The sequence below is a fragment of the Cyprinus carpio genome, chromosome A5, assembly GCF_018340385.1.
Source record: "Cyprinus carpio isolate SPL01 chromosome A5, ASM1834038v1, whole genome shotgun sequence".
NCBI lineage: Eukaryota > Metazoa > Chordata > Actinopteri > Cypriniformes > Cyprinidae > Cyprinus > Cyprinus carpio.
Genome location: NC_056576.1, coordinates 666,988 through 811,166, shown reverse-complemented (window position 1 = coordinate 811,166; position 144,179 = coordinate 666,988). Strand labels below are relative to the sequence as shown.

At 38.0% G+C, this 144,179-nt stretch overlaps 3 protein-coding genes and 1 pseudogene across 6 annotated transcripts; 2 read left to right on the top strand and 2 right to left on the bottom strand.

Annotated features, from left to right (window-relative positions):
• Nucleotides 1-26,007: 26,007 nt before the first annotated feature.
• Nucleotides 26,008-80,524, top strand: LOC109090275 (protein FAM222A-like). 3 transcript variants are annotated; one of them, XM_042751043.1, is made up of 3 exons: nucleotides 26,008-26,243; nucleotides 57,345-57,508; nucleotides 77,326-80,524. In XM_042751043.1, the coding sequence occupies exons 2-3, from the start codon at nucleotides 57,397-57,399 to the stop codon at nucleotides 78,771-78,773; spliced, it is 1,560 nt and encodes a 519-aa protein (XP_042606977.1). In that variant the 5' UTR covers nucleotides 26,008-26,243; nucleotides 57,345-57,396; the 3' UTR covers nucleotides 78,774-80,524. The 3 variants fall into 3 exon arrangements, with proteins under 3 accessions (XP_042606977.1, XP_042606970.1, XP_042606983.1); XM_042751036.1 differs by having other exon boundaries at nucleotides 26,008-27,017; XM_042751049.1 differs by lacking the exon at nucleotides 26,008-26,243 and adding an exon at nucleotides 36,083-36,492.
• Nucleotides 80,525-97,092: 16,568 nt separating this feature from the next.
• Nucleotides 97,093-117,200, bottom strand: LOC109082954 (transient receptor potential cation channel subfamily V member 4-like). Of its 2 annotated transcripts, XM_042751019.1 has the most exons (17): nucleotides 116,855-117,200; nucleotides 112,680-112,779; nucleotides 110,913-111,352; nucleotides 110,573-110,748; nucleotides 109,561-109,713; nucleotides 107,397-107,537; nucleotides 102,660-102,958; nucleotides 102,391-102,570; nucleotides 101,939-102,097; nucleotides 100,920-101,012; nucleotides 100,662-100,735; nucleotides 100,012-100,177; nucleotides 99,096-99,162; nucleotides 98,703-99,007; nucleotides 98,113-98,240; nucleotides 97,903-98,015; nucleotides 97,093-97,382 (listed from the first exon to the last, which is right to left on the bottom strand). In XM_042751019.1, exons 2-17 carry the CDS (start codon nucleotides 112,686-112,688, stop codon nucleotides 97,270-97,272), a joined length of 2,616 nt encoding a protein of 871 aa, XP_042606953.1. In that variant the 5' UTR covers nucleotides 112,689-112,779; nucleotides 116,855-117,200; the 3' UTR covers nucleotides 97,093-97,269. The 2 variants fall into 2 exon arrangements, with proteins under 2 accessions (XP_042606953.1, XP_042606962.1); XM_042751028.1 differs by lacking the exon at nucleotides 116,855-117,200 and having other exon boundaries at nucleotides 112,680-113,884.
• Nucleotides 117,201-118,129: 929 nt separating this feature from the next.
• LOC109090356 (glycolipid transfer protein-like) lies at nucleotides 118,130-127,106 on the bottom strand. The gene is made up of 5 exons (XM_042751015.1): nucleotides 127,006-127,106; nucleotides 121,767-121,833; nucleotides 121,541-121,674; nucleotides 119,292-119,442; nucleotides 118,130-119,125 (listed from the first exon to the last, which is right to left on the bottom strand). The coding sequence occupies exons 1-5, from the start codon at nucleotides 127,104-127,106 to the stop codon at nucleotides 118,943-118,945; spliced, it is 636 nt and encodes a 211-aa protein (XP_042606949.1). The 3' UTR covers nucleotides 118,130-118,942.
• Nucleotides 127,107-129,868: 2,762 nt separating this feature from the next.
• Nucleotides 129,869-143,775, top strand: LOC122145115 (annotated as a pseudogene).
• The last annotated feature ends 404 nt before the right edge of the window (nucleotides 143,776-144,179 follow it).

Sequence of the window (144,179 nt, the reverse complement as noted above, 5' to 3'; positions counted from 1 at the left end):
CTACTGAGAACGCGCATAGGAGGACGTGCTCAGGAGAGTTCTAACAGTTCGTACATTGTGTGAATTAAAGGTAAAAAACTATATAAATACTGTTCAGTTTCTTGCACAGACCGATTGTTTTGTGTCTTTACACATCAATGTATCGACACGAGCCGCAGGGTTTAATTTGGTTTTGTCTGAGTATGTTTTTTTTTTTTTTTTGTATGTTTAAGCCGTGATTCCCATCCACTTAGATTATAAGAGTGATAGACTGCAAGGGTTACCTACATCTTGGATGCCCTGGAGGTAAGCAGATAAACATCAAATGTTCATTTTTAATGTGAATTATCCTTTTAAAGTCAACAGGAAATCAAAAATTGCCGCTGTTTACTTTGTAAATACACTTTCCTGGTCTTTCAGCAAAATTACTTTTCAGACTGTTCAAAATGCAAGTTATCTGTGCTAAGATCTGATTTTTTTTCTGTTCAGATAGTAGTCACTTTTGCGAGCATGCTCACATTAGTTGTCATGGTAACATCCCAAATTTACTTGAGACTTCAGCAAAATATGTTTTTCACCATTATTATTATTGATTTATTTATTTTTTGTAAGAGTAGTATTCTAATGCGGATCAAATTTACCACAACACTGTAAAACTGCTGTTTTAATGAAGCCTTGTTGTTGCAATACCTGAGCTAACACCCATCACACAAGAGATGATGAATAACACATTAAATTCATTTAAACATTAAAAATAAGATGAATTCATAGAAATAAGACTTCAAGTATATTTCAAACTACTGATGAATGATTGGATCAGACAAATAAATGTGAATATATAGGGTCTGTAAGATTTTTTTTAATGATTTGGAGTCTCACCAAGGTTGCATTTATTTGATCAAAAATTCAATAAACAGTAATTTTACAAAATATTTTATTTACAATATAAAACGTTTTCTATTTTAATATATTTTAAAATGCAATTTATTCCTGTCGAGACAAAGCAGCCAGTCTTCATGATCCTTCAGAAATCATTCTAATATGATTATTTGGTAAATGGTTGTGCTGCTATTTATTTGTTTGTATTTGTTTCTTTGTTTGGAAACTGTGATACTTTTTTCAGAATTCTTTTAATAGAATAGAGAGTTAACAACAACAACAAAAAAAGTATTTATTTGAAATATGATTTTTTTGCAATGTTAATTTCTGTTACTTTTGATCAATTAAATGCATTTTTCTGAATTAAAGTACTAATATGTTTCCAATTTTTTTAAAATTAATTATTAACAAACTATTCAACCATATTGTATTCGCTGTTGATTATATACAATGTTTGAAGTTATTGTCACAACACACAAGGTAACAACCCATCACACAACAAACTACAAAAAAATCCATTATCAATAAACTGTTGAGTGAGACTATTGCTTTTCATTAAAAACAGATTCAATTCAGTGAATTTCTGTGTCCAAAATCCAGTCATTTCAATTGAAATCCATGAATTTCACATGATAGGGAAAGATTTCCTCACACAGATTTCGCAACGGGTTCAAGTTAGTCCATCAAATTTAATGCACTGACCAACAAAGAAAAAAAAAAACTTTTTGGTTGAAGTGACTTCTGTGTGAACTCTACTTCATATATCACTACACTATTGGCAATTGACTATTTTGGTCATGTGACACTAATGTGATCACATCTTAACATGTAGTTTCTGTCCTTTCGCTCTCTCTTCATCACTCCTGAGACAAACACTCGAGCTGGGCCGGGCATCGTGAAGGTGCTTTGAAGAGCATAGAGTGGTGATTAATGCTCTCGTAAAGGAGGTGAGCTGATTTTGATGGAGGGGTTTATAGATCCTGCTGTCTCGGAGGGTGGGTGGCAGTTTGGAGGGGGTTTCTTATCCGTTTATGCAGCTTTCTGCAAGAAAACAGAAGTGATCAAACTCTATTTGACAAACCAATGTCCAGCTGCGTGTACCACAGAGATCCACAGAGAGCTCGACGTGTCACAGTGAGCCATCTCCTCCCGGGTCAAGTAAGCCACACGGTTACTGTCTATCAAAACAGACAAAGTTAGCCTTCAGGGTGGGCACCTCTGGGGTGTATGCACACATGCACATACACAAACACTGCAACAACAACCTCTCTGGCTCAAAGAGCAGCTGTTTGTCATATGGCGCTATCAAGAGCTAATCATCCAGGAACGACTGGCCTCTAACAAACAATAAATCAATAGTTACTATGGCGATGGAATCTCGGGGAAAACAGCAGGGCCTTTTGATGCAGGCAGGTAATGAAATGATAATACCTTGCAGATGGAGCGGTTGTCAAGGAGTCACTGACCTTGAGTGGCTTTGTCACTTTTCCTCCAGGTGAAAGAGGATAGAGTTCTGTCAGCGGGGATACAGAGGGACCTCAGGGGAGCATTTAGTGCACCTGCACTGATGAAATTATTGTACATGTGTGAAAGAGAGAGAGAGAGAGAGAGAGAGAGAGAGAGAGAGAGAGAGAGAGAGAGAAAGAGAGCATTTAGGTAAATAAATTTTGTTGTTTGTTTCATTGCTCCATTGTAAAACAGTTAAGTGTCTTTTAGGTAAGCGCCATTGTGTCACTCTTTAATAACATTTCTTCAAGCATTTCCTGTTTCTCTAGAGACCTTCTGTCTTTTTTTTATTCATCATGGTGTCAAAGTTTCAATCCCCATAAATAAATAAAAAACTTACTAAAAAACAATAACAACTTCTAATAATGTCAACCATGTTGTGTCTCATTTCATGTGTAAGTTTGGTGCAAACACTGTCTTTCTGTGATATTAAACTTCATCAAACAGCATTTTCTTATTTTCTGAGGTGAAAAACGCCTCTGGTCTCATGTCTGACTTCTCTCAGTGTGGGCCGGCAGTCATGCAGGGGTGCAGGGTGAAAGGTCGCGCTCTAGGAAGCGCTTCAGAGAGGAAGTCAAACTGAGCAATTGCATTGTGGAAACACAGTGGGTGACCGTGAGTGTAAGTGTCTGCGAGAGCGACAGAAGGGGAGGGAGAACTGAAGAACGAGTGATGGAGAGAATTACACTAGAGCTTATGGTGTTGAACCGAGTGCATTTAATATTAGAGATCAGTTTGTTTGGATGGTGTACAAGTGGTATCCTGATGTTGGGTGAATTTTTATTTATTTATTTATTTATATATTGTAGACTCCAGCACATTTGAAATTGTTTTGCAACTTTGGATGCTCCTACTCAAATTTATGAAGTATGCAATATACAAGATTTCAGACACCCTGGTTAGACATACTATTACATTTTACTGGCCTAACACTTAATGCAATCAAACCAAGTGAGAAAATAACCTAAAAACTAGCATTTTGCTTGCTGATGAAATTAAAAACAGTGTAGAGTTGGGTGAAAATAAATGGGCAAGATGGAGCAGATCTGAAAATTGCTTTAGCGGAGACTCCATAAGTAACAGAGAATGAGAGAGACAAAAAGAGAGACAGAGAGAGAGAGGGCTCCCTGCACGCCTCGGCAGCTCAATCCTATTTATTGATTTTCTGTCCACTCCTTCAATATGTGGAATGTGCGCGGGCCAATAGATGATGACAAACGGGGCCACCAGGGACAGCAGCAGCTCTAATTGAACTTGATGGAGTACAGCTGAGGATCAAAGGTTGCGCACACTCTATGACATTACAGGTTTTCCTCTGGCGGAGATAGAGAGACGGACTGCGTGGAAAGGAAAGGCTGGCAGGGAATAAAAAGGTGCAATACTCTATTTCAGACCGTCCCTCCCTAATGTTCCAGGTCATTCTCAAAATATGATTACTTTTCAGTCATGAAAAGGTTTTTCAGTATTACAAATCACATATAAAACCTTCAACTCTGTAACATTTTTATCAAACAATAGGATTTAGTTGATTTTGTTGTTTTGCACATTTAAAAAAAACTGATTTGCCATACACCTAGAAAATGTCTTTTCCCCATTTTATGTGTGTGTACACACACACACACACACACAGACAGATGTGTTAATATCTCTGGTTACAACCTACTGTATGTTGCATTCACGAAATGCAGACAACAAGCCAAATCTATTTATTTTGATCACTCATAGACTATCTAGGCATGTGAACTTGTGAAATAAAGTAAAGAACAAAGTGAAGTTGTCCTTTATGATTAGTAATAATGTCAAGAAATTAGTATGTGCTTAGTATAGGCTTCTTGTTAAAGGAAGAAGTTCACATTATTTTGTGTATTTGGTGTAATGAAATGTGTTTATGCGGTTTAAGGTTAAAAAACAAATTATTTTCCACACACTGTACATTATTGTTTCTCATCTATGCTCCGCCTTCTGAAACATGTCTATTTTTAAAAGGCTCATCTCTCTGAAAAGCGAGGTGTGCTGTGATTGGCCAGCTATCCAGCGCATTGTGATTGGCCAAATGCCTCAAGCGTGTGACGGTAATGTTATGCCTCTTAACATATTGTTAAACAAAAACATAAAACCCATTATAAAGTCGTGTTTTCTTTTGGAAGGCAAAAACAAAGTAGTTTTGCTTTCTCAACGAAACAGCCTTGAGTGAGCAGAGGCCGGAGGCCTAGAGTGGGGCTTGAGTGAACAGAGGCAGGCGGCTTCTACGAAGGAGCGTACCTTGGTCTTGCAGCAACCACATGTGACGACCCCGGGCTGGACGACGCTTCATCCACGGTGAAAGCCGATTCGGTGATCCACAGTGCAAAGTTGATGTATTTCCTCAGCGACCAGCACAGATCAGCTCCAGGCATGACGAGGCAGATATCGTCCTCTTTTGGAAGGCCAAACAAAGTAGTTTCGCTTTCACAATGAAACACACAACGTCTATGCGGCATGGCGGCGGCGGCGGCAACAACAATACTACAACGAGAATAAAAGGTACGCCTTCTTTCTTTGCATGAATATCTGGGCAGCGTTATGCAAATCTTCCTACATACTGAAGTAGATATGTGGGGACGTGTTTAACGAGTCGTTTCAGGGGGCGTGGACGAGTGTTAACTTTTATAAAAATATCTCTTTGGATTTGAGACTTTAGTCTTTGCAACTTCACAGATCTTTATTCACCAAGAGCTTGTAACACAAAATTTGAAATCACATCATATGACACCTTATTCAAAATTTCTGCATTTAGTAGGTCATAAAGTCAGCATTTTTTTGAAAATGACCATCCTCCTTCCTTTACTTTCACTGCTCGGTCAAGCACAATGGAACCTGGTGCTTTACAATAACAACCTCTTGCCAAAAGCACAAGAAAACAAGGGGAGAAGAAAAGCTCTGTGCTCTATTTTGATGAAAGTAACAAGCACAGCTTGTCGTAAATAGGCTTTCTGAGGCCCGAGGCAACTCCTCCCCCCAGGGGAGCTGCTTTCTCTCTCGCTCTCTCCCCAGGCTGCTGTCGCCAAGAGGGCCTTGCAGCTGACACGGGAAAAAAGCACAAACAAGACGTGTCTTCAGCTGTTCTGACAGAGGGAGGAAATGATATTTTCTGGGAGAATGCTCACTTGTTCACTCAGGTTTTTCTCCCCGCCTCATGAGGGAATAAGACATGAGGACGACACGGTGGAAAAGCCCAATGTGTTTTTTTTCATGAAAGTGCTGCAGCATCCTGGTGTAGTCTTTAATTTGAGGTTTACTGGGAAGCCTGGAAGTGGAACCCCGCAGACCTCTGGAGTCTGGAGACTTGTGTTTTGTGTGCTTGTGTGTGGTGTTTATTTATTTATTTATTATTTTATTTTGTTGTTCTGTGTTATTTCTGTTGTTTTTATTTCCTGTCCTCTTATGTTGAACTGTAGATCACTGTGTTTTTTTTGTATGTGTCTGTCTGTCTGTTTATCTATCTGTCTGTCTGTCTGTCTGTCTGCTTATTTGTCTGTCTGTCGTTTGTTCTATCATTCTATCTATAATTCTATCCATAGTTCTGACCATAGTTCAATCATCCGTTCTGTCATTCTTTCTGTATGGCCTGTTAACGTTTTAAACTCCCAAATTTTCAAGGCTTTGTTGAGTCTTGATAAACTTTATTTTCTGGTTAGAAATTTATTTGAATTTCAGTTCACTTTAATTCTACCTCCTTATATTCAAATTCAAATTGCAATTCACCTCATAACTCAATTCATTTTCAGGAATGGTATTGGAATAAAAGGAATTCTTAATTCAATTCTGAATGCCACACAACCCTGGTGTTTTGCTTTGTTGTGTTGTGTTGTGTTGCACTGTGCAGTGTGGTTCCATGCCCCAGTGGTGAGGGCCAAGCCCGGCTCGTCACGCTCTGCTTGTCGTCTATGTGCACAGGCTTCTGATCCCTGATAACCCAGATGCGTGCTTATTCAAATGGGAGCAGCTCCAGGCTTCCCCTTGCAAATAAGGGGCCATCCGCACGTATTGTCACACAAATTAAAAACGGCCGTTTGTCTGGCGGATAAGAGTCTGTGAGAGGTGTGTGCACGCCTGTGTGAGAGTAAATGAGAGAGAGAGAAAGAAAAAGAAAGGTGTGGACACATTCCAGCTGAGAGTCTTTGATGTGCACGCCCGTTCTCCTCCTCCACTGAACCTTGGTACTTCCACTTCTTCCTGCTGCTGTCATCTCCGTCCCTCTGGAATAAAGGAGGGGAAAAAAGAGAGAAAGTGATTTTCTCCACACCACCACTTGCATTTGAGAGCCTTGAGATTTCTGTTTTTTTTTTTCTTTCTGAATAAATCTTCACCCTTTTCTTCTCCATTGGCTCGAATCCCCAACCATATAAGCCAGTCTGATCCATCCCAATAATAAAAGTACTGCCAGCCAGTCTCTGTGAAAATAGGTTCAGCACATATCTAATTCACTTTAATTACTGCCGCATTCAGAGCTCCGGACGCACTGCTGACTATGTCAACCTGTGAGCATGCAAACTTGAACATACACACGCAGGGCAGCAGGTCATTGTATGAAACTCAGGAGTGAACTGGATCCAATGTGTGTAAATTACTGAGGTTTTAATCTACTGTCTTTCTCTTTATATAGCTCTCTTTTGCTTTACCCTACCCTCAGGTAATTCTGAAATCTCCCACAATCCCACACTCTCTCCCCCCTCTCTGTCTCTGTGGCTAACAGCTGGTATCTGTGTGCTTCCAGCTGTGTACTTGAATAAAATCTCTTTTAGAGTGGCATATTTAATTTTGAAATGCCCATTTCTCTTATTAAATGATTATGAATACAATGTGAAACAACCAGTGCTGGGGAGTAGCTAACCAAAAGTAGTGGCAACTTTAGCATGACAGTAGTTCACTTGCCTTCAAATCAGTGTAGCTTTTTCAGTAACAGGCTACTTTATTGCAGTACCAAGTGATGTAGCGACTAAATGCAGTGCAACACATTGCTGTTAAGTCACAATGCAGGCATGTTTGCAGTCATGTGAACTGGAGGAACAATCAAACACACTCGCCTTAATTCTTGTCACACACTAACGTTCAAAAGTTTGGGGTTGGTCAGATTTTTTAATGTTTTGAATCTCTTATGCTTACCAAGGGCTCATTCATTTGATCAGTAAATATATATATTTATAATAGTTTTTTAGATCACCTTATAGCAGAACAATGTATTTTTAAACGTCTTTCATTTGTATAAATAATGAGATGTATTTTAGGTTTTTGTTGTATTTTGTGCATTTGTTACCTTTATTATTAAGATTCATTCATTCAAAAACTCGAAAAATGTTTCTGAAAAATATGTCTCTGGCTAAATTATAATTTATGTTATTAGATAGTTATATATTTAAAAAGATATCACTCTCTTCCTTCAATGTAGTTTAAATTTTAATTACTTGTAGTTTGCCAAAGTAACTTCCCCATCACTGGGAGCAACACACACTTGAACTTCTTGTTATTATCATTTCAGAATCTTTCATTCTCTCACTTTAGGCCTTGACTTCTTGTAAGTTCTGAATGTTTCACCCCTGCTCAGAGGGCAGTTTCTCTCAAACAGCTTTTGTGAAGTGTTATATTGAGATTTATATTGACATCACTCAAATATGCCTGGACCTTGCACTGAGTCAGTGAATGTTTTTGTGATAAACACAGCACTATCTAGAGGGTCGTCTGTTTATTTCCTGTTGGCCGACATTCTTGTACTGTTTGATACTCTCTGACTTTTCTAATACTATTCTGCATTCTGTTTTAAACATAAAAGACTGGATTTGTTGACAGAAAAAAAGTGATCTTTCATATAGAGTCAATATTAACACAAGAATACAGCCTTATGTTTTTAGTGTTTTTTGGGTGGTATGGCACATATTTTCAGCCACAGATGGTACACCCATGGACCACCCAGTAAAAACAAACCATCTAATGCATATTGCACAAGTAGGCAGTGGTGATTCTAGCTTGTTCTAGCTTGTATGGTGCCCCTAATTATTAAAATAATATATATATATATATATATATATATATATATATATATATATATATATATATATATATATATATATATATATATATTGTTGTTGTTCAGTGCGCTCGCTCGCTGACTGAATTCTGCACTCTTGCGACTTCTCTCATCATAAACAACGAAGTGCAGATGTATGTTAGATGCAAGTAAGAGATTCATTTCACGATGTAGACAGCTTCACTGATTATAACGGGAGTTTTTTGAGAATGCTTAAACTCACACTAGACTTAAATCAGCGATAATGTTCTATATGATAAGGTAAATGTTCTTTGATTTCTGTATAATTTATTCCTTGTTTGAATAACTGGAAATTAAAACATAACTTACAATGTTTTCTTTAAATTGTGATTAGCTTAAATACAAATTTAGCAGTAATAAAAATATTTTATGACACGACACCTGTATCTGCTACTTGCAGACTTGTTTGTGATGTGCGTAGTTATTAGGCTAAACATAAGGCTACATTTAGCCTTGACCTAGAGGTGGCTCACCCTCCGCTTATGTGTCTGAGATAAAGTATTTCTCTGGGCGCACACACTGAGTCCCGACCAAGTTAATTGACCCACACCGAGACATGATATTAACATGCCGTGCAAATGAGCAGTAAAAACTCGATCGTGTATTCGATTTTTTTTTTCTTGTGCGGTGCCGCCTGGTGCCGTCCCGGCAAAATCTTTCATCTTATGGATAATGGAAAAAATCTAATGGATAGCTTTCTCAAATAAATTTATTTTGCTGGTTTGAGACTTTTAAATGCATAAAACTGTCTTTTTTCTTTCTCTGCTGCTTTTCATTTTGTATGGATAATATCTAATGGATAGCAATTTGATTGATTGATTGATTGATTGATTGATTGATATTTTTTGCGGGAAGTTTTGCCATGTCTGCTGCCTTTCATGTTATGGATGATGGATAATAGCTAGCCTCCAGGTATTATAGTCTGGTTTTGTTTGAAACACTTTAAAGTCAGGAAACGCTCATAGATATTCAAGACCATTAAGGTATTCTTATTGTTTTGGGGATTTGTTTTTATTACAAAGGCATTTTTTTCTCCATAACAATCTGTTTTTGTTTTGTCTTCAGACTCTCACCTTCCTAAATAGGCAGTTTTATAACCTGAATAATCTGCATAGTGGGCCAAATATGAAGAGCGCAATAAGAATCGTAGCTCCAATGCTTCAGAACTGCTGAATTATTGTGACTCCAATATAACATGTGCATAACTGGAATTTTGAACTGTGTTCATTTAAATTCTCTTTGTCAGAGATAGTGAGCTGTCCTTTGCAAATTTAGTTGCAGCTCTGAGAAATTGAATCATTAAAGCTGCTATCGGGTACCGACTCATGTGTGGGCTCTTTTTTTAATGTAATGATTTGGTCTCACCACCCAGAGCTCACTGAACTGTTCCTAATGAGAACTCTATTTTATCTGATTTGTTAAAAAAAAAAAAAAAATTAGGCAGGTCTTTGGTCTTTGGTTTTGTGATGGTGGTTTTATAAACCACTGAACAAGCATCTCAGTTACTGTTTCAAACACTAGTTTGTTTCATTCTGGCATCTTTCTTAAGGCAACAAAATGAAAAAGTAATAAAAAGACAGGCACTGACGAACATCCTGACACAAAGCATAAAAAAGAGAGTATGACAGTATATCTGCCATTTCCTGGAACAGTGCTAACCATCCCCACCTCTCAGCCCCTGACCCCTCTCTGCTTTGAGAGTACATGACCATGAGGTCAGATTTATGAAAGCACTTAATGGAGTTCCAAATGGGAGGAGCCATATATATGTCCATATAAACCCGCCAGTCGCAGCAGTAGGGATGTATGCCATTTGTGGATAGAAGGCCAAATTGGTCTGGATATAGGTAATTGAAATTATATATACATCTGCAACACTGCTGCTACAGAGTGAAACAGACAACAGGACTAATATAGTCTGGAATAAATAACTCTTATAAACCAGCTCATCATTTGTCACTCCACAACACACAGAACAACCAATAACTGTTATGAGTCGGTTCTTTTCAGTGAATCAGAAACACACAGTGCAACAAGGTTAGTTAATTTCCCAAACAAATTAATCTTTTTAGACAGCTCTTTTTAGTGAATCAAAAACACAATGCAGACAGTGCAGTCCGATTCCCAAATGAATGACTCTTATGAACTGGTTCTTTTTAGTGAATCAAAATCACACAACGCAGACAGTGCAGTCAAATTCCTGAACAAATTATTTGTTTCTTTTTTATAAATCAAACACATAAAGCTTAAATCTAACTGTGAGACTTAAATTCCTTACTATGTTGTTCATATGACAGCATGTTAAGACACACATGTTGCTTTTTGTCCATAGTAAAATGAAATTAATGAAATGTTAAAATATTGTTCGTTTAGCATTGTTGTTTAATATGGAGATAAGACAATTGTTGTACTGCATCATACATTGTATCGAAAAGCTTTTTGCAAGTATTGCTGAAATGTATTTATTTATTTATTTATTTATCATTTTAATTGAAATTATGTCCTCATTTGGAAATGGAACTGCATTTTGGTTTTGTTTGTTAGTTTTTTCCCAGAATAATTTTCCATTAAAAGTTTTAAATGATAAATTATTAACAGAAATTTAAATTTTTCTATTATTCCCAACCTGAATGGTAATGATTAGGGATTAGTGATATATCTAATATATCTAATAGATATACATCTAATATATCAGATGGTAAAATCATGGAACTTTGACATAATAATTCCTAATCATTACCATTAGGGATATAATCAGTGTACCGTGGTACAGTTATATTTTAAAGTCACACTGTACTTCTCTCTCTATTGATGGCAGTTTTGATTATTTTTCACATGAAATTTCACAGCTGTGCTAATAAACCAGGTTCTGTAAATGTGCTGTGTGTTTTTACTATAGTTGTGGTTTCTACAGGGCACAGCGGTGATGTTTCAACACTAATGGCAACACAAATAACCGCATGACATATAGCCATCTGAAAACCCTTCGGCAATATGTGTATGTGCGCACATATGAGAGTACGTAACAAGCTCTGCCCATGGTGTACGAAAAGCTTCTCAGCAGAAATGTAGCAACAGTGGTGATTTATCTTACCCTAACCCCACAGAGTGGCACACAATACCACCAACCATCTACATGCTGGGTTTAATAATATGGGTGAAATACAGCAATTCCCTATAGGCAGCCTGAGTATACAGCAAAAAAAAAAAAAAAAAAAGGTGTAAGCATGCAAATTTTTATATCTCTGAAGCAGCGTATTAACAGAGAGACAGACATAATAAGAAGTTTGAACATATGCAATCATTCTGCAAAGATTCCTCCTAAGCCTTGGCAATAGTTGTGACCAACTTGGTTGTTTAGTAACTTTCTACAACTCACTCTAAGTGTTTGCTGCTGTAGGAGCTTTTCCATCATGGTTGTCTGTGTGACAGTCCCGTTTGCATCAGGAGACTGTCGGCTTTCCATATTTCAGACAGTTTTCTCATTAAAAAGGCTGAATGTGCACGAAAGGGCTGAAGGAAGACAAAGCACTAAACTCTGAGTGTTGTTTAAAGGCAGTTTAAGGTGCTCTTCCTCCACACAGTCTGTCAGAAACCTGGAGGATATCAGTTTGACACAGACTGAGAAAGCATGACGGCTGTGCTATTGCACACACTCGCGCGCATCGTCTCCATCCATCGTCATTTATAATTTTCCTCTTTTTCTACACTCTATCCATACATATATCCATATTTTTCACAAATTTTGTTTCAGTCTCCCTTTAGCAGAGAGAGAGAGAGAGAAAGAGAGAGCTATTTATCCATTTTACACCTCTCCGAATTTTCACTCTGCGTCTCTCCTCTATGAAATAATAGTTCCAACCCACACAAAACATCACTGAACCCTGTTTGCTTGCATTTATTACGCTCCCCTCACCTGCCTGGTGAATGGAACACCAGAAATGCACAGAAACACAAATGCACTTCCACCGCAGCTGAAAGTTTCATAACGGTGCACTCTTCACAGGTTAATTACATTGTTTTGTTGGTATGTTTTACATTTATTCAGACAAACAAATAATGCTCATCATCTCTCAGATAATTAAATGGACTTTGACTAAACGAACACCCCCTCCCTTTCTAATAAAAAGGGCTCATCTCCACAACGTTCAAGTGTTCTTCACTTTGACAAGTGTCATTTAAAAACCGTTGTTGTTATGGCAACCACAGACTCATTACAGTTAATTCACTAATTGCTAACTGGAGCTCTGATTGTTCAAAATTACCTCAGGGACGTGGTTAACCCTTCACTTGGTATGCAGATCAGGCGGCCTGTTAGTCGCTACTGCTCATAAAGGCCTCTAATTTAGCACAATGCTCTTTAAATTCGCTTCCTCCCCCTCTTTTTCCCCCTCCCGTTCTCCGCTGGTCCCCTTGCATCCCAAAGCCCCATCAAGCATTTTGTAATCAAGAGGCTGGTTGCCATGGTGATTAATCGTCGCCTTTTCTGTCAGCAGTTTTTAGAGAGATGGGGCTTGATGTTTGTTTGTTAATGGGCCAGTAAACAATGGGACTGGAGTCTTTTTTTTAATCGCCTTCATGGATTTTCCCTCAAAAAAGCCCAATGCTGAGTCTAAATCCTTGTTGTATCTGAACAAAAAGGGTGATGGACAAATTTGTATTACAGGAAAAAATAAATGACCTAGCCAGTGTGGAGACTATTGTATTTCCAGTAATTTTGGATAAACATCTACATTGGGAAAAAACATTATTGTAGTGCATTTACAAGAAAATGCTTTCAGTCTTTCTTGAAAATTGTTTCAATCATACACCATTTTGTTTTCAGTGTACATGTCATCTACATTTTCTTAACTCAAAGTATTTCATTTTAATTATTATTTGTATACAGGAACTCAAGACGAGAGGAGAGGAGAATGGTAATAATTACATTTTAATTATTTAATTTATTATTTCAGCACGGAAATTAATGCTTTGTGCTGAATGATATGATTATTTGCAGTTTGGATTAATGAAATGTTAAAATAATAATAATAAAAAAATGCTAAAGTTGAATGACTTTAAACTATTTTTATCCCCTGAAAACTAAAAAATTTTCTGTGTTTATAATTTTTAACCTTAGTGTTGGATCGAAAAGGATAGAAGTGGTATCACCCATCACTATCACAAACATCTGCCTTCATGTACTTATAGAGGGGTCTAAGTGCATCTACAAAAACAAACACATAGAAACTGATGTTTCAATCAGGCCACACCCCTTCCACATTTAGAGACACACTGACGGTGACCTGCCAACCCGAGCTTTCTTTCAGGTGGTATGTTCAGTGAACACACAAACACTTATGTCCGGATGACATGCTGTCTGTGTTCGCGTGTGTGTGTGTGTGTGTGTGTGTGTGTGTGTGTGTGTGTGTGTGTGTGTGTGTGACTTATGTCCGGATGACATGCTGTCTGAGCTCAAAGGCCAGGAAGGCAATCTGAGAGCTTCACAGGCACACAGGATAAAATTGCCTTGAACCCAGAGGTGCATCGAAAGAGCAATTTGTGTTCCATCTGTTCGGGTACTACCTATTAAGGACATGGGCACTCCATGCCTGAGAGAGAGAGAGAGAGAGAGACTCCAAATCCAATTATTTTAGTATAGTACCACACTTTTCCTTTTGAGAGAGGTAACATCTATATTTTGTTTTGATGTTGTTGTTTTCTTTCTTAAAGACCAAGCCTCTGTCATGCTCTAGACAGGAAATCCTCTGACACTCAGGATTGTGGTGCACAGGCTATAAGGTATAGGTCAGCTTTGTCTGCGTTTGCAAAACATAGAACTGGAAGAGAGAGAAGGATAAGGATAAAGAGAGAGACAGACTAGTGAGCTGTCTACCTAGACAGCATTTTAAGGCATCATATGCACGTTCCTGCTGTTCCTGCATAATTATGCAACCTTCTAATAGACCAAATTCTAAGGCAGCATCATGTGCAATGACAAATGCTTGTGATAGAAAATTAATTCAAGAAGATGGACAAGGTTAGAGAAATGTTTCATTGCAAAAATTATTTTTATTATAATTAAGTTTTTTTTTCTTTAATTAAAATATCTAAATTCCTATAACATGACAAATTAATAAATATCAAGACCAAGGCTGCATGTTGAAGAAACATTGCATAAAATAATAAATCATTATCATTTACACACCCTCATGCCATCCCAGATGTAAATGACTTTCTTTCTTCAGTGTTCTTTATGACCACAAATTATGATTTTTAGAAAATTATTTGGAACATCCAAAGTTGATGCTTCAAAAACCACACAATATGAACATTAACAGTAATCCATGCATATGACCCCAGAATATTTTTTAAATTCTTTTTTATTCTACTATGCCTTTAAAACTTGTTTTTAATCTTTAATATAAGTGTAGCCTAGTTTGTCTTACTGCATAGGCAGATTTTGCCACTTATTTATAATTGAAACAAAGTTTGTAGATCGGAAAGAAGGTGGCGGGAACAGGCAAACTTTTAAACATAATACTTGAATAATCAAATAAACAAACCCCTCAAGGACGACTGCCACATAAAACATAATAAACCAACATAAATAGTCCAGCCCTAGTCCTCTCTTGTCCATCACCATCATTATTCCTCCTTTTATCCTTCCAGAGCTCCTCCTTGGGACTCGAGACCAGTGAGTGGGGCAGGTGTCGCTCATTATCATTTACTCCATCGGCCCCGCCTCACTCGTTACAATACTAAACTTTATAAAATACTGCTAGTGAAGTAAGATGAAATACACTCATATTAAAGAACAAAACCTCTCTATATCTGCAGTGTTGTTTCTCAAGTAAATTCAGCACATTTCAAGGAGTTTTAGAAAAAAAAATATTCAGTGTGATGAATATAAAAATTAATATAAAATGTATGATGAATAATTACAATAAAAAATAAATGGTTTACACCCCTATTTGAGTATTTTTAATATAGTGTTCCAGTGTTACTTCTTTAGCTAAGCCACATGGAAAACACTACTGAAAAGTCAACATTTTCCATGGAAGTACGACATACAGAGTAGGAAGTTCCAGATCGGTCACTTCTATGGTTAGATTTCAGTCAGAATGCTGCCTTGGAAGCAATAAGATCCCTGCTTTTTTGTGGAACAGAGCTTTTGTGTTATTAAAGATTTTTCTCCAGAGCATGAGTGTTGTGAATGGATTGGTTCTCTTAACTTTTCACCCTCTGCTGAATTAACATAACACTAGCCAGGAGGAAAGTGTGTTGCCTGGGCAACGAATTGCCACCATTTGCAGTGGGATCAGAGTTGCAAACTGCGAAGGGTAAAACCTTTAGCATCGGGTAAAAGACAGGCCCAGACGGTCTTATGCCTGTCAGAGCCTCCAGAAAGAAGGGAAATAGAGTGGTGGAATTGCTTTGGCAGTTGATTACATGGCCTTAAAAAAAGGAGAGATTAAAACGCTGCATAAAGTCACCCAAAGGTAATCTCATTTTATCTGATGTGACTGCAGAGTTCTGGCTCTTTTCTCAGTAGGAAGTCTCAAAGGATTCATGATGGAAACAGAAAAGTCCTGTGAGTCTTATATTCGCCTTGTCATCAGAGCAAGTCTAGTCTATATTCGCCGCTAATCAGCCGGGCCTGTTCTCGGCAGGGAACAGTCACTGATGAGAGCCACTGCAGATTAAAATGACGCATGATTCTAGATTGCGAGAATTTTAAAGTGTCTGACATTAGAGCTCGGCTGCACGACGATTCCCCACACCCAGCAGTTTAGAGGCAGCCAGACAGGAAGTACTGTTTTTGGCTGCAGCTCCCGTCCAATTGCAGTCACATGATGACAATGACATTCCTCACCTTCGTTTAGAGGTGTGTGTGTGTGTGTGTGTGTGTGTGTTCTCAGCAAGAACCCAATTAGAGCATGTTGGAGGAAGGATATCTTGACCCAGCCCAGCATTAGTGAGTGACAATAGCCGCATTGTGAGAGACACGTCTCCTGACAAACTGATTTTAAGGTGCAAAGCAGCCTGCAACACCTAAATGCCTCCTCGAGAAAAGAAGGAGGGGAGGTTAAGAGAGAGATAGGAGTCTAACCCATGGTCTGAGATATTAAGAGGCAGAGGAAGCGCAGGGATGTGGGTGGACGGACGATTAGCAGCAGTGGTGCTTTTAGAGGAGGGGAGCTGGCCGCTCGTCATGCCAGCTGTGAAACAAATGGTGTTTAAATGCAGCAATACAGTAAGACTGGAGAAAAAGATGAGGATTTGCACACAAAGACTGACTGACAGATGGAGAGGGAGGAGAGGCAGCCAACCTTTAAGAAAGCAGAGGGTGAAAAAAAGATGAGTTAGATTAATAGATAGACAGAGCTAGGTTCAGGCACAGAGGATCTTTCAGGAGGCATTATACGAGGAGATTTTCAGGGGTCAGAAATGAGCAGGTGCTGCATCGGGGAGATTTGGAAATTGTGGACATGAGTCAGGGACATGGGTGAGAGTGGGCCAATTTTTAAAATAATTTTAATTTATTTTTCAATTTAGAATATTTTTCTCTAACTATGAAGTTTTGTGTGTAGAAGACGTGATGGGAAACTTTTTTAATTCAAACGATCACAATTCCATGCAGTTGTTTTAATTTGCATCTTTGTTAAACCAAATCTAAATTTTAATCCTAATGTAACCCTTAGTATTTTTTGTTATTTTATATTATTTTTTATATTTATTTTATCCTTTTAATTCAGTTGAATTATTATGTGCTAATACTGGATAGTTTTTTTTTATTATTATTTCAGTTTTTTTTTTTATTTGGCAAGGTCAAATTGTAACAAACGGACTGGCGACAGAGGGTTAGTGGAATACTGGATTTTATTGAAACCGGTAAGTGGAGACAGAGGGTGAGTTGCAGGTGGTTGGAGGATGAGAGAGTTTGAGATATGGATGTATTCTTGCCGGACGGGGTGACCAGAGTGGAGGATGGTGAGCACACATCGGCGATGGTGAGTAGTAGAGGTACTTGATCGAAGCAACACAGGAGAGTAACTGGAGCCACGGGGAAGAGAAGGCAGATCGCTTGGAGAGAAGGTAAATACAAGAGGTAAGTATTAGTATGAGTCAATTCAAGTAACTTAGCAGGGAAATGTTCCGCTGATCAGTCATGAGATCGGACCACTAATGATCCGAGGTGCGTGCTTATTTAGTGCTGGGGAAGATTGGTGATTGAATGGTGTACAGGTGCAGGAGAAGAGTGCTTGAGTGAGGGAGTACGCTGAGGGTGATGAACCTGACCGACTTGTGACACAAATCATCTTTATTTTGATTGCACTACAATAAATATTTTATAAAATAAAAAATAATTTCTTTTGATTGATATACAATAAATATTGTTTCAATGCAGCTTCACAGTATTAAACAGAAAAGTAACAGAATCAATGACGCAAACTTCAAAAATGAAGCAAATCTAAATGCTGCTATAAAGCAACTATAGAAAGACAATAGAGTTAATATTGAGCTCCAGTCAGTTAAGTGTTGGTTCTGTTCAGTTCAATAACTGTTTAAAGTACATTCATTACAAAACAACTTCAATTCAGCAATAAGCAGCTCAACTAAAGACAGTAGTGTCATTATTTAGCGAGTCAGTTCAGTATTGATTTAATTCAGTTGAATAACAGGGTCAATGTTGCAGAATTATTCAATTATGAACAAATTTGATTCAGCTATAAAGCATTAAACAAAAGTGTCCTTATTCAGCTTAAATCAGTTCAAGTTTTGTTCTTATCCGATGTCATTGCCGTCAAATCGATGATATTACTGAATATTAAGTGTCTTTTAGACCCCAACTAAGCGAACCAAAGGTGACACTGGCAAGGGTCCCAAACTCCATTGGTGACAGAAATTAAAAAAAAAAGAGAAAGAAACCTTGGGAGAAACCAGCCTCAGTATGGGAACAATTTTTTCCTCTGGCCTAAAAAAAATGGTGCAGTATTATTAAAACAATTCTATTCAAAAGAAATCTTGCTTCTAGATTAACAAGTCATGATTTAATTTAATCCTCACTGTTTTTCAAAACAAATTGAGGTTATATAAGTGAACTATTTTGCATTATGTCAATAATGGCCAAATCCCATTCCTGGCAATTTTTGATTATTTTCAACGTACTTATGCAAATGGCCCAGGTTGGGATTCTAGGGTAATACTTTAGAATAGGGAACACATATTCAATATTAATTAAGAGTTTTCCTTGAACAAACTCATAATTTACTGCTTATTAATAGTTAGTAAGGTAGTTGTTTAGTTTATGTATGGAGTAGAATTAAGGGATCTTAAAATATGGTCATGCAGAAAAAGATATTAATATGTGATTTAGAAGTACTAATAAACAGCCAATATACTCGTAATATGGATGCTAATAAGCAACTAGTTAATAGTTAGAATTTGTCCTTAAAATAAAGTGTTACCCATTCTAGTTATTCCAATGAGTGTGAATATTGAATGCATAACTGCTTAGCAACTGAGACAGAAAGAAAGAAGAGTGGTAAAATGGGTAAAACGTGTTCACTTGGAGAAAAAAGAAAGTGGGAAGTATGAGGGCAACTGGAGTGGCAGACATCAAAATTGCATTGAGAAGAATGGAAAGCATGAGACTGGGAGCAAAAGAGAGAAGCAGACATATTAACGGCATAAGCGGTATGCAGAGACACCCCTCCAACAGCCAAGTGACACAGTGAACTGCAGGAAAGGGGGGGCAGCGGAAGAGCAAGCATGGAAATGAGCACCTGGAGCTTATTTATCTAAAAGCTTCTTTCAGCTTGCACTTTTTTATGGCATAGCAGGAGCTGACTAGCAATAAAAAGCACTTTGTGAATCAGTTATGTCCCTGGAATGGTATATGGACTATTTAATTGTGCAGCTCTCCATCCTGTAACTTTACTAATTGCACAGCACTTCCTTCAGCTGGGCTCCCCCTCGAGTGCTGATTGCATGTTACTTCTTTCTCTCTTTCTGTTGCATTTCTAGTCATCTAATCCTGTTTTTCTCCATAAACCACATTCTCAGAGGCAATATGGTGCAGGTAGTTAATAATGCACATATTTCAGACCAAGTGTTTCATGCTGAAAGCGGAGAGACTGTGACATTTCTTGTTTTATTCAGGTAAAAACCTATTCTGAGAAAAACCTTCTAATAAAGCATCATTTTTGAGGCCATGAGATCCCAGGTTCCTTTGAAACATGTTCTGCCTTTTTTGAAGCTCTGCTAAAAGATGTTTCATGACTGGAGTTAATAAAAGAGCTCATTTGATCCTAATCAGGCACACAATTGGTAATTTTAAAAAGCATGCAATGGCCATATGAATATCTCATTTTAGTCTCAAAGGCAAGCTGTGAATTAACTGAACTTTAAACAGCACAAATGTCCAGAAATCCTGCTGCGAGGATGCAAGGGTCTGATTATGGGATCCAGAAAATAATTTCTTCTTGAATGTGATCAGATGCCCGTTGCAAATGGAGCAAAAGTGGATACTAAAGGCAAAGCAAGAACAGTCCTCATTTGGACTTGGCACCTTTGCTATTGTTTCAGTCTCAGTCTGCGCCTCATCATCTTTTAAAGAATGGGAGATGGAAAGAGATGATGATGCTCTGAGATAGAGGGAGAGGAAGAGAGCGGGGGCACTTAAAATCCCAGATGGCAAAGAGGACCTGTCAGAATTAATGGTGCTGTATCAGGTGAGAAAGGAGGTGTGAAATTGGTCAGAGCAGAATGTTCTCCAAAATCACACATGATCAGTCTGCCTTTATCTGACCTTAGCGAAGGACTGTAATGATGAACCGCACTTCTAAAAACACCCGATCATGGATCATAATGGCGAGTGCGATTAAATGCTTGATATTGCTCAAAATAGCCGTAAGTGTACCCATATACAGTTTCCCCAAAAACTATTGGCACACTTAAGCCATGAAAATGTAGGTATTTTGTTGCATTATATAATAAAATATCAAATGAAGTGGTATCTACCAACTAACAAGTTCAGAAAGATGCCCTAACAAAGTAACCACTGGTTTAGTTCATCAGTTTAACTATAAAGAATGTTACCAACAGTTTTGGGTCCCATTTACTTCCATTGTATGAAAGTCCATGGCAAACGAAACAAACCTGTAGGAATTTAATTTTTTTCTGTGGAACACAAAAGAAGATATTCTGAAGAAAGTTGGTAACCAAACAGTTTCAGATCCCACTGACTTCCATTGTATTTTTTATCCATACAATGCAAGTTAGCAGGAACCAAAACATTCTTCAAAATATCTTACAGAATACAGAAAAAAATAAAGTCCTACAGAATGACATGAGTCTTTACATTCTGTAAATGATGACAGAGTTTTCATTTATGGCTGGACTGTCCCTTTAAGTGTGGCTTAAGTATGTGACTGTGACCAGTGACTGTGTACAGCATCTGTCATAAATTGCATGTACAAAAACTGCATGTAGACATCATCATTCTCATTAATATGAACCATTCCACCCTAACTACCCAACGACTGCTGTCAGTCACAGAGATCTCTCATGTTGTCAGGCACACTAATGCTCCGTCCTCTCTTAAGAGTGCCTTTTAAAAAAGCGTGATGCTGACACAGGATGCAGTAAAAAAAGCCTAAAAGGCCTGTTCCTGGCAGCTCTGTCCAAATCAGCTGTTGATTACAGAGAAAACTGACAATTCACTGGTGGCTTCTGTCAAAATGCAGACACTTGGTGTCTGCAAGAGTCTTTTCTGTGGGAGGACACAGCACTCAGTGTCATGATCTTTTGTTCAGTTCTCTGGTCATGCAGTGCCTGTGACTTGGAGTTGTTTTGCATTTTAAAAGGAGAAACATTTTAACTGCTTTATCTTCAGCCCAGGTGGCAGAATATCCCTTTACATTCACAGGTCATCCAGGCTGAATTCACCTTTCCTCACAGGATGGTCTTATATCTCATCAATAACCCTGTTATCTTACTTGGATCACACCTGTCCCTTTGTTCTGCAATGGAAAGCCAGGGGAGTAAATGCCTTCTAACAAATTCTTCAAGTAAGCAGACCTGCCAGAGCCAATGTGGGCCTTCACACCCAAAGGTTTAACACTCACACAAAGCCAAAATCCTCCACGGTTCAGCTCTTCGGTTAGACTATCAGGGAACACATTGTCATTGTCCCAATAAAATGTCCTATCTCCATTTTCCATCTCAAATGCAAACTTTACCTATTGTAAAATTTAACTCATACTTAACCAGAGCTCTGTATAACACAATCTCCCTTTCTGGTGAAAGGGTGTTATTAAGATAAAATAATACGTTAGATTATAACACTGGCATCATTTAAATAGTGAGAGATTAGGAGTACAATGGTGCTTCACACTGTGTCCTGTCCAGGTGCAAAGTTTGCAGTGACACGTAATTTGTCTGTCCACACTGAAAGCAAAAAATGCTACGTGGCACAGTAACAGCCCATTAGAACACATTTGATATTTAATCTACAGTTCGTATCTGGTTAAGGTCTGAATCAGACTGATTAGGGCACTATCTATCTATCTTGTCTTTCTGTCTGTCTGTCTTTCTGTCTGTCTGTCTGTCTGTCAGCAATGCCTATAAACCTTCAAGCTTCAAGACTTTTTAAACTTTCATTGTTGTTAAATTTCAGTTATGTAAATTTAATTGAATGTAACTTAATTTTATTTATATGTCCATGCATTTAAATTCTATTCTGCATCATGTTTGGTATTTTAATTCAACGCATGAACTAAAATGAAAAGTGAGTAGTTTCTACTGACAACAACCTGTATATACCATCAATTCTAGTCACATTTCTGTCAAAATAAATACTGCTCACAAAAGCCACAATTAAGTGCACTTGTGCTGCTGACTTCTATGGAAAACATACATCTCTCTTTGACCTTTACTGCTGTGCCTGAGGCCACACAGCAGCATCAGCCATCTGCAGTGTATGTGTGTGTGTGTGATACCTATGACCCTAAACCAGACTCCCTATTTCTCAATCTCATCAGATCGCATCAGGAGCTCTTTTTTCAGCTTTATATCTATTTGCCCTTGCCCTCCTCCATGCTCTCCATCATCACATTGCCCTCGTGCTCTCAATCTCTCTCTCTCTCTCTCTCTCTCCCTTTCTCATTTTGTTTCTGTGCCCTCTGACCACCTGACACCTTTTCAGATCCTGTTGGCAGACAGCACACGTTTTACCTGGCAGCGGAATTCAGTGATTCAGCCCTATCGATGGCAGATAAATCAATGTTATCTCTTTTTCCCATGCCTCTGTTTCCATCGATTTCTCTCTGTTACCTTGCAGTTTGTGAAGACTCAAACCTCGCTCAATTAAACTGCTTTACTTCGCCAAAACAACAAACTGAAACATAAGGCTGAGGAGAAGATGATGAGAAAAAGATCAAGGAAGAGGGCAAAAGAGAGTTAAATCAGTTTAGATTCAATTCCTCAATGTAGCAGAAATGTCAAGTGACAGTTTTGTCAGAATGAACAGTTTATCCAAAGCACAGATGGGACATATTGCCATTGTGCATCTCGGGAGCTTGTGAGTCATATAAATGCTATTTACTGAAACAGCCTTCCTTTATAGTAAAATCTCATCAATCAGAGAACAGAGAGTTGTAAGTTTATTTCACCCTTATGCATGCACTGATTTTGCCCTTAACCCTTAACCGCAAATAATATAGAAGAGACCAGGGTTAATTGTCACACTTTTTAATCTGCACTGAATATGAGTTTATTTCTGTACTGTTAAATCTGGAAAGTTAAAAGACTGAACACATATTGAAAATTAGTGAGGCCTATTGTCTCAGTGGAAACTGACAGGAAAATTCACCAAAAATTGAAATTTGCTAATATTCACTCAACCTCAGGCCATTCTTTCTTTATTAGAACAGGATTTGGATAAATTTTGCATTACATCACTTGCTCATCAATTGATCCTCTTGAGTGAATGGGTGCCGTTAGAATGACAGTTCAAAAAGCTTATACACCCAAATGTCCAAATGTAATCCAAACAACACCAGTCCATCAACTGAAATCTTTTTACATGAAAAACTGTCTGTTTGTAAAAACAAAAAACAAAAAGCAATTCCATCATTAAGGCATTTTAACATTAAAACTTTCCCTGTATTCGGCTCACATCAAAATCCATCAACATTTATTTAGTACTGTTTTTGATCTGTTTTCTCTTTGTTCCCACTTGTCAATCTGTGAATTCTCTCCTGACTCAGACCAGATGACTTTTTCAATGGAGAAAGCAATATTATGGATAGAGAAATCATATTTTAAAGAAAGTTATTTGAAGTTAAAAACATCTTAATGATAGATTTGTTGAGTACAAACACACAGCCTTACACCTCATAAGACATTAACTGATGGGTCATGCTGTAGATTATTGTGCTGTTTTTAATAAACTTCCAAACACAGGTTGGGGAGAAGCCTAATTATTCAGTCCTGTCAATCATCATTACGAGCCTATATAAGCAGCACTCATTGCACCGTCCCAGCATCAGTTCTTCCGGCGTCCCTCCACCTCTCATCTCATCCTCTGTTTCTGTTATTACCCCTCTATGTAGTATCGCAATTTGGGGGGGGGGGGCAATTTGTTGTTTACCATTAATCATCAGCATTGGATGGGCAGGTGAACTCATGAATCAGCTGTTTAAACTCTCATTCTGACGACACCCATTCACTGCAGAGGATCTATCACTGAGCAGGTGATGTAATGCTACATTTCTCCATATCTGTTCTGATTAAGAAACAAACTCACCTACATTTTGGATGGCCTGAGTGTGAGTACATTTTCAGAAAATTTTCATTTTGGGGGTGAATTATTCCTTTAAACAGGCTTTTTAAGCAAAACTGAAACAGCAAAACAATAATTAAAATGCAAAACAACTCTTGAAACAACAAAGACAGAGAATTGTACAGTACAAAAATAGCAAAATCGTTTTTGCCAAACAAAAAGTGTAATCAGTAAACTGTATTAAATTACAACATATGAAACAACTTTCCCCATTTAGGAACTTCTGACAACTAGCCTAAATCTCCTCCAATACTGCAAATCATGTGATTTGTCTAAAACAATGAGCATTGAGAGTGTATTCAGTGTATTCAAGCATTTAAACTGACAGAACAATCAGTTTTTATTAAAGACTAGTAAATATGAACAGTTTTGAAGTATTTTGGTTGTTTTCGAGAGTGAAGTTTCACTAAAAAAACTAACCCTTTTTCTTTTAAGTTCTCGATAAGTTTAATTAAAATTAAATAAATAAATGTATTAATTGGTTAAATTAATTAAAAACTAAAAGATTTTTACACTGACCTGACATGGATGTCTGCTGGGCTGATTTGAGATGTGAAAGGCATGGAAAGGCATTAGTCAGAGCTGCAGTCTGCTGTCAGATTTCTTCCTTAGGCTGTCAGCTTTACCCTATAAAATCATCCTATAGGATCTAGCCGTCTCTGATGTTTTCAATGTCAAACAGTCAGATTTAATAAAGCTTAAGGAAGAGGTTAAATTGCTTTAAAAGAGATAGAGGGCCTACTATTTTATAGAATAGAATAGAATAGAATAGAATAGATTAGATTAGATTAAAATAGAATGGAATAGAATAGTTTATCTGAGTTTTATAGTGTCTTATTAAAACAAAACCAGTGTGTCTAGAGTGGTCTTTCAGGCCCACTCTCTCCTACCTGGTAAGCATGCAATCTCATCTTTCTGAGAACAATCCATCGGTAATCAATTGAGCTCCAGCTATGACATGCGTGTGAGAGAGCATTTTATCTGTTGATTTCATAAGCAGATGACTCGACTAACATTCCGCACGTGTTTGCTCGAGTTTGATTAGAGTGGACGCAATTTGCAATAAAGATTGAACGCGAGCAGTCTGGCGACGTGAGCGCTCATAAAAACTAATGAATTATTTATGCGCGAGACAAAACAAATGTGTCAAATGTCATATTACACTGGATAATTTCCCACTGGCTGAAAAGCAGCATTTTAAACCGAGAAAAGGCCGTAAGCGTGTAAAGTCACAGTTGCAGAAAAATGCATAAATCATATTCAAGTCTGCTAATGACCAAACTTGCAACCAATCACCACATTATTATGTGATTAGATTACTTTTTAAATAATTAATAGTCGCTTCACAATATCAAAGGGTAAAGATAAAATAATACAACCATTATAGAGTGAAAGTATAGGCTACGAGTATGAGAGTATTTACAAGGATATTGACCTGCTGTGTATGCCAATAAATAGTTCAGTTTTATTTGTTAGTTACGTGTTGCTGCGGGTGCCTGTGGTACCCTCAGTCTCACAAGATCAACGTCCAGTCCCTGAGCGTTTATGATTTCGCAAATAATAAACGTGCTTTCTAACGTGACGTTTAGACGCTAACAGCGTCACCGTGGTAACAACCCTCAATTACCCATGATTGGCCGACCCGTGGGAATATTTAAATTCCCCCTGTGCGCTGATTGGCTGGTGGGCGGTCGGTGGAGCCGTGAGAGTCCGCACCGTTCCGGGTTATTGTCAGTCTCGGCAGCCCGGCGCAGGGGTGAGGCGCAGTGCATGTGAGCGTGTCACAGAGACGCGGAATACAGACAAATTATTGATTTAAGTTGATTCATTCTTCCTCGATATTAACATGAACAAAAGCTGCAACCTTTGGAGTCCTTCAGAGGAATAATTAAACGGACGTCGGAGTTGAAATCGCGACGGAAGGTTTCCGTGCAAGAGGATGAAGAGAACCGCTGGAATTGAACGGTGATTTCTCTTCTCCAGGATTAAACGGCGTATATTCAATTCCTGCACCTGCTCTCCTGTTAAAGGAATATCGCCTTAAACACAACCAGGGCTTTCTAGTATATGCCGAGGATAAAACCTTCCTCTTGATTGTATACGCCAAAGTCTGTTCGCTGTTTGGATTTAAGGACATTTGCGAATCGCAGTTTATTTAATTGGCAAATCACTTATTTATTTATCGGGTTCGCGTCAGCAGAATAAGCTGTCATTTTTACTGGAGTTTGCAATTTCCTACTAAGCCTTACTCGGAGATTATTCCAGTAAGTAAACTGGTAAAAATCCTGACCGACGGAATCATTGACGGTAGTTTAAAACGCAGTTAACGGAGCGCAATTGACACACGGCATTTCTTGGGAACAGCTCCTCACTTTGATCCGCTGTCTCCTATGCTATTTAACGAAAAGCACAGATCGGATTCATAAAAAAAAAGAAGAAGAAGAAATCTTAAAAGAAAGGCAAGGAAAAATTGCCCAACGATCTGCAGAACAAGCTGTTTTTGGATGACTTTTTTTTTCTTTTTTTACGCGCGCGCGATCAACGCAGAAAAAAGGAAATAAACTTATAATAAGTCAACTGAATATACCAGGGATTATACATTTTTCCATTTCATCTAAAGACAGAGTGAGATATTATTGATTCCCCCCCTCATCTATTTCCCTTCGTCTGTTCTTTCGGCCGCTTCACGTTCCCACAATCCTGCATGGAAATCTAGTCAGCACCACAGAGCGATTTATGGTAAATATACTCTCCCCTATCCATTGTTTCAGCTTTAATTGATCTTTTAATGAAAATATGCATGCTTGTTTTTTCGCATAATTAAGCAGGGTGTTAAGTATGCATCGTAATTTAACGCTCCTCGAGACGCACACTTCAATCAGTAGTCGCAGTAGGCTACAATACAGTAGAATAATGTAGTGCCCTTACAATATGTAGGCTATATATATATATATATATATATATATATATATATATATATATATATATATATATATATATATATATATATATATATATATATATATATTATGACCGCTATGATTCATAGCAGGTTACCACAGTTTTATCATGGTAACAATAACTTCAGTTACTGTGGTTATCATAGTGAATATTTGTCAAAATAATGTACGTTGTTGCGCTCACTTTGAGCTTAAAATAATCAAAGAAGTGTGCTAGTAAAATCCCAATTATGCAAAATGTGTGATAGCAACTTTGACTGAAAGGTAACAGAATCGCCTTTGACTGCATGGTGATTTTCAGCAATGATTAGCTTCATTTGAATAACGCTTCGCTTCTGTCGCCATAAAATCGTGTGATGTGGTATCGGTTGGCGTCTTTTGGGTCCCTGACAGAACATACAACCTTTGTTTCACGGTTTTACCTGTAATAAATAAAGGAAGTGCAGTAAAATGGAGGTGTCGGCCGCTGAATGGCCCCAGGACGCGCTTTGATGTGCACTCTGGGTCTTTAAAGAGTGCGCTGACAGGATGAACGCTCTCAAAGCATAAAATCTGTTTACGACACGATGGCAGGCGAGAAAATCTGAAAAAAAGTGTGAAAATCTTTGCCAGTACCTCCTCCTCTTGGTTTCAGCATGGAGTGTGTGTCAATGATTTCCTTTATGACTAAATCTCTTAACTACTAACAAAAGTTGAGGCTGTTTTGCATCAGATATTGATTGTTCAAGAACTATACAGCAACATATCTCAAGGATAAAAAGCAGCTTGGTTCCAGATCTTATGATTTAAGGTGTGCCATGGGACTCTACGGGTGGGCCAAGCTCATGATTAGGGTGGTCAAACCCACCCAGGGGCCTACTCTGGAGTCGGCCCTGGAGAAAAAAGGTTGTTACACTCTCTTAAATTAAAGGTTCTTATTAAAATTTATGGTACAATGAAGAACATTTGAAAAATTATCCATGGAAGCTTTATATTGCACAAAAGTTTTTATAGTGGAAAAAAGTTCTTTAGATTATTCAAATATTCTTCACACTAAGGAAAAAAACAATGCAAACAAACAAAAAAAACAACAACAACACTGTATTTGTTTTAGGCCAACTGACCTGGCTTAACGTCCACATAAAACCAGACTGCACTTTAGCCAGTTTCCAGGCATTCACTGATTAGATTTCATAGAGATAGGATATGCAAAACATCAGTTCTTGGAAACTGCAAGTGATGCATGGAGAAGGAACAGCTGACATCCGAGTGCAGGGACAATAGCTTTACATGAAAAGCCTGCTGACGACCAAGCCCACCATCCAAGCGGGCCCTGAACACACAAAGCATTTAATCAATCAAACCTTTTACATCTTGCCATGAGTCACTAAAACTGTTTCGTCACTCTGCTGAAGCTTTTACCCAAAACATCTTGCTCTTCAGAGGGTCAGTCCTCCTGAGGCAACCTGAGGTTAAAGGGTTAGTTCCCCCAAAAATGAAAATTAGGCTGTGTTTTACTCACCCCAGAGGCATATAGGTGTATATGACTTTCTTCTTTCAGACGAATCCAGTCGGAGTTATATAAAAAATTGTCTTTGATCTTTCAAGCTGTTTGATGCCACTCATCAGGTGTTTCATGCATCAATCCAAAAGAAGTTAAATAAAAAGTGCCATCCATAAAAAATGGCTCCGGTGGGTGAACAAAGACCTCCTGTGGCGAATTAATGTGTTTTTGTAAGAAAAATATCCATATTCAAAATTCAATCACTTTAATGTAGCTTGCACCAACAGTTGTACACTGAAGCAGCTCCGGGCTGATGACGTATGAGGTCAGTGTTGCGCATGTGCTGGTGAGTCTTGTGAAAACCAACGTTTGTTTACAGGATCAAAGGAAGCAAAGTTTTCTTACTTTAGCAAAGGAAAACCAGTCTCCTCTTCGCTTATATCGAAATCCTCTGACTTTCTTCTTTACAAATCCTTGTTTTGTTCTTCTTATTAGTGACCCTTGTTTTGTTTTGATCTCTCCCATGCGCTTCCGGGTTCGTCACTTCTGAGCAGCACATGCGCAAAACAAAACTCATATGTCATTCTCCCAGAACTGCTTCCATTTACAACAGTGAGCACAAGCTTGATTGAAGTGATTAAGTTTTGAATATGGATATTTTTCTTACAAAAACGCATCGATTCGCCACAGGAGGCCTTTGTTCACCCCCCGGAGCCTTGTGATACACTTTTTTTTAATGGATGGGCACTTTTTATTTAACTTCTTTTGGACTGATGAATGCAACACGCGCTGAGTGGCATTAAGCAGCTTGAAAGATCAAAGACAATTTCTTATATAATTCTGACTGGATTCGTCTGAAAGAAGAAAGTCATATACACCTAGTAGGCCATTTTTGGGTGAACTAACCCTTTAATTGCCCCTCTCATGGGCACAACTGTGATAACTTGAACCTACAACCCATAACTTACAGGCCTAGCAGAACTCCAGAGTGAAGTGACCTGGGGGCAGTCGTGGCCTAATGGGTGGAGAGTCGGACTTGTAACCCAAAGGTCGTGGGTTTGAGTCTCAGGTCCGGCAGGATTTGTTCATGGTGTGTTTGTGTTCACTACTGTGTGTGTGCGCACTTGGATGGGTTAAATGCAGAGCACAAATTCTGGGTATGGGACACCATACTTGGCCACACTTCACTTCACTTTGTTAATTTATTCTTAAAAGTAGTACAGGTAGTTTAACATTGCAAAATAAGTAGCTGATTAAAAAAATGTTATATTTGGACAAGCTTGAGCATGCATATTGATCGTCTGTCAGGAAAGAGAGTTTTATCCTCCCCCCATACATCACAATTTGAGTCTCACGAGGCCCCCCATCATTTCTTCGCTGCTCTGACTAATGCGATTGGCCCCTGCTCCACGGTGGACGTTCCACTCTGCAAGTCATCACTCTGGAGGCTTAGGGCTCTGGCTCTTAGCTCGGCTCCAGCATGTGGCCTTCCTCAGGGCCTGGCAGCCTCATTACCCCAGCAGAGTCCCTCACTCTGAGGGCTGTGACTCCCTCCACCCGTGGAGACAGCACCTGTCAAGGAGTATGCTCACCACTCTATTGAATAAAACATTCAGTGATGTACGAGTGGAAAGGTTCACCTCCGGGGGCCAGAGTTGCCTCATTTCCTACTCCTGCTGCACATCCGTGACCCGCTGAGCAAATTGGCCCGGTATTAGCTCTGTGGCTCGATCTCACCTAAACAAATAGAGCTTCCAGCATAATGCTAATCTCAACTGAGCTGAGGCTTGCATGGAGGAGAGGAGATAGCTGGTGGTGATATGGTACAGTCTAATATTTAGGTCACTGAATGGCCTTAGCATTGTTTCTCATATTTCATAGCTTATTTAATTTTCCCTTTTTGTCAGTTTCTCATTTTTGTTGACTTTTTCCATGTCTGACTCGATCATGTTGGCACATTTGCAAACATTATTAGTTTTGAGAGTCAAACTTGCGTTTTTTTTCCTTATGTGCCATAGCTATTTTTTCCACATAAGGTAATTACAAAGAGTTTGACAACAGAAAACTGATGTCAAGATGTTTTGGAATGACTTCATGTCCTGAAATCCATCCAGAAAGTAACTCAGTTTATTGTACCACCATCAGCAGAAAGGTTTCTTTTGATGGAGAAATGCTGTTTAGGTGCAATTCAGCCTCTGCCGACTGTATTGAATGGGGAAGATCTTAATGAGATTAAAACAAGAGCGAATTTCCAGAGTATGAAGTTGAACTCATACCTGTTTCACAATTTCTGGCTCTGCTGCAGATCTTGATGGATAGTTTAATTTCACTAGGATATTATTAAAGAAGAGTGCGCTGTTCATTTGAATATAGAGATAACTGTGTAGATTGATTGATTGATGGCCATGGGGTGAAATCACTCAACTGTTTTCTTATTAAAACCAGGGAGAGCTAGGGCTTCGCTCATGAATATCATTATATTAGTAAAACTTTAATTTCCTGCTTTATATATTAATCTGTTTTTAGGTATTGTCTCAGCTGGTATAGAACTAGTAGTTCCCTGGTTGTATAATCAAACCCTTCTTTCTGGAAATTGATAACAGAGTAGCTGTCCTGTAGCAGGACATGGTCCTTAAACTTATCTCTCTGGAGCGTCCAAACAGTAGGTCATTATGTACAAACATCTCACTATCTCTCAAGGCTTGGGGCATGGCCTGTTCATGTATGAAGAAAACATGTGCATGTATAGTAGATTGGGTTTGTTAATGGGATTTATGTGTTGTTTAATTCCCTTTTTTGATGTTTTCTGGTAATGATCGAAAGGTCATTGCCATCCCAACCCTTTGTTTGTCTTCTTTTGAGGTTCAGTTGAATTTTAACACAGGTAAGGGGTGGGTGTGGGGCGAGGCAGGACCTGAAATGGACCTTGTCCCAGATTCAGCTGTCACCCATGGTATTGTTCAAAATAAAAGCCCTGATGTCCACAGTAGAACACAGAAAAAAAGTGTCTAAACTTACTGGTCGCTTTTACCTTCAGCAGAATGGGTCTCCTTCATCTTGTGCATTTTTTTGAAATCACTGGTACTTTGAAAAATGAATAGACCAATTTACCTTGGCTGCTGAGAAATATAGAATAGAAAAGAGTGTCAAAAGAAAATGTCTTTGTTAGTTGTGAAAGTGCGGTGAATAGATTGTGAATGCTCCTGTCTTGCAGCTCTCCTACAGAGCTCCTCCTGCGAGTATTGAGTGTTAAGGAGGTGCCATTGTTCCGGAAGAGCTATTATATCTGTGCCCCGGGTAATCCGCAATTCCTATCCTCTCTCCCCCACTCTGTTCCCCGAGCCGCTTGTACAATGTGAATGTTCCCAACATCTGTTAATGCGCAACACCTGCGGTGGAGGCTGTTTGATTTTCTCCTTTATGGCATTCCTTTCTCCCCTGTCGCTACATAAAAGGCCCAGCCTGCGTTGCTTTCATAGGTGATATTGATTAAAAGTGTCGGGAAGAAAATCCAAGCATGGAAATGGTGTCAAGATGCACCGCTCTAAATGGAATTTCAGGATAACGTGTGTTGTTGTTTACTTGACCTTTGCTTTGCTGGAGTTTCAATTTCAATATCCTCATCCAGATGAGATGCCGGGCTGCGGCTTGTTGATTTAGCTGTTCCGGGGTCTTTGCCTCTCTGTAGCGTCATGGCGATGATGATTTCACAGCCCGTTGAAGATTTTTGGCTTAACCGTAGCTTCTGATACTTTGGAATTAGCAAATCGGATTAGATAGTTTGGCCTGTTAAAAAAATCTAATTTTTATGTGCTGTTAAGATGCTTGAAAGTTCAATCAAACTCTCTTTGAGCATGTGAAGGAGCTGTTTCTCTCCTTCAGGCTGAAAGAGATAACTGTGGGCATGTTTGTCATTTAATGGCTCTGAGTACAGAGGAAGAACGGCAGATTAAATGGTGTATGTTCAACTTCACATCCTCTCTGCTTCATAGCTAATCGCACTAGCGAACAGGAATCATATTCAAAGAGCTCCCCTTTGAAGGGCAAATTGTTCTTCCTAAAAAACAAACGGCTCTGTAATCGGCCTCCAGGGTGGATTGATTTCCTGCTGGTGACAGTGGGGGATGCTGGGAAAGTGGTCCTGCATGCTGTTCCTCAAGGAATGAAAAGTTTGCCTGGGCATCAGTCATTGAGAATTACGGGAGTGTGTTTTTTAAAGAACTTTACTGGAGAATTCATTGTGCATCATGTTCCTCCTTGTAAAGGGAGCAGTTCAATTTCTATGAGTTACGGCTTCGTGTTTTCAGTTAGTGACTTTGTACTCCCTTCACTATTGTTTCTCTGCCAGTATAATTCAGTGAAATGGTTTCAGTGCAGCTCTGTTCTATGCAGTTGCAGATATCTTTGTTCTTTACCCCATTTTTGCGAAAGATTTGGGCAATATCCTGACTCCCATACCCTCCCATGGTGCATTTCATCATTGTGACATGCTGTAATGAAACCAGCATTGCAATCCAAGCCTGCGGTGTTTAGACTATATTTTTCACCATTACTTAAAGGGATAGTTCACCCCCCACAAAAATCAGATTTACTCACTCACATGTTGTTCCAAATATGTGCGATATTTATTTTTTTTTTATTTATTTTTTTTTTATGTGTGACTTGAAATATAGCAAATTAGTTGTATAAAGCATTTTTTGGTGCTTTTCTGCCCTTTTTGAATCTTGACAGCCCCTGGTGACTATATGCTTTGTTTTTTTTCTTCACATTCTTCAAAATATTTTATTTTGTAAAGAAAGAAGGTAATTCAATTCTGAACAACATGAGGTATGAATAAATGACACAAGAATTTTAGCTTGAATAATTCCTTTAAAGGGTTAGTTCACCCTAAAATGAAAATTAGACTGTGTTTTACTCACCCTCGAGTCATCCTAGGTGTATATGTTTTTATTCTTATAGATGAATTCAGTCGGAGTTGTATTAAAAATCGTCCTGGCTATTCCAAGCTCCATCATTGCAGTCAGCGGGTGTTGCAGTTGATCACTCCACAAGTCGCCTAGGATGCTTTGAGGGTGAGTAAAAACACAGGCTAATTTTCATTTTTGGGTGAACTAAACCTTTAAGGCCTGTTTGTTTCCTATGCTGCTTTTTAATATTTAATATTAGCCTACACTCACACAAGTATTACATCTCTCACGACTTGAAATTCATAGCTTATCTTGGATCATTGCAATGCTCCTGTTGACCCTTAAACTGTGTCAACGCTGTTATTATAAAGAACGGTGTTATTGTTTGGACATATGGAGCTCACTGATAGGACATGACACATGTATGAGATATAGACTTACTGCAGCACAAAACAGAGTGGCTGGTGTTCTTACGGAATGGAAAGTTCTCCTAATCCCCCAGGAGGGTAAGACAGGCTGCGCTGGAAGTCAAAGCTCAATTATCCGTCTGTCAGTCAGTTGCCTTTCCAATAGTATCCCTATATCCTCTGTATTTAGTGCTATTGAAAGAGACATATACACAGCAAATCGGCTGTGTAAAGTCATATGTTGAATTATTCAGAATTATTTCGTGGAGGTCCAATAAATAGAGTAGACATATTTTTGCTTCTATTTGCTAGCGAGGTTGTCTGGCAGAGAGGGTGACTAATATCGTACTCCCACTGTGCTTCTGAGTCTTATTTATTAACGTTGTGGTGGGCAGCCTTTAAAATTGGGTTGGGGTGGGGGGGGGGGTTGCATGCTTGCTTTTCTGTTCCAATGTATTGAGGCTATTAAAACATAGCGAGAGCCTTAGACTGTGACCTGTTTACAAATCCTGTTTTTTTATTGTCAGGGAAAATGGGTTTTGTCATGCGGTGCGGTTGAAAGTTTAACACATTTAATTATGCTCTTAACCATGACCACAAAGACAAAAGTTGATTCCGTTTACATTCAAAGTGGGTTGTGTAAGGTAGTGACAATGAACAAAAGTGCCATTGGCGGTGACTTGGTTGGCCCTGAATCTCTTCAAACACAATCTAGCAATCTAGCTATATCGTACAGACCGTGCGTTTCATAAAAGCAGTTAGTCAACTTGTAGTGTTGTCGAGAGGTAATGAAATTTCCACCGACTGCAGGGGAAACAATGCCTCTGGCCTCGGCCGTGTGCGATTAGCAATCCCACACCCCTGCTGCCGACTTCATGCAGTGTGCTGGGAATGCAAAGCATTTTATTAAAAACTCTGGAGATTTGTATCACACATTGCCAGGCATAAATGTTTAATTGTTGATGTTGTTAATGGGTCAGAATACAGTATCTCATTCCTTCGATAGGTTTGTGATCGAAAAAGTCATTACAAAGGGTTTTTCCCTGATGTTAATGTTATTGTTTGGAGACACTGGCGAACAGCAAAGTGCGCACACGTCTCTAATGTAACGCCATTATTTCTGTACAGCGCTCCACTGCTGTAGGCTGGGGTTTCTGCCATTCTTGGCCAATGTTATTGCTCTTGTCAAAAGGTTCTAAACCAGCATTGATATTAGGCCCTCGGGCGTCTACTTTTCTGCATGCCTTCCACCGCTCAAGCACAGGAGCGCAAGATGAAGACTGGATGGACACACATGCATGCACGCACACACCCCCCCCCAAACCTCTGCTTTATTACCTTCTGCCTGCTGCTGGAATTGCTTTCCTCCCTCGAGTGAGCCGGGCATAGGCAGCTTTATTGTGTTAACCTATTTGTGTGTCAAGAGCAATTGCGCCACTTTTTATCACTGTTTGTATTTGGATGGGTGGGGGCAGGGGGTTAGATGGATGGACGGCCACCTTGCTCTCCTCGGCCGGGTGGGGGGTGGTTGACTGGTTGCTAAGCAATTTTTAACGGCCCTCCCCAACCCTTTTGCCATAGTAATCACTTTTATCTCTCAAAGATGTCATGTATAATTAAGAGTCCACTCTCATCCTTTGAAACCCATCTAATAGCTCTTTCATCGGGCAGGCGTATGAGAAGCCGGGCATTCGTGGACTGCCTGTTTGCTCAGAGTCTAATCGGAATGTTTCTAGAATGGCATCAATTCGGATTGGTTGGACTGTCGTGTGTGCTGTAGTTCTTGTGCAGGTTTTATCATCATGTCCAGTTACCCTCTACTGCCTATTTAGTTTTGCTTTTTTGAGGCTCTTGCCACTTTTTACTAATTTAAACACTTAAATAGTTAACAACAACCTCAAAAATTATGAAAAAAAGGTTGAGGCATTTTAGCTTTTGGTTCAAAAATGATTCAAGTCATTGTTTCTCTTGTAGTGAAATGCATATTTATTTGAAGAAAATCACTGGGGAATCATTCATTCATGCAGCATGTCATGTCAGTTCATTTGATTGCTTCATTTCAAATAGGTTAAAAAAAAAACTATTGATTTGCCTTGTTTGTATGTTTAAGATACATATGAAGTTATCTTTTAAAAATGCTTTTGCAGTATCTGCTTTGTTGTTGAGTTAATGTTTACTCTTAAAAATCCCAGGCGACGTCTTTCAAGGGAACTTTGGCCTTTGATATGACAACTGCTGCAGGGTGATGAGGACATAATGAAATTGCCCTCATTGGCGAATTTGTTGTGTTCTTTTTGTGGACTCTTAGTTTTATTAACATTTTGATTGAGCTGCTGGAACTGCTGACCCTCCACGGACTAATGAATTGCCTGCGCTGCTCAAGGGAGATGAGAGGTTTGGCAGATATGGTTGGCCGAAAGCCGAGTTTTTTAACTCCAGTGCTCACTTGCTGAGAAGGTAGACAAGAGAGGCTTTCAAAAGAGTTTTATTGTTTATGAAATCCCACATTTGCAACCTCCGCTGAATGCGTTACTATGCGTGCATGTGTGCTTCTTGAGCCTGACCCCAATTTACAGACTGCCTTTTCCTAGCGAAAGTCTTTTAGCTTGCGCCGAGTTTCAGGAGTAATTTGTGTGCGGCCAATTATCTCTCCAGTTTTGAAGACTTTTCTCTTGCTTCCCCAGGTTGGGATGAAAATTAATTTGCAGCTTCCTGAGAGCCTCAAAGCCTAAATTATACTCTGGTTTAAAATCAAGGATCCCTTTCTTTTAATTTGACATTTTAGTTTTGATTTCTTTTAGGCTTGGAAACACCTTAATTGCAATTTGAACTATCTCAAATAAGCATATTTTCAGTGGTCTACTGCTGGAAATGTTCATTTGTATTTTTTTTTATATACTTTTTCTGGATTAATATGTTTGCTTAGGCTCATTCTGGATTTAGCTTGGTCTAGCCGTTGTCTAGTTAGTCTTAGAAACACACTTGTGCTGCTCTGTTATCTGGCTGGTCTTTACATGGGTTTGAATGTACATAAGTTATTTGTTATATTGATAGGTAATGGTTAGAGGATATGGCTTAATTATTGATAAATATCAGTCTGAACTCCCTGACGGTTCATAGTTCATTTCTGACATGTCACATTTCAGTTACAGTTCTATCAAGAAACAAATTAGATATTGACCTAAATGCAGGACTGGTTTTAAAGTAATCCATCATCTCATTTGATTTGCATTTCACATTGCAATCAGCATGATTGCCATAGAAAGTTGCAGACAACGGTGTGATTTTGGAAGGTTTGGATGTGTTCTAGAGTTCTGTCTCCTCATCCTGTCCCTCGCTCAAGCGGCTCTGTGCCGATTCCACGGGATCCGTCTGTGAGACCGTCTGTGACAGCTCTCCTATTCATGGAGTCAGAATGCAGACATGTTGAAAACACAGCACACACATTCTAACCTCCCATGTGTGCCTCCTCTGGAACATCTGTCCAGCTGTCAGCTTGTCTCAGCCAATCAGATTCTGCTGTGGGCAGTAACTGTGGAAGTGTAGCTGGAGTCTTCTGTCTGCGCGTGTGTCTCTCTCTCTGAGGAATATGAGAGTGTGTGTCAGAGCATTGCTCTGTGCTTTTATATGAAATATGTGTGCGCACACACACTCACACACACACTCACTCCCTCTGTGCCTGTTTACCAATAATGTGTAGAGATGTGAGCAGCAGATGGTTCCTAATTTGTCTTTTTTCTCTGTATGATTTTTCATGTTTAATCCCGATTTCCAAGTAATGTTGTCAATTTATATAATTTTCAGAACATTTTTAATAGAAAGTGGTTTGTTCTCAGCAGAAAACTGTAGAGCGATCCTTTTTGCTTGTCTGGTGTCTGATTGCAGAACAAAATATTCTTTTGAAATGGTTATTTTTAAAGATTTTGTCAAACTGAAACATATTAGGGCTATAAATAACATTTTATGTGCACAATCTATATTTGAAAGCATTGTAAAAATAGATTAATAAACCATACTTGAACTGAAATAAAATAAAATGCTAAAATAACTTTTTCATAATGAACAAATGATGTTAATGGCATTTTGGAACCATAAAAAATAACATTTGACTATCTATAGCTCTTTTAAATACATAGTGATCAACAACAGTATTGAACAAAATATTCAATACTATGAAAAAAAAAAAATTTTTTTTTTTTTTTTTTTTTATCTGATCACTGAAAATGACTTCAATGCTGGTGTCATTTTTTTTGTTCAATGAAATATTGTTCACTACTCAAAAACATGTAATCTGAGTAATGAATCAATAATGTTTAACCTTTTCAATTTAAAGAACTGTTCAAATGAACAAATAAATGATAGTCTTAAATGCTCAGGTTTCTCATTTCTTGGCATTTTCCATGGAGTTTTTCATGGAGGTCTTCTACCATTGGTTAGTGTGACGCTAACTTTGCCCTATTTTGTGAATACGTGAGCCTCTTCCCCATCACGGTAAGACGAGCCCTGTGCGACCAGTTCTGAACACACACTATCTCTTGGCTGTTAGATCATAGCGCCTTTTACTTGACCACTTCTCTGAGAGACTCCACTCTGAAGTCCCATCCCTCATCAGTGGCACAGGATGGCGCTTCAGATAAAGGAGGAGAATTCTATTTATGTCCGCCTGTAAACAAAGTCCCAGTGAGGGAGAGCTAATGGCCTGGAACTGACGAGAGCCTGCAGGGATATCTCACTCTCCTTCTCCCTCTCTCGCTCATCTTGTCACCCTCTTTTTTTCCTCGTCCTTCAAGTCATGGTGGTAGTAGATGGGAGAGTCAGGCTGAAAGAAACCACGTTGAAGCTGTCAGTTTTCTGATGCGAGAAGAAAGTCTTTCAGGTCCTGAAAGGGAGTGAGAGGGAGGAAGACCAAGAAGACCGGAGGAGAATTTCTCCCGGGAAGAGACTGGAGTGAGAACAGCTGTTCAAAATGTACTTTCTCGCTTTCCCACTTTCTTTGGCCCCCTCTCTAGGTTCAAATCCACTGCACATCAAACATTTATCATACACTTTTACATCAATTCCTATAGATGTTGGACCAGTGAAGTTTTTGAAGACCTTTTGATCTTCGAAGCCTCTAAGTTCTTGACGGAGCGAATTGAATTTCTTGTGACGTATGGTTGTGATCGTATAATTAAAGTATTTTTTGATTGGTGTGGATCTACTAACTCTCATACAATTTTTTTTTTTTTTTTTTCGATTAATTACCGTTTTATTTTTGAACGGCATCTGATTGATGTTTCCTGTGAGGTGACAGCTGCTGGTTATTGGGGAATGCTTGATTGATCCGCGCTGATGGAGTAATGAAACTCCTCCATTGAGTGTTACTTACGACGTGTCTTGAAGCACTAGGCCCATTCTGTTCTCTCTCTCATGTGCGAGTGACAGACTTGTGCTGGGTATTGAAACGGGGATTGTTAAGCAGACGCTTGGTGGTAAAGCTTTGTGTTATGATTGAAGGGCAGAGACGGCATCTTCATGGCAAAACCTGAATTCTGCGCGAACTTCTCCCCTCCCCTCTTCTTCACATCGACACGTTCGCTAACCCCGATGACAAGCGAAATACTGCCGCTTGTGACTTTTCGTTTTATCATTCAAATTCGTCCCATTGATGTCGTCGGCTTTGATTGACAGGCAAACTTGAGAGAGTAGCGATAGCAATCAGTCCTTATCAGCTGCGTTTGTGACCGCGGACAATAGTTTCTCTCTTTCGGTTTTCACACTCGCCGTTTTTTGCACGTCCCCCTCCCTGCTGTCACAGAAAACTCAGACGATTGCATTTCTGTCACGACAGAGGGCTATTAATCTTTTAAATCCGAGCCAGACCTGAGCAGCATTGTGTTCTGGAATCTGAGAGCGCTCTGTTGAGACCACTCTGAAAAAGAGCGAATGGGGGGGAACATAACGGTCTCTTTCTCTTTGTGAAGGAGAAACCGAAGCTTTCTGAATGCACACAATATTAGAAATCCAATCTATTAGAGAGCGAGTGATAGATGAGCAACATGCAGATGGTGAGGTGATTGTGAAATCAGGCTGCCCGGCTTTACCTGATATCCCTCCGGCCCTCTGCTCGTTCGCTCTCATCTAACCCGTTGGCCCGTTCAGTGTCATGGGGGTGTGTTTTTCTTGTCAGAAAAAGTCCATGTGACTTGCTTTAACCTTTATTTTAGTAGAGGAAGGTCACTGGGTGGTCTCCGCTCTTTCGAAAAGGTTGTTGGTCATGGGCTTAGGCCAGGAGATGCAGAAATCACGGTGTTCAGGCACCCTTGGAGCAAATCATGTAAGTTCATTGCCTTGCTCAAGGGCAAAACAGCAGTGGAAAAAAAACAGGCACATTAGAACAAGCGTGCTGCTTACAAAAGTTAACATCCTGTGTGTCCTGTGAGGCATAGGAATCAGTAACCCTCCAGTAAGCTCGGTTTTAGGTAGATTTTTATTTTTGTGTGCAATGCTTCCTGCAATTTGTTTTTTAGGCTTTTTTATGCCTAACGCAGTTGCTCATGTGTTTTGGGTGGTTTTCTAGGGTGTTTTGAGTGGTTGCACACCCCAAATCTCTTATATTTTGGTCCCTAGATATGGCTCCGATCCCTCCTTCAGTGTAGGTGTATGAAAAATTTCCGTGTTTAATCATCCACCAGCTGAAAATCAGTGTAATCGTTCACAAAAGTAACAGCACGTCTCTCTTCAAATCACATGATTTGTGGTATAATTCATTACCATAATACTTTTTAGTAGTTAGTTTTTAGTAGTTTAGTAGTGGTTTGAACAAATTCCTAACAAATATGAGCAATATAGCTAACACTGCTAATTATGTAGAGAATTTTATTTTGTTCTTGTATGTATGTTTTTTTTTTGTTTTTTTTTTCGTGTCAAACAGCAGACAGTTGAGAAATCAGTGCTAACCTTTTTATGTGAGCTTTTAAAGCAAGGCCACAGACTCACAAATTTTATCACAAAACCAGCAGGCAGTTCTGCCCAAAAAAAGAAAGACTCTCACTGTTAATAAATTGTCGCCTTGCAGGAGGCATTAAAAAGTATAAAACTAGTGAGTTGAGGAAAACAGCATAGAGCCTCTAAACAGCATTTTTATGGTGAAGTGAGGTTATTAATATTAGTTAAATCATGCTTCTTTTAATTGCTTATTTGGCATCAAGCATACACTTTTAATTCAAAGTGACTCATGGTACACTAATTGCAAGTACAATCCCCCTGGAGCAACAAGAGGTCAGGCGTCTTATTCAAAGACAAAATGTAATCGGTTCTTGGAACTTGACAGTTTCACCCCTATATGGAATTACTGTGTTTCGTGCTGATGCCCTCCCATACCCTCAGCCCCCCTCTCCCAATTAGGATGAGGTGTTCGGGTCCCCACCTGGGGAAACTTGATCCAGACAGGGTTGGCTGGGCTGAGAGCTCTAGACAGGGTTGGCTGAGCGCAGTGGTGCACAGAATGGTGCTACTCGATAGGGGTTTCTCCCAAGCACTGCTCAGGGAAGAAACTCTGTTGAAATTCCTCTCCAGAAAAACATGTTTTAGCCTTGCAGGACTCCCAACCAAGGAAGATAGGGTTGTGCAAAACTTACTACACGTGTGTAGTATCCATTGCTTAACCCATATTCACTCTACCAGTTGTCAGTCTGTTTGTATTTAATTTGAGAGAAGAAAAGTGGAAATCAGTCTAGATAGATCTTCCTGAACATCTACTGCTAAGTAAGCTTTTTATAAGGATTATTAAATGTGTAAGACAACATGACACAATATCAAAACTCATCTAGCACCCTTAATGTGATGTATTTCCTAGTCAAAATATATTTTATATGATAAGGCAGGACTTGAATTGTGAAATACCAGCATGAATACTATTTTATTTTATTTTATTTTATTTTTAAAACTATTTTATTATTTTATTAAAATTCCAGTGGTTTATCTGCAATGTTTTTCCATTTTGGGAAACTTTTTCCTAATTTTATTTTAGTTATGCTGTAAATATATTTGTCATTTTATTAGCTAAAATAGCTCTTTCTTTTAAGTTTGGTTTTTGGAATAATTTTAAAAAAATGTGTACCTAGTACACTGTCATGGTAACCCTGGCATTGTTTATTGGCATTAAGTATTGGTAATCATAGATCTCCATTGTATGGACAAAAAACACTGTGATAATTCTCAAAATATCTTTTATGTTCCGAAAGACATACAGTTTTCGAAAGCCATAAGGCTTGTGAAAGTGATGACAGAATTTTCATTTTTGAGTGAAATATCTTTTTAACAACTTAAGTCTTTTCTTTTTGTCATGATATCATGTTCTTCCATTTAGTTTAGCCAAACAATTTATCCGTCTAAATATTTGTAAAGTTTCCCAGCTTGCTGATAAAAAAAGCTGTTTGTTTTGATGATGCTCTGTCTGTCAGTAACCGTATCATCTCCGCCGGCAGTGTTTACTGTCCATTATGTCCGAGCAAACACACAGCCGCCGCTGATCTTGTGTTCTCTCCACACAACCTGTCTCCTCCGAGTCTGGATAATAAAAGTGCATTCAAAGCTTTGAAATGCCTCCGCTCTCCCAAGCCCCAGACACTTGCTGCATAACTCAGCTGAGTGGAAGCATCTCGGCCCCCCTTTGCCCACCCTTGCGGCTGCCCCGGCCCTGCTCCCTATATTTAGGCGTCTCTCTTGACTTCTCCAGCCCTTTGTTTCCTCAGGGGATGGATGCAGTGGGCGGGGAGGTCGCGAGCTGTTCGATCAATAGCCACTCCATCTGTTGGGCCTGTGGCTGAGGCTCAGGGCGGAGGGTGGAATTCGGCACCGTCTGTGGGGTGTATGCATGGGGCTTGTCACCGGATTCTGCCTGAATGGGGGCTCAAGGGCTGTGGCGCTCGAGTGGGGCGGACGGTGCCCCCCCCCCACCAGCCTCTGCTTTTATGCCGTCTCCTTCCATGGCACAGTCTGACTGGCGTGTGTGGATATATATGTTTGTGTGTGTATGTGTGTGTGTGGACGCCATAGAGATGAGAGGCGTCTATTGTGTCATTTCACAAGCTCCCGGGAGACAGGGTCACCTTGTCCCCCCGCACAAACGGTGCCCTCTCTGGATATTTTGTCTGTGTCTTATATACGAGGGCCAGACACCCAGGCTCTGAGCACATCTATCTCTCATCTCAGCCCTTTTCAGATTCCCCCTATTGAGAGAGAAAATCTGCAGGGCTTTCAAAGGGGACATCTGAGATAGTTGCACAGTTGACATCATTCTTCCTGCGAGACACTGGAGAAGCTCTGGATCTGTCTGTGCAGCTGAAATCTGCATAAACTGTCTTTTTAGGACACTGAAGTCTGTAGTTGTGTTTGGATTGTGAAAAACTGTGCTGGCCATTCAAGGCACTGTATTTCTGTTAACATGAAATAAAAGTTGGATTCCCTGTTTAGTTTCCTAATAAATGCTTATCATTCTGTATGATGTAATGGGACATTGTGCTGTGTTTTGCTTTTATATTCTTTAGTCAAAATATAACTATCCCCTTCTTTAAAACTATTTTTAGGTTATATGAGGCCATAAATAATGTCATAACAAATAATATCTAACGTTTCACTTTACACAATCAAGTCAAATCACGTTGGATAAGTGACATGATTTTATTCATGCTTTCTATTCAAATTTATTCAGTACTGTATCACATGAGATATGCTTGTCTGGGGTACAGTTTTTTTTTTTTTTATATATAATACTTTTATTTAAAAAGGCATTAAATCAAAACTGTCAGTAAAGACATTTAATAATGTTACAAAAAAATACAGTTTTTTTAATGAATGCTGTTTTTTCTATTTAAAGAAGAAAATGTGTATTATTTTTTACAAAAATATTAAGCTGCACAACTGTTTTCAGCATTGATAATAATTAGAAATTTTTATTGGGCACTGAATCAGCATATTTTCAGTGATTTTTGAAGGATCATGTGACACTGAAGACTAGAGTAATGGCTACTGAAAATTCAGCTTTGCCATCACAGGAATACATTTCATTTTAATTTATATTAAAATTGTATTTTAAATTGTAATGATATTTCACAATTTAACATTTTTAATGTATTTTTGATTAAATAAATACACCCTTGGGGATATGAGAGACTTCTTTAAAAAACATTTTAATTCAAAAATCTTACAGGCCCCCAAACTTGTGAATTGTTTGTAACTTGGTACTGGTATTTCCGAAGAGGTTTTTATTATTTAAGACGTGCATATATCTGTGCGATTATGTGTGCCAAAACTTTGGCTGTTGTGACAGCTGCTTTGCCTTGATCAGCGTACTATGACGAGGACTGTGGTCCTTGGGGAGTCTTCTCTCTGCTGTTATTTAGTGGCATTGGCTTCACATGAAGGACGTACAGCAGCCCCAACCTTTCTGGCTCTGGCTCTCTCATGGCCACTGATGCAGTTTTTCAGAGCTTTTTTTTTTCCCTAAAGTTAAATTTGACAGAAAATACAAAATACAATGCCAAGTGTGTGTCAGCAGGCTTATCTTTTGCTCTCTTATCTGCTTGGTCATTTCTTTGATCCCGAATAGCTCACGGTTTAGGCTGACCGTTCTCCAAGGCTGTTAGCTGCTGCAGCATCTTGTCACGTAAATCTCAATTAACTCCGGTTCAGCCGTCAGAGACCACACCGCTCCTAAACGAGCCCTTTATTGCCTCATATCTAATTGTGTGGCTCATTAAAGCCGCTAATCAAAGAGACTCACATATCCAGCAGCAAGGTTATGTGCTGCTAAACTAAGAGATGCTGAAATCTTTCAAACAAATGGTATGACAGGAACTCTGCAACACTTTTTTTGTCCTTTTAGTGTCTTGAAGAAAAGTGTTTTAGAGGGACTTTAACTCTCCTTTGCCTTTATTCCCAACCAGGTTCACAATCTATATGGGTAGATCTCACAAAAACATACCCAGGTCACATGTTTTTGCGTTTGTGTTTTACAGATGCACTGTCTTTAATGTGCAAAATCCTCAGTATTAGGTAAGTGCAGTTCTGCTTTGCCAGCACAGGCCAACCCTGCTTTTTTGCTGGTGTTCCCAGGAGAGCCCCGGGTACCTTTGAGCCTCTGTGAGATTGGTGTAGAGAGGTTATGGTGGTCACAGAGGGGTTCGTTTTCTCTTAATGGAAGCACTCACTGGCTATCTCCTCAAGCCTGTCCAGAGTTAATTTGAGTCAAGGAGGATGGGTGTTTGCGGTCTCTATGTGCTCTACCCACCTCACATGCTTTTATCACACTGTTATAATAGCTAAGGTTTGGTGGGGAGGGAGGGAGGAAGGGATAGAGAGAGAAATCTGCCTTTTGTGTCTCCTGGGTTCTTCTCCTTTACTTTCAATTAAGAAGATTTAAACAGACAGTGTTTGTCTTTACCCACACTAAAGAGGGACCCTTGGCAGGTGTGTGTGTGTGTGTATGTCTGTGTGTCCAAATAGACACGGCTCAGAGCCTCTCTCCATCAGGCGGGGTTCGTTTGAGAGTATGGCGGCTTTCAGTGCGGGGGAGAAAACTGCAGTGACAGCACAAAGAATAAATTGAAAAAGGCTTGTGTAGTAAATTGTCTATCGCTGGTGACAAACGATCTGATAGGAGCATGCGGAGGCTGCAGACGCCGCCGTCCCAGCAGAGCTGTGAATAACTGGCCTATCTGTGCGCTGCTTAGCACACCGGCCTCTCGCGCAAGCTTAATAATTTATACACTGTGAAATATTCCCCCCCTGTGCAGATACGCCCGAGCGTTGGCAGGCGGTGGGGACGAGCTCTGGGAATGTCCCTTCAGTCTAATTTGGGGGACGGTGACATCCAGAGGTTTCTCCCTCTTTTTTTTTTTCTTTTTCCTTTTTTGTTAGGAAATGCCCTTGTTATATTTAGGAATTAGAATGACAGGAAGAGAAATTTAATGAATTGTAATTTTAAAGAAATTCACCCGTCTGTCTGTCGAACTATCACTCTATTGTTCTATCTGTTGCTCTCTCTGTATCTATCGCTTTATCGCTCCATCATTGTATTTCTCTATCTGTCTGTCTATTGTTCTATCTGCCTATTGTGCTATCTCTCTATCACGCTATCATTCTATATATTGTTCTGTCGTTCGTTCTATCTACTGCTCTATCATTCTATTCTATTAATTCTGTTTATATCTGTGTCTGCCTATCTATATATTGTTCTGCTTATTACTCTATTATGTTCTACCGATCATTCAACCTACCTCACCTATAAATTTTGAGACTTAAACCTTTTTTTCTCAATACTTTGAAACAATTCTTTATCGAGCCAGCATTCAAATGTGTCGAGTTAAAAAAATGCTAAAATTTTAAATTAATTGAAATTCTACTTACATTCAAATAGCAGCTCTGTGTCCTATTTGCTTCTTTAATCAAATTTAGTACAAATGGAATAATTAAATTTGAATTTAAAAAGCACTCTCAATTCAATTCTGAATGGCGCTTCAACTTTGCTGCCATAAAGTCATTTGCATGTGCGGAACTTTGAGTGGAACTTTGCTCAACTTTTTCACATTGGCCACATTCGCTGTTGCGCAAGTCCCTTCAAAACACCAACTTTCATTGAAAACGTATGACTTCTGGTGACTTTGTCACTGTAAATCGCTCTCAGTGTGAAATGAAAAGCCGCTTTTATGCTGTTGTGGACATGATCATGATATCTTGCTCACAGGCTTTTATAATTTCTTAGGCTAAATTTCTCACTTGTCATGTAAATCTAGTACATCCTCTATGGAGGTGTCCTCTTGCTGTGAGGGGTCCCTTGAGTCCTGGAAACCAATTAAAATCTCTTCCTGTTGGGTCAGGTCAATTTAATGTGGCTTAACTTTCTATTTGTTTGTTAATTTGTATCTACACATACATTTCCTCTGTGGATCCTTATACAGACTTATACAGAAGTTGCTTTTGTGTGCCTTGGCCTGTTTTATTTTTATTTTCTTAATAAACTATGGTTTTTAAGGTCCCGTTTTGGCCCTGCAACCAATTATGCAAACTATAAAAAATTTAAGAGGGACAGTCTTTTATAATTTAATCCTAAAGTAATAGATTCTGTTAAATATGCATGAGCTGGGCTTTATAGATGAAACTGGATTTAATGTCTATCAGAGACTCGACCAGGAAGGCACAGAGAAAGGAAAGAAAAGGAGACGGGGATGTCTTATCATTATTCTAATAGGGTATGATTGCTGTGGACAGAGGCAGACTGTCTACGGCTAGACGGGACAGCCAGTTTAATCGTTGCAAGTATTGACCAAAATTGCCCAGGCTGGGCAAGCTGAGATGCTGGAAACCGATCCAGCCGTCCGCTCGTTCGATTGTCTCTGGGCTTTTTTTTATTTTTTATTTTTTTAGGATGAAGGTTGTGTGGTTGAATAGGAGGGAGATATGTTTTGAGCTCTGGTTTGTTTTTGGCAGGCTGTGTGACAGCTTAATGAGCAAGTTAAGGAGTGTGCATCGGAAGGTCAGGGACTGCCGATCAGAGAGGGAGTCGTATATCTCCACACAAAGTCTCCTCACCCGTATCCTGTACACTCAATCTGTCAATCTCTCGTCAGCTCTGCTTACCCCACCAACGGGACACACGCTGTGCTTGCCATACAAACAGATCTTTTCTCTTGATCTATTTATGGTAAATTCAACAGTACAACCAAGGAGAAAACGTTTTTCAAGGTCTTCACAAATGTTCTAAACACGTGTGAATTGCCCTTTTGCCCTGTTATTTCCTATGTAAACTGTAAACCGAGACACTCTGTTGTGGGCCTCCACGGTACAGTGGATGTAGCTAATTGCGCGTTGAGTTCTGGGCAGAAGAGAAGGTCAGTTGCCGGTCCTTAACTTCCACCCTGACACCGCCATTATTTCCACTGCGAGTCAGACTCTGCTGTGCACTGCTTGCAGGGCAAATGTTTCATCTCAAGGAAGTCTGCGAGGAGAAATAAAGGAGCTTATGAAATATTAGATTATTGGGTGGCTGAAGTTTTGCCTTGGAGGTGGAAGTGCTTTTTCTCATCCCTGATGTATTTGGGGGCTTGTGGCATAAGGCCAAAATGAATGGATGGTTCTAGCCGAGAAGGTTTTGAGAGGTTTGAGATTTGCCAAAATACCTGTCTGCAATCAGAAGTCAGTGATTTAAGTATGAGCACAAATATTTCTTATCAAATTCTTCCAATATCAAGGTCTATTATATATGTCAGGTGCTCTCAATATTCTCAATGCCATGGCCCAGCAGACCTGATGATCCAGTATATATTATCATATATAAAGACCCTGAAAAAAATAAAATAAAACATCTGACCCCAATTTTTATCATTATATATTTTTTTAATTTATCTTTTGATTTTATTTTAGTACACTTTTTTTCTGGATCCCTTTTTATTTTCTTATTACTTTTTTATTTTTTATTTTTTTTGCCCATTTTAATTTTTATTTTCAATCATGCTATACTGAAATATTTCATTTTATTTTAATACATTTTAATACACAGTTCTTCTGAACCCATTATTTTATCGTAATTTGTTTTAATCACCATATCATTGAACTTCCTAAGCATCCACTTGTGACTCAATATGAAAAGTGCTGATCTAGATTATCTAGATTTTTTGAACCCCAAAAATGACAAAAGTCAAGTGAGCTCAACTTTTAATGGTTCTGCATATTTAGACATGGCATGTCTCAATATGCTTAACGTTTGTTATCATTCACATCAAACTTGCAGCAACAATCTTAATGCTCCAAGTCTGAAATGTGCGCATGCGCAAATACGATTTGTAAGCTACACTGGAGGGCATGATTTTCATTTTTGGATGAACTTTTTCTTTGAACAAAACAACTGAGAACATTAAGTCTCCTGAGCTTTAAAAGAGCTACCTCTGAGCAATATTTTTTCCCTTCTGGGTATATGTGTGTTTGAAGTGTAGCTCCGGCAAGCAGAGAAGCTAAAATGTGACACCCGGGATCAAAGGAGGGCAGTAGGGCCTACAGGCGTGATTTTGGGATATCTAACACTTTTAATACACTGTGCCATATCTCAAAACCACATTTAACCACCGACACAATCCCTTCTCTTGTTTTCAGCAGAAATGTATATTAATAGATTAGTGAGACGAGGGGTTTGTGGAAACGCTCGGCAGTTAAAACGGAGGTCGAGCTTTAGTCTCCCGCTGGTCTATTTTATTTAATTTTTTAAGTCAATGGCCACATCCTCTTCGCAGTGTAATTTAATCGGAGACTCTGTGGCTGTGGGCATTATCTGCGCTCGGAAACAAAGACAGAGCTGCTGTTTTTTTTTTTTAACTAATCCTCAGATTTCTCCGCTCACTGAGCTACAGATCACTCCGCCGGGTGAAGACAATTACCAGCCTGCTTTTTCATGCTAATGCAATCTCTAACTAGATCACTTCCTAAAAATGTGGGGGAGAGAAAGCGAGAGATAGGAAGAAGGAAAGGTTTTTTTTTTTTGATTAACATTTAATTATGGACAGTTCCCCGTCAGCGAAGCGGAGGGGTCAGGAGGGGAGGGCAACACACAGAGGGAAAGGGCAGGCAGTAATTTAAGATGCTGAACTCTGCTTAGGGACGTGTGTGTGTTTGTGTGCCACGCTGGAGAGAAAGAGAGACAAGGTCAGAGGGCACGTCTCATCATAAGCAGGGTTTTGCATGAATGCACCTATTCTTGAGTGCCTGCGGAAGAGGTTTCAGGCCTAGTGTTTGTTTTGTGCTAGGATTTTATGACATCATCCTCATCGGATCAGAAACTCAGTCTCGGATGAATCTCCCAAGCCTCACTTGACCTCATGATCATCAAGCTGTCAGTGGCGATTAAGTATGTTTTAGCAGAGAGACTTCACAAAACCCTCTAATGTTCTCGGAGAATATGACATTGGTTTGAGAGTCACATGTGTGAGTCAATGGTTGTGCGATTACTCAAGTGTGTCAGGTAGAGCTGGCGTGTGTTTGGAAGCGATCTACTTTGTATGTCATTTTGCAAAGCAGCTTTGTCACAGTAGCACTGAACTGGGATACCTTTCCTTAAAGGCTCCTGTACACATATCTGAGACTCATCTAAAGATTGGAATTTCACACACATTTACTTTCTTAGCATTCACTTTCATATAGATACACACGCGCACGTGAATTACACACATACCTCACCTTCACTACCTCATGTCTCTCGGAAGGGGGTTGATAACGCGGGTCTTTATCAGGATGGCTGTGTGATATGGAAGGTGCCGGATATATCCTGCCTCTGGGGCAGGACAGGGCCATTCTCTCTGATTATTGGACAGAAAACTGATCATCTCAGAGGAAACAATGTCTGATAAAGCATATACATATATTTGAGTGAGCACTGCACATTCCTGCACAAAATATGTTTATGCTTTGAAGGATCAGTGGGAGTGAATGAAATGGTGAAATGGTCACATAACTGAATGACTACATTGTGTTTTGGCAAAATAAATTATTATTTTTATTTATTGTAAATTACTTTTTTTTTTAATTGAAACAAATGGAACATAAAATATATATAAACCATTTTATAAAATGATGTTGTTGGTTTATCATTTCTAGTTTTGTTATGGACAGTACAAAAACTCCTAGTAGACAATTGTATATTTTTTTGTGCTTGCAAAATTAATTTTTCCCAGCACTTGATTGTCCCTCACTCAATGGTAATGGGAATTGAGGTCAGATGCCTGCAAGTGCATTCTGGGATACTGGAAAGCGTCCTCAGAGAACACTGATACAGTACATAGAGGTTCAAACTTTTCTATTTATTCAAACTATTGAAGGTACATTAGGTTGTTATTTATTTATCATAACTCAATGTCTGTATGTATGGTTTACTTATTTGTCTTTTCCTCACTCCCTCAAACGACAACGGCTTATCTTTTAGACTTCAGCCCCTCAGGCTGTGATCAAACAGCACAAACAATGAACAAAATACGGCAAGAGAAGACACTTGAATAATCACACTAACAAATGAATGCCTTCAGGGTGTGGGGGTGTTGTGCATATAATAGGCCATTGTTTTCATTTTGTTAATCCTAAACAGGGTCCTTGTGTTATGTGAATGAGCTCAGATGTGTGATGGCCAGCACTGTGCTTTTTTTAGTTTAGCTGCTCTTTTCTGGACAACCAATTGCTCTGATGTGTCTTTATTTAGATGTGTGACCTCTATAGACTTGGGCTGTACAATCTGTCTTTTCCAATTTATTGTATTTAAATGCTTTGTAAGAAGAAAATAAGCCATGCACATTGCTTTAGCTTGCATATTTATTCATTTATTGCTTGCTTGCTTGGTTGATTGTTTATTTTAGTTTTATTTAATTTATTTTTCTTTTTGGTTGATATTTGATTTATACTGTTCAGTATTGGATATTTAATTGTGCATGCATTTGCTCACTATTATAAAAAAAATTCCTCTATTTTTGCAGACAGAATTTTAATGTTTTAATGAATTTTAATTTATTGGTTGGATAAGGATAATGTGACAATGTCCAAATGTCATTTTTATGATTAGTAAATATCCCTGGGTGTATTTTGTGAATGCATCAGCACTAACTGCCCTTTCACCGCTTTAGACAGGAAGTTCTTCCATGTGATCTCACACGCACAACAAATTCATTCAGCGTCTCGTCTCAGCGGCCAATTAGCTGGTGCTTCAGCCATTGATGTGACAGAATTAATGTTGGCTACTGTAGCGTGATTCAAGATAACGGGCGTGTGGTTTGGCATGTTGTGACAGAGATAGACTTCTTATTATTATTATCCGGCTCCCGCTTACGGGCCGCGCTTTGGCTCGGATCGAGAGCCGAAATCAAGAATTTACAACAGCAATATGTTTGTTCATTCTTCGAGCTGTAAAATAAACCATCTTCCATCTGCTTATGCTTGCAACAATGGCTGACCTGTATCTGACCCTGGAATGGAGGCGGCCCTTTAGCAGATGTGGATATTGTGTGCTAATATTGTTAGCTATTGAAAGAAACAGTATGTATAGTGGAAATGCGTGCGTATATTGTTTGTTTGTTGTCAGCAGGACTGTTTGCGCTCCGTGGGTTTTATGTCCTCTCCTGCATTCATGTGTTGTTAGGAAGCGCCGGGTCTCCAGTGTGTGTGTGTCTTGTTAACAATTGCTGGATTTATGTCCCAGAGTGTGTGTCTGTCCTCTCCGAAGGATTGTTTGTTTGTTTTTGTGTGTTTTGCATTCTCGTTTGTCCTTGTCCTGTTGCAATATTCGTGTGTGTGCGACTTGATGTGTTATTCTGATTTAGTTTCTAATGTCGCCTGCTCAGCATGTTCATGTGTGTGGTTTTTATCTAATAGTGTTGAGTGTCTAAGTTTGTGTGTGTGCGCTGTGTGGTGAAGTTAAGGGGTCGGGGACTCTGTCTGTCCCTCTAATGAGCTCTTTCATTGCTTTCCATTCAGCGGTGCGGTGTGTGTGAGGGATTATGGAGGACTGTAGTGGCTGCTTGTTAAAGCCGAAGAAAAGGGTCTGGGTGTGTCGATTGGATTAACTTGTTTGGGCTTATTAAGAGGGGAGGCGCACAGGCCTTTTAAAAGCACTGCATGGAGCTCTCTGTCTCTCTCTCTCTCACACACACACACACTCACCGAGCTGGCAGGTCAGCATTCAATTAGGAAGAGAAATCCCCCTCCTCTCCGTCCCCTCGCCTCTCTCAGATATTGCAGACAAATGCAAACCCTCTTTCCTTTCTCCCTCCTTTACATCGATGTACACAGATTCCCTACAGGCCGAGTCTATGTTGGTCATAATGGAGGATTTTATACACAGGAAATCAACTTTTAGCCATCATGCTTTTTGTCTTAGGTTCTTTTATCCTCACTAACACCTCTTTTCGTTCTCACCTTCCCCTCACTTTCCAGCCTATCGATCTTTTCGGCTCTCCAACAGAAGTGCACTTCGGAGAATTCAGGGGGCTCAGGTCAGCGTGAGGTTAATTCACCCACCGGAGATCTCGGCATGCATCAGACAAACTAAGTGCATGTCTACCTGAAACTGTATATTGTTACATGTTCAAAAGCACTTTCATTACAGAAGCTGATTTATGCACAGGCTACTCTGACTGCATGTCTCCGTTGGTGATTTCAGAGAGTTTTTGTCCTAAAAAGTTGTATTGTAGTTTGTTGGTTCACATTAAAAGCAAAAATGCTGCATGGCGCCACCCAATCGCAGTCTATCAGAACACTGCAGACTTGCAGTTGTGTAAAATAAGATGTCAGCCCAACAAGAAAAACTGGCAGCAAGTGCATTGTGAATTTTCTGGCAATGCACAATATATCAGTACCATATCATTTATCATCCATTTTTTTAATAGTTTTTTTTTTTTATAGGTGCATTGGTTTTTCTAGGATATTTTTGCTCATTTATTGAATTTTTACATTTATCTTTGGTGCCATCCAATGTGTGCTTAAAGGTTAAGGTCAAAGGGTTAATCCTAAAATTAATATCCATTTTACATACTGTACATGCCTAAATTTTCTTTTAGAATTTAAAACAATTGATTATTTTTAGGGTTTTTATTTTAAGTTTTAGGCTCAATAGTGCTGAATTTTGTTCATATATTTTTGCATATGCTTATTTATCCAATTTTATCCAATTTATCCAAACACACTTAAAAAGTTAAGCTCAAAGATTTAAACCTTATGTTTAAAGATTTTTACAATAAAATCTATTTAATAACATTGTTAAAAATTAAAGAGTAGTGTTGAATTGTAATATAGGCCATTTATCGGTTATTGCTCTTACATGAAAAAGAATTAGTATCAGTCAGAATTGAAATATATGTGCATCTCATGTGATTTTTGTGCTAATTAAAAATAATTTTTTTCTTCTTCGCTTTTAAAACAATTTTCTCTCTTCACACAGTGAATCACTCTTGTAAAGTGATTCATAGAGATGCATTTAGTTTTAAAATCATGTTGCACTGAAGCCTTCTTCTCTGTGTTAGTAGGTCTGAAGGCTTGGCTCCGAACACACATTTTGCAACCTGAGCCTTTACCCTAACCAAGGGACCTAACTCCAGGATGTTCAGGATGGATGTCTAGGAAATCAGTGTGGCTATAAGGCTTAATATGAAAATCATATGCTAAATAACATCAAACTAAATCCATGCTGTCTCGGTTTTAGCCATCCAAGCACACCTTGTGTTTCTTGTAGTGGTGCAAGAGTTCAGTCGTATCTAGAATTCATCTCACTATTTTCAGGAAATTTAAGTATGCATGAGGTTTTTTCCCAGTGGATGGCTTATAAAAACTCTAGTTTATAAAAATACTAATTTGCAAATGTATTAGGTGGCTTGTATCTCAGGAAGTACACAGACAAGTGTAATCACAGAAATCTTCCAGCATTTGCTGTTCATAGTGCTGAGCTTGTACTGCTTTTGACTGAAGAGAGACGGCAATGAGGACTGCATCTGTAGTGGTGGAGATTTTATTTGGTGTTGCCATTGATTTATTCAAATACATTGATAAGCACATGTTAGCTGACATGGCTACACATATTCAAATCACATGCCTGTTTACTATAAATTAATATCGACAGGCAGAAAGACAGACCTGAGTCGCTTGCCGATCTCGCTCTCATTCTTTGCTCAGTTCCTCATCATCTGCTTGTATTCACATGCAGATTTTTGGAAACAGTCTCAGGAAGGGCTAATCCATTCCCCCGCTGTGACAGAAAGCCATTGAGGAGACCGAGACAGAGATGTTTACCAATGAGCTGCGATCTTTAAATAACACAGATTTCACATGTCAATAAAACGGAGCAATTCAGCACACTCTTGGATTGCATGTTTTCAGTTGTTGTTGTTCGCAGTTTGAGGATTTGTTCCCTCTGAAAGTCTGACTGACAAGATGGGTGGTAAAGGGGTGTCAGACATTCTTACTGAGCTCCAAGAAGTTTCTGTTTGAGTTTAATCACGTCGCCACCTAAAGAGCTGTAATTTACACAGTTGCCCTCTGGCACGACTTGATTTAGCCAAGTAGTACATGTTCGTAGATCTTTAGTTGGTGCTGGATAACATAGCTATAAATTATAGCCCTAGTTGTACCCATAACCCTAACCAATCAGGGGGATGATAGGTTAAGAATGTTGTTCAAGCACTTAACCCCAGCCTTAAGCCTAATCCTGAAACCTGATTGGTTGATACAAATGCTGTTCCAGACCAACAAGGAAATTGATCCAGGAACATGTCCTACCTACTTAGGCAAACCATGTAAGCATTACACCAAGGTTATTATGGTTTTGAAATGGTAATTTCCATTTATTTCCATGTTATTGGTCTTTATTTTTATTATAATCACAGTTGGTTTTGGTTTAGTTTTTTTTTTTTCATAATAGTTTTCTAGATTCTGTTTATTTTTATTTTGCTTGTAGTATTTTAGGGCTGCCAAAGTTACATTTTTCCTATCAAGAGGAAATTTCATGTTTAATGTAGGTGGGCTGTAAAGGTTTCGAGTTTTGTAATATGTCATGTTGAAAAAAAACTAAATCTAAAATTAATTTGAGGCCATTTTTATTTTATTCAGTTATTTTTATAGTAATGACAGTGTAATGATTTAGTTTTTATATAGTTCACTTGAGATTAACACTCGACTTTTTATTTTATTTGACTTTATTTTATTTATTTATTTAGTTCAGTTTAGTTCAGTTTTGTTTTGTTTTGCAAAACATAAGACGTAATACATAATACTCAGTAGGTGATAAACTGGTGAAAATTAGCCCATGTGTCTGTATTAAGCTCATGAGGTCATTGTGTAAGCTTAAGAACTGACAGTGTGTTGTCAATGAAGAACAAAGTATGATATACTTGCACATTTGTGCTGACATGAAAGTCCAGATCTAGGTAGCTCTGTGGTTTGATCTGGGTTGTACCTAAGTTTGCAAGTTCAAACCCTCCATGTGTCCTTGAGCAAGCACTTCACCTAAAGTTACTCCTTTAACTTGCCATTAGAAAGTCTTTGCTAGTCTGAGAGTTGGCTGGTGGGTGGGTGCTGCCTAAAACGCAGTCAGATGGTCCTATAAAGCATTCTCCAACAGAGCTGCTGTTTCCTCTGTCGACTGCCTGGCAGCGCGCCCCGTTTTCTCTTCTCCCTCTGGAGCGAAAGAGCTGAAGATGGAGGGAGGCAGAGTAGGAATGCAGCCAGAGATTTATGGCCCGGGGGGAGATTGATTATGCCCGTCACTGGCCCTGATGTGCGCTTGGCATTTGCCCCCCACCCAACTCATCAGCATGTTACACATACACCCACACACAATATGGCATTTACACTCAAAGCAGAAACTTCTGGAAACCACCTCAGACACTTTCTTTCTTTTGAAATCCGCATCATTTAAAAAAAAAAAAAAAACTCCTAAGAAGTGTTTCAGCAGGTCAGTGCAGGTTTTTGTTCTTACCATGTGTGTTGTGAGCAGTGATGGGTGCTTTATTCCTCTTGTGACTGAAGGAAGTGATAGGCTGTTGATGGATGGGTGCTGTGGGATGGCCAGGAAGGAAGGGGCTGCTAGATTCCCATGTGATGCAGCAGGTGTGTGTTTGCAATTCAGCCCACAGTGCCGAGAGGCAGCTGGAGCAGCATTAAAATTCCACCTCACATACTTCTCTGTGTGTGTATCCACCTCCTGTGTTTCACAGGTGTGAGTTAAAGAACTGAATAAAAGTACAAAAACACGTTGGAGCCTTGGCTTAGTGGTTAGCTCTGGTGCTCTGACACAAGCAAGTTTGAATCTGGCTCGTGGCATTTCCTGATCCTTTTCATATTTTTTTTTATTTTTTTTTTTTAGTTTACACTTTTATTTAATTATTTTTATTTATACTTTTTAAAATACTTTTAATATTTATGCATTTAAAAATATAAATCTATAATTTTATTGATACTTCTAATATTTAAACTTTATTTAAAAAAGTTTATACTTAAAAAAAATATATTTTAAAATAATTGTATTAATACTTTTATTTACACTTTATTTATAATTGTAAAAATAAAAATATTAATAATTTAATACTTTTAATGTTTACACATTTTTATACTTGTAAAAAATATTCATATTGAAATATATATATATATATGTGTGTTCTTTTTTTATTTTTTTATTTGAAATATATATATATATATATGTGTGTTCTTTTTTTATTTTTTACTTTTTTTTTTCATCTAAATCAGTAAAATTCCTGCACGTCTTGCTTAATCAGACTATATCACTAACAATTATGTTTTTCTTCATTTTGAAGGTCGGCCTCGGCAAACCGGCGTCTGTAGAAACGTACCTGCGTCTGCGCAGTCATGCTGGCCTGTCTGCAGAGGAGGCAGAACCCTGCACCCCAGCACGCCACGGCCGTCTGCAGCAGCAGCAGCAGCAAGAGTCTTGAGCCAACGCAACACATCCACCGCAAATGTGAGCAGAGTTTAGATTTCTTGTTTATTTTTTATCATAAATAGCAAATACAATGACAGCAAACTGGTTTGTCTTGCTGATTGCTGGCACAGTATATCAGATTTACTTACTTACTTCTGATGGGACCGAACACTCAGACTGAATAATTAAATGTGACTGTGTAGTTAGGCATTGACGACATTGCAGATGAGTTAAGTGAACTTTGACAATAGACTTTTCTTTCACACTGTTCTATTAACAGAGCTTTTTTATGTCAGTGTGATGAAGCACATTCATGACCCCTGAAATGTTCACATCACATTCATTTCATGCCCCAAGAAGCTTCACTCCGCTCACAGTGGCATTGTTTAGACATGAATAGTTAACATCTTGTTTTTTACAGCCTTGATTTGAGTGCTGCTGGCTTTTGTCCTTGTGCTCGAGTCTGTTCTCCTCTCCTATCGTATTTTTTACTTCACTCTACTGTACTGTACTCTACTGCAGGGGTTTTTGATGCCAAATATACAGAAATACAATCGTCCCCTTGAATAATTGAAGAATTGGCTTTTATACTTCCATTGTGCCAAAGCAAATTGTTACAATTTTATCTGAAAAAAATATTTCCTTTAATTTTTTTTCACAACTATATGCAGATTTTTTCTCTAATTGTTACTTTTGCTATAAATAGAATAAAATATTAACAATTATCTTACAATTTTTTTTACCAGTCTTAAGAAAACTATAATCAAATGGTAATCTTGTCAAATTTGTTGAATGAAAGAAAGAACTAAAAATAAATAAGTAATATATTAAATGCAGGTGAAATATAGCTCTTATAATACATTTTACAAACAATAATAAATAATGTCAAATGTTTTACAGACCTCCTATACCCTCTTTTGTCTTAAAGTCCTTGTTTGAAAAAGCCTTTTCTTCTGCACTCTAACCTAATCTGGTCTGCTTTATCTCTATTATACTCTACTCACCCTCTACCTATCTATGTGCAACTCTGTTTGGAATGTCTGTTTAAGGTCTTGTTGACCATATGTGGGACATTTATATTGTGTTTATCTTTATTCTTCAGTAAGCATTGAATCTTCAAGAATAAAAGACTTTACTGCTGATGTTCCCTGCCATGGCTTCATGGCTTGTAGCTCAACCCTGGCCTTCAGGTTAGCTTAACATTTGCCGTGGTGTACGTCCTTACAGACCTACCCGTATGCAAATGTACACATGGTGAAACAAATCTGCTCATTTTCCATAAATTGGTTTCACACACATGCACGAGTAACCCATGTAGAACAGGTCCTCTGGTCACCACACTGTATATTTGTATACATTTTCATGTGTATGTCTGTGATTGTTCGGGGTTTGTAGGAATTTTACAGACTGACCAATCTCGTTCTAGCAGGCTCTGAGATTAAAGAAAGTAAAGCACAGCCTACTGTCTATTTTTTCTGACTGAAGATCCCTGGGCTCTGCTTAAAGCTTCAGATTAGACTTAAACTGCGGGAGCTCTTCCTGTAATGAGAGAGAGAAGAAAGGAAAGAATAGAGAGGAAGAGGGGGTTGTCCTTCTTTTAGAATGTTCCATATGCCTTCAGTTCTGTTTTGTTGGCATGGTGGTATTCCACATGTGCAAGCTGATTACGGTGAGGACAGGCAGACGAGCAGAGGAATATCAACTTTTAACCGCTGTCCCTTAGGTTCAGCTCTAAGCTCAGAGCAGCTTAAAGGTAATAGGATGGCATCGTCTTCCTGCTGCTGTCTGATCAGCATGGCATCATTCTGCTTTCTCCTCCTTGGCAAACAGGAAAAGGTTAAAGGGACAGCTTTTTTGGGGAAAGGACATCCATGGGCATCTGCTGCCGTTGTCTGAGATCTTTTAAGAATGTGTGTATGTGTGTGTTTTGTAAAAGAGTGAAGATTGAGAACAGGGAGTGAAAGAACGTCACTGGTAAAATGAAATGAATGGGTGAATGAATGAATGCCTGCATGGACAGAAAGACGGATGGATGGGTGGAGAAGCAGATGGATGGATGAATGAATATATGATTGAATAAGTGGATGTATAAGAAGCAGATTATGGATGAACTGATAAATATGAGGATGGATGGATGAATGATCAGATGGATGGATGAATGCATGAAGGAGCGGTATGGATAAATGTATGTATGATTGAATAAGCAAATGAATAGGTAAAAACAGATGGTTGGTGGATGGATGGATGGATGGAATAATGAATGAATGAAATGGATGGATGAATCAATGATCAGGTGTATGGATGATGAGTGAATGAAGGAGCAGATGATGGGTGGATGATAAAGCAGGTAGATAAATGAATGAGAGGATGCATGGACGCATGAAGTATTCATGTATGGATGGATGGATGAGTGGATGGATAGATGGATGATTGAATGAATGGATGAAATGGATGGATGAATCAATTATCAGGTGGATGGATGATGAGTGAATGAAGGAGTGGATGGATGGATAGATAGATGTATGAAAAAGCAGGTAGTAGATGAATGAATGAGTGGATGCATGGATGCATGAAGGATTCATGTATGTATGGATGGATGGATGAAGAAAAGGGATGAATGAATGGATGAAGGAGTATGATGGATGGATGAACGAATGAGTGAATGAATGAGCAGACAAACATATATGGATGGACGAGTGACTGGATGAATGAGGAAATGGATGGATGTACAGACAGATGAATGGACAATCCAAGTGGAGGTCTAAATGTTGGATGGATGAAGAAGTTTCAAAGATCTATGATGTTGCATTGAAAAGTAAAAAAAAAAATCCATCTTTGAGAGAAAAAAAAAGTAGAATGAGAGAGCAGAAGAGAAAAGATGGATGGAGACTGCCTTGCTTGATTTAAATTGATTCCCTCCCTCCAATTTCAGCAGGATTTAGCCACTTCCTTTCTAGACTTCTTATTGAAAAGCAGTCAGTAGGGGTCTGAGGCTGAAATCAATAGCAAAAGAACAGTTTCTTTCTCTCTCTGTCTCTCACACACGGTCACTCTTCCTGGCTTCCGTTTGCTTTTGATTGAGAGATCACTGCAGTAGAGCACAAGCTCATAACAATAAGTAAAAGACCTTTGTGTGCATCATTGATTAGAGTATCTGTGTCTGCGCTGTGGTTTCAGTATATGTGGACAACACCGTCTGGTCTGGAGCTGCAGACAGGTGTCAGAGAGAGTGAGAGACATTCTGGGCTGCTGTCTGAAAGCCAATGTGTCTGGAGATGATGGAGGTGGATGGGTTCCTGCTGTCCTTCTCAGATCCCGCATGAGTAGAGAGAGAGGATTCGGGAGGGTATTCAAATAACTATAAAGTAAAAGCCCCCTTCTGCATGCAGATGCAGAGTGCCTGCACAGTTCATTGATGCGACTCCCATTAAAAATGCCTCATACCCTCAATAAAAAAGGGACTTAACTGGCTCCAGCATCAGCTGTGAGTGCTCAGATCGGCCCGCCAGACAATCAATTTCCCCATGGAAATGCATGGAGCGCATGGAGCTTAGCAGGCGAGAGAAAGAGAGAGAGAGGAGGGAGATAGACAGGGATAGAGGTGTGATAATGAAAACAACTGAGCAGAAAGAGACCTCGAAAAAAATGAGAGAGAGAAAGGCAGGCGAGTTGCAAAGTGGAGGTAGCGAGAGACCGAGAGAGAGAGAGAGAGCAACGTGCTTTTTAAAAAGCCATTGACCGCCTGCCCTTAAAAATATCGTATTAGATTAGCTTCAGTGAGGAGGCCTTTTGAGTTTTCCCCCTTCTAGCCAAGAAATGAAAAAGAAACGCCAGGCATTAGTTAAATTATAAATCACAGCCGCTCGCTTTCAGCATGCCTAAATTGTGGCGGCACTCTCACGCATCAGGGCTTGTCATTCCTAATTAAATCTCCCTGTTTGGGTGACATTTGTATCTGTCGTCCAGCCCCACGCCAGTGTCTGTCTGCCAGTAGCTTAGATGGTGACATGAAAGTCTGAGCGGAGGGCTGATCCCCCTTCATCACTGAGCACCCTGGGGACAGGAGCACCGGGGCCGGACACAGCCACTCCGACACTGACCTCTGCAATGGATTCTGGGTGCTTTGCTGCCTTTCTTGCTTTCGTAGCTTGTTCTTTCCTTCACACTTTCTTTTGCTCTTTCACTCAGTTTTTCACTTTCTATTGAATATTCCCTTCTCTTAAATTATTTTCCTTCCTTTCTTTCTTTTACTTTTTTGCACTTTCACTTTCTTTTGTATATTCCCTGCTCTTTAAAGGGGACATAACACACATGGTTTCTGACAATCTCATATTGATCTTGAGTACCTGTAGAGAAGTATTGCATCTTTCATATCTCTGAAGAGTCTTTAGTTTTATAACAGTTATAAAAGATAGATACAGTTTTATGCTTCTCTCCAAAAACAGCTCCTGGAGGCGTGCCGTAGGCGGAGCTAAAGAGTCACGAGCACCCAAAGCTTTTGTGTAGCGATCGTCTGCAAGCTGTGACATGAACATAAATAAAACAGGAACAAAAACTTTATTGACTTAAATTTTTAAAATTTGTTAATAAAACATTTGTCACCGAAATGCTGGGAACAAACAAACACACTCGCACAACTCCGTTGCTGCTCCAGAGAAACAAACTGCATCCACTGTTCCCTGAACACTGGGTTGTTTGGGAAGCTGAACAAGGTTATCTTTCCCTCACAACTAAAAACACACTTCTTTGGTGACATTGTTGATTTTGTGGTCTAAAAACAAAATGACAAATCCTTCTAGAGCAAGTCCTGTGCAGCGCGGCTGACGACTTCTGTAACCTGAATGAAGCATGCTGCTGATGTGCTGCTCTTGCTCTCGCTCCGTTTGAAGTGTGTGCGTGCGCGTGCTCTCCCAGGAGAAGTCCCCATACAAGGAATTCTTCCCTTTATGACGTCATACAGGGCCATACTCTGAAAAAATGTTCTGCAACTTATATGAACCCTGCAGGAGTGTATTTGGCACAGAAGTACTCTGTCATACGTCCAACTCGTTTTTTTGAAACTTGCCCATGTTTAGCAAGTCAGAATGTGTGAAATAGCATTAGACCTCCCCTTTAATTAGTTCACTCTCTTTCTTTCTTTTGTTTGTTTTTTTCACTTTCTTTTAATCTTTTTTCACTTTTTCGTTTTTTTAAGTCTTCTTCAAATTCTATCCTTCATTCTTTTGCTCTCTTGCTTGTTTTCATTCTCTTTTCTCATTCACTCATTTTTTACGCATTCATTTACTGTCTTTTGTTCACTTTTGCTTTCTTTCACTCAGCCTTTTATTTTTTGTTTTGCTTCTCCACTCTTTCTCTCTTTCGCTTTCCTTTGTTTACTTTTTCTTACACTCTTTCTCTTTCACTATTTGTTTACTCATTTGCTTTCTTTTGCTCAATTTTTCATTTTTTATCTCTTGCTTTTTCTTTACTCTTTCTACTCTTGCTCTTTTTCACTCTTTTGCTTTGTTTATTTTTTTCCGTTGGGGGGGGCTTTTTGCTTTGCCTTTTTTTCTTGTACGTTCAGTTTCCTTCCTTTTCTATATTTTATTTGTCTCCATAGCATTATGTGTGTAGATTGCTTATGCAGATTATGTTAGCGCTACTCACTCTCGTATAAGGTGATTGGTTAGGTTCAATCACGACACATCTTCTCCTCTCTACCCTGACCCATCAGGTGCATTTTCAGATGAGTGACATCTTTGCAGAGTGGTGTATCATACATGGAAAAGACATGAGTATAAGCAGATACTTTTGGACTGAGCCTTCAGTTCTCACATTAATTGCTAAGGGTTGTGGAAGGTTCATGAGATGTTGATGCCTGCAGAAATGGTTTCAGCAGTGCAATGCTCCTCCTGTCCAACAGGGGTCACCACACAGGAAACAAATCACATTTGCTGCAAGATATTTAAACATGCTTACAATGGCAACTAAAAGTCACTTTTAGCCTTAGTTTCAACTCTGCCCTTTTATCATTGATTGACAGCTTCCCTCAGGCCCTATGTCTGCAGGGATTTGGATTTTTCCTCCGTTTTATGATTCTGAGGTGTGTTAGATTATTTTGGTTGGTGCCCTTTAGGGCTTACATTACCTATGATGCTCAATTAGCATTCATATTAATATAAATAAGTGATTTGGCAGTGATAGACAGATTTTTTTGTGTTATTTGTATCCCATCTTGCAGCCGTCTTTGCCTCTCAGGGTTACAGTTGGCTGATCGCCCTGCCAGCAACCTGCAGACACACCCAGAGGCTCATTTCCGGGCACTGCTGGGAACCCACCACGCCTTTCCACTCGTTTCTGTGCCCATCCTGGGGCTTTGGGTGCCATTGGCCTAGAGGGCAGAGCAGGGTGGGGAAGGGGGCCTGGGATGCTAGCGGCTGTTGCTGTGGCTTTGGCAGACGTAAGCGAGATGCCCTTTAAGCTGGCGCGTGGGCCTCCCAGGTGTATGTACGGGTTAGAAGGAGGTAGGGAAGGAGGGCAGGAGAGGAGGAGGAGGAAGAGGTGGAGGGGATCCAGGGCTCCTAGAGCAGCTGAGGAAATGAGATCACACTCAGAGACTGACCTTCTGTTGGGGGCCGAGAGACAGGTTAGAAGATGCAGTACATGAGCATACACACACATGCACACACTGTGTAAATCTGCCTCACTGACTGTCTCTCTCTCTCTCTCTCTCTCTCTCTCTCTCTCTCTCTATCTGTTTTTCTCTCATTTCATTTATATATCTGTCCTCTATCTTTTCTATAAATATTTCTAACTCTGTCTTTTCTCTATATATTTCTCATTGTCTAACTCCCTACATTTTGTCAATTTCTCTGTCTGTCTCTTTATCCACTGATCTGTCTTGCTTATTGAAAAGCAGCCATGTAATGTGTTATGAAAGAGGAGATTAGTGAATAAAGACAGACAGATCATATTCACATGGTTCGTGTGTGCGTGAAAGAGAAAGACAGACAGTGCATGACGTGCTAAACTAACATTGTTGCTCCTTTGGGTCCTTTAACATCAATTAGAATAGCCTGCCTGACACACTCACTCTCCTCTGGGTAAAGAGAGCATGTGCGCTAACATTCTCTCTTGCAAATTAGTATCAGAAGCGTTGGTATGAAAGACTCTTGTGTGCTTGATTGGGTTTCTTGTTTCCTGTCCTTAAACGTCTCTGTGGTCTAATATTCTCAGACACATTGTCAAAAAGCAAACAAAGACATGTTTATATATGAATAAAGAAGTGTTAGAGATGAAAATAGACCTTGTTTGTATCTTGTTTGTGCAAATGCATTCCCTTCAGTTACATGCCCTTCTAGTAAAATGTTTACTAGCATGCTGACTTGTGGCTTAATGGTCAGTGGCTTAATGTGGTTTTACCAGCACTGGTGTGTGTATGATGTTTAATATTCATTTCGAAGCAGTGGAGACCTTGTTTCCTAAATGAGAGAGCAGAAGGGTTGAGACTTGCTCCGGGCTAGCTGCAGGCAGCTCTCTTTTTCTATTTACCTGCAGACTCACACTGTGAGATCTCTCTCGACCTGTCAGGACACACACACACACGTATACTGTACACCTTTAGTTCTGTCTTTTTGTTATCTAGTCCTCTGAGATCTTGTTCATCTTCCTAATCTCAGTCTAATTCTCTGATTTGTCAATCGCACATTGTGCATATGTGAGTGTATCTCATAGTGTGTGGGTGTGTGTGTGGGTGTGTGTGTGTGTGTGTGAATGTTTCTGAAAGATTTCTTGATACAAATCTTGCAATCGAAAAGAGGTCATCTTATCAGAGACAAGCGAAATTGAACCTTTTTTTTTTCATTTCCTCACTCACATTGAGTTATCTCTTCATTATCTTTAGCTCTATCAAGCAGCCTGTGATGGTCTCCAAGATCTTACTTGACAGAGAAGTGTTTTTGGTCCTCTGTTCTTTCAGTTCTTTTTAATTGTCACCCAAAGAACAACGAGAAAAGAACATGTAAAGGAATATTCTAGGTAAAATACAAGTTATACAACAACTGCTACTTAGACTTCTTTTTTTACGTGTACATATTTTTTATTTGGTTTGTTTTTACAAAAATTAGGAACATGTTAAAATAATTTTCTGTTGAAATAATACAGATGCTGTCGATAGTTGTATGTACCATGGATATTCCTTTTAAAAAAAACATTAATCTCATTCAGCTGGATTTTATTCAGCATATGAAATTACAACCTGCTGGGACTCGTTCTCCAAAGAAGATGTTTAGATAGAGCAGTGGCTTTTCCTCACTGTCGACTTTGTGACCCCAGAAATTCTAATGCACATGAGTGATTTATTCAAGTAAGACGAGTCTTTTGTATAAAAGTGAAATGGGCCGCTTCATGTTTTGTTTCTTCGTGGGTGGCTATTGGACCTCAGCGTCGAGAAACATCTACAAAACAGCATTTGAAGAGCATGAGAGGAGTGGGGCATGTTGTGTGTTGGCGGGTGGGATAAGAACCAAAGACACAAGAAAAGGGAGGACTATGGGATAAGTAGAACTTCATAAGATCTGTGATGTACAAGGAATTTGTCTTGAGGCAGGTGTCAACAGAAAATAAATTTTATAAAATAGACAAGGCATTTTAACACAAATACCTGCAAAACAAATGGAATCAAGAATAGATCAGCAATCACTATTAGTTTTTTTCAGGGGCCTTGGTTCCGGATGTATTTTTTCTTTTAATTTTCCCCATATATATTTTAATCTGAATGATTCACAATATATACGTTTTTAATTTAAAGCAAAAATAGCATTTGAAAATCAGAAATGATGGTAGTTTCAAAACTAGGCAAAATTATGAGCACCAAATGAAGGAATATAATTGAATCAGAAACTATATGAAATACCAAAATTACCATTTAAGTCATTACTTATAAAATCCCATATATTTAACGTATATAGCAACATTTTCAGATGTATACAAATACATAAACTGATAACAGAATAAGAGACTGACTTAGATAAATTGCAGTGCTTTATGGGAACTATATTGCTGCAGTTCCAGTTTGCATGATAACAACGACTTATCTGATTGTTGTTTGTTTTGTGGAAAATTCTTCTTTGGACTTCTATAGATCTGCAGATTCATTTTTGAACTCTAAATGTTCCTATGGGAAGATATTCAATAAATCAAAAACATTGTGAGTTCATATTGTGAGTTTATTTTGCAGTGAGAAAATGATAATGTATAAATGTGTTTCGGATTGTCAAGTTTTTCTTTCTGAAGTTGTTTGAATTATAATTTCTTTGGTTTTGACAAACACTAGAACAATGCAAAGTGCAGTACAAGCTTTTCCGCCGCAGTTGCTCTGTTTCTGTTTGTGCTTTGTTTTCATTCGCCATGCAGCGAGCCGTGTGGCATGAAGTGTGAGAGAAAAACAAAGTCGCCCAGTTCTCGTCCCACAATGCCCCTGACATGTCTGCTGACGGTTAGCATTCCACACAGGCACGGAGAGGACAGCGCTCGCTGCCTGCTGTCGCCGTTGTTGCAGATGATGAAGAGGGCCTCTCGGAGGCGTTAGGAGCAGATCGAGTGGATGGGGTCTGTGGGGTTCTCCTCTGGGAGAGGAGCGGTTGTTATCTTCCCCTCGCTGCTACAAGCTCAGAGAATTTCTTATTCATCTTTCTTTATAATCTCTCGTACCTCATGCTCTTCGCCACGGTATGGAGGGCAAAGAAAAGCTGTTCTGTGCTGAATAACAAAAACAGCAACATAAAAAGCTCACAAGCAACACAAAAAAACACAAATAATAAAAAACTAGTCCATTTAATAAAAAGATCCATATGCATTTATACAGTTTTAAACACTAAATCGTACTTTCTATTATATATATATTTTACTTAATAGTATTATTTAATTTATTACTTTAATGCAGACAGATATTGTACTATATAAGCAGGAAGAGGAATCAGTGTTGTCTGTTTTCCCACGCTGTGTGTGTGTGTGTGTGTACAGGCAGCCTGGTCCTGCTGGCCTGATGCAGGCAGAGCAGACAAATGCAAAGTGACACTTGTGTGTGTAGAATGGTATTTGTAGTGACGCTTTGACCGCAGATAATAAAGTGTTCGCCCTGAGGTGATTCCAGTCGGCAAGCACCCCCAATGAAACTCACTTACTCAAAGAGAGAGAGGGAAATATGGAGAGATAGATGAGAGTGCAGGAGCAAAGGAGAGGAAGGAGAGGTCGGAAAGGAAGGCAGAGTGAGAGTATATAGCAGTGAGCGATTAAAGAGTTTTCCAGACATTTAACATGACATGGATTGTGTGTGTATGTGCGAAGAGAGCATCTCCAGTGTGTGACGTTTCATTGAATTAAAATATTGGAATTGGCTTTTAAATGGTGTCACGCTGAAGAGTAATGCAAATTAAAACTTCACGCTCTGTCTTCGGGTGGATATTGCCTAAAATGTTATTTCCTCTGAGAAGGTCTCAAGTATCACGCGTATTATTCATGTGCATTTTAATTTGACTCGGAGCCCCTGCGCTTATTAGCTCTGAGGTTCACCTTTGATTGGGTACTCGCTGGTATCTGTGGGGAATTAGCTAAGTAACCAGAATATGTTTTGCCAGTTCACCCTGAGCGGAGCAGGAAATGAATCGATTAAGCTCAGAGCCAAGTGTGATCTTAACTAAATATTAGATTCAATTTTGGACAGCTTTTCCATTTCAGCCTGCTCAACACTTGCCTTTGTTGTTTTTTAATTGTTTATATCCCTTATGTCAGTGGACCATATTTTTCATATTTCTGTCATTCTTGGATATAGATGCCTGTAATTTCAGGTCATAGTGGACATCCTGAATTGTAATATTGGCATCTGTTTCCATGAAGAACCTTTAACATCCTTGAAAACCTTCCATTGCACAAAAAAGTTTTTATAGTGAAAAATGTTTCTTTAGATGATTCAAATGAAAAGGTTCTTTTAGGAAATGTTTGACTAAAAGTTTTTTTAGAGAACTAAAATTGGATCTTTTATGCAACACTCTGAAAACCCCCTTGTGGAACATTTATATTTAAGAGTGTAGGTCAGCTTGACAGCTTGAGTAAGCGGCAGTTTTTTTTTTTTTTTTTTTTTGGATTGATTGATTGACAGGCAGATTACATCAGTTATTATTGGCCATAATTCTATAAGTATTTCCTAAATTTCTGTTCATCCCACCTGTGCATTGTTTGTTTTTCCCACTTACTTGTGCAATCTGTTTAGCAATTACTGTGAATCATTTTTATCACTCTATGCATATTTAGATGTCTCTCTCTCTAGGACTCTTGGTCTGGACAGACGGGTCCACAGTCCTTCTGTGTGTGTGTTTGAGAGGGGCAGAGATCTGAACCCGAGCCCGCGGTGCAGGAGGTCTGGGGGAGGACAGCCACACTCTTTCAGCTCTCCACTCAATTAGAGTCGGAGAGGCACACAGAGGCATGCTGGGTTAATTGTAGAGCTTCAAACAGCTGCCACATTCAGGGTTCCATTGTGCCGGCAACGGTTGTTACGGCGACTGGGGGCCTGGGTTAGTAATCGCTGAGTAATCAGTGTGAGAGAAGAGCAGATGACACGTCTATTAGCAACAGGCAGGTATTGTTTAGAATACAACGACACCAGAAGCCCCTCATGCTTGCTCTATCTCTCTCTGTCCCTCTCCCCGTCCCACTTTTATGAAACCATTCTGCTGCGAGGGTGACGGAGAGAGAGAGAGAGAGAGAGAGAGAAGAGAGAGAGAGAGAGAGAGAGAGAGAGAGAGAGAGAGAGAGAGAGACATAAAAGCTTGCATGTTTTGGGGAGTGCATGCATGAGTTTTTTTTTTTTTTTTTTTTTACTGTTTTTTGCATGTTTAACCAGGCCAAAACTGAATCGCGTTTGCATATATCTGTCCTACGTGGTATAAAATATTTAGATTTGTGCATTCCAATCCACCAAAAATCCATTAGTGCTTTTGATTGACTAGTTCTGATGTATCCACATGTTTTTTTTCTGTAATATTGCCCACAATCATTACACAAGAGGTTTAGTTTGCAATGGTTTTCTGGCTAAATTCATTAAGGTGCTGTCACTTTAGCAAAACTTCTGCAAACTTTTGCAGAGAAAGTAAATCCATTGCTTACTTAAAGGTCACCTCCAAATCAACTAGCATTATTTTGTTGATTAATGCTGATTAGTTAGAAACTAGATTGAATTGAGTGAGTTTTTTTTGTGGGTTTTTTTTTCATTTTGTGTGTCTCTTATAGTGTTTTGGATTATGTGGGTTCCAATTAAGATGACAGCACTTTGCCTTCAGAATTTTGCCATACAAAGGTAAATTTGACCAAACCTTTAGAGATGCAACGATATAAAAATTATTATGGCAGATTACCAATAAATTGCTGAAATTAAAATAATTTACTATTTTTGCCTAAATAAATAATAGAAACACTAAAAATATATTATAAACAAATGCTACGTGTGAATTTATATTTTTTTGAATTTATATTAAAAAAAATTAAAGATGGCATGTGATACAGAATGCACTACTCAACAATAAATATTTCTTACAATTGTCTCATGACCTTAAAATAGTGTTATGTAATAATGTATTATATCATGACCGTATTACATTTGCCACATGAACCTTAATTGTTGCAATCAGGAGTAGTATACAAATTCATAGTTCCGATTTTTATGAAAAATGCAATATTATGAAATTACGGTCTGTCCTAGTATTAACATATCTTCTTACTACATACTCAACCACATACTGTCCTGTCTCCATTGTAGTATGTATTTTTCACCCTCACAAGTATGGAAATTCAGCCCATCTGTTGATCAGTTGTGCGGTTTATGTAAAATCACAATGAGAATCCCATGCACCTACAGTGGAAAAGTAACTGGACTTGGCCCAAAATTGCCAGGGTCAGATGTCTCACACGCACACTTGCACATAAAGATGATGGCTGTTCCTGTCTAAGCGTTTGTGCTGACCGCTCATATGCTTTAACAAGTCAGGCTTTGAGAGGAGGGGTGGGGGGGGGGGGTAATGCTGTGAACCTGCTGGATGTTGCATTGCTTCTGACAGTGTATGTGTGTGTTTTTCTCAGAATCAGTTCCTGTTTATCTGTGCCTTGCCACAACCCATATTTGTTGAGCCAAGGCTGATGTGGTTTTGTGTGTTCATTGTTCTGTTGAAACCCAGCGGCTGTTAAACCCCTTCTCTCCCGCTTCTGCAAGGTGTGATTGGCGCTGCTGGACATTTCAAAGGTTTTATTTATTCTTTCACCTCTCAACCGTCACAGATGTTTCACATATTTATAGGGCTGCAGTATACAAACGTCATCTGTGCTTCTGTAGAGCACTACTCTTCATGGGAAGTTGATATTTTGGGATGCAGTGCTGAAAATATTCAGTTATTTTGTGTCACAACTTCTCTTTCATCTATACATCATTTCCTGCAGACGCCTCCCTGATGATGCTTGCACACATCTGGCCCCTCGTTCTCTCTTTTTTTCTCATTCTCTACCTTGATGCATTGCTTTAAAGAACGAATAAACAGCCTACACAAACAATTCACATTTTTTTTAGGACCTCCAATTACAATTTTCTTCCCACTCGCATTCAGTTATATTTCTCTGATGCCCCCCTAAAGCACACACGCACACTCTTTCTGCTAATTAGAGTAGTGTTAATTGAGTATTTAGGATTATGCCTCCTCCACACTGCCTGCTCGCTCAAGGGCAGTCCAAGGCAGCGTGAAGGACGCACGCTCTCAGCCCATGCTGACCTGGACTTTCCTAGCCCCGCTTGCCCTGACCCACCTACCACATGTCAGCGTTCAGCCTGCGGGTCTCCGTTTGCCGTGTGAGACTGTGGCGGGATGGCAGGGAGATTGCGGAGATAAGGTCCTGTTGTCTCTTTGTGTGTGTGCAGGGCCTCTCTGGTTGGTGTGCGTCGGCGGTAATGAGAGATGGCATTTAGAGAACTGCCGCTCTGACACACGGGCACTCAGTGCCAGCCGCGAGTGATTAAGGACAGAGGTCATTCCGCTAATTATCCCCCTGCCATCCTGCTTCCCGCAATCTTCCCCTCCCGTCCTCCCCGAGCGCTTTGTGCCTGGCAAGACGGGATCATTTGTCCTTATGCCAGAAGAGGAAAGAGGCACAATGCATGACTGAATACGCTCGCTGAGGACAGCACTGATATTAGATTGCTGGTAAATGTGTGGCATCAAAACCAAGCTTACACGATGGATCATTTCTGTGAAGCAAAGAGGAATAATCAGCAATAAATGGACAGGACAGGGTTAGTGTAATTTGGTTTGCTCACTCTCACTCTCACTGTGTTTGTGGGATTTAGTGCACACACACACACACTCAGTAGCTCCTGTTCTGTGAGCGAGCGAGGAATGGATTGCTGCCTTCCTCAAGGGAAATAATTAATCCGTACAAGGCTGTCGCATGTCGAGATGAAGCAAGTGTGAAGCATTTTGCCCAGGAGGCATTGCAGACTGTCGCCCATGCAGACACCTGTTAGAACTCCTGCCCCACATTAGCATACACAACACACACATACATATTGCAAACAGGAGCAACCACAACACGCTTCACTCCACTGAGCCGGTGTGTGTGATAGTGTATGTGGTTTCACGTCTGCCTATTTACTGGAGTATGTTTTGTTTGCATTTGTGGCGTGTTCATGCTGCAACCGTCTCTCTTGTGTGGATCTGTTATTGAGTTTATCGTGTGAATGCGTGTTTAGGTGTGAGTGTCTGTGTTTATCACAGGACGCCATCTGCACTGTGCTCGCGAGCGTGATCAGAGACATTGAGCACCAATAAGTCACGCAGGTCTGAGCTGATGAAAGATCTCACACTCGCTCTCACTCGGGGGATGGCCTATGTGACAAATAATGTTAGTGTAATATCTGGGCAGGGGGAAGTGTGAGGAAACAAGTCAAACAAGTCATGTTTGAAAGTTCAGCGTGTACCCATCTGGTCCTTTCTTATATGGTCATGTCATCATGATAAACAAACATGAAGTTAATAACTGAGAATTGATAAGCCTGCCAGTGGTGTTGAGATTATTTAGATAAATGTAATAATAAATATAAACACAGATCAATTTGACTGGCCGTAAAACATTATTTTGTGTAATTTATATGTAAAATTTATATCTAAATTTCAAGTAATTTAGATTTTTGTTTTTGCATAATAGATGCATATATATATATATATATATATATATAATATATATATATAAACATTTTTAACATATATAACACTTTTTAAAATAAATTTTAAAAAAATCTAGTCTAAAATGTATATAATGATTTTTTAAATTATTATAGTTTTTTTTCCATGCATAGTATTTTACAATCTACACCTGTATAAAAATGTAAAAAGAAATAAAAATAAACAGTTGATTTTTTTTTTTTTTATTATTATTTTCATTTTGATGTTTTGCCCCCATGCAGTTCTATCATCCATCCACTGAGGATAAAGTTCTTAAAGAACATACAAGTTGCAACAGATGTTTACTTTAGTAGATGGTTTGTATGTCTTTTGATTTGAATCACCCACGCCTCCTTACATCAGTGAGAGCCACACTACGCACTGTTAAATCAATTAAAATACAGTTTAAACAATATAATGTTACAATTGCAGCCTAGTGAGTAATTTCTACACTCTCTCTGATTTTCTGCGCCGATTTTACGGGAAAACAATAAAACTTTGTGTAGATTTAAATATGTTAATATATGTTAAATGGAACTAATGGCGCTTTTCCACCATATGGTATGGCACGGTACGGCTCGGCTCGGCTCAGCTCAGTTTGCGTTTCCTCGCTGGCTGTGCTGATTTAATCTAGTGGGTCTATGTTCAATGACACATGTAGTGACGATTCTCTCCGGCAAATCAGTGATCAGCAGGGTTTACACGTCACATTTTGGTAACGGTATGGCTCGCTTGGAACCTCAGCTGAGGTGGTACTGAAAAAGGTACCAGGTACTGTACACAGTGGAAAACCCCCCAAAAGTGAGCCACGCTGTGCCGTGCCGTACCGTGCAGTGGAAAATCACCATAAGGGTACTAGACACTTATTGGTAGCTGAAAGCATAATTAGCCCAACATATTAACTAAACAAATACCTAAGAAGCAAGGCCTGTGTATAACCTTTTTAAATGATGGATGTTCCCATTCGGTGGGCACAGATTCCATGTGGGCCTGTTTATAAATTTGACATGGTCAATTATCATTTAGAAATGTTTATTAAAGAATCATCAGAGAAAATCAGTGATGGCTACCTCAAACTTGTTTGTCCACCTCTCTCTCTTTCTCCACCGTTGTGCTCATAGCTGCTATAATAGCCAAAGGCCTTTGTGGGTTGCAGCAGCTCTCTATGGGTCTGAAAGGCCTCTAATCCCCGTGGCCTGTGAAGTGTGAAACCCTTTGATGGCAGGTCAGGTGCTGGAGGCTTTTGCCTGTTGACAAACAAGAGCAGGCCGCAGAGAGAAAGACAGCAATAGCGGCTTTGTCCATTGTATGAAAGGTTTCAATGGAGCAGTTTAGGAATGGAAAATATGGACCTGTCACCTAAAAACACATGGCAGCAACAGCATCAGCTTTGCTTTAATGATAATTAGCATGTTTTGGCCACCATCGTGAAGTGAGATGGAGTGAAGGGAGGAGAAAGATAGAAGGCTAAGGGAGAGTGACATCGCAAAGCATGGCTCCTTAATTAAAGCATGTGATGATCAAAGGTACTCACCCGATCCAAACCCCAACCACCCCCCCACCCTTACATAAAGGAGATCAGAAAATTTGCTCATCTATTTGCATACGGACCTTTGAAATCTACTGGGGGTTTTTTTTCCTCTTTGGATCCAATGAAGTGAGGAAACTGTCAGTCTAGTTGTATCACACACTCATGCACACACAAACTCTCCCCACCCACCCTTCTGTGCTGGCTGTCAGGGAAACATCAAAGCGCCGTGGTGCTGCTGTTACTGAGGGGGTTGAAAGTGTCGGCCCCTGCTCTGGCCCTGCATGGGCTGGACAGATGCTCGACAGCCCCCATTTCATCTGACCCATTTAGAACACCTCCAATTAGACTGTGACAGCACGGAGACGAGCATCCTTTCATCCACTGCCCAAGAAGATGCCAGCTAACATACGTGCTTTAAACACTCTGCAGACCTCTGTAGCCTCAGGAATGCTTTAAAAAGACTTATTAGACATAAAAGAGCTAGTCTGAGATAGAGAAAGCTTGGGGTTTGTTTATATTTCTGCACGAATGTGGCGTAAAACATGACATGACTTTTATTCTCAAATAATTAGCTAGAAAATAAATGATGGATTAAAAATGATACATGCAATGTTTTTTTTTTTATCCATAAAAAAGTGGTCATAAATAAAACAAGTGCCAATCAGTGACAGACAAAATATATTATTGTATATTATTATATTGTATATTAAAATATACAAAAGCAACAAAATATATTTTATGTATTAAAGGTCATGCTACAGTATATTGTGAACATATTTATGGAGGTCTTGTCTGATCTAAAACCCAAACGAAGTGGGGTCATGTCACATGACAGTGATCCCAAACAGAGGTGTATATCATCAACAACAACAACAGCAGCACAATCGGATGCAATTTTGTATTTTTTGGCCTTCTCTAGAGTCCTGGTTCCAATTCTATTTGAAATGCTGTGGTCTGAGCCAGGCCACTCAAGCAAGACATCCTATAAATATACATGAAATGAAACTGTTTTGGGTAGAGGAATGGGTCAGATATGTCCTGTCTTCTGGAAAAGTTTGTGCAGCAGCTAAAGAAAGTGTTTATTTAAAATGCTATTTCACATTACTTTTAAGATCCTTTTTCCATAAGCTTAATTGATCAAACTGTTCAATGAAGATAAAGCACTATAACATATGTTTATCTTTACTATTATTATTCGTTATTCTTTACAAGAACCTCAGCTACAGATTTGACAGTGTATGTTGTGATTTTCTCAAAAGCATTAATTGCTAAACCTTTGTTTTCTCGACTCTGCATAGATATGCAACCTCACAACTTTTATTTTTTCTTCCTTTTTTTACCACATGCTATTAGATTTTAAGAGTGTAAAACACATGGATGATGTAGATTTAGCTGCTTGAGTGATTGACCTGTGTCAGCTTAATGGAAGCTAGAGAGGAAAAGATGTGTGACAATCAGAAATGTGACAACTTCCTCACAGCTGGATCCCTGGAGTTCTGGAAAACCACTCTGACATTTGCTGACACTGTCACTTATGGCAGTTTAATTTTAGTCAGAATGATAAAAACAACCAGAAAATATGCACACTTTTCTTAAAATATAATTTTTTGAGAGGGTTGGTAGTCATTTGTGGCAGTTGATTTATCACTTGTAAATTGAGTGCTTTGCCCGCTCCCCCTCTGCCTTTTTGTAGCACTGAACTAAGTAGCCATGAAATTGCCTGAATAATGTCGTTTAAATCCAATCTCACACGGCCCTTCACCTCTGCTCATCTTCTGTGCTTCCTCCTCTTGCAGCTCTTTCTACTTGTTTCCCCCAACCCGTTTTTCTCAGAATCCCAAAAGCCCCAGGTTTCTCTGAAAACGCCTGATTCAAAACCCTGATCAAGCCAAAACAGAGTCCAACTACAAGGACACTTTGTCTTGCTCTCTGACTATTAGACATTAAGGCTTATTGGGGTTTTTATCATTTCCTGCCCTGCCCAACATGTGGGTCTTTGCATTTTAATGGGAGTGAGTCAGTTTTGCAGCTCCGCTTTTAATGGATGTCTCAGTCGTGTTTTATGACAAAGCTTTTGAAGTACATTTTGTCTCACAGTTTCTCTGTATAGGCTGAAAAAACCCGGTTACAAATTCCCAGTGGGTGGAGTTTTCAGGGGTTCATGGGAGGGGTAATGTAGGTCTGTCTCTTCATTTGGAGATGGTCTGATTGAATAATTGAGAAATTGGCCTGGCCAAGGCTAAGACCTACTGGTGCTACTTATAAATCTCAAATGTGTCAATGCAATTAAACAAGTCTTTTATCCTCCTTACTTCCTGCTCGCTCTCCTTTCCGTCTCCAAGGTTAACCCAATTTTGAACAATAGAGAGGCCAAATTAATTTCACAAAGCGCTGGTTTAATAATGCCTTAGGTGCCTGATTTCAAGTTAAAAAAGAGCTATTTATCGAGGGATAAACCTCCACTGGAGTATGTGAGAGAGAGAGAGAGAGAGAGAGAGAGAGAGAGGACTGGGTTCGGAATAAAATACAGCTTCTATAGACAGGCTGAATTTAAAACTTTCAGCATTCACATTGTTTGTGAATTGTGCATCTACAGTTTGTAGGCTTAAATTTTTGTTCTTGGCAGATATTTTCTTATCATTTTAGATTGCAATATTGAAAGTACATGCATAAGGTCTTGGCAGGTTGGAAATTAGACAATGCATGTATTAAAAGTTGAGGAAGGGTCTTATTTTCTTTGTTGTGGAAAAGGCAGAGCTGTTTTTGTAATGTAATCCAACAAGAAGAGCAGGTCATCTAGAATGATGCCAAAAGTTGTTACACACCTGAAGGCAACAACTATGTGACCTTCAAACAGGGAAAGAGGTATTTGGAAGCTAGAAGCTTGGCACACTTGTCTCTACTAAAATGGATTGGGATGTGCCCAAAAAGATGGAATATAGAGTACCAAAGAGTTATTTAGAAGAATGTCCAGGCTATTGCATTCTGACAATGAAATGTCAAAAAGTTGCCATATTTGTGGGCCATATTTCAAGTCTCTTAACATTTGACTCATAGTTTTCTTATACATATTTTTTGTCTTGCAGGTGAGCTGACTGTCCCCATGCCTTCCCCGCGCTATCCCAGCACAGCAGAGTTGGATGCCTATGCGCAGAAGATGGCCAACAGCCCTCTGTCCATCAAGATCTTCCCCACCAACATCAGGGTCCCCCAACACAAGCACCTTAACCGGACTGTGAACGGATATGACACCACCGGACAGCGCTACAGCCCCTACCCCCACCTCCACACAGGGGGCTACCAGGGTCTGTTAGCGATAGTCAAAGTTTCATCATCATCGTCATCATCCTCATCATCTTTCACCACAAAGGGCGTCCTCAAAAACTCTGAGGGCAGGAGGACTAAGTTGTCTCCGGCGCAGATAGCAGTGGCTCCTTATCCACCTCCCAGCAGCAGCACTTTAGGTCATTGCCACGGACAGATTGTGTACCACACAGGGCCTCCCAAACCGCCGGAGGCCACCACTCTATCGGTCCCCCCTAACGTCACTGTGGCCGGCTCCTTGATCCCTGTTGCAGGGGGCCGAGGACTGAACCTCCCTCCTCAGTCAAATCTTCCCTCCATCCAGAGCATCATTTACCAGATCAACCAGCACTGCCAAGCCCAGGCTCTGCAGCAGGTGTGTCAGAACGGGGCATCGACGGGACATCTGAACCGCAGCCCTTCCAAACAGGGCACTGCTAACTCCTCAGGGGGGACTTACGTCACTACTGTGGCTCCGCAGGGAAACATGGCCTATTCAGGGACGGTGCTACCAGGGCAGAACGGGGAGGCAATGAAGACTGGGGTGTATCCCGAAGGTATGGACTATCTGCCGTGGCAGAAACAACAGCAACAGCAGCAGGCAGTTTTGAGGATGTACAGCGGGGGGAGCGGAGGCGGAGGTGCCATCAGCAAGTCACCTGAAACCTGTGCCCCAGGAGGGTCCATCATGCTCGGAGGGGCACAGGTATCCTCCTCAAGAGGTTATCCTATGACGGCCAGTACGAGTGGTGGGGGTGGACTAGACAAGGTCAGCTCCTCGCCTTTGAACTGTGTGGGGATGCATGGGAACTTTTCTGTCGGTCAGTACTTTGCGCCTCCATGGAACAGTGTTCTGGTGACACCGGACAGTGACTGCTACAACCCACAAGAGCTGCCAGGAGCTACGACCACAACTGGACCAGTGACGGGACACAGGGAGCTGGGATTCCCCCACCATCACCACCACCCTCATCATCATCACCACCACCATCATCATCATCACCACCCCCCCATAGACAGCACGGGCGGTCTGTGCTGCAGTTTGCCCAGTAAGAGTCTATGTAATACATCAGTGTTGAGCAGCAGTCTGCAGTCACTGGAATACCTGATCAATGACATCCATCCTCCCTGCATCAAAGAGCAGATGTTGGGGAAGGGATACGAGACCGTGTCTGTGCCGAGACTATTGGACCACCAGCATGCGCACATCCGCCTCCCTGTTTACAGATAAGAAGAGACTGGGCTGACCAATATAAAAAGCGACTGGAAAATCTTTAATCGCAAACTGCAGTTGTTGCCATTGCCTAGATTTGCAGTGGAGTTTGTGATCCTGCTCAAAGCAGACTGGGGGAGATCTGGATCAAAACATGGTTGGGTGAATGCTGGAAAGCCAATCGGTGCCTCTCAGCTCAGAGCTGGGAGAGAATTGCTGGCTAGGAATTGGAATGTTCCTAAATGTGGATTCTGTTTTTCTTTTCTCTCTTTTTTTGCCAAGAGGGAATTTTTTTCATTGTTGTTGTTTTCCAGTTGTTTCTCTTTTTTTCCCTATTAATTATTTTATCAGACTAATTTTATTTTTATTTATTTTTTTTGGTTTAAATGAAGTAAATATGGCCTCCTCTCCTCCCCACATCGCAAGTAACTATTTGGATTAACATGATGAAGATGATGGTCTTAAAGCACCATGGTTGTCTATAAAAGATACAGTTTAACCTGTGCTCACAAAACACTGTAAGCGGTAATGGTATGTGCACATTACAACATTTCAAAGACCAAAAAGGCAACTAGATCAGTGCTTTTAGGTAATGTTAATGGATAAAATGGAAAAACCTTAGCGTTAATTGTTTTTTCATAGAAATTGCACTGCTTGGTGTGTAAAAATGTGTGAAAGTCTTGGCAGGTTGGAAATTAGACATTTGAATATAATGTATTTAAAGAACATGAAGACTTGAACCTATTTTTGTTGTTTTATATATATTTGTAGTATATAATATGCATTGGCTGCTAAGGGAGTAAGAGTGTAAAATGCTTAGGTTTTTAATGTTTCGTTAAGGGTCATTTATTTAGATTTATTCTCCTTTGGCTGCAGTATAAGTTTCTGCTGTTCTCATGGTGTAATCACCACCGAGAGCTAAACAACAGAATTCTGATTTATTTACCTACACTGGAATCAAATCTCCAAATTAGCAGATGTATAAGGAACTGGTTGTGTGAAAGCTCTGAAATGAGCCCGCCCTCATTAACAAGATTAGGCCGATCAGGTCTGTTTCAAAAGGAACATCATATAAACTCTGAAAATGAGCTGTCTGTTGTTGGAAAGCTTGTTCTTGATTGGTTAGGGATCAAATGACTCTTCCCTCACGGCTTTGAAGTTTCGAAGTACACGTGAGACCATTAAATGTGGACTTGAGAGGAATTAAACTATCAGAGGTGTTGCTTGACCATTCCTTTTTTGAAACGATAAAAACAATCATTGCCTCTCTCGAACAGAGGTGGAAGGAGAGGTGACGAGCGTTTTTCTCAGCTTTGTGCTAGCGGTTTGAGCTGGGTTGAGGCCGCTCGTAAGCTTTGTCTCAACACTGAAATATTTATTCCGACTGTGACTTTCCTGTGAATGTACTGCACTTAGATTACTGAGAAGACTAATGCCTTGTGGGACAGAGAGGGGGAAAATAAAGAAAAATTGGATGGGCACAGCGGTCCCTGGCGTTAAATTAGCATTTCTTTTGTCAGTCAAATTTCACCGGTAAATTGAATTTAGAAACTCAAGTGAGTCGACAGGGGTTTCTGGCGGAGGCAAAAAGCTGGCTACAGTCTAGATTTATGAAGTGCAATTATTATGACTGTATTAACAATTTTGTTTTCTCTGAGCTTACACCAAAAAAAAAAAATGTAAAAGTACAGCTGTGTCTACATTCCCAATGTACCACATACTCATTCCCTTCTTGTTTTGAGGTGCAAAATAAAATGATTTCAAGAATTTATTGAGAAACCCACGTCTTTGCTTTGACCTTGTCTGTATTACTAAAGGGAAATTGTCATGCATGAACGGAAGCAGTTTGGGAGGTGGAAAATGAACTTCTTGTAATTGCAGAGAAGTACTTGCAGAGATATACTACCTACAAGATAGGCGCTACTGAGTTTTTCACACTTGAAATAGTTAGAATTTATGACTTAAATTTTTGACTTAATCCTGATGAACTTAATCCTAGAATACTTATACTTTATTATACATTAGTAATTAGTTTTGAGTAGTCAGGTTTTGAGTTTGCACACTGCAAACCCTGGGTTAAAATTGCTATTTGCATATTTATGAGGTTAACATAATTGAATTGACAAGTAAAGCATGCAACATATTTTTATCACTTAAAGTTTGCAGTCACTGTTCAACATTTTTATATTTTAATACTGTTAAATGTAAATTTTTGAGTCCTCTTATAATTTAGTTAAAACCTAATATTCACATTCCCCAAATTCTCTGTGACAGCTCACATTTGATGTGTTTTCACTGGAATTCTTCTTAGTTTTTTTTTTTTTTTTTTTTTTTCTTCTTCTTCTTCTTCTTCTTCTTCTTCTTTTCTAACCACATTAGGATTTTATGTCACACATCTTGTGTTGTTAAATTAATGTTTATTGCATGAACGATCATTCACCTTGTCTCAGTGGTTCAACTGACTGTAATTACATTCCAAAACATAGTCCAAAAGATATTTTGACTGATTTATTGAATGTGGAGCTTCCCATGTTGAGCAGTTTGAAACACTGAAGCCAAAACATTGATGTCGCGGAGCAGCTGAAATACTTTGCTACAGTGTTTCTCCTCAGGAAAACAGCAAAAATGCTACAGTGCATGTCCACAGAGATCCAATGTGTCTCTGCAGAGAAGCCATGTAAGAAGTGATTGTGTTAGTCAGGCTGAACATGCTTGGAGTGTGCCGTATTGATCTGCTGTAGATTAGCTCATAATAGCCCACCGCTTGCTTTGAAGACAAACAAGGGGACCAGCAGGGAATACAGGCAGTACACCTGAAGTCAGCCATGCCTACATTCTGCTTTCACAATGCTAGTCTTCAAGCAGATTTTTTTTTTTTTTTTTTTTTTACGTTTTCAGTCCATCAGTACTGTTTGTGCTAGATAAGGGGTGATATCCGAGATAAAATGCGCTCTGAAGTATGTGAGCTCATGTTGGTTTAGAGAAACCAGAGTTGTAACAGTCTATAAACATCTCAGAGTGCACGCTGTCTTTTTTCCGTGTGTAGTTTCTGTCAGCTTGAAAGATGTGCGTCTGATCACATCCCTGGGGGCTTTAATCTCTGCCTCCCTGCTGCTGTCATCCTTTATGTTCTATCTCTGCTGTGTTAATGGATTTTAGAAGTCCGCTGCAGCGAAGGACTCTCTTTCAATCTCTTTCTTTTTCTCGTGTTCTGCCCTCTACAATTCAGAGTGCAGGCTTTAGTTTTATTCAGAAATAGAATGGACCAGGGTCAGAAATTAACTTTTCCATTAAGGGCCAGTTGTTGCCCCCTGTAATTGATTTATCAGCGGCATTTTTTACATTTGTGAGGGCAATTTTTCACCACTTCATAATTGTGTCTGTGTTGTCTTTAATGTCAAATACTTGAATTTAACCATTTACTTAAATAAATCAAAATACATTAAACTGTTGCCAATAACAATTGACTTTTTAAAATTGTATCTAAATTATACTGTATTTTTAAAAACAGGAGCTAATATGGCTAAAATATTATGACAAAAATCATTCTTGTCGACTGTTGCACTCGATATTGTAATAATGATAATTAATGTTGATTAACAGAATACATATAAAAACTTGTTTGTGTTTTGTGTCTGTGTTTTTGGGAAACTAAAATAATACAGTAAAAATTATCGTTATTTTAAATGTAAAAGACTAAAATCCTAAAAACCTGTTAAGTGGTTAGCAATAAGTACTCTTTACGTGAAATACTCTTAAAATATCATGGGACTTTTCATGTAAGTTTACAGTAAAATACTGTTGAATGTTCCAGTTTTGGAATTAAAAACTAACAAATCAACTTAACAATTTACAATAAAAAAAAAATGTAAATTGATATTCTCTGTGTGACAGATTGCATTTGATGGGTTTTTATTGAAATAACTGTTTCCTCTTCTTTACCATCTGCATTTTAAGATGGATGTGAGTTCATTTATAAAGGTAAAAAAAAAAAATATTTTAGTACTTTTGGTATATTAATAATATTTCAGGAAATAAAATATGCTTTTATACTGTAAATGTCATTTTAATCTGTACAGTTTAAAATGTTGCATATTTTTACGGTGAATTTCTGGCAGCCACAACTGCCATTTTAATCAATTAAAATAATTTAACTTTTGTTTTACTTTTACTTTTTTTTTTTTCTCAATAATTCGTGTAGTCTAATTTCAATATTTTGAAATCTTGTGAAAAAGATGAATGCATCAGACATATTTAGCAGCACCAAATGTAATAGAAAAAAATAATCATATTTTCCAAACAGGTTTTCCAACCATTCCATTGTTTAAACAAATACTTTGTTCCACCTCAAACTCATGCCATATGTTTACCTGTCAGACAACTCAAGCAGAACAATGTTTTAAAAAAAGCACCGCAGAGAGACAGTGTTTACACTTCCCTTGGAAATCAACCTACAAAGGCTTATATATATATTAATATATATATTAATATATATATCATATATATCTATATATAATTATATATATATATATATATATATATATATATATATATATATATATATATATATATATATACCTTGAGTATTTGCATCTGCAGTATGAATTACTGGTCGATTAAACATTATATAATGCAAGTTAATTAAAGTTTTGGTAAAGTTTAACCCAGTTCTACTTAGCATCTTACTGAACTGGCCCAATCACTAATGCAAACAAAGAGACAGACTGGAGTCAGGAACAATAGGCCTCTTAGCGTCCATACGAATAATAGCATTAGACCCTGTATAGAATCTCGACGAGCTGCGTCCTCTCATCTTCTTTGGCTTTAAGAAGACATATGGACCATCAGCAGCTGCACCTGTCCTTTGAAGCACCATGTCTTTGAGTGATGGCTTGTTTTCAGAGGGAATATAGTTAGCGCTGACTGGCACTCTGATGTGCTGTTGCAGTGTTACAGGAAGGAGGGCTCCGGAGAAAGAAAGAGACCGAACGGGCGGGGGGTTCAGAGCAGCCCTGGAGCGTGAAGTCATCCTGGTTGGTAATCAGGATAATTGCAGCGTTGCTAGTGCTCTAGTCTCAGAGTGTGTGCCTCTGTGGCCCTGTGTGCAGATTGGCCCCTCAGGCACCGTGAACCGGGCCACTGCAATTCCCTTCTGCAAAGAGAGAGTAAGACAGCTCTACCTCCGGCCTGTCTTATTAGGCATACTTATCAGATTCATTTAATGAGGATCATAAAACTGATAAAAAGTTGTGACATTATTCAAGTTGAAAATTTGTTAAAAAATCCCCACAGGCCATCCAAGATACAGATGAGTTTACTTTGTTTATTCATCGGAATAGAATTGGAGAAATTTAGCATCACACTACTTGCTCACCACTGCAGTGAATGGGTGCCATCAGAATGAGAGTCCAAACAGCTGATAAAAGCTTCACAATAATCCACACAACTCTAGTCCATTCATTAACAGCTCGTGAAGTGGACAAGCTGTGTGTTTGTAATAAATTCATCATTGATGCTTTTTTAACTTAATTTTTAAACCTTTGCTTCTGGCTAAAATATCATTTTTCCACAATATTTCTTTCCCCAGTGAAAAAGTTGTCTAGTCTGAATAAGGAGAGAAATATGCATATATCAAGCACGGTTTACAAGCGAAAACAGTCCATAACAATTCTAAGCAATGTCGGTGGATTTTGATGTGAGAGGACAAAAGGGGACTGACTTTTTCCACTGGAGGGAAGCATTATTATGGATCATGGACCTTTATTTTGGCCAGAAGCTACGGTTTAAAGCTAAAATGTCTTAAACATTAGCCAAATAGCTATTTAGGCATCTTAGCTTTTTAGGCTTCTGTTTTAGGCAATGTAGCCTTTCTAAAATCTTGCCTGTAGTTAGCACAGTTGTTTCATTAATGTTAATATAATAAAGATTATGAGAGTATTGCAAATAATAATGATCTGAAAAGGTGACATGCATAATGCAATGCTAAGTTTGATTCCCAGGGAATGCATTATCTGATAAAACGTATACCTTCCAATGGAATGTCAGTTATTTTGTATACAAATGTCTTCCAAATGAATGAATGTACTGTAAATGCAAATGAACCTACCGCTGAGATACGCTGACATGCTCTGCAGAGTGAACACGTTTCATCTTCAAAAGTGGGTTCTGGTGTATCATGATCTAGTCAATTCCAGATGAATAAAATCAAGTCCCGGCCTACTTCTATCTTGCTAAATATTCAGAAATATACTAAGTGCATTGAATTACAAAAGGTGATTTTTTTTTATGTTGACATTGCGGTGGGTTCACTGGAGAGGCAGATTTTGCCTTCATTTGGATTCACGGTAGAAGTTTTTCTCTTTAGCCTCACTGCTTCACTTTCCTGCTTCACTTTCATGCCCACAATCCTTGACATGCTCAGACACTTAGAGCGAATTTTGTTGTCACTTAACCACTGAAATGGCAGAGAGGGTCAGAGTATCCCATTAACAGATCCATATGTGGGCTTCCATTCAATACCCTCGTTCTTGAGGGGTCTTTATTCTCTCTCTGTCTGTCGTCGCACTCTCTTTCTGTCTCTCTCACCCTCTCATTGTAATTTAAAAGGCTAAAGCAGCACTCCTGTTCTCTGCTGGTTCATTGCTACAGTCATTAATTAGTTCATCTTTGGTTCAGTTCAGCTGTCAGATGGAAAAGCTCTGGGTTCAGCGCTCTGGATTTACCATGTGGATCTCTTCCTCTCTGACATTATAAGCTAAACATGATTTTAGAGGACGTATGGCCTGTAAATGCATCCTATATATCCAATTAGTGTAACATGGTCAACATTTAAACCCAGTATTGGCTCCACCTGGGCCATGAATCATTTTTCATATTGATATAAACTAAAAATTCTAATTTCTCATTTTTTCCCCTCAGATCTCATTTGTGAAGCATTTTAGTTCCATATCAATAACTTTATTAATTATTATGTTGCCTCAAGGCTACTTTGTGCGGTTAGGATACCAAAACTCATAGGAAAATATTATTAATTAGTGATTTTTAATAGAGTAAAGCAACTGTGCACAATTATAGTAATAAAGAAAAACTGTTTGTTTGTTTTTTTTCTTTTATTATTTTTGTCTTATTAACCAGATCGTCCTTCTCCTAATTCCACACTGTTCAAAATATTTAAAATAAATTCCTGGTAGCTGAAAAAAAATAAGTAACCTTAATAGTTCCTGAAATGATGATTACCGTGCCCTTGCCTCCTGGTCCTGAATGGTATCATCTTCTCCTCTGCCTTGCCTGTTATGCATGGTGTCCCTGTATGAGGACAATTTTTGGTAAATTTAGAGATTAGTAACCACATAAACCACACAGACTCAGTGTTACAATGAGCCACAATCCTAAATCCTAATGCATGTGTAAAAATTTCCCATGACAGCAGAAATTGGTGACTTTTAATTAGAAGATTCAAAAGATAAATATGCACGCAAAACATAAAAGAAGTCTCTTATGTTCACCAAGGCTGCATTTATTTAAACAAAAAATACAGTAATATTGTGAAATATTATTATAATTTAAAATAACTAATTTCTATTTCAATTTATTGAATTAGTAAATTATTCCTGTAATGGTAAAGCTTCAGTGTCCCATTAACCTTCAGAAATCATTCAAATATGCTGATCTGCATATTTTGGATTATTATCAATGTTGAAAACAGTTGCGTTACTTAATATTTGTATGAAACTGTGATTTTTTTTTTTTCTTCAGAATTACTTTTTATAAATAGAAAATTTAAAAGGACACCATTTATTTGAAACAAATATTTTGGTACATTATAAATGCCTTGACAGCCACTTTTATTTGATTTATAAAACTAATACATTTGTTTGTATTATTTTTCTCTGTTTTTGTTCAGGGTATGTACTGCTCCATGCATGGATTTAAAAAATGACTATATATATATATATAGTAATGATTTTTTTTTTCAAGTTATAATTGGTTTACATTATTTCATTGCAGTTTCATAGCTATACTACATATTGGCTCCTGAAACAATATAAGTTATGATTGTTTGGACCGTCCCTGCTGGGAAGGAGATATAGAGATAGGACCTCCTGGAACTTTAATTGAATGCCTCTGCTATATATTATCAGTATATACTCGGCTGAAATCATATGTGCACGGCAATCAACTACACATCAAAATAATTATTTTTCATTGAAATGAATTGAGTGGAATTTCTGCCCCGTCTGTCTATATCAGCGTTATCTAGCTCTAGATTCACGTGTATGTATAGGCAACACTGGTGGTGTTGTGCACAGCAGGCCATTGTTACACAGCCAAGTATTTGAAGGGCACAGGCCCTGTGGGAGAGAGACAGGAGCCAGTAACAGGGGGAGAGATATGGCAACACAGTGAGCTTGATAGAGAGCTAAAACCCATAATCCCTCTGGTTCAAACCACAAGTGAGACTCTTTCCTCTGTGTGCTTGATGGCAGGGTCTAACTCTTCGGTGTGCGTGCGCATACAAGGCCAAAAAACAAGGCGTGCTGATAAAAGCCATCCCTCTCACTTCCTCCTTATCCATCTCGCTCAGAAAACAGAAATAAAAATAAGGGCAGCTGCTCTCACCGCAGATCTCTGGCACTGCGTCTCGAGCATGGCACGCACACAAACTGTAGGTCTTGCCCCCATTGTGGTTCGAACTCAGTGAGGTGCATGTAAACCAAAACATTGCTTTTAAAAGTGCGTTGCCTCTAGTGCAGAATGTACTCTCATGGAGAGCTTCGCTTCTGATCTGGCTGCACTCCAGCACACATACTACGCATAGAAAAGAGAGATACAGGACCAATGTTCATCCAAGAGATCAATGCCAGGGGCCTCAGTGCATTCTGGGTAACTCGGCCCATCCAAACCTAATGCTCCTTTGATGGTATAACATTTTGAGATGTTGTAATGTTCTCTCAGGAGTTCACTGGGCTGCATCCCAATACGCCTAGTCGCCTACTTATAGTATGCACTTGAAGTATGCACTTCATTGATGAGAGGAAAGTGTGTACTGCAAAACAGAGTGCCAGTATTGTTTACCTACCCTCATGTCGTTCCAAACCTGTATGAGTTGCTTTCTTATGTTAAACATAAAAGAAGATATTTTGAAGATTGCTGGTAATCAAACAGTTGGTGGTTACCATTGACTTCCATTTCTTTTCATACTATGGAAGTCAATGGGAACCACCAACTATTTGATTACCAGCAACCTTCCAAATATCTTCTTTTATGTTCAACATAAGAAAGCAACTCATACAGGTTTGGAACAAAATGAGGGTGAGTAAATGATGACAGAATTTTCATTTTTGGGTGAACTATCCCTTTGATGTTCCTGATGACCTGTGTATTTCCATTTAGCCATGTGTTAGCAACTGCCTTTTTCAAGACAAGTAAACACTTTAAAAACAATCTCAAGGAAATGTTATGCTGTAGAATAAAGATACAGACCTTGTTTCAGGCATTTAACCAAAAACCCATTAAAAACCCCCACTGACTTAAGGACGATGCAACTGGAAGTGCTAAAATTTAAAAAGTAAATTGTTTAACACATGGGTAAAAGGACAATGTCGACGTGTTGGAAATAGTACGTGCAGGAATGTATTTACACCTAGATGTGGTTCATGAATGGTGACAAAGAATTCAGTACATACTCTGAAAGTCTCTCTTTTTCTTTCTTGTGCTGATCTCTTTTTAGTCAGACAGTCAGCAAAACTAAAAGACAAAAAGAACAATTGCATTGTTTGCTAAGTCACAAGCCAGAAGATTTCAGCATGGACTTCACTGGCCTTTCCTCGGAGGAATTGCAGTGAAACTGAAGATAGCTGAGCCACAGATGAAAGAGACACAGAAATGAGAGAGAGAGGGAGGGTGAAAGAGCTTTGTATTTGTCACTAAATTGGATTAAAGATTTAGCTGGCATCATTTGTAGTAATGTATGCAGAGTTAAATGCTGCTCAGAAGCCTCTCTCACTCAAAGAGCTTTAATACTGAAACCGAACAAAGTGCATTCAGCCGCGCTGAACACAATCTCTACGGGATGAGCAGTTTCCTTTTAATGTTACCATAACTACACTTCACTGCACTTTTGGCAAATTTCCCACCCTTTGAAAAAATTTCAAAACGCTGCTGTTTCTCTCACTGTCTAATGTGAGGAAGAGCACTAGACAGTCTGGAGATTAGTTCAGCAGTTTTATTTCCCATTAATTGCTGTATTGTTTTGTTGGGCTCATACTGAGAATACATCTGTGATTGAGCAAAAGCAGTTCCGCAATGTTTTCAGCGCTATTAAATAAGGAACGGGTGGATAAAAACAAGAGAGAACCAATCAAAAGCTTTAGACAATGAATCTGGAAATTCCGAGAATCGGCTGTGTGTGTCTTACATGCAGTTTAATGCTTGACAAAGACTTTGTTTTTAATCTTTTGAAAGAGATGCACCTTGTTAATCTGACTTTTTGTAAAGATGAAGACACTGACATGAACGATAGTTTACTCTCCTCTGAAAGCATCTAATGCGTAACTGAGGGACTTCAAGGATGGAGGGGGTGGAAGAGAGGAATAGAGATGGAGATGGCCTTTACCTTTTGTATGCTTGTAAAAGGCACAATCCCATTTAAATCAGTTATGGAGTCACAGTAGCAGTAAAGATCTTTCCAAACTAGTCTGAGCCAGTTTTAGCTCTGATCAGCTCAAGGCCAAACCGACTCAGCTACTGCTTTTCCTTTGAAATAGTTGTTAATTAAATACTGCTGTTCATCACAGTTCTTCTTGGTTTATTGGTGGTGTTTAGTGTAAATATGCTAAAATGTAAAAAAAACAAAATAAAATATTGGATAGTAATATACTTAAAAGGATACTAATAAAGCAAGTTACAATTTTAAAGTAGCTTCCCTTGTGCTGGTGGGTGTACAAATAAATGGGTTTTATCAGTCTGTGTGTGAGCAGACTATTAAAAAAAGAGAGCGAAAAAGCTTTTGGGGGGATGGAGGAGGGTAGATGTGTGTGGGGCTTGGAGGGAGAAATGCAAATAACCATGAATGTGGAACAATAACAGCGTGAAAATTCAACTTTGCAGAAATTTCTCACAAATCAAACTTCAAGCCCCCAAAATTGTGCCATCAGCACTCCACCCAAGCCGAGCAATGTCTGACTTCATTAAGGCTTGTGAGCGAAGGTGCAGCTGCACATGAGTGTGTTTGATTAACTCTGCAATGATTTCTGACTTAATCAGTCAGAACAAATTCAGTGAGCAGGAAGCCTTTTATCAGCCAGACTCACTCACCTGCACATCTTCCTGCCTTTTAGCCAGCAGCAAATTAGCAAACCGAAGGCTGTCAAAAATGAATAATTGAACTACATTTACAAAGATGAAGGCTAAACTGGTACACTATATAAATTTGTATTTGCTAGGCTTTGACTAGATTTACTACTTGAAATAAATACTTCTTGGTCACGTGTGGCGGATTAGTATATTAGTTGTTATTAAAGCATCACGAGGAGTCATGGTTTTCTTAGATAAATTAAAAACATACTTGTAACTTTAAAAACAAAACATCCTCCTTAGTAAGAACTACACAGACTAAATTTGAAAAGTAGCATACTAGCAGACTCATATTTCTGCATATAAAGACATTGCATAAATAGTTTCCAAATTCACCACTGATCTGTGCCTAAATTCACATATTGTCAGAGTATGTAATGCATTTGATGAAGAATTTACTGGACCATTAATATAGTAGGCTACATTCTGTACGCATCAGAAGTGTGTAATATGAGTACAATCTGGTCATACTAACCTTCCATGTCACCTTTGACATGAGCTTTGTTATTGTTTCCTGACATTCACAAATATGGTGATGCCTTATCCTGAGGTAGTAAAGTGTCCATCATATGGCAGTAGGTCATTCAGATAAATTTTGCCTCGTTTTTACCACACTTTAATACGATTGCATGGCACCCAGTTTTCATCTTGGATAGTTATTTTGCTTTTTAAATTATATGTTTTGTAAAAAAAAAAAAAAAGTCAACATTAGCTGAAAATGTCCTGTTTATTTTTCTAAGGTTCAAAAAAAGGTTAGAAGATGGTATGAATTAAGTTACATTGTAGGTAGACCTCAGCCAGGAGAAAATTTATAATATTAATAATAACAATAAATATATAAGGATAGATGATAGATATTGCTGTGTGAAGCTCAGTGTTGATTTTGTATCAATACATACAGATTTTATTTTGCAATAAGCAGATTAAGACTTTCAAAGCTTTAGTGTTTTCAAAGTGATATAAGAACACAAAAATCTGTTTCCAATCCAAACAAGGAAACTCCCATCCCTGCTGTCTCATATTGCAAATCTCATTCATTCAGAAATGCCTCACGTTGGCGACGAATCTCACCGCTATGTCTGAAAGCTATGCCTTCCTCCTCCTTCAAAGTAAGAACAAATTTACTTGGGAGAAGAGGAATGTCTGAACCAGCAAAGAACAGAGAGGGGTTAAACAGTGTCAATACCATAACCTCATTTATTTGCCGCCCTTAGGTCAGCAGGGCCTACTCCAGCTGATGTTGGCCATTAGTCCAGCCATTTGACCATATGTTGGAACAAATGAGTGCTCGGATAAGTCATGGATCCGATAATACACCCATGGGCAGTTACTGTATATTTGACTTTTAAATAGGACTGACTGATACTGTATGGTTCATCCTGAATGAAAAAGATCCCAGTGTGCAGTATTTTATAATGCAACCCACACATTCATTTCAAAATATTATTGGAGCTATAAAATGTGATAAAATGCATTTAACTTTCAGATGGGATCAGTTGCATAAACATGTTCACCATGTTGAGACTGTCTTAAGAACTAGTTTGACTAACTAGCAGGTAACCACGTGGTAATCAGTCTTACTTTTTGGATTCAAATTAGACCAATTTATGCTTTTATGTAACTCACTTTAAGAAGTTATGACCAGACTTGCAGAGAAAAAAAAAGTCATTAGCTTTTAAGCCCAGTCTAAGCAGTTTATGCAAACAGCCATTCTCTGGCTGGTATATACTCTGCAAAATGATGCCATTTGTTTGTTTTGAAATCTTTTATTGTACTGTTCTGCAATCATTTTATTTGTATTTATTTATTTATTTATTTATTTATTTATTTATTTTTGTCCCCCAGAATGGATACTGAAAAAAAATTACATTTATGGTAAAACTTTAATCTGTCCAATAATCTGTCTACTTGCATACTGGCAAAATAATTTGAAGGGAAAATAAGAATAAAAAAATAATAATTTTAAAAATTGAAATGGGTGGGGGAATTGCTGTATAATTTAAATGCTTTTGCATTCACTTCTAAATTTTTTTCATTTTTTCATAAAAGTTTTACGTTTCTCCGAGAAACTTTGCATTTGCTTGCAAAGATACTGAAATATAGATTTGTTTTTCTTGTCATTTCCATCACAAAAGTTTTGCAAGAGAATGTAAACGCAATCTAGCTAAAAAAAAAAATATGTTCTAAGAACATTTTGTTAACGTTCTCCTTAAACTATGAAATTGTTATTTTTTTTATGTTTTAAAAACATTTTTCCTTGGACATGCAAATGTTAAATTACATTTTATTTGATCATTTTGCAAACATTACTGGAAGTAACATTTCATAATCATTAGACAAACTTCCAGCTAAAAGCTTGCAGAAAAGAACATTCAATGAAAAATATATAAATCATGTTTTTATGCTTCCAGAACATTACTAAAGAACAGATTTCTCTGAATGAACATTCTGTTAAGATTCTCTTAGAGAACCTTGCCAGAACATTTCATATCTGAGACCCAAGATCTCAACATCTCTAAAGTCAGCACAACATATGATGGTTAAAACAGGGTTAATGTAAATTTACAATTATATATATTCCGAATTTGTGTTTGAATTTAAGTGTAGATTTATTCACTAGAAATGGTATTAGCATAAACCTTAATAAAAATGGTATTAGCATAAACCTCAATAAATGTATTGATGTTTACAGTATGTATTTTTACTGGAAACCAAGACACACACACACACACACACACACAAAAAAAAAAAAAAAAACTAGTTCTTTTTTTTTTGCAGTGTTCAAAAAGGACAATTTTCTTTGGCTTCTGAGCTCAAACTCACACTCATATTCACAGTATCAGTGCACTGGCAAATAAGCCATCTGCTCGGGCCTGGGCGGCAGAGTTAAATCAACGTTAGTTCAGCGCTGACAAATATCATTCTGAGGCCAAGCATTCATCTTTCTTCTTTGTATTATCCATCTCTTTTCTTATTAATTTCCTTCCTGCACCTTTCTATCACATTCTCTTCTTCCTGCAGCTCTCACCTGTGGTTTGTCGTTCTCTCTGTCTCACACAGAGGAGTGTGCGGTTGGGTGCTGAGCCGCTTAGGTTCTGCTGTGGTTACAGAGGTGCTGACGGTGACACTTGCTGGCCCAGACCGTGCCCTACTTACAGAGAGTGAGAGAGAGAAGGGAAAGAAGGAGGATGGGTAGGCTAAAGTGTCAGCAGTGTGAGGTGCTCAGTGCTTAGATAAACTCCTGTGGGATTAATGGCCTAGTTAAAGTTGGTGCTAAAGAGGATTAGCCTCCTCGGAGAGGTGGCAATAGATCCAGCATGTCCTTCAGCGTCGGAGGCAGAGGAGGAGAAGGATGAAGGGGGAGAGAGGGGGAGTTCGTAGGTTGCCACTGAGCATGCAAAAAACAATCACATCTTGCAGGTTGACACGAGGTCAAAATGACACGAGGTTTCCACCAAAGTGGTGGAAAATGATGGCAAAGACGTGGACGGTGCACTTGACCATCTTTAGCAAATGAAGTTTTTCAGATTTTTAGTTTGAGTGAATATTTGTGCATGTCGGTTGTATATTCTGTGTTATTTGTATTGTGACTTTACTGGTCTGGTACAGCAACAATGTAAAAAAGGTACTATGGTACTTCCATTTTTTGAAAGCATGGTAGCATTATAGTAGCTACTTTGGGGTACCATGTGAATACATATTTACAAACTTTTCTTTTTTCAATCATAACCAATTAATAGTCATAATACACATAAAAATATGAAACTACAGTATTGATTGTGTGTACACACACAGGTGCAATTCGTTAAGTTTCAGTTGATGTGTGTTAGAACAGCAGTAGCAAACATATGGAACTCTAGGGCCATCTAGTGGTCAAGAAAAAACAGACACTAAAAAACGCCTAGTCTAGAATTGTTTTTTTTTTTTTTTTTTTTTTTTTTTTTCTTTTGCAGACTTTCAGCAAAGAACGAAACATTATTTTAACACAACAGTATTAATTTAACAGATTTTTCTAAAATTATGTTTTCCACATTAATGGTCTCATTCTTCAGAAGGATATTTCAGTAATGACGTTGAGTGACTAATTAAATCATTTAAACAAAAAATGCATTCACGATCTAATGGTCAGAAATTGGTGTCATTCTTATGAAAGCATGAATTTTAGTTCTGTAAATGCAAATTATATTTAGTGCATATTAGTAGCAGATTAGTGATTAAGAAACAAAAGATGAGTTAAAAAATACAGTAAGTAGCACACAAATTAAAATACTACAAATAAGACAAAGCTGCTTTTTCAGATACTTAAGAGTGGGCAATTCAAAATCTCTTTATTGTTGATTAAACAAATCTCTCTGACTGCTGGAATAGTCATCCAATCCAGCACATAAAATAATGTTGATCAACAGCAGCATCAATCATCTAACATGCGGGCAGGATAATATTTGCTACTAAGAATATATTACCATCTATTTCTTTACATTCTTCTGATGCCTAAACAATATGTAGTGTCTAATATAATACATAAAGGATATTTGCAATGACCAGAGTGTGGAAATCAGGCTTGAAATCAGCCCTGTTCCAGCCCTCTATAAATCACACTTCATGGACTTTAGAAATAATACAAAAAAGACCTAAATTGAAATTGTCAGTTAAAAGAAAGAAAGAAAGAAAAAAAGATTTAGCAATCACGTACTACAGCATACAGACAATGCCTTTTGTACTCTTTAAAAATATATATTAAAAATACATGAAATAGTTCCGCTAAAATATGTCTTTTGGCATTGGTTTATCAGTGAAATAAGAAACCTCTAAACTTAACCGGTCGCTTTAAATCATTACCACTATCACACCAATTAAGTTCAGTGTCACACTATTGCTAGCATACTGAGGTGAAAATAGCAAACTGCTGCTGTCTGGCATTGTACACACTCCTGGTGTGGGTGCCACATCTGTTTTCTGCATGACCTTTATTACAAAACAAAGCAGAGCAGCATTTTTTTGTCCTTCCGTTATGGGTTGGCAATATAACAAAAGAATAATACAATTTTTCATGAAAAAAGGACTGTACTTTATCATAATGTACATTTAACACTGAGGTAATCTGACATGACTATTGATTAAAATGTAACCTTTTCCACATAATCCACAAAAAATGGCAGCAGGAATCAGAGCAGACAGATGCTGATACTCAAATCCAAGACATTGTTTTTTGATCAAAATAATAATAATAATAAAAAAATCTATTTAAAATCTATTGCACACTCCATGAAAACCACTACAACATTACACATTAAATATGTTCCTGAGTGTCTCATGGGTCCAAATATACATGTAAAACACAATCATCATCATAAAAAATCAGGATACTTTTAAAAGTCATAATATATATATAGAGCTGTTCTCCCAATAGTGATTAAAAACTGTAGAACTACATTACATTTACATCTACATTTAGTCATTTATCAGACACTTTTATCCAAAGCAACTTACAAATGAGGACAATGGAAGCAATCAAAAATAGCAAAAGAGCAATGATATGTAAGTGCTATAACAAGTCTCAGTTAGCTTAAACGCAGTACATGTAGCAAGGGCTTTTAAATAATATGATAAATAAAAAGAAAACAGAACAGAAAAAGAATAGAGCAAGCTAGTGTTAGAGGTCTTTTTTTATAATTGTATAATAAATGAAAAGAAAATAGATAGAATACAAAAAGATTAGAAAGGTAGTTCGATTTTTTTTTTTTTTTTTTTTAAGAATAGAATTAGAATAGTGAGTGCAAAGGGTTAGAGGGTCAAATAAAGATGGAAGAGATGTGTTTTAAGCCGATTCTTGAAGATGGCTAAGGACTCAGCAGCTCGGATTGAGCTGGCCAGGTCATTCCACCGGGAGGGAACATTTAATTTAAAAGTTCGTAAAAGTGACTTTGTGCTTCTTTGGGATGGCACAATCAAGTGATGTTCACTTGCAGAATGCAAGCTTCTAGAGGGGACATAAGTCTGAAGTAATGAATTTGGGTAAAGGGGTGCAGAGCCAGTGGTGGTTTTGTAGACAAACATCAATGCCTTTTTATTTTATGGGAGCAGCTATTGGTAGCAAGTGCAAATTGATAAACAGAGGTGTGACGTGTATTCTTTTCTGCTCATTAAAAATTAATCTTGCTGCCGCTTTCTGGATTAATTGTAAAGGTTTAATAGAACTGGCTGGAAGACCTGCCAAGAGAGCATTGCAATAATCTAGCCTGGACAGAACAAGAGCTTGAACAAGGAGTTGTGCAGCATGTTCTGAAAGAAAGGGCCTGATCTTCTTGATGTTGAATAAAGCCAATCTGCAGGACCGGACAATTTTAGCAATGTGGTCTGAGAAAGTTAGCTGATCATCAATCATTACTCCAAGGTTTCTAGCTGTTTTTGAAGGAGTTATGGTTGATGTGCCTAACTTGATGGTGAAATTGTGATGAAACGATGGGTTTGCTGGAACCACAAGAAGATCTGTCTTGGAAAGGTTAAGTTGAAGGTGATGGTCCTTCATCCAGCAAGAAATGTCTGTTAGACAAGCTGAGATGCAAGCAGCTACCTTTGGATCATCAGGATAGAATGAGAGGTAGAGTTGAGTGTCATCAGCATAGCAGTGATATGAAAAGCCATGTTTCTGAATGACAGAACCTAATGATGCCATGTAGACAGAGAAGAGAAGTGGTCCAAGAACAGAGCCCTGAGGCACCCCAGTAGTTAGATGCTGTGACTTGGACACCTCACCTCTTCAAGATACTTTGAAGGACCTACAGTATCTGATAGGTAAGACTCAAACCACTGGAGTGCGGTTCCTGAGATGCCCTTTGCCAGTAGGGTTGACAGGAGGACCTGGTGGTTAACCGTGTCAAAAGCAGCGGATAGATCAAGCAAGATAAGTATTGAAGAATTGGATTCCACTCTTGCCAGTCTTAGGGCTTCAACAACTAAGAGCAAGGCAGTCTCAGTTGAATGTCCACTTCTGAAGCCAGATTGGTTACTGTCAAGGAGGTTGTTCTGTGTGAGAAAGGCAGAGACTTGGTTGAACACAGCTCGTGACTATTGTCAGCTTTTATAAAATACATAACTGTCTGCCCAGTAACAAAAGTTTCAAGGGCTTGACCCTCTTTTAAGTCCTTAGCGTTCAGCTTTAGCTTTCAGACTTGTGTCTGTGTCTGCCTGTGAGAGGCTCCATCTCTAAGATATGGTCTCTGGAGCCCCTGTTCAATTCAACCACTCTTGGGACGACCGTGGACCAGCGATCTGTTGGAGTAAAGGAGAGAAATTACAGCTGTTAGCTGATTTTTGAAACATACATTTTTGTGTATTACTGTGTATTTTCTGTACTGTAAAAAAAAAAAAAAACTTTTTCGAAGTTATAAATAAAACTAAAATTATTGGAGTACGTTTTACAAGAAAATACTATTTCAGTCTTTATACTTCAAAGTTTCATGTTTTATCTAATGTATTACTTGGCAAATTCAGCTTTGTCATAACAGGAATAAATTACATTTTAAAATATATTAAAATAGAAAACATTTTTGTAATAATTTTTGTAATTTATTATTTTGTAATAAAAAATATCACTGCAATTTTAAAGGTAATTCTAATCAAATACATGCAGCCTTGGTAAGCATAAGAGACTTCTTCAAATTAATTGTGAACTTTACTAGCAATTTCTGAATGAAAACTGGGCAAAATCTGTGACCAGAAGTCTTGAAATATATTTGTTTATATATGCAGCATAGTGGCTGTGAAAAATCATGTCTGCTTGTTTACCAACCTCTTCGAAGGCCCCGTCCACCCTGTGTTTGTTCATAATGGTCTTTCTGGCCTGGATCCTCATTTATGATCCCCAGATTTTGATTCCAGTGGGACCACTTCACCTCGTCCACCCTGTAGCATGAAGAATGAAGGCCCAGAACTCCTGTAATTTACTTGAAGGCTTATGCTGTAATTTAATAAATGAGTGGTGGATATCTTGTAGCTGTACCTGAAGCACCAGCGTTTGTCTGGCTTTCCATCCAAGCCCTTGCCCACAGTAACCATCTCTCCAACACGGAAAGACTTCCGCAGACACACAGGGAAGGACCGCTCAATGTCTAGGATAGTTGTTGCCCACTGATGCAAACAAAAGGAAAATGACATGTTGGAGATGAAATGCATTTATAACCACCAAATACAGAGTTGAAAGCCTTGGACAGAAGTTAACAAAAAAAATGATTTGACTTCCTGTCAGATGGGCACCAAAATAAACCACTGAAACAAAAACTTAAAAGGAATAGTTCACCCAAAAACTGCCATCATTCAGTTTCTCTCTTTCATGTCATTCCAACCCAGTATTTTCTTTTCTTTCAAGAAAACACAAAAGGAGGTTTGTATGGAGCTTTTATGATACTGTGGGGAAATAAAAACTTGGATATTCTGGCTTACATTTCTTGTGTTTCACAGACGCATTAAAATATATGGGGCTGAAATGATATGAAGAAGAGGAAATGATGAGAAAATGTCCATTTTTGGTCAAATGAACTAAATTTTAATACTATCTATACAACCACTTTTGACCTTTTGTGTACACCTCACCTGCAGTTTCCAGATCTGCTTGCTCTCTTTGGACACCTGTCCCACCGTCTCTCCCATCAAAGCAATTAACATGTTGAGTAACAGGACGAAGGTGAGAATAATGTAGGTGACCAAGAGAATGAGGAAGATGACGGGATACTGTGCGCCCTTTAGCATGTCGTCCAGCTCTCCAATGCCTATGGTCAGCTTAAACAGGTCCAGGAGAAATTCGCTGAAGGTGTTTGTATCTCGGCATTCTGGGTATTTGGGGCAGCTATCATTACATGTCTTCTTATCAGGGCAGATAGTCAGCAGTGACACTAATGCTGGTGCAGAATACATAATGAAAGTTTCACTAATTCTGACAAATGTTTCCACAAAATACCAATAAATGAACTATTATTACAAGAATACCTGATGCATAGCCGATCATGAATAGCACATAGACCAGCAGGAACCGGAACAAATCTTTGATTAGAATCTGAACAAAATACCCAAAATGAAGACACAATGGGTAAACGTAATGGTCTCTTAATTACACTGATAATATGAGAAGAAAGCAGACCGGCAAGGATGATAGTTATTATGAGAGTTTTATGTAGTTTCTAGAAGCAGTGTACACTATTAGGATGCGGCCATTACTGGAAAATAATAAGGGATAATATGACATTTACTATATATCAGTATATAATACCATCTCTACCTTTCACTATATTTTCAGAAAAAGAAAACTACACATGGTCCCATGTCCAGTGGACCTTACTAAACATTAAAATGCATTTATATATAAACACACACACATTATGTACAGTGTGTGTGTGTGTGTGTGTGTGTGTGTGTGTGTCTGTGTACATGCATGTATATATATATCTGTTTTGAACTTTCTATTAATCAAAAAATCCTGAAAAAAACGTATGACTGTTTTCATTAAAATATTAAGCAGGACAACTGTTCACAGTATTGATAATAAAAAGAAACTGAGCACCTTATCAGCATATTATAATTATTTCTGAAGGATTATGTGACATTGAAGACTGGAGTAATGATTCTGAAAATTCAGCTTTGTCATAACAGGAATAAATTACATTTTAAAATATATTAAACATTTTTATAAGAATAAAAAATATCACTGGAATTTTACAGATAATTCTAATCAAATAATTTTAGCCTTGGTAATGTTTTTTTTCTTCTTTCAAAAACATTAAAATCTTAATGTTTTAAATGAGAAGAAAAAGTAAAGAAAGCAAATATCACTATCAAAGTGATTTCACCATTTAGAATCGTTCAATTAAATTTAGTGTACATGTTCCTTCACCTGCTCTTTTCATACCTTCTGAATCATGATGCTGTAAGTTCCAGTGAGTTTAAGGCCTCTGGTAAAATAGAGGGTGTTCATCCAACCTAGTGCTAGAGCAAACACCATCACAGACACATAGGCCTCAATCCCTGACAGATACAGCGCTGCACTCACCAGCACCAACACGGAGTAGATGAAGCTATGGAAACACAAGGGATTGGTCAACAGGTAATGTACTCGTCATCAACATACTTCAACTATTAAGGTTATCATTTGTTTTATGTTTACTGGTGGCTTATTATGAGCTCAAAATTGATTAAACACACTGTGGCCTATGGCTATTTTCTGATTTTGTTACTGTAAAGGTTATAAAACATCTTTTAGTTTCTATCTGGCTTTGTTACTGAGTTTCAATATGTAAGATTTGCTTTTCAAATGCAAAATGCCTTACTGTTTTACCAATGCCATATATTAATTATAATTAACATAAACATATCAGTGAACTGCAGTCATCTTTGCTTAGATCACACTGTTTTTATGCAAGGAGATTAACTATTAAAACATGCCAAGAAAGGATTCTGGAAATTAATTAGACAGCTCAATTAAAAAGAGGTAGGAAATCGCCTTAGGGAAAGACATTTGAGAGTAAAGGAAGACACAAAGAATGGAACCGAGTGTCTTACTAGAGAAGTTGAAAGGATCCATCAATAAATAAAGAATTCACCCCCGGGCACTTCTTCAGGAAAAGGTCCTTAATCTAAATCAGGGGAGAAAACCAAGAAATGCTGCTAAAGATTTTTAGTGATAGCTAAGGAGGAAAGATAGGGAAAGAAAGAGTGATTGTGTGTACTAAAACATATAAAACACTGTTGCTGAGATGGAAGTGTGATCTTTAAAAATAAAAGTACTAAAAATGATTGGTTATTGTGTATGAAGCTTACATTTGTTACAAAGAAAAAGACTCCAGAAGCCACGGTTATGATCTCCCCTGCCAAACGCACCTTGGCTTCTGTGGTGTTGTAGGCATAAGGGGGCTGTGGAGGTAAAAGGTTTAGGAATCAACTACAGACCTGTTCATTCCCAGAAAGCATCTCTACCACATGAACTATCTATCACACAGGAGGGCCCATCTGGCAAAGAAGTTATTACTCTGTATTTTTATATAAAACCACGAACACCCACATGTACACTATCATTCAAAAGTTTGGGGTAGGTAAGACTTTTTACAGCTTTTGAAAGAAGTCTCTCATTTTCACCAAGGTTGCATTTATTTGATACAAAATATACTGTAATAATACAGTAATATTGTGAAATATTATTACAATTTAAATAACTTTTCCATTTTAATAATGTAATTTATTTCTGTGATGGCAAAGCTGATTTTTCAGCAGCCATTACTCCAGTCTTCATTCAGTGTCATATGATCCTTAAGAAATAATTTTAATTTGCTGATTTGCTGCTCAAGAACCATTGATAATAATAAAAAAATTTAAAAACAGTTGTGCTGCTTGTTCAAAAGAACATAATTTATTAGAAATAGAAATCTTGAAATATTAAATGTCTTTACTGTTACTTTTGATTGATTTAATGCATCCTTGCTAACAAAAAAAAATATATATTTATCATTTCTTTTTTTTATTATTATTAAATAAAAATAAACTTTCATTTACCCAAAACTTTTGAACGGTAGTGTAAAAATATAAGGAGAATATTGTCTACTCATAGATAAATGAATACGAGAAAGCTCAATATACCTGCTAGACAAATTATATAGTGTGCTTTAGCCTGATTTGAGCTAAAAGCTGAATTTAATTATAATACTATCGATTTTGTAATTTGATTCGTAAATTGACATGTTATCAAAATGTAATCTTGACTAACAATTTTTGAGATTTCATTCTCTCACCATTGAAACAGATGGAAGATTAGTCTGACTGGAAACAGAGTCAACTGTACTCACTGTACCCACTGATGGACGATAATAGGCCACAAGAGTGAAGATGATCATGGTGACAAGGTAGGAAAACACACTGATGTAGAAGGTCACAGCAGCAAACTTCTGCCACTTGGCCCTCAGCAGTTCGTTTATGGGTTCCACCGCCAACATCTCATGGCGATTCTGAGGGCACAACCGATAAAGCATGTTATAAAGCTGATCACTGGAACAGCCATCAACTTAATGAAAAAAGATTCTTGGTGATTATGATTTTTTTGTGCATTTTGTTACCATATCCATACATGCTTTTCTATACATTCACAACAACTTGCACAAGTTATGTCACATCATTCACCTCCTGCTGTTTATGTACTCTGCAAGGCCTCTAATCTCATGTGATAACATGACAAAATACTGAGTGCCATACAGCACACACATTATCTTTCTCACTTTCTTTTGTCTATCCACATATTCACCTCAATCTTGCTGTTGTAGACGAGTATCTCCAGAACAGAGACTTCCTCTCCGCAGGTATCCAGTGAAGACAGATCATACAGGTTGGAGTAGACGGGTCCATAAGCCCAGTCCTTAAACTTCCGGGAAAGATGTCGAGCCTCCTCATCTTTTATCTCTCTCCGGATAATGTGCTGGAACACCTGTGGAGAAAAAAAAACATTTCATTTTAGTTTGCTTTGCCATTTCCTACCACACTTTCCCAATGCATGTTCCTAAAGCAATCTCCTACCCCAATTTTGCCCAGCTTGGCTGCCATCATGAGAGGGGACATGCCATCATTGTTGAGTACATTCTCCAAGTTGCAGTCTGGGTAGGGTTTGGCACATTTGATGAGCAGCAAGTCGTACATCTTAGTGACGAAACGTGTGTTGTCCCGAGTGTTGTCAGCGATATGGACCAGGGCGTGCAGGACTGTGTTTCCCCTCGAGTCCTGCCTCCGCAGATCTGCCGCCTTGTGGCTATTCTCGGTCAGATAATGCACCATGTCTGGTTGGTTGGTACAAGCTGCAAGTGAAAGAGGCAGCTCACCTGTATAATCAGAAAGAGACAATATAATGAAGAGTTCAAGTTGTCAATTTGTCTAAATTGTAATTCTAAACAAAATCATTATAACAACATTTTCTTTGCATATACAGGTCCTTCTCAAAAAATTAGCATATTGTGAAAAAGTTCATTATTTTCCATAATGTAATGATAAAAATTAAACTTTCATATATTTTAGATTCATTGCACACCACCTGAAATATTTCAGGTCTTTTTATTGTTTTAATACTGATGATTTTGGCATACAGCTCATGAAAACCCAAAATTCCTATCTCAAAAAATTAGCATATCATGAAAAGGTTCTCTAAACGAGCTATTAACCTAATCATCTGAATCAACTAATTAACTCTAAACACCTGCAAAAGATTCCTGAGGCTCTTTAAAAACTCCCAGCCTGTTTCATTACTCAAAACCGCAATCATGGGTAAGACTGCCGACCTGACTGCTGTCCAGAAGGCCATCATTGACACCCTCAAGCGAGAGGGTAAGACACAGAAAGAAATTTCTGAACGAATAGGCTGTTCCCAGAGTGCTGTATCAAGGCACCTCAGTGGGAAGTCTGTGGGAAGGAAAAAGTGTGGCAAAAAAAACGCTGCACAACGAGAAGAGGTGACCGGACCCTGAGGAAGATTGTGGAGAAGGACCGATTCCAGACCTTGGGGGACCTGCGGAAGCAGTGGACTGAGTCTGGAGTAGAAGCATCCAGAGCCACCGTGCACAGGCGTGTGCTTTTGAACCAGAAACAGCGGCAGAAGCGCCGGACCTGGGCTACAGAGAAGCAGCACTGGACTGTTGCTCAGTGGTCCAAAGTACTTTTTTCGGATGAAAGCAAATTTTGCATGTCATTCGGAAATCAAGGTGCCAGAGTCTGGAGGACGACTGGGGAGAAGGAAATGCCAAAATGCCTGAAGTCCAGTGTCAAGTACCCACAGTCAGTGATGGTCTGGGGTGCCATGTCAGCTGCTGGTGTTGGTCCACTGTGTTTTATCAAGGGCAGGGTCAATGCAGCTAGCTATCAGGAGATTTTGGAGCACTTCATGCTTCCATCTGCTGAAAAGCTTTATGGAGATGAAGATTTCGTTTTTTTCAGCACGACCCCTGGCACCTGCTCACAGTGCCAAAACCACTGGTAAATGGTTTACTGACCATGGTATTACTGTGCTCAATTGGCCTGCCAACTCTCCTGACCTGAACCCATAGAGAATCTGTGGGATATTGTGAAGAGAAAGTTGAGAGACGCAAGACCCAACACTCTGGATGAGCTTAAGGCCGCTATCGAAGCATCCTGGGCCTCCATAACACCTCAGCAGTGCCACAGGCTGATTGCCTCCATGCCACGCCGCATTGAAGCAGTCATTTCTGCAAAAGGATTCCCGACCACGTATTGAGTGCATAACTGAACAGAATTATTTGAAGGTTGACTTTTTTTGTATTAAAAAACACTTTTCTTTTTATTGGTCGGATAAAATATGCTAATTTTTTGAGATAGGAATTTTGGGTTTTCATGAGCTGTATGCCAAAATCATCAGTATTAAAACAATAAAAGACCTGAAATATTTCAGTTGGTGTGCAATGAATCTAAAATATATGAAAGTTTAATTTTTATCATTACATTATGGAAAATAATGAACTTTTTCACAATATGCTAATTTTTTGAGAAGGACCTGTACTACCATTTTTAGGTTTGGGGTCAGAAAGATTTTTCTAAAGAAAGTAATACTTTTATTCAGCAAAGGTGCAATAAATAGATCAAAAGTAACATAACAGAGACATTTATAATGCTACAAGAGACTGTATTTCACATAAATGCTGTTGTTTTGAAGTTTTTATTCAACAAATAATCCTGGAAAAAATGTATCATCTTCCCACAAAAAAAATTAAGCAGCAGAAACTGAGATACTGAGGACAGGAGTAATGGCTTCTGAAATTCAGCATTGCCATCACAGCAAGAAATTACATTTTAAAATATATAAAGATAGAAAACAGTTATTAATAAATTGTAGTAATATTTCACAATATTACAGTTATTACTGTATTTTTGAAAAAATAAATGCAGCTTTGGTGAACATTCTTTTTATAAAACATTTTAAACAATCCCTTAACTTTTGAAGTGTTTATAGCAGAAACTTTTATTTAGTGCATCATTTTATCTGTAAGTGTTTTCCACTGTTTAACTGAAAAGATCAGTTTAGACCAGCATTATGGTTTATGAGTTGGTTCAGCTGGTGATTTACCATCCTAGTCTGATAAATCTGGTTGCAAAAGGTAGTTAAAAAGCCTAATGAGGACCAGCATCCAAAACACAAAAATGCTCTAGGATCTCCAGATGTCTCTTTTATCTATCATTTTCCTTTACTAAACACCACGATGAAGAAATACAATTAGCCACTAAAAGTCAATCAGTCCTTTGCAGGGCTCACATGACAAATGTGCTTTTATCTAAATGTCACTATTTGTATCCAGTCCTCAATTAGTGCTCGTCTCATGAGAACCATCTCAAACAGGAAAACCAAACAGAGAGAGAGCTTGAGAGTGAGCTGTTGCCAGGGGTGACAGATTATTTTCATGTCACTTCTTATAGAAACGCTTCCCCCTCATTGATTTGCACGCGCTCAGAGAGCGGTTAGCGTGACTGCTAAATCACATTAGCTGTCAGTGCTCACAGGTTCACGGGAAGCTCCGCGGCGAATGACTCCCTTCGTGCTCAGATCAGGAGGGATTAAACACTGACAGCCGTGTCTAATACAAATGAAAATTATTTACAGGTGAATAAAAGAGAGATGGGGACTCCTGGCAGGGCACCAGAAATGTTAATCCTATTCTGTCATCCTTGGATTATTTTAAAATAGTTTTGCATCTTTCAATCAGTTCCAACGCAGACGTCTTGTTTTGGGGTTTAAAATTTGTGAGATGTAAATGAGGTTCATGAATAGGGAATTCAAATTCTCAGCATGATTTTAAAATCACAGCTTTGTAACACTAATGTGAGGATAAACTTATTAGAATATTTGACATGACAAAAGAAATGTAGGGGCAGGACTTACACAAATTATCCAAAGATGTCACTTCAGAAAAAAAGCAAAGCTTACATTTTGATGAAAAATTACAAAAACAAACTTTTCTTTTCTTTGGAATTACATGCACTAATGAATCATGCACAATAGAATGCACAGAATATGGCTCTATTGACTTCCATTGTAATTTTTTGTCAATACGGTGGGAACCAAACGTGTTTAGTTAACAATATTCTTCAGAATATGTTTTTGTGTGTGTTCCACGGAAGAAATAAACTTATGCAGGTTTGAAAAAAAATGAGGGTGAGTAATTTTTGGGTGGACTGTCCCTTTAAGAAAATCAATTTTCACATAGCTGTAGTAACACACTCTGGTCAACAGGGGGTAGAATGTGTTCAGGCAGATGAGGAGGAAACTTTTCTGGTGTACTTCAGACCATCATCAGGCCTCCAAATATAAGACCCTTTTACTGTATTTTCCGTTGCAAAAACAGAAGCTCCATTCACTCGCTTACATCCTTATTGTATACATGACATAATGTCTTGTTGGTTTTCTTCTAAGCTCCAGAAACCTTTTTATTCATAGCTAATGAATGTAAACTGTGTAATGCTCCTTACATTTGCCAACTATAGGGAGGGTTTTAGGAAAAAGGAAAGAAAATCACCTGATGTTACTAAGGGAACCACTGGGCCAAATGTATTGCATAATGTATTGTGTATTCATTGACAAAGTTATAAAGGCTGGACTGCTGCTGCAGAACAAATACAGCAATATTGTGGAATATTATTATAATTTAAAATAACGTTTCCATTTCAGTATATTTTAAAATGTAATTTAATCCTGTGATGGCAAAGCTGAATTTTCAGCTTCCATTACTCCAGATCATCAGTGTCACAGGATCCTTCAGAAATCATTCTAATATGCTGATTTGGCGCTCAAGAAACATTTCTTATTATTTTTAATGTTGATTACATTCTTTTACAATTATACATGTCTTTAAATTTGTCACTTTTGATCAATTTAATGCTTGCTAAAAAAAAAAAAAAAGTATATTACTAATTTATATATTAATTTCTGTCAAAAATAAAATCTTACTGACCCAAAAGTGACTGATAAAACAGGAAATGGAGCGTCCTACACATAACTTTGGGAGTTAAAGGCTCCAGCATGTTGTAATGAGGTTAGCACTGTATAATTGGGCCAGATGTTTCACAACAGAGCATTAAAGCATTCAATATATGAATGAAGAATTATTAATGCAACTGAAGCAGCTTCATAACCTACACAATACACTCATATTCCCAATACATTAAACATTAATAACTGGTTGGATCTTGAACTATATTCCTTATCACTCGCAACACAGACTGTTTAAACCTTAAGAACAAAACTAGCATCAACAAACCCACCGAAGTAGAAGTATCCACCCTCCTCTCTGGGCTGGAAGAATCGGCCCCTGGCCTGGGCATGAACATCAGCCCCCTTCTCCACCAGAAGCTCCACATACTGTTTGCATCGTCGTTCTATGGCGATATGCAGTGCCGTCTGACCTACAGACACACCACATTTTTATTATAAATGCAGATGCCAGTGAAGAATCAGTTTGAAGCAGTTCGTCACGTGATAATGAATTGAGCACAACATCCAAACCACTCACATTTCACTGCTGGTTATATATGCTTTATATAATTGTGTATGTGACAAATAAAAATCTTGAATCTTGAATCAAACCAAAGCGCTCTGTAACGTTACAGAAAAACTGATATCTATGACACATCTTATCAGAAAGAGCAGTGGGAACCAGCATGATATTATTAGATACTATCAACTTATCTTACACACGAGGAAGTATTGCAATATGAAAATAAGGCAATATTGCTCATGTTCTGCCCAGAGCCTGTAGTTTTATATTGAGGGTTTGTGTGAGAGCTCTACAGGACATAAAAAACACTTTTTTTTCTCACTGCTAAGGTCATCTGCTTCTTTTGTTTTTTAGATATATTTTAAATTAACGAAAATACACTCAGATCTGTTTGCTTTTGCTATTAAAATTTATGTTTTTTTAGTGACCCATGTGTCATCTTAAGAAATGAATCATCTTAAATGACTTGATTTTAGTAGTTCAGTGCATTTGTATGTGTTTTGGCAGTGGGTCTACACAAGGAAATCAGCTGCCTGACAGAATTAGCCTATCTGACATATACACTTTACTGCCTGGAGGACTGGAACCAACACTAGTAAACAAACTGAACCAATGTGTGATTGATTGTTTCCTGAGGAAATGAGAGGCAGACTACACAACGTCTGCTGCAAGTACATTATTATGTATTTCGAGAACTCTAACTTCCCTTTATTAAAATAATGCTGCCATTACAAACCTGGCATGTACAACATGACAAAGATTACAATGGAATAAAAATCAAAAATTAGGTCTAAATATGAGTCTACTGCCAGAACATATAAATAAGAATGAAATTACTGTAATATATTTATAATATGCTGCCTTTCAAAAGCTTGGAGTTGGTAAGATTTTTTATATTTCTGAAAGAAGTGTTTTATGCTCAGCAAGGCCACATTTACTTGATCGAAACTACAGTAAAAACAGTAATATTGTTAAATATTATTATAATTTAAAATAACTGTTTTCTTTTTTAAAATGTTATTTTAAAATGTAATCTATTATTTTAAATGTAATTTATTTCTGTGATGGCAAAGCTGAATTTTCAGCAGACACTACTCCAGTCTTCAGTGTAAAATGATCCTTCAGAAATAATTTTGGTGCTCAAGAAACATTTCTTAAACTTAAGCAACTGTTTTCAACATTAATAGTAATAAGCAAAACTGTAAAATTGTGATTCTTTTTTTTTTTTTTGGTTAGAAAGTTTAAAAAAGCATTCATTTGAAATAGAAATCTTTTGTAGCAATGTTAAAGTCTTTACTGTCACGTTTAATCAATTTCATGTGTACTTGAATAAAAGGTTTAAAACTTTTGAATGGCAGTGTATATAGACATTTTAATATATTTTAACATTTGTAATATTTTGGCCGTTTACCTCTTTAATTGACATAAAAGAGGAGAAAAAGTAAGAGACATAACATGAGATGCTGAATTTATAACACTGAATTTGTCACCCTCAGGAGCACCAGTGTGTCTTAGCTGCTAGGCCTCAGCGCTGAAAACTGTAATGTAAAACATTCATCCTTTTTTTTTTGTATCAGAGGGAAGGGAACGGGTGTGGCACTGGCAAATTCAAATACTCTAAACAGCGTCAAATTCAGCACTGCCTGTGAGGACTCTTTGTACTAAACAGGGTGGAGAATGCAGGAAACCCAACGCTAACTCTGGGGTAACTTCTCTAACATTGAGCTCAGTCAGAAGCATACATGAAACTCCACCTTCCTGTTCGTATTTCATTAACCTGCTCAGGGCGGCACTGGAAGCTGCTCAGAGTAAATGTTAGCTCAAGCCACAGATTTGGGAAACTTTTAAGACAAATGATGCTTGAAAATGGGTTCTAACGGCTGAATTTTTTGTGTTGAATCTGGTCAGTCTTCAGTGGTTGGAGGACTCACCCCTATAATACACATCTCTGAAGGGCGTGTTGATGAACTCTCTGAGGTTTCCTGTCTGTTCGGCAATGTCCAGCAACACAGGGATGGTATCGTTGTGACCATTGTGCAGGTTCAGAAGTGCTTTTGGTAGACATGTCTTCCCTGTAGAAGGTTCTAGAGAAAGTAGAGGAGAGAACATCTGTTATCAACGAGAGTTTTACATTTTATTAAGAAATTTGAGTCTGTCCCAAGTCTGTACGATATTCTGGCTCTTAAATATGACCTGTGTCCCTCCTTCAGTGTACTTCTATGGGATTTTGTTTGGCTTTTTTATCATCCAGCAAGTGCAAATTTTGGGTCTGATAAATTAGAAAAGAAATAGAGAGAACATTTATATGTCAAAGTGTAATAATTAACGTTAGGGATTTGTTCAAATCACTAATCTGAAGTATAAAAGTATCAGCAATGTTGCTGCCTCTTCTTTCATAAAGGTATCAGATTTTTCTATAGTTTTCTAATTCCTGATCTGCTTCACTCATGGATCAAGTGAGATGTTTTCCAGCATTTACATTTAGCCAGAATTATGTTTGATCCCCTCAAACAGAATCCTTCCTTCCATTTGTGACAGTTTGCTGCGATTTCTTACAACTCTCTGTTAAAGCTTGCTTGGCCTTTGAGGCAGGAAGTAGAAATACGACCCCACCTTGCGGGGTCACTTAAACTGATATAATAGAATTTCCTTTGCTAAATGAAAATAGCACAACAACAAAAGCCTAAGAAATGGACCATGAAGAAAAAGTGTTGCGATAACATAGGATATTTAGGGACATGACCCTTTGACGGGCTTTGTCTTTTTAATAAAAAAGTGAAATCATTATTAAGGGAAGTCAAATTTCCTATTAAGAGTTTCTTACCCAAATAAAACTGTTAAGACATCATTGTTCAGTCATTTTTCAATCTGAATTCTGGACAGCAAACCTAAACATGCACTTACTGCTCTTTGCTCATAGACTAAACCAATCCCAGAATGCACCTTTGAACTCCTCATCTATCAGCCTCTTTTCATGTGACTGAAGATACTGCAGGAGACCATCCAGAGCTCTTCGATCTGCTCGAGATACAGCTTCAAACAACAGCCAACGGTTGAAGACTTTAAGAACAGGGGGCTCTGGGGATCCCTCGTCACATGACATCTCAATCTCGGCCTTCCTGTATAGGGAAACAAATGCTTTTAAAGGAACTTTAAAGAAGATTACGACTCCAGTTAAAAGTGCACCTTTCATCATTTCCTGTACTCTTTCTGCTACAATATCAACAAAAGTGGCAAAAAGCCCAAATATGAACCAAAAACACACAGAAGCTATGTCTCTCACCCTCGTGGAAGCTTCTTCCTGCGTTTTTTCTGGTTGTTGAGCTCCCTACATGTGCCATAGTCGAACAGGGAGTCCATAGGTGCTTTCTTAGGCCCAGGTGCCACTGGATATTCAGACATGGTGGACTCAAGACGGTCCATGGGGTTAGGAACTCCCTTTTTAAAGGCTCCTGGGAACCTTATTCGCGAGTTCTGCTTGTTATAATTCTGTTGTCCAGGTCGAGCTGAATCTTGGGGCGAATCCTGAGTTGGCTGTGATCCATCATCATTGTCCAGAAGTTCTGCCAGTGAAGACATGGGGAAGTTGGGATCCCCGTCTGCTGTTAGGTCCTTACCCTCTGACAGGTCCTCAGCAGCAGTACCGGATGGTGAGGAGATTGAGTTTGACTCTGTCATGGCCAGGCGATAGCGCTTTAATAGCGTGGAAGCCGAGAAACCTTGCTGGAAAGTCAAAAATGGACTGAGTGAACTTTAAACACAAGATAAAACAATTATTCTGGATTATGCTCTACATCAGAACCTCCAAAAGTGGATCATTTAAATAGAAAGTAATTAAAACTACAGCTAGGCAACCATCTCAACCAATATGACAGATTTTATTAGATGCATGCTTAATGGAACTTGTCCGGGGCTTTGGAAACAATGTAAAATATACAGTTACTTAAAGTGGTCAAAGTTCATTTCCCCAACTGTAGGCTAATTAGTATGCTTGAACCTTGATCAGCACTGGTATTAAACTGAACTGCATCAACACTGAACTGACTTGAACTGGATAAAGACATTGCTGCCTTTTGTAGAACTGCTTAAAGATAAACTGAACTCATAAAAGAGCTGCTTTACAGTGGAACCGGACTTGTCTCCATAGTTGTTTCCATTAGTGAATCTGCTGTAAAGCTCTCTGTAAAGCTGCTTTGACACAATCTGTATTATATAAAGCACTATAGAAATCTTGGTTTCTGGTTTCACCTTGAGAAAATCCACTTCAGCATGAATAGAACTAAACATCGAGAACTCTGCAGGAGAGATGCATTCCAGAAAAAAACAAAAAACATTCCTGGAATCAATCTGCACTGGACTTCAAATCAAGAAAACAATTTATTCCTGAATGCACAGGAAAAATGAAGATACATACCAGTAATAAGGCTGCTGGAATGCTGGTACCCTTAGATAACCTTATGACCCTGGCCTTCCTCTCTCTCTTTTTCTCTCAATAGTGATTAATTAGTTCAGTTGGGTCTCTTTTGTTTGTGACAGGGTTCTTTCCCAGGTAGGTTCATCTCTCCAGCAGAGTCAAGGCTATTTGCGTGTGTCCTGACTTTCATTAGCGGTTCTATATTACCTGGTTGCTTTTGGTAGTTAACCACTACACACCTCTGCTTTTCTCAGTGTAGCTTAATGGAGTCGTTTTAATAAAATGTTCTATTATTTATTAATACATTGTGTATGACCTCCTTGAAACTGCAGTCACGAACGAGCTGAAAGTAACATCAAAATACAGTTTAAAGACATTTTCATGACACTGACTGCTATCAGAACAATGGCGTTTTCTCCTTTCTTACATTGTACAGTATGTACGAAAGAGTTGTCATCGCCAATGAGGACTCTTACCAAACTTCTGCTGTAACTTTGGGCTGTTAATCAAAAGCATTTCTGACCTTCTGAAAGCCTTAAACATTTTTGCAAGACACTTTTGCACTGAAATGACAGCTTAAGGAAAGTTTGAAGTCAGGCTTGGACATAACTAAGTAGAAATACATAGGCTACTTACTTCAGTCATTTCTTTGTAAGCTATGTGCACTTTCCCAATGCCAAACTACTCCTCCGGGGAGCTGGAAAGTGTCAGGAGAATTGCAGAGACACAAACAGAGCTAGAGGGGGAAAAAAAATACCAGCGTTTACAGAACACAACAGTCAAACTGCAACTGCAAAGAAGCATGCTGTAAGATCCATGTCTGCTGACCCATCTTCCTACAATATTCCCAAGGCTTTTGAAACCATTCAGTCATTTACACCTAGTTCATATTTTCTGTTTATATATAAATACCCAGCACATTGTGAAATCTTGTCAGCCCACATGCAGCTCTGAAAGTTGATTTGCATACTGCTGTGGCTTTGTCTATATCCTAGATCATTTCTTCCCCACCCTCTTGTAGTCTTGGATTTCTTTTTTAATTTATTGCACCAGTTCTGAACTGCCTTTTGGGATTTTTGAGTCTGTTAGTGTTGTTGTGAAACTGCATTGTACCTTGGATTGGGTTTGTTTTTAATTATGCGTATGAATTTCAATCCTACTCCAGAATCTGTATCAACACACGTAATGTCATTCGTCACCACATGATAAGAACCATTACTGAACTGACCAGACAGGTGAACAAATGTTAATGCATTCGCAGCAAATTATAATAGAAATAAATTAAGAATCATAAATCAAATAAAAAGATTAAAATTTATTAAACTTCAAAAAAATTTGGACACTTACTGTATATATTTGATATATGTTGGTGTCAATGCATGTAATGTTTTGAACCAAGGCACTTCGTCGCAGCTAAAAAAAAAAAAACACCCCTCTATTCATCCCATATATCCCCTCCATACCCACCTACACACATCCCACTCCAGTCCCTTTGTCCACATGCCACAATCCATTGTGGGATTCATCTCAGTTCTAAACTGATTTTCTCATTTCCCAGAAGAGGCATGACTCACACTCCCTCTGTCCTATTCTCTTCCCAGTTCAAGGGGAAATTCCTCCATTGCACCCATGTTCAGTAAGTCCGAACTCCTGAGACGATGAATGATGATCACATCAAAGAACCACCAGGCCTATTGCTGATGTTGCATTTAATTCCAGTGCTGCTATAAATACTTAACCCAAAAGTGTAAACTCTGTCATATTGTTTTAAAACCCAGTTTCTTGCTTTTGTGGAATATAAAAGAAGAAATTTTACAGAACGTTTATGCTGCTCTTTCCCATACAACCAAAGTAGACCATGAAAAGGGGTGGACAAGCAACCAATATGACAAAAAAAGCACCAGGGTTTTGTTGATGTTTAATTTTTGATTTTTTTTTAGTATGTTAAAAGGTTTTTTTGATGTGTTTTTGCTGTAATGTTATAGATAGGTAAAGTGGAAAATTTAAAATCAACCATATGTACCATATTTAGAGGTATGGACTAACTTTGTGATACTTTTTTTTGTGATAGTTTTTTGAAAAAAAATCCCTACATAATACATACTGTTGTATGAAAACAGCAGTGTAAACATTATGAAAAACATCTACTTTTGTGTTCTACATAAGCTGGAAAGTCATATGGTTTTGAAATGACATGAGATTTAGTCAATGAATGAAATTAACTGATAATCTGGCAACCTGGGACAGTGTCTGAATATAACTCAATAGCCATTATTGTCAAAATAGCTGGCAACAAAAGTTGGTACACCCTAAGTTATAACAGCTGTATGTTGTTTAACCATGCAAACCCACATGTCCTATTCGTCATGTTAATGTTTTTGTCTGCTTGACAGGACCATACAGATTTGTGCATCTTGTATTAGAGCAGTTAAAATTTGGTGCTTTGAGTCCAATTCTCTCATACTGACCACTGGATGTTCAACGTGGCACCTCATGGCAAATAACTCTCTGAGGATTTGAGAATTAGAATTGTTGCTTTCCACAATGATGGCCTAGGCTATAAGAAGATCGGTAACACCCTAAAACTGAGTTGCAGTACAGTGGCCAGGGTCATACAGAGGTTTTCTAAAACAAGTTCCACTCGGAACAGGCCCTCGCAAGGGTCGATCAAAGAGGTTGAGTTCTCATGCTGTGCGTCATGGAACAGAAGCTGGCTTCAAAAACAGACGCATGAGTGCTGCCGGCAATGCAGAAGGTTGCAGAAGTGGGAGGTCAGCTTGTCAGTGCTTAAACCATATGCCACACACTGCAACAAGTCAGTTTGCATGGCCATCATCCCAGAAGGAAGCCTCTTCTAAAGCTGGCTCACAAGAAAGCCCGCAAACAGTTTGCTGAAGGCAACCTGTTCAAGAGCATGAATTACTGAAACCATGTCCTGTGGTCTGATGAGACTAAGATAAACTTGTTTGGCTCAGATGGTGTCCAGCATGTGTGGCGATGCCCTGGTGAGGAGTACCAAGGAAATTGTGTCTTGCCCACAGTCAAGCATGGTGGTGGTAGCATCATGGTCTGGGGCTGTATGAGTGCTGCTGGTACTGGGAAGCTGCGGTTCATTGAGGGAAACATGGATTCCAGCATGTACTGTGACATTCTGAAGCAGAACATGATGCCCTCCCTTCAGAAACTGGGCCGAACGGCAGTTTTCCAACATGATAACAACCCCAAACACACCGCCAAGATGACAACTGCCTTGCTGAGAAATCTGAAGGTGATGAAGTGGCCAAGTATGTCTCCAGACCTGAACCCTTTTGAGCAGAAGGTAGAGAAGCGCCATGTGTCTAACATCCAGCAGCTCCGTGATGTCATTATGGAGGAGTGGAAGAGGATCCCAGCAACAACATGTGCAGCTCTGGTGAATTCCATGCCCAGGAGGATTAAGGCAGATAACAATGGTACTCACACAAAATATTGACACCTTGGACACAGTTTTGACATATTGACTTAGGGTGTACTCACTTTTATTGCCAATAAAATATATATGTTGAGTTATTTTTAGAGGACAGTAAATCTGTGCTGCTATACAAGCTGCAAATTGACTATTCTAAAGTATATCCAATTTTCATTTCTATAGTATTGTCCCTTGACAACATATAATAAAATGACTGCTGAAATGTGAGGGGTGTACTCACTTTTGTGAGATACTGTATATAGAATAGAGCTATATATAGAGAGAATAGAGCTTATTTAGATGTATGGACAATCTTTGTGCTCAGACTTAAAAGTCTGGATGATCCTCAGTTATTTAGTGTGTGAGTTTTTCTCTGTAACCATAAAATAGGCAAGTTGCCTATATTATGCTTATATTGTTTTAAACAGGCATTTCAAAAGTCGTGTATTGAATGCCAGCCTTAAGGCTACACCACTGATACTGAAGAAAGTTTTTATCACTCTTTCCCCAAGCGGTTCAGTATGAAAGATTTCATCTGGTCCGCATGTTTGCTTAAGCGGATGGTGGAAAATCAAACACAAGCCCCCACAGTTACTGGCCCTGGCCTGGCAAGTGCTATCCAAATACTGGCTACAGCAGTACCTCTGCTCTGACCCGACTCCAATACAGTCCATATCACCACAGTGAGTGAAAGCAGAACAGTGAAAGTTTTGATAAGCAGTGATGACACGAAAGCGCGATGGCCTAAGTCATCTTACTGTGTTTTGAGAATTGGAGGGTGCGATGGTGGTGCATCAGACCGCGTAACCGGGAGACCTAATGAGAAATATAACAGATGGAGAAAAAGGCCTGTCTACATAGAATAGCATTAGATAACAGCTGGAAATGACAGAGTCAATCTCCATGGTCCCAGAGGAAGATCTACACTTCCTTTTCCATGTCACAAGGTCTGCAAAGAGTCAAACAGCTGTGATCTAACTAAAAATGATGTTGTGGGAAAAATGAACGTAATTCAAAAGCATTCAGTGCTGGTTATGCTGACAGTTCAACCACAGTTCTGAGCCCATGAAATGACTTTAAACCTTTGAGAAGCAAATAACAATGAGCTTGATAAACAGATCTGTGCATGTCAAACAGGTTCTATGTGGATACAGACAACACTGATTTAGAGATAATCAGGAATAGTGGCAAGAAGTTGTTTTAGACTGTTACTTTTTAAATTCTAAATGGTTCTAAACTCCTTTAAATTGTTCTAAACGGTTTCAAACGTTTTGAATGAATTTCAATCTCTCAACATTCCCACAACAACAAAAAGTTAGAAAACTGCATCAGAAAAGTCACGGATATAGGAAAAGTTGCTCACCCGTAAAGACAAATGTATTGCTAGACGTTTCTTCTTAGACGTAGAATCAGTAGTTATTCCTTTTATGAGGTAAGATTCGTCCATTTATTCTTCAGGTGGGATCCGTATAGCTCTTTAGGTAAACTTTATCAACGGCTTCATGTTTCCACCTGGGTGTTTCAAACTGATAATGGGACAGAGCGACTGCAGAAGAACAGTTTTGATTTCCCACCGCCCACTGAATGAATGGAAGCCTGTAGAATGAGCGTGTGGACACGTAAACGAAAGACACTGGGGTCATTTTTACGTCTGAATCGTAACCAAACTAAATATTCACAGTCTAACTTATGAACTTGAGACATTTTTACTTAGGAATCCTTGTAGACAAACTATTCACCGTCTAACTTCTAGAAGTTACTTCACAAACTATTCACATTCTAACGGTAATATTAGCAAAACGTAAGCTTTTTCACCCATTTTACTTTTATACCCTTGAGAACATACAACATACAATACTGTTATATTATAATATATTATACATATTATAGCCTAATGTATACATTGTTTAATCTGTTTGTGTGTGCGTGGTTGTAAGTTTCTGAAAATATATAATGGAAATGTAATGCTATCATACAGTTCATGAAATTAAAATTAAAATGATTTCAATATACTTATACAAACACGCTACAACAAATACTGAGAAGAATAGGGTCTTTGCCAGATTTCACCGGCTACGGTACATTGCTAAGCTTTTTAGCGTCTACATGCAAAATGTTGGGAACAGCACCCTCTGGTGTTTTCCTGAAGGAGCAGCTTAAGAGACTGTAACGCGCTTATAATTTTTTATAATAACATTATAAAGATAATATGTCGTTTTATAAGTTAAATAATTATTAAATACTATTACCAAAATAAATACTTTGCATTTTGTAAGTTACAATGTATATTTTTCTTTTCTTCCCGATTCTTTGAATTCAGTTCAGATTTGTATTGTTTCAAAGTAGTGTTAAATGTATTTTTTAAACATCTTTAATAAATATATTAAGTTAACACTTTAAATTAGATAACCTCAAAATACATTATGTAATATATTTCTCTTTTATAAAATATAAATAAAATACTTTTATTTATTTGTGACTTATTTGTTATGTACATGTATTCAAATCTGGATTTTAAGAACACCTACAATGGCTTAATATTCATTTACATATTGGGAAAAAGTATTGTTATACTAGAAAAAAATATTATTAAGGGCTTTTTGTGTGCAGCCAAAAGGAAAGGACACAACAAAACAACTTACAAGGTCATGATTTTAATGAGATTTTAAAAGAGACCACACATAATCATGATCAATGTGAGACACTTTAAGATAATAAATTACAGTGGAAAAGCAAATCAGCACCAGAAGGCATTAATCACATGGTCATCTTGATGTACTGCTTCAGTTTTAGAAATAGATAGAAATAGAAATTTTACTATTTACTGAATATGTTTCGCAACTCAATAGAGTGTCTTCATTGTCACTTATAAAGAAGTTGTTTCTTTATATTTTGTCACATTCAAGAATATTTTTATCATAAAATAGAATCCAAAGTAAAAACAAACAGCAGTAAAGTCAATGTCAGATATTTGGTTAGAGAGCCTGCAGACTTTTGTTTTTGGTGTAATTTATATAAGTAAAATCAAATTTGCAGTATATTGTTAAAGGAACACATACATAATCATTATATACACATACTTAAAGTGCACATGTATTAAGAATCAAACAGAAATTATTAGTGGTTAAAGTTATAAAACACTCACAAACTGTGTTTTTTAAGAATACTACTCTTCTAAAGAAAAGCCAAGGCATTCGAACCGTCAACATAAACAGAACAAACAATAACAGACATCCTCCCTTCCGAAACCATCATCAGAGACTTCAGCAGCTTGGACCATAATTGTCCCCCTAGAGAAAACACAACAGTATACTGCTGGAGATGCAGGATCCAGTAGGACAGAAGAACAGTCCAGTGAGGAGACTAAGGAGGCGTCTAATGGGAGGTGACAGTGATCCAGCGGGAGGGCAGAAGATGAGGTCTGAAGTTTGCTTGTTTTGTGAATGTGAGATCACACAGTGTAGTCCAGCTCTGCATTCATTTTGGTGTACATTTCATAGATGGCGTCAATAGTAGCTGTAAAGTTTACTAGGAACTGCCGCACTTTGTCTAAGCATTCTTCCTCCTTGACCTCTCGCCCTCTAGAAAGAGCTTTGAGAAAATCTGATCTGTATGGTGCGGCATATAGTGCTGCCTAAAAAAGACAGGGCAACCTCAGTAGGTTTTTCAAAGCATTTACAGTCATCACAACAAGAAATGTCTACATTTCACTCATTTCACTTTTAGATGATGAAAAACTATTTCTAACTTGGATAAAAACAACTGTTGAATACATACATACATCATTTTAAGAAACTTACTTGAAAGAGCTTCTGGACAAACCAGCCATGATACCTCTTCAATGCCATCTCATAAGCTTTGGTGATGTTGACTCTGATGAGGTTAGGGTTGTTTTCATCTTTATCCCCATCCACTAGACTCTGGAGAAGAACCTGGATAAAGCGTAGCCCCCTAACAGAAAAAACACAAGGTTTTGTTTAAAGGCTTAGTTAACCTAAAAAGAAAAATTTGCATTCACATTCAAGTAGTAGTTCAAGAATGTTCTGTGTGCTTGTTTTCACAGAATGAAACTGAATGGGGACAGACGTTGTCCAGCTCCAAAAATGTCATAAATCATCAACGCAGTTTGTAATGACTAAGGGGCTAGTAAATGATGACTGAATTTACAATTTCTTTAAAGGAATAGTTCACCAAAAATGAAAATTTGCTGAAAATGTATTCACCCTCAGGCGATCCAAGATGTAGATAAGTTTTTCGTCATTGGAACAGATTTGAAGAAATTGAGCACAACATGACTTGTTCACCAATGGATCCTCTGCAGTAAATGGGTGCCGTCAGAATGAGAGTCCAAAAAACTGATAAAAACATCACATTAATCCACAAATAATCCAAACGACTCTAGTCGCTTATTGGAGTCCATAATCCATAATAACACTTCCTCCAGTGAAAAAGTCCATCCCCTTTTGTCTTCCCACATGAAAATCCACCAACATATCTGTTTCGGACTGCTTTGATGACTTTTAAAGTTGACGGTTTGAAGTTAAAGTCTGGATGGATTTGTTTATTAGTAACACGCACCTTTTCACTTCACAAGATGTTAATTGATGGGCTGGAGTCTTGTGGATTATTTGTAGATTACTGTGATGTTTTTATCAGCTGTTTGGACTCTCATTCTGGCGGCACCCATTCACTGCAGAGGATCCTTTGGTGAGCAAGTGATGTAATGCTACATTTCTCCAAATCTGTTGCGATAAAGAAACAAACTCATCTACATCTTGGGTGGCTTGAGGGTGAGTACATTTTTTATCAAATGAAAATTTTTACTTGAACTATTTCTTTAATAAAGACAGAAACAGGAAGTCTCAAAGTCCATGTTTTTTGTTATGCAATTTTTTTTTTTATTTAAAATCAACTGTTTTTCACTTTCACTTCTACAAAATCAAAAAAATTAATGAATTGGTTTGGTTTTGGTGAATTTTAGATTATTTTGTGTATTTGATGTAATGCAATGTGTTTATGCGGTTTAAGGTAAAAAAAAACAAAACAAAAAAAACATTATTTTCCACCTGCTCTACATTATTGTTGCTACTTTATGCCCCGCCTTTCTGAAACGTGTTGATTTTTACAAAGCTTATCGTTCTAAAAAGTGAGGTGTTGTGATTGGCCAAATACCTCAAGCATGTGACGGAAATGTTACACCCCTTAAAATACTGTGATGCCGTGTCCCAGCACGATGAGACAAAACCAGTAAAACCCATTACAAACGAAGTATTTGTTGCATCCAGTGGGGACATAATTACGGATTATAATGACTTATGCTGTCTTTTTATACGTTGCGTTGCGTATCGTGCTGCGTAAACATAAAACCATGTCTGCATTTGTGATCAGAGAAACAACAAACAATGAGTGCTATGCTACACTGCTCAAAACTTGTGTTTGAATCATCAGTGGCAAATTCTTTAAATATGAAAACGTACTTACAGGCTGTGAGTCAGAAGCACCAGACTGTCCTTGCAAAGTTGGAATTGCCCCACTTTATAGAAACAACTCTCTCAGGTTCAGGAAACAGTCCTCCGTAAAATGCGCTGCAAACATCTGAATATTTGGGTTGAACTATTCTGGAACATTGCTATAAATACAACTTAACTGCTGATTTCTAGTTGTGTCCTCTTTTGGAAGGCCAAACAAAGTATTTTCGCTTTCACAACAAAACACACAGCATCTCCACGACATGGCGGTGGCAGCAACAATACTACAGTGAGAATAAAAGTTATGCATTCTTTCTTTGCGTGAACTTTTGGTTGTTTTTTTGAAATTTTTCCAAAAAGTTGAGTTGGAGTGGGGTCTTGTTTAAACGAGGTGTTTTAGGAGAGCGTGGACGAGTCTTAACTTTTATAAAGAATATCTCTTTGGGTTTGAGACTTTAGTCTTTGCAACTTTAGAGATCTTATCTATGCACGGACAGCTTTTAACACTCCAAAGATAAAGGAAAACTTTAAATTGCATCATACGACCCCTTTAAACAACAAACTTTTCAGGCCAGCCTTGCCTTTTCAGCCACATGAGGGCAAGTGTTGCTCCTACTTTTGGCCACTCAGTTCCATGCATCTCCTTCTCTGCTTCCAAAATGTGCTGCAAGGTTTTAAACCTGGTAGGGTTGCTGTCATACACAGCCTTGATTTTCTGTGAGAAAAAGCAGAGATGGGTGGAGTTATGATTGTAAAAGTTATATTGTTCAATGCTTATCAACCGTGTATATCACGTGGTGAACTTACAGTGATGTTACCCACAATATCAGCTTTGATGGGAGAAAAAACAGCAGAGCCAAGGCAATCTAAGAGGTGAAAAAGAGAACAGATGAGTAATATTTAAGTACATGCAAATATTTTAATAACACTTCGACAATTTGCATGTATCTGAAATGTTGCCTGGCAACCTACTTAACACATGAAAAGTAGATTGTTATGCACATGTGAGAATGCAACATTCTTTCACAGAGCTGTGAGGTAATACTTTTACATGCTAGGATATTTACAGGAATATAGCAGATACACAGAAAAAGAGTGAACTCTGACATTACCACCTTAAAAAAGAGGTCTGTACAATTAACTTTGCTTGGAGAGCATGACAGATTTCTGAAAGCACCCATGCGGTTCATTAAAGTTTCAGCACCACCCATTATCACGCTAAGACCAAATGTATTGCGAGTGTGATAATGAAACAAACACCTGTGGAAATGGAAACACACTAAATCACTTCTGTTTCCATTCCTGCTACCAATAAATACTGTATATGCTTTTTCAATTTTTGTTTTAGACTTCTTCATTAAAAAAAGTGATTTGATTATGATTTACTATGGGCTGTTTGTATTCCTAACTCTGTAAATTAGATAATTATAAATAATTATAAAATATTGTTTAATATCTGTATATCAAAATATTCATCGATATTAATAAATTAAGGGTGTGTTTACACTTGTAGTTTGCTTCTCTTGGTTTTATTGGTCCGGATCAAAAAAGTAAATAATACCTTTATTTCTGGTTCGCTTTCTGTTCACACTGTAATTTTTTATATTAAAAAACATAACATTATAAAACAAAAAAAGATGAAGTCACAAGTACACTTTAAGTACTTTTTCATATACCACAGATAAAACTATAGCCTAAGAAAGTTCAAACATGATTAAAGGCAGGTGAACAGTAAGAAAAAAAAAGAAAAAGAAGAAAAAAAGAACAAATGCACAAATTACAAGCATAGATAAAATAAACTGTAGTAATCAGGTACAGAAATTTAATAATTAAGTGTAAAGTAGAGTTGTGACGTTCGCGAACGAACCGATTCTTTTGAACGGCTCATAAGCATATGAACGATGGGAGCCGAGTCGCGGCTGGAGGGGAGCCGTTCTTTTCTGTCGTCTTTTTTTCCTATGCGTGTTTCACACAGATAACGCTGTTCGCTGTTTTGCACAGACAGTATCATTGCAGCCCACTTTGTTATTGTTCATTGACTTGAAGGGGGCTGATGTCCTATTTGCAAAGTTTACAGTAGTATAGTATGTAGTATGTAGACATTTCCATTTTTATTTATTCTAATTTTATCTACTTTATTTTTTGTTTTCTATCAAAATGTTCTTGTGTTGATAACAATGTTCTTGTGTGGAAGTGTTTGTAGTAAAAAGCTGTTTTGCACAGAAATTCATTGCAGCCGGCTTTGTTTTTGATGTTTATTTGTGAGTAGGTATTGTATGAATAACATAAGTCAACGTAGCTTACACACACACACACACACCACACACAACACACACACACACACACACACACACTTTGTACTAAAGGTAAATCCAAAATAGTGATGTCCTGTCCTAAGCAGAGGGATTTGTGCAACCCTATGGAATATAGTCCACACTGGGACAAATGAGATAAGAATCAATGTTTCAGAATAATTCAAACTCGATATTGGTGTGTGATATCTGAGTTTTAAATTATTTGACTACAATCGCACCTCATCATTCCTCCCAGTGATTATTTCCAGGATAAACTGAGATGCCCCCAAGCTGGCTTCTTAAAACCGACTAAAATATTTAAAAAGATCAAAAAGAGCCGTTCTTTTGAACGGCTCTTTGAAAGGAACGGATCGCGAAGATCCGGATCCCCTCAAAGAGCCATAAATCCCATCACTAGTGTAAAGTAACACATGTATAGTGTTCACTGTATGAATTAAATTTAGATTATTCTTTGTTAAAGGCTGTGTTTTGTGTTTTTGATTAACATTAATGACATATTCAGCAGCAGGTATTAACAGACTGCTGTCCCTTTAAGACCGACTGCAAGGATCCAGAATAATGAAACATGTCCAGATTTCTTTCTCAGTCTGTCAGCTGTTCACATTAAATTTAAAACATAACTGCCTGCGTTTACGAGAGTGATAGTCGAGATGGGTATTTTGACATAAATCTGTGTGTATGTCTGTTCAAACATAAGGAGATGCGAAAGACGATGCAATTAAACAGCTTGAAAGATCAAGGCAGTTTTTTATATAACTCTGACTGGATTTCGTTCTAAAAGAAGAAAGTCATGCCTTGAGGTGTGAGTAATTTATGGCTAATAATTTTTGGGTGATTACTAACCCTGTACCCTCGTACCTTTACATCTCCATTATACCATGCACAACCGGCCGATTATGCAACGATTGGGCACTCGTCAAAGTTCCCCTCTTTCTGTGCTATTATATAGTTTGTTATATTGTATAATCCATAGAGAAATGCATGTCTCATGGATTGTTGCAGATGTGATAGCCTATATTTAACTCACAGCACTAATGTATACATTTATTAGTGTTTTTAATAAAATATGTGTGCTATCAGGAACCCATTTGTATGTATTTATTTATTTTCTGTTTTGTTATGTCATTAAAAAAATAACCCACATCTTATACTGTATGATTTGAGTAGAAGGCAGTGGGGGTGCACATCAATATTTTTTCAGGAAGCCCAGAATTCCCTAGCTATGCCTTGACTGTAATGGGCAATATGACGGATTCATATTGCTAGTTGTGGCTTATGTGACGGTCCGTGTTGTGTTCACATATTAGTCGAACCGTGCCAGAGAATCTGAAAGCGCGGTGAAAAGTGTGGCTCTTGGTCCATTTATTTGGTTATTCGGATGAACCATACTAACAGAGCAAGTGCAGCAGATTCTTTTGCTTTAATTCCCCAATCAAACCCTGTCAAGAAAACCGGCACCAAGAAAACCAGGACTGCCCACTAGTGGCCCCTCACAAAAAATAGATGCATGACATCCCATACACAACATGTTTATTGCATGCCGAGGATCTAAGCACATACAATCAAAATGCCTGAAAGAAAAAATTTTTGATACTTAGAAAGTGATATACAGTATGTGTTCCTCAAGTGAGAGTAGCGCCACCCGAAGTAGAAGCTTTCCAAACATAGATCGATGATATGTTCAACAGTGTAGGGTTCAAACCCAGGCATAGCCCATAGGAAAGATCTGGGTCGTCAGCATTTTGTACTGTTAGCAAAAGGAGCATCTCCGGTTACAGAGGACTCCAAACAATCTCAAAGTCTGAATGAATGCCTAACAATTACAGAAAACACACGCACACACACACAGATTCACTCACATCATGTCTACCAAGGCCAGCCCTCAGGGCTTTTTGTGATAAAGTGCGAAAACTATTGTCTTTCTGTGGAAAAAAATTGTCTTTCTGTGGGATTTAGTGACATCCACAACAACCAGTGTCCCCAATCACCTTAATGAAATCACAGGATATAAATATTACGTCCCAAATCACAGCCTGCCATAAAAAGTTTGTCTATCGAGGTTAAGTTCCAGTATCATTCATATCATCAGATCTTAATCTGTAGACTCAGTTGGAGTTTCTTGAAGAACAAACAGTGGGGTCCCAAAGTCTAGATCAATAGTGAAAATGCTTTCTTAGCATAATATATATTATATATAAGATTTATATATATATATATATATATATATATATATATATATATATATATATATGCGGTGTGTGTGTATATATATTATATATATATTATATATTATATATAGATATATATATATATATATCTTATATATACTTATAGCGGATATATCCTATATAATAGCGTGTGTGTGATGTATATATTATAATTATCTATATATCAATATAAATAATTATATATATCTATATATATCTATAAATAGATATATAGTATATATATATACACATTGTTTTTTTCTTTTCCTTGTTACTTTACTTTTTTTATTCAAATGATTTATTTTTTTCTAATGAAAATGTTTATTAAATTAGAAAATACTAAGGATTTTACTTAAACACCAATTTAATGTCAATACAAAATTGATGCACCAATTTCCATTAACAAATAATAACATGCAGCAAAATCATCTGAGTCAAAAAAAAAATTTAAATGTTAAAGAGTAAAAGAAGGCAAAAAAGCAATTTTTTTTATAATATATCAAGTTTGTGCAGCAACAAATTCTTTTAGATTCAACATGGCCCAACCTTCTCAAATACTAGTGACAAACCTAAAAACAATAGTCTGCACAGAACATACAATTATTTCATACTAATAACCCTACAGCCACGCAACAAATTAAGCTTAATTAGTGACACAGGGTAAAGAGTAGCTAATGGAGCGAATGTTAACACGGAATTCAGGCTTGGCGTTTCAAAGAGTGGCAAAAAAGTCATTGCCAATGCTTTTTATACCCAATGACGCTTTGTAACAAAAGAGATGTTACTGACATGATTTTCCGTTACCACCAATGAATATACACGCAGGGCAAAAACTCAACACCCAATGCTAATTCAATTTTCTCACTTCCAAAATTCGAGGGCGCAGATTAAATTATCGCATGCAACTGAGGTTTGTGGGCCTTCTTTGGGACAAGTAATTTTGAGCCCAAAAAAAAGATTAGGCTCGCAACAGCAAAACAATGTCTTTTCTGCTTGACAGCTAGGACGTTGTCAAGACAGTAAATTACTACCAACTTCTGCAGAGCACTGAAGATCTTGATCAGGAGTGGAAAATCTCACCCCTGATCAAGGAGCTGGAATATCTCAGATAATGTGTATAATTATGTAATTGAATCAGTTTAAAACTCTTAATTATCCCTATAAACGTGGCACGCGTGTTCCGCTGATTACTGTTGTTTCTATTATGTGTGAACGATATAATTTTTGAAAAGATAGTTATTTGAGAAGGAATCTACGAGGGGTGGGTATGGTTAAACAAACATTGTAGCCGAGTAAATATATGAATTGCAAGCATCGTTGAAAAAATATAATAACTGTTTGACGACTTAAGTTACACTGAAACGCCTTAAAACAGTCAAACTATTTGCCCTACAGATCATTTGAAAGCCCAACCCCATCCGGCTGTTTCATGACAGACACAGAGTTTACGATCAATCTGAGTTTTAAACTAGTGAGAAGATGACGGGAAGACCCTATAACCGGGGGGGGGGGAGGGGGAGAAAAGGAGGAAGGTGAGACACCGCCTCGAGAAAAAGCCCGGGTTTCCACTTGTTTGTCGGAACAGGACGTTGCCGGAACTGTGTGCTAGCCATTAGAAGAGCCATGATTTGTCTACAAGTGGGCGAATAGTAAACTTTTGCCTACAAACATAAGACGAGGACAAACACAGCAGAAAATTAAGACAGAAACCCGGAACTACCGCCCGGACAGACGGCACAGTGTTTACTTTTCCACTTTTACTCGCGCTGCTCCGCACAGCTGGACAACCCCTACCACCGACCCCTCTGTGCAAATATAATGCAGCGCATAGCGGAAACGTTTGGTAGGAGGAGCCATCACATCACATGGGGGTGGCCGTCGAAGCTTATAATATAATTGATGTTCGTACCCACACTTTACAATGTCCGTCTGAAAAGGTTACTGCACAGAAAATAGCCACTGAATATTTTGTGCTACAGAACCGTTATATACCTATATAACCTTAAAGTCTGCTTATTTTCTTTAACTGATATTATGCTGAAAGGTTTTTTTTGTTTTGTTTTTTACCTCCCACCCTTAAACAGATTTTATCAGATAAAATATGTTTAAAAAATATTAAGGGAAACTAAAACTAGTTTGTCCAATACACCAGTCATTTAAGGAGGTTATAGGCCTCTGCTCTGATTTTCCCAGACTTGTGGACCCTTTTCACACTTCCGGGTTTCTTCAGAAGCAGAAGTCGTCATAGTTGGGTAATCTTCTATAGTGGTGAATGGGAGACTACATCACATATATTTTTTTGCATTCCCATTTGCTTAAACAGCAAAAGAAAAACAATTTTTTTAAAAAGAGGAAAAAATAGTGAGAGATTGATAATGGCAGTCAGAAGAGAGAACGAGGTCAAATTTACCGTCACTCGCACAGCTGCTGTACTCTCACAGCAGCATTAACTATTTTTTGATTAGTAAGGGTTTTTTTATTATATTTATGTTTTTGTTGATGTATAATTAAAAAAAAAAAAAAAACCTTTTTATAGGATTTATGTGTTGCGATGTCCGGTCCATTTATGATTATGGTCTGTGCAAAATGCTGATAAATAGTGAAGTAAAATATTGAAAAACCAGTTCTCTGTAATGTTACTTCGCTATTGTGTTTGCTGTAGGCGTATTAAAAGATTTCCGCTGTTGGCTGACCATTTAAATACAAGACTGGTAATGCCATCGTGAATCTCTAAAGGTGTTTTTTTCCTTTTCGTTTCTTTTTTTCTAAAAGTGTTTTTTCTCTTTTTTCATCACAACTGGCTTCTTTGTGGATGTATAAATTAATTTTATAAATTATCAACGCAGCTCCCTTTTTGAATCTTTGCTGAAAGTTTAAGGGGCACATTTTGTTAATAATTAAAATGATCCTTACCCTCTTACGGGACTTAGAGGTGAAGCGGAGAGTCCTTTCTGCATGACGATTATGCACGATTAATCTGGCACCATTAATCATTCACATAGCACTGTTTAATGCACCACCCCAGTTTAACCCACAATGACCCAGAAGTCTTGTCTCCTCTCTTTATTTGCTGCCATCATTTTAATTAATTTTAATCCTTCTAAAAAGCAAAGGAGGTGTTATGGGTCCACCTTCACTGCAGATCTTGATCATTTTTAGGAATAAGCCTAACCCCTGAAAACCTCCTCTTAATATTACGTGGAAGGGCCACGCATGTCTGAAAATTATAAAGTATTTTAACAAGGCTTTGTGGGATGCTTTTGAAAACATACTTGTCCCAACGGTGTTTATAAATGGGGGGGGGACATGGGACCCACAAATCATGTTAGTATCATTCAAATTACGCTATTTTAGATTAAATCAGTTAGGCATAGTGCAACATTGTTTATAAGGACTTGTAAGTGCATTTTGACCATTTTTGAACAACTGGCCAATGGCTGGGAATTTGGGTTTTTTGACTAGCTTAATTTTTATTAGCACTAATACTTTTTATAATTTATTGGGAAAAAAAAGGGAATCCAAACTCTGCCGTTTGATTTCTGTGAAAGGGGGGAAACCCCATGCCACACGGATGAGAATTGCCTGGCATTTTTTTTTTTACATGTATTTTTCTGACTCATTTGTCAGAAGGACTTATCATTTTATAGGCTTATAATTTCTGTTTTGTAAAAACATATTGGGGGGAGACAAACACTTTGGATTTTACTAATTGTTTTCTTACACACATCTGCTACTGTAGAGTTTTTGATGTGGATATATTCTATTCCGACGGGCTTAACAAAAATCCGTGTATGAACTATCCCACAGTTTATTCCCTTCGCTCTGTCAACTCAGTAACTGTTTGTACTCCCCTCACTACGCGATCGTAGGGTTAACCAGGAAAGTAAAGCTTGGTCGCCGGAAACCAAACAGTGATATCGCTTCTTCTTCGGTGGGGTTTTGTTAAAAAGGCGGTCGTTATCTGCTTTCCTCCTAACTACCAGGGTTTTGCTTTTCGATAGTTAATTATGTGTTGAAATTAGGAAAACACAAAAAAAAAAGAACAGCCGGCAAGGGAAAGGCTCAAACGCCTCCAGGTGTGGTAAATTCACAAAGCTTTCCAAGCGTTTAATGTCAAAACACAGGATGTAGTTCGGCAAGCAGAGGCCTATTTTTTTACTTTTCTTTTGCAGTTGTCATCGGATTACACGGTTACAGTTAGGCATCAAAAAAGGCAATGGGCATTAGAAGCATGGTCCATTTCTGCAGTAAATCACATTTTTTGCTAATACACAGCCATTTGTTGGGCATTAAAAACCTGACTGGGCTTTCAGTGATTGGGCAGGGTCGGAGGTCTATCATTAAAAGCTTCAGAAAAACTGAAAAAAAACTCTGCGACTGCCGCTCCATGGGCTGTAAACCCGGGACGGGCTTTCAAGCGCATTTGGCGGGGTCGTGGTGGCGGCTCTGGGGGAAGGAGGCAAGCGGTGGCGGCAGCGGGAGCAGGGAGGGCTCGCTGAGGGGCAACGGCCAGTGGGCCCAAGCTGGCCAACCTTCTCCAGTATAGATTCAGCCCCTCCAGAGGTCCCGCACAGCGAGCAGGCCAACTTTAATTTATAAAAAGGCGCCAAGTGGAGCCCTCACGGCAGTGGGTCCTTCCAGCAGCAGGGTACTATATGGTGGAAATTCTGTCTGGGGCTCGGGGTGATGAAATTTGTTTCCCAATTATTTTCCCTGTGTTTGTTTGGGAGCTATGCAACAAAAAGTCTATTAAAACTGAGGACACACTTTCAGCCACACATCCATGGTCCTGTTCTGGATCAGTCTATGTGACCAGGTTTTTTCCGCCAAGTTTGTCAAACATCAATAACATTTCAGTTAGCTTACAAAACAGCATTATTACAATTTTAATACCACTATGAATAATAAGTCATTCATTAAAAGTTAATTACATTTGAACAGTTGGAAAGTGGGGCCTTTTTTGGACTTCACTCTATTAAGCCCTACTGTCTGAGAACGTAACAAATCTTTTGTCAACGCCTTTATTAATTTAAATATAGGGATTCATCAGTAAAGACAGTGAGTTAAAGGGAGGGGTTTAATGTGAACAACAAAAGATTTTGGGAATTAGTGGTTTATTAGATTTTAAAATTAAACTGTATTCCTTTTATATGAATATCCTCTTGCGCACTCCTGCCTGCTTCAACTTACTAATACCGTTGGCTGATTAAACAACTATCCTCCGAATGAAAAAAATCCTATATCATCATGAAACTTGGCTTTTGCATAACAATGGATGGAAAGGGGGCCAATGTTCTGTATCAAAATCAAAATTAGTAAACAACATAACTACGGTCTTCCTTTGGCGGGTTGTAGGTAGTTCAAGCTTTTCCAGAGGGAAAGAAAAAGGGGAAGGGAGGGGAGGAAGGAATGATGTAGTAGCGCGGGGAAACTGGAGAAAACGAAGGGGGACATGCGTCCTGGGAGGGTTTAATTTTGGCTTCCAGGGAAAACCAGAGAGGAGACCCAAGCTGGGGGGGCCGAAGGCCTTCCAAAAAAAAATTGTTTCGGCCTATAAGGGACAGAGGGGGGGGGGACCCCCCTCGCCCAGACAGCTAGTGGGAAAAACAGATGCCCTCCGGTCTGCCAGAGAAGAGAGGAGGAAAAATGTACAGTATGAATGCTTGTCTTAAAATTATGTTCTGTTATACAGTTGAAAGTGTCTGATTGATTTTTTTATTTTATTTTTCAAGCTTGCACAGGAGCTGCTGAGGGAACACTGGAAGCAGAACAACCCAGGACTGCGGAAGGTCAGTCAAATATCAGGAAAAGAGTCTCAAGCAGAAATTTTGATGTGTAAGTTAGTTATGAGTATTATTAAGAGGCCATTTGTAAGTAAACACATTTTTATGATGAATTTATATACAGAACTGTCAGCAAGATTCTTATATAGATTTACCTCAAATAAAATCGCAAATAAAAAGCTGAGAGGGGAGTAGAATTCCTGCAATGAAATAAACCTTTTTTATCAAGAACCAGACACGACTGTAAGTTAATAGGGCAAGTGATGTGTTTCTTCAATGACTGATCTGTAACTCTGAGCTCGGGATTTGGTTCCGAACACACGCAACCACTTCTGGAGCATTGTTTAATCAGACATCTCAGTGTCTCTAATGTTTGTGTGTACAGGTGGAGTCAGAGTTGCACAAAGATCACATTGTGAGCCAGTGGCAGGTTCAACAGCAGGAGAAAAAACAGGTGAGACGTTCACAGGAGGTGTTAAATGCCAGTGCCGCCATGTTGGCTCATGCATACCAGTTGAGCATCATGTAACTTTAACATCTTGAATTTTTGTGTACAAATAAGAGTAGCTGAGTCCTTGGAGAAGAAGGACATTTCATTTTTTTTTTTTTTTGAGAAATTGACTTTTTTTTGTTTGTTTAACATGGCCAGTGTTCTTTACTGTTATCGCATTTAAATGTAACTCTGTTCTGTAACATTCAGGTGATGGAGAGAACTCAGGAGGAGAAACGGCGTTTTGAGAATGAGTATGAGAGGACAAGACGTGAGGCTCTGGAAAGAATGAAAAGAAGAGGAGAAGAGAAGACAAGGGGAAAAGAAGCGAGCTGAAGATCTCCGTAAACAGAGGGAAAGACTCAAACGGGAACAGGAAGTATGAAATTACTGTAAAATAGATTATACTTGTAATGCATTGCTACAACAACAACCATGTGACAAATAACAAACACATTAAAGTGTTTATTAATATGTGTGTGTGTGTGTGTGTGTGTGTATGTATATATATATATTATTTTTATTTTTTTGTCCAAGAAAATGAAACTTTTCAAGGTCTGTAGTTTGCACAAATGTAAGGCTTTTATTCCATTTTTTTTCTGTTCCAGGCGGGAGCGTCTTAAGCAGAACAGGAGGCTCTAATGTCTCAACGCTGGGAGCTTGAGAAGTAGGGGGATAGAAGGAAGAGGAGGAGGAAAGCAGGAGGAAAACTGAATTTGGGTAAATATTTAGACAAATTGAGGGATTTATTTCTTCTGCAAAAATGTCAACTAAACAAAATGTTAAAAATGGATGTTCATTTAAATAAATTTGAAATACAATATAAATATTAGATGAAAACAACTAAATGAAAATTAGATGCCTTGGTACCCTTTGCTGAAAAAATAAATAGTGAATTACAAAAATTATCTGAAATTAAAAAAATGACAACAAAAAAAGAGAAAACCATGTAACTACAATTAAAATGAAAACTAAAAGTATAAAAGTTAATTTGAAATGTTAATACAAATAGAATAGTATATAAAGAATACTAAACGAGGATTAATTTATTCTGCCGTAGCTTAGTAAAGCCACTGCCTCCCTTCGCCTCCACAGGCATTTCCTGACCTGGTCAGTACCGTGCTCAGCGAAAGGGAGAGCACAGCAGGTGCAGGGAAGGAACTGGTGAGTTACCTCAAAAAACTGAAGATTCTTGCATCAAAGCTTGAACATAATTTATTCTGACTGAGTGACCGCAATACCTTTCCTGTCCACCAGGAGGCAGACTGGGCAGATCCCGGCAGCGCTGCTGGAGGGGAGAAGTGGAAGAGCGGAGGGGAAACTGGAGAGAAAAGCCAGGAGAGAGAGGAGCTGTCGCTGATGCCACGCCTGGATGAAGAGAGTCATCGAGGACAGCTCCAGCTGGAGGAAGAGAGAGGAGGCAGAGTTTGATATTTTTATGTCAGTGAGTATAGTCAGAATGTTTTGTTAAGAACTTGGAAGAAAAATGTAAGGTTTTGTAACCCCGCGTCAATTTGCTACATAGATTTTGTTTGCGCCTGCAGGGAGGAAGCTCAAGCGGTGTTTGGGAGAAGAGAGAGAGAGAGGCAGAGTGGGAGAAAGAGAGGAGAGCTAGACAGAGACTCATGCACGCAGGAGGTGAGACAGCCAGGCATGCCTGGAGGCTGATGGCCAACGGCATTCAGTAAAGTCGCATGCTCCAAGCTGCATGGTTTTCTTTGAAACCCCTTCAGCAGTGCTCTGTACCCACAAAACCCCTCATGTAGATAATTTTATAAGCTTTGCTTATTTTTTAAAGAGGTCAAATAATGTGAAATTTTCCTTAATCTTTTTGAGAAATAAGTAGTATAGATATTTTGTCCCCAGACTCATTCTGAACTTGCTGACGCCAGACAGATGAATATATATTAGTATATGACTTTCTCAAACCCTCAGCTAAGCAAGTAAATTGCAAATATCATTTCACATACATGAAAGTCATAACAGCAAAATAAATTATTTAATGGTTGGAAGTCAGAGAGAGGTGCGGAAAAATAGCTCTCATGGAAAATCAATTTTTATGCCCAAAAACTTTTACTATTATATACACATTTATCTTTCAAATGATTGGTATAAAGTCTCCTATGTTAATTACGGCTGTATTTATTTGATCAGTAATATTGTGAAATACTTATATATATATATATATATATAAATAATAATTACTTGCTTATATATATATATATATATATATATATATATCTATACTCTATATATATACTATATATATATATATATATATATATTTTGTTTGCATACTCTTCAAAATATACTTTGTTTCCTAGTGATTGCAAAGCTGAATTGCTCCACTCTTTCGGTAGTGACATGAAAAAAGAATCATTTCTTATTTTAAGGAATATTAAAACAGTTGTGATTAACTAATTTTGGCCAGAAACCGCTATACTTTTTGCTCCAGATTTTGATAAATATTACACATTCAAAAGGATAGGGCTATTTGAAATATGAATCCTTTTGTAACATCTTAAATTTCCTTACTGACACTTTTGACCAATTTTAATGCACTGTTTATTCAAAACTAAATAAATTTGTACTTACCATAAACCTTTGATAGTGTTTTGTTAGTGTGTATAAAATAAGGTTAAAAAATGTATGATAATACCCCTTTAAAGATGATTGGTTTATTTATTTTATTTTATTTTATTGAAATCATAACTTATTTTATAGCCTTTGTGGACCTCTGTGTTTGAAAACAGTCATTATTTTTGCAATGGCAGATAAATGAATCACCTTATCTTTAAATTATACAGTTATGTAATGATAATATAATTCATAGTATGTACATTTTTAAGAAATGTGGTTAAATAGCTGACAGTTAGAGTGCGTTTGGATGCTATGATATATTTTTAATCAATGTTTGGAAGGTCTTGACAGGACGTCAACAGCAGTTGGAGGAACGAATGAAGGAGAACAGGCTGGCAAGGGAGGAGTCTCTGCAGAGGAGAGAAGAGCTCATCCAGCAGCTGGAACAAGAGAGACTCACCCTACGCCAGGAGAGGGAGCAGCAGGAGGTAGCCCGCACAGCTCGCATGCAGGAGATCAATGCACAGGTCTGGATAGAGTTAACACTACTTTGTAGATTTACTTGGTTATATAGATGTCTTCAACTGATGTATTCGTCCCAACAGGTGGAGCACAGACGCAAGGAACAGTGGGAGGAGCAGCGACGACAAGAGCAAGAAGAACTACAAGAGAAGGAGGAGCTTAGACAGCAGGAGGAGGAACTTCGTACTGAGACAGAGGAGAAATGATTCGACAGGGCTACACAAGGAGAGGGGTGAGTCAAGATTCAAGTGTAGAATTAAATCATATGAAATTAGATTTGAGAAGTGCAGTGTAATATAATAACTGGATCTATTTTTTCACCATGGCAGATACACAGCAGACCCCTCGGGTCAGCATGGGACATGAGAGCACTTCACAGGGAAGAGTCTTTGTGCCACATCCCCTTTCAGATGCATTTATTTTTTCATTAAGAATTGGGGATATCCATGTCCATGTTGATCTCGGCCACTTTTGTGGTTAAATGACAACCAGGTTCTCCCTCAGAGATGCTTTTAATTTACGTTTATGATTTACATTATGGTTTCCATAAATGGTGTATAGATTAACTTTTAAACCTCAAATTTCCATTGCACTAGTGCTGAGAGGTTTGCATGTAGGTCTGTTTTTTTATATGTAGATTGTTTTGTATAGATTTGACAAGGGTTTCAATAAAACGTTATCCATTGTCACCTGCATTCATATATAATTAAAATTTTTAACTGGACAGCAATGTGCAAAAGTAATAATATAGCGTAAAAAAAATTAAATAAAAAATGAGTGAGAAGAATTTACTTATATTATATTTATACTGACTAGAATAAATTATAAAATTAAGTATTACATTTGTGTTCTTGACTGACACTTTATTCTGGAGTTTAAAAACATTTTATAGTGTTTTACATTTATAGTGTTAAATAATGCATATCAGTTTTAAGATAAAAAATGCCATGACTGACGCTAATTAAATCATGGAATACCCAAAAATGAAAAATTGCTTAATCTTGTACTCACCCTCAGGCCATCTTAAGTTGTAGGTAGTTTGTTTCTTCGATGGAACACTTGGAAATTTAACATTACATAAACGCTCACCAATGGATGCTCACCTGCAGTGAATGGGTGCCGTCAGAATAAAGTCAAGCAGCTGATAAAAACAATACAATAATCCAAGTATTTTGGCTTGCACTTCTGTAACAAAATCTGAATTTTATTTTCCCGTAACAATTAGCCAACATCAGTATATTCCCACACCAGCAATAAACACCACTCTGGCTGAGGAGTTGAAGCAGGGAAAGAGATCTTTAACAGGACCTGCTCTAAATATTTTGATTGACTTTACACTTTGGGGTGAGATAAACATTACATGGCATGCAGTACACTTATAAAGTAGTCAATGAACAATAAGCTGGAGTTAAGAGAGAATGTATTTTTTCGCTTACAAAATGTTTTTTAAAATCATGAGCAGAAAAAAGAACAAGAAGAACAGTAGAGCTTTTGATAGTAGAAATAATTTGAGATGAGGTTTGGGTCTTTTACTTTCACTTTATTTATATGACTCAGTTTCTGATATTAACAAAATCCCTGGGCATCAGTGAAGCTCAAAATTATAAATTACGTTTATTTGAAAATAAAGAACACATTTTCTTCTTAACCACAGGCATAGCAATAACATTAATGAGTGGAAGACCAGTTCATCTGAAAAACTACAAACACTAAAAACACTCCTTTAACACTGAGCTGCAAGTCGCTGACTCCAAGCTCTAATAACACTGAGCAAACCCCGGTGCACTGCACAACTGTTTGGTAAGACTAACCTGACCAGGTTAGAACAAAATACTTAAAGGGGAAAATAAAACGATCTGAAAAGTAAAGAGCTGCCCAACACTGAACTGAATGTACGATAAGAGGGCCCTTTAAAAAAAACACACACACACCTAACCCATCACAAACAGCCCTCGGGCTGGTGGAGGTTTTCATCTGCAGTGTATTGAAAAAAAAAAGATGTCATTAAACTGTACTGTGACCTCCAAATACTGATAAAAAAATAATTAAACTAAGGTAATTACCATTTCCCCCACTTATATATTTTTTTCTTTAATGCAACTGTAAATCTGAATTTACCGCCACCTGGTTTCTTCAACTGAGAAAAAAATATTTAACATTTTGGGGATCTTTTTAAAACTTATTTATATATTTTTCTTTATAATACAAGTTTATTGTACCGTATTTAAAATTGGGCCCACCTGACCACAATAACTGAATGTTTTGTACAAAAATTATTTTATACATTTTAGATTTAAATGAGATTACGAAAAATAGGCTTGATTAACATTTAAAAAAAACAGACAACCACAATAATGAACTAAATGTTTAGAATATGCAAAGAGTCAGGACATTTACTGAATATTTAGTACGTGATTTGCTGCTCATTTCTATTCATTCTTCTCGCTCTCTAAATCCCCCACACTAAACCTGCCCACTTTCACAGGCCCAAAAAAATACACGTACTTAACAAACCCTTTGAGACATTTCAGGTTTTCCCTTAGGGGTTTTAAAAGCCAAAAAACACTGATAACAGACACCTTCAATTAAAAAAAAAACATGCAAATACACCTTAGATTAAAAAAAAAAAAATCATGTGACATACCCAATAATTACTGGTAAAATAACATAGGGTAAAAAACCGGATCAGGGGGTTTTCCTTTGGGGGGTTTAATGGTAAAAAGTTTGCTTACACCTTTTGCGAGGGTCATAAGCGCACTGGAGACCACGGGGTTCCCCAACGCGGGTCGCTGCGGGGCTGCTCCCAAGGAAAACCTTTCTTGCACTCACTCTGCCCCGGGTTTTTGGTGGATGTTTAATAATCGTAAAGAGCCTTCCCCGTCCAGAGCGGGGTCCCGGTTGACAAAGGTGAAAATACGAAATAATACAGTTAGACTTTTTATAGTTTTTAAAGGCAACACTAAAAATACTACACAAAAAAATTTTATGGCCATTTTTGGAAGCACCTCTTAAAAAATTTATTAATATTTTAGTAAAATGTTACTACTACCACTACCCCCTACTCCAAATAATATCCTTTATATTTAAATAGTTTTAAATAATATTTGATAAAAAAAAGGTTCCCCCGCCCCCAAAGTGCCCAAAAATATTTTTTGGGGCCAATTTAAAACGCCCCAAAAAAAAACAAAAAACACCCTACAATTTTTATTCCCATTTTTTTTAAAGGGTGTTAGAGAGATTGCACACCTTGGGGAACGGGGCCCCCCTTTTTTCACTCACACCCCCTTAATTCTTTTTCTGCCCCATTAAAAACTAGGGAGGAGAAAAAAAATAGCCCTGTATTAAAACTCAAAAAAAAACCACAGGTTTTGAAAAATGAAAATAAAGCTATCCACAGACAAAATAGAAGAAACGTTTTAAAAGGCCCCTTTAAAACCCAAAGGTTTAAAACCCTGTAACAAAAAAGGTATATTTTTAAAAAGTTTCCCTACTATACCAAGAATTTTTTCCCTTGGAATCATTTAAAAAAAAAACTTTCAAAAAATAAAACCACCCAAATCAAATAAAACCGGGTTTTAAATTTTTTGACATTTAAAAAAGCAGCAGACAAAAAAACCCTGAAAGGCATATTTTATAATAAAAAACATTATCGTGATTTTTGTTGGAAATGCTAATGGGTTTATCTTTAAATTTTTTTGTTTTTGGGGGTTAAGGGGCCTTTAAAAGGGCGGAAATTTAAAACCTCAGGGGAAAAACATTTTGCCCAAACAATTGGGATTTTATACAGATTTTTTCCCTGTTTTTTAAAAAATCCCTTTTGTTGAATTTTGTGTTTTTCCCCACTCACAAACTTCCCACAGAAAAGTTACGATAGAAAATAAAATGGATACAGGGGGTTTTAAATTTTTTATAATTGTTGCAGTAAAGCTAAAATTTTTTTAAAATTTTGGCAAAATCCCCCCCCCAAAAAAAAAAAAAAATAAATAAACTGCAGTTTTGGGTTTGAAACATTATTGGCAGGGAGACAGACATGATGCATCCCCAGTGCTTTTACATTTTTAAGAGAATAAAACTTGTTTTAAAATAACTGGGCTTGATGTCCTTCACTAAATCGAAAAATATCTTGAAAATCACACAGCTTGTTTTGCAATCAAAAGAAAACAAAACCCGTGCAAAAAAAAAAGTTAAAAGTTAATGGATTTCCCGTACAAAACCTTTTTCCCAAAAGAGAACCAAATGCAAACCCAAAACCCAAATTTTTCCCCCAAAAAATAGTGCAGTTTAGAAAACAATAAAAATGACCAAGCCCTTTAGCATTAGACATACTAATCAGGGATATTCCATTCATGTCCAGTAATGGGGTTTTGAAATTAGAAAAAGGGTGGGGGAGACCGGGCCTGTGGGCGGGGACGGGGCCAAGTACCAGGGCGGGGTTGTTGGGGTTGACTGTGGGGAGCTCTTAGGCCGAGGGACTGCATGGGAGACGGGCTTGCCCCCCCAAAGGCACCCAGAGGCTGAAAAAACCCCAATGTGTCAAGCGGGACCTCCCCCTGCTCACATGGTGTACTGGGGGGAAAGAGACAGATCGACCCAACAGAGCGGGCCCCCCCAAAAAGCCAGCCCCCAAAATATGACAAAACATTGAAAACAGACAAAAAAGGGAGAAGTATAATGGGGGGAACAAATTTCAATGGGGGGAAAAAATGATTTTAAAACGGCACTTTCGGGAAAGGGGGTAAAAAAAAGGCTAAAATTGGAATTTTTTTTTTTTTTTTTTTTTTTTTAATATATTTATTATAAAATTACTATACTAAAAAAGGGTTTGGGGTCAAAAGTTTTTTAAAAAAAAAAAAAATAAACTTTTTTTCTGCAATACACAAAATTGACAGAAAGACAAAATTTTAAAAAAGATTTCTATTTTTATATATATATTAAAAAAATTAAAATTAAAAATTATAAATCTATCTGATATAAATAAGTTACAAAAATGTCTAAACTACAAAAATCACTCAGTGACACAGCCAGTTTAAAAACTAAAATCTAGGATTAAGACTGTTTATGGGTTATTTTTGGTTTTTTTTGCTTTTTTTTTCATTTTTTTTTATATTGTTTTGAATTGATTTGCAGTAATTTGTGTAAATTTGTTTATTTGGCATTTATTTGCTGCAGAAAGTTTATGAAAAATATATATATATATTATTAAAATATATATAATATATATAAAATATATAATATAATTTTTTTTTTTTTTTTTTTTTTTTACTATATTAAAAATTTATATATTAATATTCAATTACATTTCAAAAATTATGTCAAATGTGTATAGTGGTCCAGTGTTGGTAACAGCTAGAATGTAAAGGCTGGAAAGGCCAAAAAATAAGCTAAAAAGTGCTTAACCTTTGTCATAATTATGGTTAGATTTCATCTGAAATATAAATAAAAGTCTCACACACTAAAACATGGATTTTGTGTCTCTACATGTGTAGTGGGTCCCCAAAAAAAAAAAATTTTAATTCTATTTACTTATCCCATCATTGCCGCTATATAAAAAGTTTACTTTCTGTTCTTTAAAATTTGCGTACAAGTGTATACTATTAAAAAGTAATGTTGTTTCCAATTTACCAAAGAGTTTCAATTCCCATTGATTTAGACTGTCCATTTCTGTCCAACAAAAAATAAAAAATAAATATACAATTCTTAAAATTAATCTAAATCTAAAATTTTTTCCTTTTATTAAAATAGATCATACGGGTTTTGGAATGACATGAAAATATTTTATACAAAATTTTTTTTTTGGTCAACTATCCACTATAAATGAAGTGATGCGAAAATAATTTGTACCCTAATTACATGGGAATGGTGCACAATATCCCATTTTGAAAGTTGTTAAAAATAGGCCTATAAAATAAAGATTGTGTAACAAAAGGAATTTACAGGGATTAAATGACCTCATATTTATTGCTGCCAAAGTATGACAGGAAGAAATATGAATGGAGATGTTTGATTATTAGAACGGCAATCTCACCTCTTCTGCTTGTTCTTAATGCGCAGTCCCTCACAGCTCGCTGATGTTCTTGGATCTTTTTTTAAAATTTAACGGATGACGTCTTCAAATGCTGGGCAGATATTGGGGTTTTTTAATCACACTTTCGGACTAGATCATTACCAGCTCAGGTAAAAGCCGCTGTCTCTTGTTATCCAGAACGCCATGCTGCGCAAAATTTTAATCTCTACGAGCGTCTGTATTTTTGCTTGCGCCAGAGAGGACAGGTTTATTGATAGTAAGCCTATTGAACCAATAACTTTCAGGGTATGATATTAATGCGGTTTAGAATAGTAACATTACTAAAATGTACTGATGCCTGTTAAGAGCTCAGTTTTGGTTTCCTCACTTTACTACAATAAAAGTGGCGGGAACAAGGCAGTTCTTATTTTTAGATTTAAAAAAAAGGGCTGGCTTTGTTTGTGACAGAAATTTGGCCAGGAGTCTATTCAATGAATTTAAAAGAAAAAATACATTACGTTTTAATTTTGATCGTCTAATCAAATTTCGTTGACAGTGTTATCATAGTCACCATCAAACACCTGCCGCGTGTCAATTTGGAGGCCCTAAAGGGACAGGAAAGGATAACAGTAAAAGAGACACAAAACCACAATGAAATTTAAGTGATTGCATTTAGAAATAAAAACATTAAGTCTGTGCGTTCTTATAATTTTTATTACTGAACAATTCGCAATTTAATTGAATGGTCAATTTTGTATTACAAGCAAGCTTTAGCCTTTTTTTACATTAGATATTAAAGGGCAATCTTTATTTAGCAGCCACAAGGTGATCATTTTGAAACATGAGGTTAGCATTACAAATAATTATTATTACTCAATCTTTAAACTTGGAGCCTACGCTAATTTCTATTATATTTAATTTAGCGTTTTAAGTTTTCAACAACAATGTGAACATTATTTTTGAAAGGTCTATATTAAATTACTTTCCTCCATAAGACAAATAGGGCTGGCCACTGTTTTACATTAGGCTTTTTTTTGCTGGATGCTAACATTATTAAGGTAAAAATGGTACTAACCAGTTAAACAAAAAATGAGTATGTACACTATTGCAACATTTAAATTTTTAAAAGATTAGGGTCATTATTATTTTTAAAAAAATATAATACTGCAAGATGTATTACATTTACCAAAACGTGATAAGCAAAGACTTTTTTTTTGTAAATATTATTAAAAAAATACGAGTTTTTAAATAAAAAAAAAGTATATGAAATTTTAACTATTCTATTTTATTCATAAATTTAAAATTTATCACAGTTTCCATAACAAATTTAAGCATTAGAACGAAAATTCAATTTGATTTAATACGAATGTTGCCTGAAAATTTTACCAATCAGCATATTTTTATGGTTTTTTTTTTCGTTGTGACAACACTGTAGTAATGCTACTAAAAATTTGGGGGCCGTCCACATGAAAAAACACCTTGTTTTTAAAAATGTTAACAGACAGCATTGTAGTTAGGTTTTACAAATGTACCTTTGAATGCACTTTTAAATTATTGGTAATTCATCTGTTTTTTTAACAATGGACTAGCAAATAGTCACTAAAATTAAAAGTAAACAAACTTGTGTGTCCTTAAGGGGTTAAATTCAGGACTTATACAACTTCAACTATCAGTGTATTCCTTCATAGTGTAGTAAAGCATTTTATTTTAGATATTTACAGCTTCACTGGAGCCATGAGTTCGCGTGCCAAAGGCATTAATGTGTAAGGGGTATCAGATCCAGCCTCATCACCTGACCTGGGACATATACTAAATTCGTACTTAACGATTTTTATTCTTGTCATGCACACCAGTCATGATGCTTGGAGAACTGCCACAATCAGGTCAGAATAATTTAAATGACATGCTCCCATTCACTTTTTTATGCGTATATGCTCTCCACACGTAATCCTTGCACAAAAGTATGTTAAAAATGCATTTATTCAGGTTTACTTATTGATCATTACATATTTTATTTTTTTGTTAAAAACAATTTATAATCGATTATCTTTAATAATGCCCGATGTACGCACTGCAGATTCTATTTCATACACAATATAGTGTTACACTTGGCAAAATTCCAATCCTCAGGTGACTCTAAATGAGACATACTGTTTTACACTACCGTTCAATTTTTTTTTTTATTTTAGCTAAAATGTAATTATACATTTAGCAGAATGCAGAAAATTTAAATTATATGAATCCTGAAAAACCTGCATTCAGAATTACAAAAATTTTTCCAATATTAGTCCAAAATAAAGTTTTTCTTGGACACCATTCAGCATATTAGAACGATTTCTAAAAATCACGGGCACTGAAGTTTTTTTACTAAGGCTGCGAAAATTCAAGCTTATGCTAGGACAGGAATAATTATTTTTTAATAGAATAATATTTTATTATGTACTATTATTTCACAATTTTACTGTATTTTTTGGGGGAATCAAACAAAATTTTAGGTGAACATAAGAGACTTTTCAAATACAAAAATAATGCAAAATAACCAAAAAAAAAAACCTTACCATACACCAAACTTTTGAATGGTATGTCTTTGTTAACTTGTGTTAGGGTAAAAGTAACCAAATTGTTTCATTTAATTGTCAGATCAATGCATAAAAAAACCTGGCATAAACAAGGCCCAAAATGCGCATGCAAACATCCAGAGACAACAGAACATTCATCTAAATATTTATGTAATAATTTTTTTTAAAGTGACCAAGCTATTCAAAAACCATTTTACATCTCAGTGTTTCATTAATTTTTGGTATTTCTTCTATTCTACTCTTCAGAGCACGTATCTTGCGTTACAACATCCTGAAGAGATTTTAGTGAGCAGAAGCAGCAGCAGAAAAGCCCAGAGCATTGCATCCGGGGAGTGAAGACACGAGCCTGAAGGTATGTGCTTTCTATTAGATGATGGTGATGATTTGAATGAGGCAGAAATTTTTATCAGTTGAAAACGCATACCCCTGGAGTGTTGGTGCAGGGACGTTCATGCATGGTATGAGTGCGTGGGCACAACAGGATAATAGAGGAAAAATTATGATGGATTTTATAGCATTAGGATGAGTTTTGGAAGGAGGGGGGAGATGAGGTAGGATCCTGTGCTTCCATCGCTCCCACGATAAAATTTTATGTGAAGAAATGTACTATAAAAAAAAAATTGACTCTCATGTTTTAAAACAGTATGGGGAGGAATGAGGGTAAGAAGGGAAGGAAGAGATGTTAAATACAAACACAACCCTTTTCCCATTAACAAAGGGTGCAAATTAGTCTTAAGCAG

Coding starts and splice junctions, on each gene's coding strand:
- LOC109082954 (XM_042751019.1), bottom strand. Junction 107,538..109,560: donor CAGAGATGTGTATTATAGGG/GTGAGTCCTCCA, acceptor GTGTGTCTGTAG/GTCAGACGGCACTGCATATC. Junction 99,008..99,095: donor CATGATCGGCTATGCATCAG/GTATTCTTGTAA, acceptor ATTCTGCACCAG/CATTAGTGTCACTGCTGACT.
- LOC109090275 (XM_042751043.1), top strand. CDS start 57,397: ATGCTGGCCTGTCTGCAGAGGAGGCAGAACCCTGCACCCCAGCACGCC. Junction 57,509..77,325: donor GCAACACATCCACCGCAAAT/GTGAGCAGAGTT, acceptor TTTGTCTTGCAG/GTGAGCTGACTGTCCCCATG.
- LOC109090356 (XM_042751015.1), bottom strand. CDS start 127,106: ATGGCTCTTCTAATGGCTAGCACACAGTTCCGGCAACGTCCTGTTCCG. Junction 121,834..127,005: donor GCGGTGTCTCACCTTCCTCC/TTTTCTCCCCCT, acceptor TTCTCTTTTTCA/CCTCTTAGATTGCCTTGGCT. Junction 121,675..121,766: donor ATATTGTGGGTAACATCACT/GTAAGTTCACCA, acceptor TTTTTCTCACAG/AAAATCAAGGCTGTGTATGA.